Source organism: Mauremys reevesii, linkage group 4 (assembly GCF_016161935.1).
Source record: "Mauremys reevesii isolate NIE-2019 linkage group 4, ASM1616193v1, whole genome shotgun sequence".
NCBI lineage: Eukaryota > Metazoa > Chordata > Testudines > Geoemydidae > Mauremys > Mauremys reevesii.
The window spans coordinates 127,174,770-127,315,547 of NC_052626.1; the positions used below are offsets into that span (position 1 = coordinate 127,174,770).

Sequence of the window (140,778 nt, forward strand, 5' to 3'; positions counted from 1 at the left end):
TCTAACAGTTAGAAACTATGGCCAAACAGAAGGCATCTGGCCCAGATATTGGCAGAAACCAAACTATCCACCTGCCTAGAGCCAGCAAAAGGTGGCTGCTTCCCCCTGCTGGAGACCAGCACCCAGGACAAGGGCCTGGGAGAGGACTTGTGTCCATGGCTAAGAAATCAGTAGTGCTTCCTTGGCCTGTTGGGCAATGAAGAGATTTCTGACCCCACATGGGGCAGGGATGCATTACTGCCAGCCCTGGATCTTACACTTTAGGATGGGGTGTGACTCTGTTTGGCTTCCTCCCTTAAAAGAATCCAAAAAGAATTCAGGCCGCCATCACGCAAACTCTTAAACAGATGCAAAGTTATGTACCTGCTCAAGTATTTTCAGGATCAGGCCTTAGATTGTAGGTTCATTAGGGCAAGAACGGCAGTATTGTCAACTCTCATCATTTCATCGGGATACTTGCGTATTTGGTGTTTTTCTTAAAGCCCCAGCTCCTGGAGGCAAGTGATTTGGTGAGAATGTCAACTTCTGTTTTAAAAAAAATATTTCTAGCCCTCACGGTTGTGGAGAAAATCCAGAAAACATTACCCAAGTGCCCCCTAAAGGCAAGACAAAGAACCCATGTTTATTAATTAAAAAAAACAAACTTGATTTTTAAGCCAATCTCATAATTGTTGGGGCCTGACCCCTGACTTTTGAACACTTGGGGCTGGGCATGCTAGAACTTTCTACGTGTTCTGTGCAGCACATCATACCATAATAAACAATCCATATTTAAAATAACCTGAAAGCATGAAAAAATTCAGATGCATTTTTTTAAAAATTGCAATTACACTGCATATATTTCCATCTGGGAGAGTGGAACTAGCCTTCTCAGTTTCACTTTCTGCCTCTGTGTCTTAAGGGGAAGCCGCAAGTTTTGGGTGGTCAAGCCTGCAGAGGAATTGTTAACAGCCACATACAAGTGGCTTTTATTGCAACTTTAAAAAAGAATTTCTATCAAAGTCAGGTTTGATCAATTCCCATCCCCCCCTCCTCTACACTTTAAAAAATAAATACATTTGGGGGCTATCCTAGGTTGGTGTATGTGGATTCCAAAGAGACCCAAATAAATAGAAATCTATTAATTAATTTATGTTATTGCAACCCTTCTGCCAAAGAGCGCCATCCCCTGTGATCTCCAGACCAGCGGGTACATTAATGAGAGTGCCTTCAGGCCCCAACCCAGATCAGGGTTGTGTGAGTCTGTTTGTGTGGACTCTATTATTATTATTTGTGTTGTGTATGTGGGGCTAGGTGCTGCACATATATATGCACAATAGACAATCTCTCCCCCAGAGAGCTGACAATCTCAATAGATGGGGCAGAAAAGAGTGGGAGAGAGAAAAGGTACAATTAGCCCCAGGTCACCTGTGAGGAACTGAGGCCCAGACAAACTTGCCCAAAGTCGCTGTTTGACACCTCAGGGAGCCTTTTAGGGGGCTGCTATCACAGGAGAGATGAGCTCCTTGTAGCACCGACACCACTCCTGCACTGATCCAACATAAGACAGCCTGATAATGCTTTATTCTAGCCCAGTCAAAGGCTTCCTGGGGCATTCATGGACAACGTACGTACCAGTACATCTGAGAGTGTTGCGCTAGACAGCTTCTCAGCAGGGGGCATCAGAGGATGCCAGTGTGGTGAGGTTAATATCTGGGAACTCTACTGGCAGGAAGTGCTTGATGAGGGAGACCAGTACATGTGTGGGGGATGAATAAAGCCTAAGTGTTATACGACCTTGGCTCGCTCTCATTTTATGCTGGAGCCCTCAGCAGTAAACAGCTTTTGGAACTGTGTTTGTACAGCACCTAGCACAGGGAGCCCCTGCTTCCTGGACACGTCCCCTCCCACAGTACCAATAATAACTAATAATCACGAGCCGACATGCGCTCACTCACACCCACGCTCCCTTAGCTCCCGGACCGTGTCTTGTCAGCTTCGTCTCAGAAGCCTTCTCAATGCAAACCCTGGGCCAGGAATTTTCTCTCTATCCTGAGGCCTGGATGGAACAGATGGATTGCGAAGGACCCAATCTAGTGACCACTGACATGAAAAGGAATCTTTCCACACACTTCAGTGGGAGTTGGGGCAGACCCTGAGCACTTAGACTAGAATTTCAAGCATGTCCACTAATTCAGGGTGGCTCATTTCCTCCGGCCACAGTAAGTAGGCCTGATTTGCAGAGATGCTGAGCATTCACGGCCCCCCTTGGCTTCTGCTGCACTTATGCTTCATGCTTCTGAAAATCAGGCACAAGGGTGTCCCAAACCTGGAGGTGCCCCAAGTCGGTGGCCACTTTAGAAAACATTGACCTTTGGACTCCCCGTGCCAGAGTTTTCCCCTCTGCAAACGGGGACTAGTTATATTGATCTGCCCTCCTGCTGATTGTGAAGTTGTGAGGTTTAGTGCGTTCATGGTTTGCAAAGGGTTATGAGCGCCTCTGTGTTGTCTCTCGGTGATTTGTGTTATGGTGCATTGTGAGTTTGCTAATCAGATGGAAGAGAAAGCTGAGCTCCAGCTGCAAAAGCTGGTTGCAGATTTTGATCAGCCTAATCTTTGCGGAGGGGATGCGTTTTGATCTTGTCTTTTCCAGCCCATTATAAAGAGAGGGGCCATTTATGAGAGTGAGATGCCAACTGCCAGACGTTGGGGATTTGGAGGCGGGGGGCAGTGACTCAGGCTGACCTCTATGTAAGACATCACAATGATGATTGCTGCTAGTGCCTGTGAGCCCCGTCACGGATCAGGACCTGTCCCATGAGGAACATGGCACGTTAGAAATAAGGCATGCATTTGTTAAAATGCGGGTGATTAACCCTTGGCACAAACGGCCAAGGGATGGGGTGGATTTTCCATCTCTTGATGTTGTCCAATCAGACCTAGGTGCCTTCTGGAAGACATGCTTTAGCCAAACACAAGTTGGGCTCAGTACAAGAGTAACTGCAATTCTCTGGGCAGTGATTCCCAACTAGGGATCTGCAGCCCCCTGGATAGCCGTGAGCAGGTTATAAGGGGATCTGCCCCAGGCAGCGGGACTCGGGGGAGGGAGCGCTATCTCCGCCCCTTTACTCACCTCAGCGGGCCACCCAGCCTGTGGGTCAGCACCAGCAACGAGTTTCACACCGAGTAAGTAAAACAAAAATAATATTCCAGTTTTTTATTTTTGTACCTCTGTGGCACAGGTGGGCCGGGGAGTTTTTAGAGCATGTTGTGGGGGCCTCAGAAAGAAAAGAGTTGAGAACTCATGATATAGAGATCAGACTAGGTCAGGGGTTCTCAAACTGGGGGTTGGGACCCCTCAGGAGGTTGCGAGGTTATTACATGGGGGGTTGCAAGCTGTCAGCCTCCACCCCAAACCCTGCTTTGCCGCCAGCATTTATAATGGTGTTACATATATATAAAAAGTATTTTTAATTTATAAGGGGGGGGGTCAGACTCAGAGACTTGCTGTCTGAAAGGGGTCACCGGTACGAAAGTTTGAGATCCAGTGGACTGGGTAATCTAATGGTCCCCTCTGACTTTAAAGGCTATGGAAGTATGAAACTCTGAACCTTTCTGTTCTAATCGGACTCAGGAGACAGCACGCAGGCCCCCCACTTTGCCCCTGCCTTGGAGGGGCTGATCTCGCTGCAGCTGGGAGCTACAAAATTAACCTTCAGTTTTCATTCACTTGGCTTTAAGTTCCTTCCCCTGTTTGGCTGGGCACAGGAGGGAGAACTGATTCTTGTCCCTTCACTCTCAGTCTTGTTCAGAATCGAAAGTTGGCCTTTGTCGTTGGCCAACTTCCAGCTGGGAGGCTCCTGCTGGCCCCAAGGGGGTGACTGGCAGGGGCGGCTCTAGAAAGTAGGCTGCCCCAAGCAGCGCGGAGCGCTGCGCCGCCCTTCCCCGGTCCCGCGGCGGGTCCCCTCTTCCCGCGGCTCCGGTTGAGCTCCTGCCTGGGCAGGTCCAGCGGAGCCCGGGACGAGCGGACCTGCCGCAGTCATGCCTGCGGGAGCGCCACCGGAGCCGCGGGCCGAGGGGACCCGCCGCAGTCATGCCGGCGGCCGGTCCGCTCGTCCCGGGCTCCGGTGGACCTGCCGCAGGCATGCCGGCGGGAGCTCAACCGGAGCCAAATGCCGCCCCCCCGGGAAACGGCCGCCCCACGCGCCTGCTTGGCGCGCTGGTGTCTAGAGCCGCCCCTGGTGACTGGTTCAGGAGAAAAGAGAAGCTCTGTAAGGTGTATAATGCAGAGTGGTGTAGGTGGCCTGTCTTCTTACCAGCTGTAGAATTGTACTGCCCTCTGGTGTTAGCATGTCCCATGTAGACACAGAAACAAAGAGACAGATTTTCATGAGCTCAGTGCTTGGCTCTTCTGAAAATCTGACCCCAGTCATGTCTGCTGAGCCCTAGAAAATCTGATCCTAGGAATCCCTGTCTAACTTTAAAAAAGACACTTCCTCGCCTCACTTGAATGTTAAAGAGAAACACTGGGGGCCATTCTCCTTCACCTTACACCTTGTGTAAATCATTCCGACTCACGCACAGTGGGCAAACAATGCAAGCAAAGAAGCCTGCCAGCAGTTTATACTGACTTTCTGCTCACGTAGTCCTGGTGTAAGTGACCATGCATGGTGCAGGGAAATGGAGAATCAGACCCATTCTCTTCTTGAATTTTTACACAAATAATAGTATTTTGCCCACCTAGAACACCTTCCTTCTCGGGTCCTCACAGCACTTTTGAGAGTATTGAAGGAATCCTCTAGACTCCTCTGGGCACAGGTCTGTACTAGTATCCCCACTTTACAGATGGGGAAACTGAGGCACAAGGCGGGGAAGTGACTTGCCCACAGTCAGACGGACAAGTTGACACTTGAGTTTTAACCTTGAATAAATTGATTGCTAATTATCTCACACAATTAATATATGTCTGCACAGGCTAGTTTGAATGCTCCCCAAATACATGTTCCAGAATTGCAAATGTTTGTTTACCACAGAGTTTGTTATCAGCCTGTAACAAAAGTTTAGGGCAGTGATACTCAGACCTCAGTAGTTCAGGAGCCAAATTAGCGATCAACATTACCCAAAAGAGCCACAGTCATGTGAATGATGGGGAAATATATATATTATTCTCACAGCAAATAAGTTAATAACTTAGTGCAAGTCAATAACTCAATTGGTTAATAACATAGTAAAAGCATCCTGACTGGTTAATAACTTAGATTGGCTAATAATTCAGTCACACAGTGGTTTAACATCATGTGCTGCAAAGAGCCGCAGGAGACCCATTAAAGAATCACCCGTGGCTCGCAAGCCTCAGTCCGAGTCTTACTGGTTTAGGGAGGGTCCAGACTGGCTTGGCAAAGGTCTTAGCTACCTTGATTGACTCAAAGGAACAAACTCGAGGCCAGCGGACAGATGACTGTTATGACAGAGAGCCCAGGAGGCCCAGCGTCCAGCTCTTTGCTTTAGCAGCCAAACCACCCCTTCTCATTTACTTACAAAACGAGGTAGGAGAAATAAAGTAGGACCTGATTTTCAGAGGCTCTGAGCTCCTGCAAGGGGATCATGTCATTAAACATTGTATGATAGGGTCCATTTTCAAAGGAGCTCAGCTTCCATTTAGACACCCAAAAGCAGAGGCCATGGTTCTCAATGGGAGCTGCCAGGCGCTGAGCACATCTGCAAACCTAGCCCCCTCCTTAGATGTCTACAGGGAAGCTGAGCTCTCAGGAAACTTTGGCACCAATTGTGGCCAGGGACAGCGTTAAGGGTGCCTGGGAAATGTTCACTTTGACATGCCCCGGCGTTGGGTGCCTGGCTTTGCAGCGTTTGTGTTCTCTTCATGGACACAGCGATTGTAATGCAATGTTTAAGGTGTTGGGTTTTGTTGTTGTTATTCTGAGAGAGGGAGAGAGGGAAAGAAAATTGAGACAGAAAAGAAATTCCATAATGTGGAACTACTTGCTGGACAATGGTAAAGTGTAGTGTCCTGGACAAAGGTCCTGATCCGAAGTCATCAGAGAAGAAGGATGGTCCAGTCTAGGAACTGGCCTCTCTGCTCAAGTCCCTGTTAGCAGGCATGGCTGGCAATTGTTGCATCCCCGCTGGAGGCAGCCAGAGCCACGTAGGAACTGCCAGGATAAAGTCAGCACCCCAGCAAGTTCCTTGGGGCTGGCAAGCTTTTGCTGCAGGATCCCATGCACAGCCTCTAACGTCACTCCTCCCGTAGAGCAGAAAGCCTTCTTCCCTTCCCTCAACAGCAGATTCAGCACAAGTGGAGTAAACCCCCTGGCTGATCAGCTCCTTGGAGAAGCAGCCACAAAGCCCACACCCACCTAAAAACTAAACGCCAGCAGCTCTATAGTCGGTACTCGCACCCCCGCTCCGCAGGATGGGGTGGAGAGATCAACACGTCACTCGTATCACACATTCACATTCAGAAGATTTTTCCCCCTTTAGAAAAAAAAGAGGAGTGCATGGAGCATTGGGTGTTGGGGGAGGTATGGCTCTGCTTGTTTTTTAACCTTGGCAATAGCAGCAATGGAAAGTTCCTTCCTGCTTTTGGTGGATAACTCTTTGGAGATCTCAACTGTGTAGTGTGAAGTGTCTCTTCCTTCCCTACTCCTCAGTGGAAAGGTGTGGGATCTTCAACAAAGATGTCCCAAGTGTTTCTCCCATGTTTGAGTTCCATAGATTCTACAAGGCCAACAGCCCTCCAATCTCCAAGAGAGTTTCTGGGTTTAAAAAAACCCTGAATGTCTAATGTAAAACAAAAACAAGTAGGGGGAAAACCTTCACTGAGACACAGACACATCCATCCTAGGTGTTCCAGAGACTCAGATGAAAAAACAGGGCATATGACATATGTCTACACTGTAATATAAACCCAGGGTAAGTAGAACTTGAGTTAGCAGATGCTGGGTTTGTTAACCTAGGGCTGGAGCATCTACATTCATTGCTAACCCCAGTTTAGGAAGTGCTGAACCCTAGGTCCCAACCTGGGGCTCCAGCATCTACACTGCATTATGTGGGCCCGACTCCAACCACCCATATCCCAGACTTCCTAGTGCCATCCCAAAATGTGGCCACTCTAGCCCTTTGTTCATGAAGCATTGTGGGAAAATTTGGCTGTTCACCAAACTTGATGGTTCAGAGGACACAGAAAGTCATCCCCTGGGATGGTGGGATACTTTTGGTGGACTCCCAGTCCAGTGGGACTGCATCCACAATGAAAAGCAATAGGGCTTGAACCCCTGTGTCCTGACTTGACGCAGGCTCAGACCCTGCACATATGGAGGGCCCTGGGGCCCTGGGTCAGTGCGATTTCTGTGTAGATGAAAGGGGGGTTAGGCTTGAAAGGGCACCACTGCTCTCTGTGAATTCCTTTCTTACCATCCTACAGAATTCTATAGCAGGGTTATAATTATTTATTGTATTTGATAGGATGGTTCAAAAACACAATAGAATGTCTATTAAATTATATAACATTTTCACAAAAAGAGAGAAATGTCTGTTTTTATCTAATTGCCATGCATACCCATCTACCTGACCTATTTTTCGATTTGCCTGTCTGTATGTGCTGTGCTCATCACCAGGATAACCAAGTGCCTTACAAGTTTTCAAATTTGTATGACCATTTTCCTTGTGTAATGCCATTTGCATGAGCAAAATAAGATTTTTTTTTTTTTTTTAAGGTTGGGCATTTCCACCATGATTCCAAGAGGCACGTGTTCATCTTGGGAGTTGTGTTTTTGATGCAATCCAGGATTCGGCCCCAAACCACTCAGGTACTAGAACTGTTTGAAACATCTAAGACTTTTTTATGCTAATGGAGAAAGTGCTTCTCCCCCTTTCCCTCTCAGCTGAAAGTGTCAGAAATGTTTCCTGACCAATTTAACTTAAAACAAATAAAAACAAACTGTCAGTGGCAGAGGCCAGAGGCAGGACGTTTCAGGACTCCGCAATGCAAAGTTACAAGCAACTGAAAAGGGGGGTGATATGGAAACACTGGTTAGACTTGAATTGTAGGGGGCCCAGCAGGTGCCCCCGACCTTTGACACCCACTCCCTCCCAGTGCAAATAGTTTAATCCTTCATCACCCCCTCCTTCCCAGTGCAGATGGCTTAACCCTCTCCATCTGTCCTCCCCCAGTGAAGATGGTTTAACCCACTCCTTAGTTTAATCCCACTCCACACCGCCTCCCTGCTGACCGTGGTTTAACCTTCTCCTCCCCAGTGCAGATGGTGTAACTGCCTCCAAGCGCAAATAGTTAAACCCACTCTACCCCTCCTGCCCAAGGCGGAAGATTTACCCTATTCTCCCACTCCTCTCCCAAGCAGAGTGGTTTCTCCCTTTCCCAACCAGTGGAGATGATTTAACCTAACCCTCCCCCCTCCTCGGCGGAGATGGTTCACTCCACTCCATCCCTCCAGTGGAAATGGTTTATTCCTCCCTGCACGCAGATGGTCTCTCCCGCCTCTTGTGGTCCCGCCCCTCTGCCCGGCCCTGCAATCCCTCGCTTCACGACCCGGTAGGATCCCGGCTCAGGATTGGCCGAGCCGGAGGCCGTGGAGCCAGGAAGCCAATGGCCGGGGTTTGCCTTCCCGGATCCAAAATGGCGGCGTCGGAGCCTGGCAGCGGGGCCTCCGGAGGGAGCAGGTGAAGCGGCCTCGGCCCGCGGCTCCGGGACCTGCCGCCCCTGCTCGTCCCCCCGGAGCCGGCCGGGGCCCAGCCCCAGCCATGGCCGCTGAGAGCAGCAAGCAGTTCTGGAAGCGGAGCGCTAAGCTGCCGGGGAGGTGAGTGCGGCTGGGGGCACCGGACCCCGGGCTGGGTCCCGGCTAATCGGTGACCCCCCCCCTCCCGGGCTGGGTCCCGGCTAATCGGTGACACCCCCCCCCCGGACTGGGTCCCGGCTAATCGGTGACACCCCGTCCCGGCTAATCGGTGACACCCCGGCTCGGTCCCGGCTAATCGGTGACACCCCCCGGACTTGGTGACACACACACACAACCCAGGCTCGGTCCCGGCTAATCGGTGACCCCCCAGGTTCGGTCCCGGCTAATCGGTGACACCCCGTGGGCTCGGTGACACCCTCCAGGCTCGGTCCTTGCTAAGCGGTGACACCCCCCCAGGCTTGGTCCCAGCACCAATTAATTGGTGACACCCTCAGCCCAGCTGGGGTGGGGTGCAGAGCAGTGGGCTACACACACTCCTTCCCCCTGCCTTCCGATCGATTATTGATACCGACTAAGTGGTGACCTCCCAGCCTGGGCAGGGGGCACCCCCCTTTTCCATCCATTCCTTGGGAGAGTGGAGGGAAGGCCGTTAATTAGTGTTCTGTGGGTGCCAACCCCTCTCTTCCTCCCCCAGCTCATACATGTGTGGAGTCGGGCAGTTTGCCCAGGGAGGGAGAAGGACGTGGATCCCTCTTATGTTCCTCGTGCTTGATCCCGACTAATTGATGAACTGATGTTCATCTCCAGCCTGGGCCTAAGAGGAGGGGACCTGCCTGGGAATGGGATTTACTTCCCACATCGATTTGTGGATACCTGTAATCTGTATCCCTGCCCCCATGCAACTCCTGCAAGGGAATGGGAGCCAGTGACAAAAGAGGGAGTGTAGGAGCTGGTTAACTAAACTTCTATCCACCTGCTTTCCCGCCCCCACCAAGTCTCCATTCAGTGGGGGAAGCCAAGCATGAGGAGGAACAATTTGGGCTGGATATTGCGGGGTGAGGAATCAGTGAGTCCTTTCTACTTCATGCCGCATCCGGGAGTGTGACAGGTAGGAGGCAATGTGGAGAGGGGCTTTCTGGGCATCCAAAGGGCAACTTCAGAGCTGGGGGGCATACGGTGTCCCCCTCCTGCAAATGTTGAAGCAGAAGTCCTTCATCCTCGCAGGGTCATGCACTGCCCTGGAGGCTTCTCCTTGAACAGCAAAACCTCACCTTGCCCCCCAAGCAAACAGCAGAATGGGTGTCCTTGCATACTCCATGAGACTGTATCATTGCACTCCCCTTAAACTCTGCTTCCATTGAGGGTTTGTCCTCAGGAAGTGTCAATGACAGTCTGTGGGGGCACCTTCCCCACCTCATTTCCTCTGGCTGGGGAGCAGCATGATGCTGCTTCCTTTAGAGCAAGGGATGCTTACTTGGAGGGAGAAATGCACAAACCACTGCATTAAAATAGATTTATGAGAGCTGGGGGCAGGAAACCTGCCCTGGAGAGAGGCTCCTCCCATGTGGTTTTGAGAGGAAGGTTCCCATAGAAAAACACAAAGCAAATCCCCAGGAGAAAGGGAAAAGGCTGGGGCGTTTCACCCACCTCCCTGTGAGGAGTATTACACGGTTAGGTTAAAGTCTGAGCAGTTCATATCGGTTTCCCCCCCCCCCCCCCCCTTAATCTCATCTTGACCCTGCAATCCCCTCCTGGTGTGCAAATGCACAGCCTTTGAAATGCTTAGCTGGCTTTAAATCCTGCTTGGCCAGTTAATTCTTTCTTTCTAATGCGCTCTCACTTTCACTTGCTGTCCCTGCTCAAACTCAGGTTGTTGGGACAGTTCAGATCGGGGCAGGGGGGTGAAGCTGCAGACATAACCCACAACTCCTCCTTTTCTTCTGGAAAATAAATTCCACAGTGTGTAAGCTCGTGTCTTTAAGTGTAATCTTACTATCTGGTACGTTCTTTATCAGGAGTCCACATCCTGCCTGTGTAGAGGGGTGGTCTCTAAGATAACAAGTCTCTTCCATCTCTAACCGCTTTGAGCTCAAGTTTTGAGAGCTTCACCAGGCAAACCGGTTAGGGGAAAGAACTAGGAGCCAACCAGCCCAGACAAGAAACTCCGACTTCATAGGGCACTGGATAAACTATTCCTCTCTCCCAATAGGCCAGTGTGCTAATATTCTGTCAAATCCATCAGTGTAAGGTGGGAATGTTTCTGTTCTTAAATCCTTGCTCTGAATCACCCCCATTTTGACGCTGTCACTCTTGCCAGGTCAGTGGATAGTAAAGGAGGGAAGCAGGAGATGCTAGGTTTAAGGCCTCAGGGAGGTTAAGGTTATTTAAGAGTTGCTTAACCAAACCTTCTGTGGTCTTTTCCTGTGTGTTTGCTGGTTCCTTCCCTCTATGCTGATCACCCTGGAAGGGACTGGAGATGGTTTGGATAAGCACTCATGCTTTCTTCATCCACCAAATCTCTCAAATATAGTGCTTTTCAGCTGTAGATCTTAAAGCACTTTGTGACTGGTATCATTCCCATTTTAGAAATTGGGGTGTTGGGGAGGGTGCGGGGGGGATTGAGGCATAAGAAAGGTGAAGCGACTTGCCCATCATCACCCATCTGGCAACATCCCAGACTGAGTCTACCAAGCCACACGGCCTCTCAGATTAGACAGGCTGGTTCAACGGCACATCAGTATTAAAAGGTCATAGCTGTCAAGGTGACTAAAAATCAAAAACAGATGTGAAGAAACTGCATGGGGTTTTTTCTTCTTGCTAATAACCATAAATGATTACAGTGGGAATAATGAACCTAGTTGATTTCTTGGATTTTGTTCAGTGAAACAAGATTGGTCAATTTCACTTGTTCTCCTGCCCAAGGCTTGGTGTTCAGGTTTCCTGTTCTACAGAGAGAGGTTCTCTAGGGCCCTGGGAAGTTTGGGCCCTATGCTTAGGGTTTTAATAATAAAGTGAATTGTAAAGCCTAATGAGAATAAAAATTTTAAATATTTTGGGTGTCACTGACAGGCTTCTTGGTTTTTACTTTCTGCTGTGGCAGTGGGAACCCAAGCAACCTTATTCTCTATTTATAGACAGGAGACCCTGGAGGCCTGCTGAGGTCAGGTCCCCATTGTGTTAGGCATTGTACATGACTGCTGAGAGAGAAGCCCCGCCCCAAGTAGCTTCCAACTTAAATAGACAAAGATGGGAGAGGGAAGAGAGGCAAAGAGAGATGAAGTGACCTGAGCTGCTTTGTGACCTTAGATGGGAACAAAGCATATGTCTCCTGACCCAGTGCCCTATTCACTGCACCTCTCTGTTGACTCAGAGCCTTTCACTAGTGGAGCAGAGAATAAGCAAATGGAACTAACTAGATACAAAAAGTTGAATTGATAACACTAGTTTCACTAGCTAAGCCTTTGCATTAAAAAAGTAAATGGCATCAAAAGGAAATGAAATCTGAACATTCCATGAAAACATTCGAGCTCCTCCAAGGAAGGGGACTTCTTAATGACCGGATCCTCCTCCCTTTTGAAGCCAATGGGAACAGAATCAGACACTAAGGACTGAGTATTATTACTTTTCAGTAGTCCCATATTATTGTTGTTCTGTATATTTTTATATTTCTGGCTGGCGCACGCAAATTATTGATGTGAATGGTTCTTGAAGCTGATTTTTACATAGATTTTCCTATCCACCGCTACAAAAACTCCAACCACTATAAAGTTAGAGCTAACTGTAGTCATTTTCAGCAGTTCTATAAGTAGCCCAGTTAGGGGAAGTCAGCATTGTCGTCAGCTGGTCCTTATCGGTGTTATGGCCTGGTTTACTGGCTGGGGATGGCCATCTAAGGAAACAAGGTTTTTTAAGTGGAAGCTCATGAAATTGCCAGCATACCCTAGAAATCAATCCCATTGTTGCTTTCTCCTTGGGAGTGTTTGTGTTTCTTCTTCACTCTGCTGTTTACATCATCCCATAATAGAAGGACAAAAGGGTCAGCCAGTGAAACAAACGGCAGAACAAACCAAAGGAAATGCTGCTTTTGTGTCATCCTGTGGAACTCACTGCTGCAGGAAACCAACGTCAGATACTGCAGCTAGCGTCCCAAAGGGGGCTGGGAAATACTTGACCAATGACATTTTTAGCTGTTCATATGAAAATAACCCAGGCTTGTGGGCTATGTTTTCAGAAGTGACTAGTGATCTGGGTTATCTCTGGTTTTGGGTGTCTGCCTTGAGACAGCTTAAAGGGACTTGCTTAGAAAATCAGACACTCCTTCCCCCCTTAAGATATCTTCCATTGGGTGCATGCACTCAAAAGTTTAGGTCTGTACTTCTGAGCATTAGCTGCTTGCAATCACAGCCAGCCTGAGGCGGGATTCTAGTTTTGAGGGACCAGTGGTATGTTCCCAAAGGAGACTCCAATATTCCTGTGTCAGTTTTTTCCCAGTGCCCTTCCTGTGTGTCAATGAGGACCCTCTCCCAGAAGGAGCATGTGGATTCTTTGGTGTCACACATGACACTGATCAGCATCAGCATCCAGAGGAGTGAACTTTGTAAAACTCACATTAAGTTTTAAAACAACTTGTCTGGCTTCTCCTGGCCTCCGAAAGAAGCTGACATGAGTCACTTGCCAGCAGCATTGATCTCATTTTGCCCTGGTTAATCTGCTCGTTATGCCCACCAACACAGCCACCTCTGTTTAATGGCTGTCCTGACAGCTCTATCTTAATTAGCCAGCAGACTCCTTCCCTGCCTAATCACTATTGGGGAAATACAGCTAGTCTTTTTCAAGCTTCAGGCTGAGAGATGGGAGTTGCTGATGCAGCAAGGAAAGCCCATGCTGGGTTTTGTCACCCATTGCTTTTCCTGGGTTTAGGGCCCATTGTCGCCTTGTGCCTGTACTGCAGCTCTTCTGTTTCGCCCTCTTGTTGCGTTGTACCTGTGCTGCCGCCTTCCTCCTCCCCATAGCCAGATAGTTCCCAGCACTCAGCGCATTCTCCAGCTGCAGCCAGACTGCATTCTCCCCCCTGTACCGCATGGCCCGCTCTCTGTGCCGCTGGCTCTCCCTGGAGTCATTGGCTCCATCCGGAGCTGGTGAAAGCGATTGCAATTCCATTGACTCAAGTGGAGCTCGGTCTGCTTACACCAGCTGAGAATGGGCCCTGCTCTTAAGTAAGGTACGTGACTTATGCGCAGAGGAATGGGGTTTGGTTATATAGAGATCTATCCTCCAGGAATGCTGTTGCTTCTCAGAGCGTTGGTGTGGAAGCAGACAGAGCAATAGGCCTGGATGTTGGAAGGAGAGTGGTCTGGGGACACGTATAACTAGCCTGAATCTTGGCTAACATTGGACAGAAGACAGATATGTCTTGCCAGCAAGGATGAACAGACTATAAGGTGGATAGAAAGCTGGCTAGATCATAGGGCTCAATGGATAGTGATCAATGGCTCTGTGTCTAGTTGGCAGCTGATATCAAGCGGAGTGCCCCAAGGGTCGGTCCCGGGGCCAGTTTTGTTCAATATCTTCATTAATGATCTGGAGGATGGCGTGGATTGCACCCTCAGCAAGTTTGCAGATGACACTAAACTGGGAGGAGTGGTAGATATACTGGACGGTAGGGATAGGATACAGAGGGACCTAGACAAATTGGAGGATTGGGCCAAAAGAAATCTGATGGGGGTTCAACAAGGACAAGTGCAGAGTCCTGCACTTAGGATGGAAGAATCCCATGCACTGCTACAGACTAGGGACTGAATGACTAGGCAGCAGTTCTGCAGAAAAGGACCTAGGGGTTACAGTGGATGAGAAGCTGGATATGAGTCAACAGTGTGCCCTTGTTGCCAAGAAGGCTAACGGCATTTTGGGCTGTATAAGTAGGGGCACAGCCAGCATATTGAGGGACGTGATCATTCCCCTCTATTCAACATTGGTGAGGCCTCATCTGCAGTACTGTGTCCAGTTTTGGGCCCCACACTACAAGAAGGAAGTGGAAAAATTGGAAAAAGTCCAGCAGAGGGCAACAAAGATGATCAGGGGGCTGGAGCACATGACTTATGAGGAGAGGCTGAGGGAACTGGGATTGTTTAGTCTGCAGAAGAGAAGAATGAGGTGGGATTTGATAGCTGCTTTCAACAACCTGAAAGTGGGTTCCAAAGAGGATGGATCTAGACTGTTCTCAGTGGTAGCAGATGACAGAACAAGGAGTAATGGTCTCAAGTTGCAGTGGGGGAGGTTTAGGTTGGATATTATGAAAAACTCTTTCACTAGGAGGGTGGTGAAGCACTGGAATGGGTTACCTAGGGAGGTGGTGGAATCTCCTTCCTTAGAGGTTTTTAAGGTCAGGCTTGACAAAGCCCTGGCTGGGATGATTTAGTTAGGGATTGGTCCTGCTTTGAGCAGGGGGCTGGACTAGATGACCTCCTGAGGTCCCTTCCAGCCCTGATATTCTATGAATCCCCTACAGCTCTGTGTAAATTGCCTTGGGGATCTTTAAATTGCCTGTGAAACTAGCGATATCCTCATTTTAAACATCTGTGAAGGCTAGGCCTCATTGCATAGAGGTTCAGAGCTTCATAGCATCCTTGCCCCCCTTTGAATGAGGGGAGTGTTAGTCTGTTCCACAGGTAGAGAGCCCAAGACATGATGGTGAAGTTACTTGCCCAAGCATCCTTCACCAAGCTGGGAGTTGAGCTCCAATCATGCCTCTCGGTGCAGTGACTCAATGACTGTGAGCCCAGCACCTGGTGGGGAGCTCAGACCCACATCTTTCTCTCCAAGACACGAACATGCTACTGGCTGTAATACTTTGCCCTTTGCTTCATCCAAGGATTTCAAGGCATAACAAATTATGCCTCTGATGCCCCATTGATGTAGGTGACTGTTGGCCTGAATTTACAGGTGAGGGAAACTGAGATTCATACTCGCGCAATGAATCAGTGACACAGCCGGGCATAGAACCCAGATGTCCAGTATCCCGCTCCCTCCTGCTCAGCTGAGCCACAGTGCGGCTGATCATTTACAGTGTCTTTCCTGCTCTCAGAAAGAATAAACCTTCAGCTGACTGTGGCTCTTTCAGCAAAGGCTTTGAACCCTTTTGAAGTTGCTTACGGCTCCCAAGAACAGCTGAGGAATGTGACCCTGTCCGAGGCTGAGGCAATTATTCGCAAATCTGTGGCTTTTGTTTCCCCTGCAGTATTCAACCTGTCTACGGAGCCCAGCATCCTCCTCTGGATCCCCGGCTCACCAAAAAGTAAGTGTCGCATCTCCCGCCCCCCGGCTCTGTTTCCATTGGAGGGCTTGCTTTGCTGGGATGTTCTCTGTCCCTTTTTGGACAGGGGCTCTCCAGAGTGCCCGTATTCCCTTAAAGCCTTGCACCTGTAGGGCATCTCTTTGACTCTGGCCCACGTTCTCAGTTGATGGCTGTTTGATGGCTTTTGTGACATGAGCCTGTGACCTCGCCTTTGTAGCAAGGAGTCCGCATCATAGAACTACTGTCATAGCCACCGCCTAGCAGAGAGACCAAGGATTTCTTGGGTGATGGTGACTGAGCTCTCCCTTTGCTCTTAGAGGGGATCCCTCCTGGGCAGTGGAGAGGACCTGGCAGCATGTGTGTGGGAACCACATCTCTGCTGCTTCCCCTGCTGTCTCTGCCCTGTGAATGGGCAGCACTTCAGTCCCAGCACTGTCGAGTTAGCACATTTCCCCAGCACTGAAAGGGAGACTTTATCTCCTGGCTTTGACTCCTTATCACGGTGGACTTTGACTCTTGGAGCTTGAAGGTAGTGGGAGCGCTCTCCCTGTGTCTGAAATCATCAGCAGGCCTGTCTGGCCGGCCTGTGAGCACAGAGCTGCTCCTGTACCTCTCCCTGGGTTGAAAGTATCCATTATTTTTCCTGTTCTTTGTATGCGTCTGGGGCAGTTGCAAACCTAGGAGCGGCCTTATGCAGCCTGGAGCTGAATCAGTTCCTCTCCTTTGCCCTGCTGGGCAGAGTAGATAGACTTGAGCACCTTCCAGATAGGAACGGTTAGCTGGAACATTGGCCTTCCCTGTGTTGAGACTGTACCAGCTCTGTTCTGCCTTCCAGCGTTTTACTTGCCATGGGGGTTGCGTGGAGGGATTTCTTGCGTTCCTTAGCTCATGCCTAGGAAGGAGATGTACTGTGGGATGAAGAGGCATTGGGGGGTATACCAGAAGGCAAAGGGAAGGAAGTATTTGGAAGGAGAAGGGATTGTACCATGGGAGGAAGAGAAGAGGGTACATGGAATGGTCTTGTGTGAGGAGTAAGGAGCTTGGGGTTGGCTCTTTCTGTGGCACTTACCCGCTTTCCCTGGCTCCCAGCTTCATTAAGGAACGTTCCAAGGGCAATGCGCTGCCCCTGAAGAATAAGAAGGCCTCTAGCTTTCACGAGTTTGCACGCAACACCAGTGACGCCTGGGACATCGGCGATGATGAAGACGAAGACTTCTCCTCTTTCCAAACCCTGAACTCTAAAGTGGCCAAGGCCACAGCAGCCCAGGTGCTGGAGAACCACAGCAAGCTGCGCGTGAAACCCGAGCGGGCCCAGTCTGCTCTCAGCGAGATGCCAACCAACTGCAAGGTCATCAAGTCCAGCAGCGAGGCCCAGCTGTCCAGACCACCTGGTAAGAGAGGCAGTGACCAATCTGTTGCTCATATGCTATCCTAGCTGTCTGGCTTTGAAGCTAGTACCCATGTGCTGTATTGGTTGACTGCGGAATTCAGCCTCCGGGTACTAATTTCAAAGCCTTGGTTTGCCCAGATGATCCTCCATTCTATTCCAGTGCCTCAGATCCAGGCCATCTGATTCAGCTGCATCAGAGATGCTCTGCCTGTGGCTCTTCAGGACCCCACGTGCTGCTCTTGGACTCTCTGGGCCAAATTCAGACCTTTCCTAAGCGAATAGCGCTCTGGTGGAGCTGCGCCCACTTGGGACAGGTCGGAATGTGATCCTTTGAGTCTGATGGGACGCTTTGCCTTGATCCTGGCCTGAGTGCCCAGCCAGAGTGCTCTACCTGGTGTGCCAGATTAATTCCTCTGGCTTAGGTGTCTTGCCAGGTCAGTGCTGCATCTTGGTCTGATCCCAGGCATGTGATTGCTTTATCATCAGAGGCTGCAGGGTGATGGGACACTAGATGGGAAGGGCTCTGAGTTATTACAGAGAGTTCTTTCCCAGGTGTCTGGTTGGTGGGTCTTGCCCACATGCTCAGGGTCTAACTGATTGTCGGATTTGGGGTCAGGAAGAAATTTCCCCCCAGGTCAGATTGGCAGAAACCTTCCTCTGCAACGTGGCGCATGGGTCACTTGCAGGTTTAAGCTAGTGTAAATGGTGGATTCTCTGTAACTTGAAGTCTTTAAACCATGATTTGAGGACTTCTGTAACTCAGCCAGAGGTTAGGAGTTGATTCCAGAAGTGGTTGTGGCCTGTGATTTGTGGGAGGCCAGACTAGGTGATCATGATGGTCCCTTCTGGCCTTAAAGTCTGTGAGGTCATGTAAATGTGTCCTTCCATGCTGCCAGTGGACCTAGAAATGCCCAGCTAAATACTCACCATGTGAAAAGGAGCCTGCAGATGAGTCCAGCCACCAGGTGGCATCATAGGCCATGTAATGTCTCTATTTCTGTTCAAGCTCTGACTGCTTGGTAGGCTAAAGGAGGCAAGGTGGGGTAGCCTTCAAGATCAGCTTCCCTGGGACTCCCAAGCCCCCTCACTCGCTGAGGTGTGGAGGAGTGCTGGTCGATGAGCGGGCAGGCATGCTGAATGCGAAAGGGAGGAAGGAAGGCAGGCAAGGATGAACACTGGGAGTGAGAGGAAAGGGTCGATCAGGAGGAAGTGATGGAAGAACAGCTGCAGGGAGCTGGCCTTGTTCCATCCTGGCTGCTGGGTTTGCAGCCAGGCCCTCCTGGCATCCCATTCCTGCGCTGTGACTTCCTCAGGCTGGATCAGTGGTTCATGCTATGAAAGTGCGAGAGCCGCTGCTGCAAAGCGGGGATGCCTGGCTCCCCAACAGTGGGAGTGTGGATATGGCACAGGGTGGGGGAAAGCCAGTGAGATGGTCATTGGAATGATGGGAGACATAGCAGTTGTGTGGGGGAGGGGGCAAACAATGTAATTAGTTTGAAGAGAGAGTTGGACAAATGTGTGAGTGGGATTGTAGGGCTGGGTTGCTCGTGATGGCAGAGTGCACGGCTTGGCAGCCCAGGGTCTTCTTTTGTTTTATGTTCCCAAAAATCTCATGCTTCAGGGCATCTGTCACATGCAGGGGTCAGGAAGGGACGTTTTCCCCCAATGTATTCTGTTTTGGGAGTTTTTTTTGTCTCCTTCCTGTGAAATATCAGATTTGGTCAGGGCTGAAGATGGGACACAAGATGGGCAGGGCTAGGACTCTGGGGTGGCACTAAGCATTCTCTTTCTTAGGTGCTTGGCTGGCTGGTTCTTACTTGCATGCTCAGGGTCTAACTGATCACCATATGGGGGGCGAGAAGGAATTTTCCAGCAAGTCAGATCAGCAGCGACCATGGGAGGGTTTTCACCTTCCTCTGTGGCTTTATGAGGGCGGATCACTTGCCAGTATTATCTGGGTATCTCTCACATATTCAATTCCCTGCCATTGCGGGGGCTTTGGGCACTGGTGCACCTCTGTCCCTCCTATTCTCTGCCTGTGGAATAGAACAGTCCAGTCTCCTGTGGGCTGCGCCACTTTGGTCTAGTTTCAGTAGTGGGGTTTAGTGTGTGGGAGCTGAGGGCGGAGAGGTGGCGTGTCCCATACAGGAGGTCAGACTGGGTGATGTGGTGGGCCCTACTGGCCTAAAACTCTCCGATTCTAAGGGTGGGGATCTCGGCAGGTGCCTGGGTGCACTCAGAATGTGATCTGGTCTCTTTTCTCAACCAATAAACTTTTTTCCAAGCATTTTCCAGTGACTAGAGAGCAGCTTGACCCTGGGGGGACTCTCCTTTGTCTGGGGGCTCCTGAGATGCTTCTGTTCCATCTGAGGCTCCCAAAACACTTGTACACCTGTGAGGGAATGAATTCTGAGGGAGGGATTTATCCCCATTACGCAGGTGGGAAAACTGAGGCACAGATCAGTAGAAGAATGAGGAGTAGAACCTAGATCTCCTGAGCCCCACTCCTGTGCTTTAACTGCTACTGCACACTGCCATGCCCCCGCCCTCCTGCTCACAGCCTGTCCGAACTCTCTGAACCCTCTTCCAGAGGATGTCTGCGTGCGGAACGCCCTGCACAAACAGCAGTCCCTCCCACTCAGACCCATCATTCCACTCGTCGCCCGCATCTCCGACCAGAACGCGTCGGGGGCTCCCCCAATGACAGTGCGGGAGAAAACACGTCTGGAGAAGTTCCGGCAGCTCCTCTCCAGCCACAACACAGACCTGGGTGAGTGCGGGGCTAGTTGGGTGGGTCATGAGGGCACTTCTGTGCCAGTCAGATGTGGGACAGTGCCACTGGGCTGATGGATGGGATTGCTGAGGGGGCTGGGCTCTGTTGAGGCTGGTTCTGCTGGGCTGGGCTTTATACTCTTATTAGCTGCAGTCTCCTGTTGATGTTATCAGCAAGTATGATCAGGTCTCCACCTGTTCTGCACTTGTGTCCCAGGCATCAGAGACATGGAGCCTTCCTGGGGGCTCGGAGTATCCAGAGCCTGCAGGAGCAGACTGGGGTTTCCTCTCCTTTTAGGTGTAGTTCTGCCTAGCCAGGGACCTCACTTGGGACACACCTAGGATCTAATCCATTGACACCACTGTCCGTTTGCAGATGAGCTGAGGAAATGCAGCTGGCCTGGCGTGCCCAGAGAGGTCCGGCCCGTGACATGGCGACTCCTGTCGGTGAGTGCTGACCGCTGCGGCCCGGGGTTCCTGGGGAAAGGCTGAGCAGCCTCGCGCGGAGCTGGGTGCAGCAACACCCGGCATGACATGGTCAAATCCGCCCCGGCGCCGCAATCGGCGGGAGCCTGAGGGTGAGCACAGCCCAGGGGTCCTTGCAGGGACGTGTACGTGGAGAAGGGCGTGCAAATGAACGTGAATGCTCCTGTGTCCCTTGAACTAGGTCCGATCGGCTCTTGGTGCATGGCCCCAGGGGCAGATCCATGTATGACCATCTAGACACGGGACTGCTCAGTTCCCTGGTGGGACATGGCCTTGAGTATGGAGCCGTTCCTTAGTTATAAAATGCCCTTTCCTGTGCAGGCCACGCTATATGCTACCCAGCAAAGAATCCAAACTCTTCTTTGCAGGACACCTTAAAGGCGTATGGCAGACTGGAACGGAGAGCCCTGCCCTGAGGCGCCTGCAGTCTCACCTGGGCAAATAGAATTCCAGTGCAGAGCTCCTCAGTGCAGGAGGCTCAGTGGAATAAATGGGCTTTAGGGAGGGGCTCACTTACCGGCTGGAGAATGGGAGGCTGCTCTGGCTGTTGGGAGGAGAAAGCACAAGAACGTGAGGAGGAGACAGAGGCACCTAAGGAGCGAGGGGTCTAGGGTCAGATGACAAGGGGCCTGAACTCCCAGACGGGTGGAGGGCAGGACATCAGTGAGGTGACGTGGTCGTACTTGGCTCCAGCCAGAGAAACCAGCAGCAGGGTCTGAGAGCGTCACTAGCATGCCATTGAGGTGTACACTGGTGCATGTGAATGCAGACAGTGCGCAGAACGGGGACCCCACCAACCACATTGAGTGGCCTTGGGACAATCTCGTAAGGGGAATCTGTAAAGACTTCTATTTTTTTGCCTGTCTCATTCGCTGCTCCTTTGTGATCTAAAATGGCCTAACTTTTCCAGCAGAGAGAGCCTCCCTGCTCGGCTTCTTCCCTTTTTTAATGGACTCTCTAGCACAGAATAGCTGTTTATCACACTCAGCATCACAGTACGTGATCACCTTCCAGCAGTGCCTTAAGCTGCACGGCTAACATCTGTCATGCTTAAAAATCCCTCCCCGCAGTTGCACAGGTTTCGGAGTCGGGTGGGATGTCTCAGTGCTGCCAGTTCTCCAATCCACTGAGGAGTCCTGCAGCAAACCTGGGGAGAGCTGATACTCTAACCTTCAAACCCCCACGCTTTCTGAGGCCGCTGATGACGCCCTGAAATGGGCACGCCCAGGGAGCAGCACAGTCATTAGCAAAAGCCATGTTAAAATACAAGGATGGCTCCTACCCCATTTGCTTGTTTGGCCTCTGTGTTAAAACCAACGAGTTCTCCCTCAGCGCAGCTCTCCTCTTGCGTATGCTACACATTCATTTTCTCCGCATCAGCCCCTTTCCTCACAAGACCTCGCAGGCTCTAGCTAACACACTGGTGCTATCCAGCGCCTTCATGTACCGCATGATCTGAACGCCCATCTCAATGTAGTCTTGCCTCCTGCTTGGAGTGGAGCCCTGCCTGCCGCTTCACATACCCGTTTGGTATCTTCCTGTAGCTTTAAAGAACAGTTGACAAATAGTCACACCCAGCGCTGTCTTCAGCTCTTCATGTAGAAACAAGCAATCAGATCTCATGCAGTGGGGTGTTGGCAGGTTGCCCTGGGGTCAGGCAGGAAGGATATCAGATGTCATGTGCTGGGAACTTTGAAGCCCTAGAGATCTCCCCTCCTCCAACCTTTGCATGCAGGCTGGAAGCGCTTCCTGGCCAAACTGCTGCTTGGCAGGATTGCAGGGGACTGACAGTGGCTAGGGCAGGAGGGAGAGGGGAAGGGGACCTGCTGTGACAGGCTGCCTTCTGCTGCAGGGCTATCTCCCTGCGAACAAGGAGCGGAGGAAGCTGACCTTGCAGCGCAAGCGGGAGGAGTATTTCGGCTTCATCGAGCAGTATTACGATTCCAGGAATGAAGAGCATCATCAGGACACCTACCGGCAGGTTTGGGCCTTGCTCTTCCTCCTTTTGGTCCCTGCGCCCAAGGGTAAAGCCCTCCTGCCACCCGGCCTCCCCTTCTCCATCTCCTTCCCCCCCATGACGCTTCCCTTCTTCCCCGTTCTGCCTCTTGCACTTGCCACTGCTCTCTGGCCCGCATAGGATCACAGCAGCTAAAGCTGGGGAGAGCCGTACGGGGTGGAGTCCATCTCCCTCAGGGAGGGCAGGGTGTAGTGCCCCTGTCCTGCCTCATTAGTGGCTGCATCAGCTGCGTCAGTGGTTCTCACCAGCTGGATTTGCCACCCGATCGCTAGCTTTAAGGCACCTGCCATTCTAGCTGCTCCCCCTCCTTCCCCAGAATTGAGTGGTGGGGGCTGGAGTTGAGACACTTCCCTCTGCCTCTCAGCAAGGTCTCTGTCCCTGGGGGTGGCTGAGGGATTCGGCCTCTTCTCTCCATCAGCGCCTCAACATGCGAATCGCAGCTCCCTCTCCTCCCCCGTCCTGACCATCGAGGTCAGCGAGTCTAACCCGCTCTGCCTCTCTCCTTTTCAGATTCACATCGACATTCCCAGGACAAACCCTCTCATCCCGCTCTTCCAGCAGCCGCTAGTCCAGGAGGTGAGGCGGGACGAGTCTCTAGCTTCCCCGCAGTGGGGCAGGCCAAGTCCTGCTGGTTGGTGACCAAGGGCTTCTAGCGGGAGACTCCTCCATTCCTCCCAGGGCATCAGGCCAATCTGGCTTTGGGGTGTGCTGCTAGGGGCACCTATTCTGTGCTGTGAGGGCCCAGTGGAGTTAATCTAGTCATCTGGATTTGGAGACTTGCCTCCACCTGGGGCCGGCCTCCCTCCTTTCTAATATGCGCTTTAGGATCAGCTTCTCCTACATCTGTTTGGAGGGGGATGTTGGATGTTAATGTAGCCACCCCACCATTCAGACACCAGCACCCCATGGGAAGGGGGATCTTGCACAAGCCTGGGTGTTTCCTCTGGGTAGAACAGGTGGGGAATCATTGGCATCCCAACCGGGGCCCCTTTGTGCTGAGTGCTATAAACGACAGTGCCTGCCCCCAAGAAAATAGACAAGACAAGGGGGGAAACTGAGGCACAGAGCGGGGAAGTGATTTGTCCAAGGTCACAGCAAGTTATTGGCAGAGCTGGGATTAGAACCCTGGTCTCTTACGACCCCGTTCAGTGCTCTATCCATCTGACCACAAGCACGTTGATTGTACCTTCATGTCTGTGTTCTGGCTGGTGGATGGCACATCCAGTCCCTTTCGCCATGTGATTGGTGTGGGCTCTTCTTTTGAAGGAACAAAACCACGATTGGACTCTGTCGTGCTTTGAAAGAATCATAGGCTAACCTGGGCCAAGCTCCTGTGATTCCAGAATAAGTGTGTACGAGTGGAGGGTTATAGCAGTAATACTGTATTGATACAGTTCTGTGGGTAAATGTCCCTGCGTAGACCAGTCCTAATGTGTCCTGCAACTTATCAGCAAAGTTGCTTTAAACCTTTTGGAGCCCTCTTTTAAAGGCTAAAGATCTGCTCTAGGGATGCTGGCCAGGAGCTCCAATTATGAAGGGCACAAATATAGTTGGCTAAAGGTAACTCAGAGTTGGTCAAAAATCTGAAGTTCTATTTGAAAGTAGCCCAAGGCCATCATGCCAGAGTAGGCTGCACTAAAGCCCGGCCATCAAAGTTAGATGTGCAAGGCTTTTCCTGTGGGAGCTGGCATGAGAATCCCAGCCTCTGTTGTGTGAGACACAGAAGGTTTAGCAGGGTTGCTAGGATGTACAAGCAGCTTGATAAGATGGAACTGAACTGATCTGCACATCAGGCAGACTTCTTGGTCCACCAGTTTCCTGAGAGGACCCACTAGAGTATGTTGTAGGAGGAACTCAAGGACTTCCACATAGGCAGTGATCTGCCAGGGCACCGGGAACCTGACATCTCTCTTCCCACTAGAGTCTCTCAGATCACAGGCTATTGACATGCCAGAAGAGGACATGGGATTTAGGCACAGGGATACTTCAGAAGAAGCCTATATGCAGTCAATCCCAGCATGCTCTGTAACCCACCGGGAAATCAGAAAAGCCCTGGGGTGCCCTAGTTGTAGAATTATTTTGGGGTCCATAACAAGGATGTTCTTCTGCAGCAAAGAGACACAGCAGCCTGGTGTCTAACTTGGACGTTCCACAGCTGGAAACTGGCTTAGTCGGGAGCTGTCTAACAGTGCTGCGAGTTAAAGGGCTCAGGCTTGTGTGCAGACGAACGTCCCGGGTGACCCGCTCTGGCAATTTTCAGCACAGTCAGACAGCTCTGGTAATACTTTAAAAGCTCGACCTGGCCTTTGAAAGGGCCTGACACCACATGCGGGGCTGCATCTGGATCTTAGAAACTCAGGCTCCATGTTCACTCGCCAAGGAAACTAACGCTGATATTTGGGGAGGTATGGGCTGGGCTGAGAGGGGGATCTGTGCTTCATATACACCTAAGGGAGTCCTGGTTCTTTAGCTTGCTTACTTTTTATCCTATCAGTGTTGCTGCTAGGAATGGCTCTGCCAAACCATGATAGCTCCCCCCCACGCCCCATCTGCCTATCACGCATGCTTCTCTGCCGCTCCTCTGGGCCTGGCTAACACAGGTGTCTGGCTTTCCTCCTTGCTTTTCATAGATCTTTGAAAGAATCCTGTTTATCTGGGCCATCCGACACCCAGCCAGCGGCTACGTCCAGGGGATTAATGACCTGGTCACTCCATTCTTTGTCGTGTTCCTCTCTGAACATGTTGGTAAGTGACATCTGACGCTCAGAACATGCAATTGCCTCTTGAGATGGTGCTGCAGTGATTCTGAATTGTTAGGATCAGACAAGCTAATCTTGCTGGAGAGGATCTCTTTGCTATTCAACTGCTGCACAAAGCTAGAGCTGCACCTTACCCTTCCTGCCACTTCTCTCCTCCTTTTGGATTGGCTTCAGTCACCTAACGTACAGGGCTCAGCAGAGGCGAAAGTGCCAAGGGTGTATTTACATTTGAATGCGCTTAATCCGGCTGTCGTTTTCCACATAGTGGAGCCTTTTATTCATTTTGAGGCTTTGCTTAAACCCATAACTGAATTTTTCTTGCTCTCTGGCTGGAATTCCGAGCTGGCACTCACTCAGCGCCCGAACACGTGAGCTATAAAGGGACCCTGTTTAAATTTAAAAAAATAAATAAAAATAAGATTGCTGCTCTGTGTTACTAATGCAGCCACAGCTGATTCAACCGGAGAGCTTTTAAAACATGAACTGACTTCTGCCGGTCTGCCCTTTTTTTAAGTTTTCACCTTATTAGCTGGTCAGTTTCATTACTGTCTGATCTGCACTTGAAGTGCCAGTTCTCTAGTCTCTGCTGTCTTGTTTGGGTTCACTGCTTTGCAGGAGAATGTTTAAAGTCAAACCGCTCCTTGCCCCACAAAAGCTTTCGTTGCTGCTTTTTAAACATAGGGGTTTAGAAAACCTTATTAGGAACGGGATGGCTAGTCTGTCATGAGGTTAAACGCATCTTCAAACTCCCATGAAGTCAATGGAAAGACTCCCTCTGACTTCACTGGGCTTTGGATCAGTCCCTGCGATGACAGTGTCTGATTCCAAGGGCCTGATCCTGTGAGGGACTAAGTCCTTTCCACTTGCATTCAGTGGGATCTGAGGGTGCTCAGCATCTCTCAGGATTGTGCTCTGCGTAAGGGTCTGGGGAAGCAATGGCACGAAGCCTAAAGGAGCTTGCTGGTTTTTGCCCTAGTGAATTTCCTTTCCTATGTAAGTATCCACAAATGGAACAAACTTGTGTCCTGGAAGCAGCTGAGAGTAGGCCCTTGGCTAGTCTGTAACTTAGTGCTCTATAGGTGCTATTAGAGTGACACCATGGTGCACGATGGCCCCAAGCCCCCGCTGTGTCTGATCGGCTGAGTTGGAGGCAGAGCTGTGCAGGCCGAGTGAATTGCCTGGCTGAGTGCAGGACTAGTCTAAAACTTCTGGTACACTATGTCCATCGCCGGTGGGTAATGGGGCTGGTCTCTTATGGTTGAAAATGCCATAGGGCCTCATGCTCTGTGTCCACATGCGCCCACACAGTATGGAGCTTGTGCTGTAACAGACATGCTAGTCTGAATATCTGCCCGTTTCACATGGTGACAGGCCCTGGTTGGGTTTCACTCCTGTTAGCCCTTAAGATCAAAGCCTTCTCACTGAACAGCTCCCTCCTGCTGGAAGCTGCTCCTGAAACATGGGATAGAGCAAAATCTTTGGCTTGTGAGAGATTAGCCCTTTCACTGAGTTGGTTCCAGAGGCACAGCAGCTTAATGCTTCAGCCTTTAGTCTCTGGAGACCTGGGTTCAAATCCAGTTTGGATCACAAGTGAAATGAGCTTTAGCCTCTTAAGGGGATAGTTGTCCAGTGCTCTGACTCTGTGGCAAGCTTTTGCTCAACAAAAGTCTGAGGCAGGATGAGTGACTTGTGCTGCATGTCTCCGGAGAGCGACTGGTCCGGAGAGGTGGGAGAACCCTGCATGGTGTCTGGATACGCTGGACTGGTGCATAGTACTATTTAGCCCCTAGTTCACCTACTTACTGCTCACTTGATGGTGTGGAGCCGGGGCTGGTCCCTAGTGCAGCAGCCCTTGCTGGCAGGTACCAGAGCAGGTGACTCCTGGAAATGTCTGTTCTGGAGGCTCTCTTGCTCTGTCAGTCACTAACCCCTGTGATCCTGAGGATCAGGAAGGGCTGGGGTAGTACCTGGGCTTTTGCAACAGGAGTGCATGAAGAGGCTCCACTCTGATCATTCAGTTTTGCTTAGGGTGTAACGTGGAGAGACTCATGCCTGTTATACTGAGGTCCCCTGGGGTGGATTTTCATTGTAAGGAGACGTACCCCTCCAGAGGCAACTCTTCCTTGTGTCCTGTGGCTTGTGCTTTTAAAAGGCACATCTCATGGGGTATTGTCCCCAGGAGGTACAAGCCTTCGCTCTCTGGGATAGGTGCAGCACAGCCCCAAAGAGCCACCCCCACCAAGGGGGCCCTCCTGCGGTCCTACACCCTCTGACAGATATTGGCATATACCCACAGCGTTGTGTCAGCCCCACTTCGGGGAGTGCATTCCGGGGCCAAAGCTGGTTCAGTGTGGTTACCCAGAAGCAGCCATTGCAGGGGAGGGAGGGCGGAGACTAATTCCAGCCAATGGTCTTTCAGCCATTTGCAGACTTAATGCCCATTAGGTCCATCTGTGATAAGGACGTATGGCGGACTGGCCATACCCTTTTCTGGCTTGCCAGGCCCTAGCAGGCCTGTGGATAGCAGATGAATCATAGTGGTAGCAGAGGAGACCTGACTGGGGTAGTTCCTGGAGGATGGCACTCGACCATCAGAGCAGTAGCCTCTCAGACCCACCACTCGCTTTCACACCTCTGCAGACATCTGTGGAGGGGGGTGTTCTTGGCAAGTGGATGAGCCAGCAATGGACGGTCTCCTCTAGTGGTGAATCTGGCAGGTGGTTTGAAAGGAAAAGGATTGAGGTAGAGTCTCTTGTGTTCATTTTGATGGAGTAAATGAGGCCCAAAGAGTCATCCCAACAGGTCCCCGGAGCCCTATTGTAAGGAATGCGATTGCTGTAGTCCTCAGAAGTCACCAATGGGAAGGAGGCCATTAGCCTGTCTAGTCCTTTGTCAGTCCCTGCCAGCGCAGGATTATCTCTTTATAATTAAGCTTGGCAGAATTCAGTTAAGATCGGTGGATAATATCAATATTCATTTTGAAGCTTTTTTTTTTTCAATTTATTTTAAATGTTCACAGTCGTGGGAAACTTTGGGGTGGGGAGATGAGGCAGTGGAGAGGGAATTAGACAATAATGCAATGACGGTAGATGCTGAGATGCAAACAATTAACACTTTGTAACCATTTAAACACAGATGTCAACATCACGGGTCAAAATATACAAAGGAAATCAGCTTAAATCAAACTCTACTAAATTCTCTGCCGCATTTTCCCATCTGTAAACTTTGATTATCAATGGGAAGATTTTTTTCATTGGTTTAGGCATGTACAGTGAAATTGACACCGATTTATTTCCTGATTAAAAAGCTCATCTTCCAAACCTATTGGTCCAAGCTGGTGTTCTGTTATGGTGTTCCCCTCATTTACCCTGGGGCTTGTACCTCAGCCTAACACAGCTCCTTGGGAAGAGCTTCCTCTATCACTTCATCCCATTATTCCTACCCACCGTGGACCGTCTGAAACCATTGTTCCCCCCGTTCAGCTCCTTCTCCTACTCAGACAACTGTCTGCCCCACCACAGTTTGTGTGTGGCTGGCTCTTAGAAGTCACTCAGTATGTGCAGCCTAAAAGAACCGTTTTTTCCCCTCCCTGCATCATACTCCCCTGCAAGTTCATCTAGTTGGCTGCCCACCATCCTCTCTAGATCTCTGACTTGAGCGTTTTCCAAATGTCTCCCTCCCCTGACGGCAGAGCCTGCAGCCAGCTGAGTCAGCAGGACCAAAGCAGCTCCCAGGGGTGGCGTAGGGAAATAATTGCTATGCTGGAGGTGGGAGTTAACTGTTCAGCACAAGTCCAAGCTGACAGCACAGCCTTTTACTGTTAGACTTACTAGTTTCTCCTTTAGCATCCCCCGCCAATGATAGATTAGCCCAGCTTGGAAGGTCACTGGGACTTGTTAACCTTCCTCATGCCTCGGCAGGTATTGTATTCCAAGCCAAAGCAGCAGCTTTCATACAAGTCAATTACAACCTCTCCCCTTAACTGATCGGCTGGTCAATACCTGTCTCTGGCTGATGGGCTTCTCTGTCGCAATCGATAAAAGGGCCAGGCCAAGAGTTAAAACAAGCGGCAGCCAGAACCATCTCTCCAAGGGGCTTGTCTGGGCTCAGACCAACTGGAAGTGGGGGAGGTTCTGGGAGAAGCCATGCATGGAGGTTTTGGTTACATGACCTCATAAAAGACACAGGGAGGGCACCGTCTACTCCCTCAATGGCTTCAGTATCAAAGGTGCTCAGTTCAGAAGCTCAAAGCCAGCAGCTTCCTTCCTGAGTTCCGCGATGTCATTTCCTGCTGCCTGTTTCTTTCCCAGTGAGGTGGTGGTGGGATGGAGAACAGCCCTGTCTCTGCATTTGCTTTTCACTGAAGGTTCTCTTGTCTCCCCCTCCCCCCATGCTCACAGCTTTGAGATCTTTAGTAGGTGGGTTGCAGCTGAGTCCCTCGGTCCCAGCCTTACCTCCACAGCGGTGAGTCGGTGTGTATGTTCCCAAGATGTTCTGTGCCAGCCTGCTGCACCAAGCGCAGCTGCCTCAGCGAGCTGGCAGAGCCCGCGGAAGCCTTGGGCCTCCGCCAGCAACAGATCTATCTATGGAGTGACTGCTGCTCCGATCTGATCAATGGCTCCAGCTGAAGAGTGCTGAGCGCTGCTTGTTTCAGCCGGTGCCTTCAGCCAGAAGAGCTTGTGGGAGGCATCAAGGCTGCAGCAGCAGCTGCGTCTGCTGTTTTGCATCCTACAGGTGGGGCAGGTGTGGGTGGCTGAGCAATCAGTCGGGAGGTGCAAGCTGGCCATTGAGTAATGTGAGCAGATGGCTCATTTCAGCGCAGGTGGCTGCAAGTGGCTGAGGAAGGAGGCAAGGATAGGTACATGTAATTCCCAGGAATAACTGCTGCTTATCTTGTGCGTGTCGAGCTCCTCTCTGAGCACTTTGCACTATGCCCTGGCCTCCCTGCACCCACCTCTGGGTGAAATGCAGCCTCAGTTTACCAGCCCATAGCAAACTGACCTGAGTTAGGGCAGGTAGGGGAGAGGTCAGGGGCATTGGGGTTGAATGTTCCTGCACTTCCAGAAAACATGGGCTGCTTAACAACCCAAGCACTCCACAACCACATCATTTCTCTGGAGGGAAGGATGTTCTCTACAGCCGCCAGCATTACCTTTCTTTCAGAGAAGCAGCAGTGTAGGGTAATGACAGCAGTGGGACTAGGGATCCATACTCCTTTAAATCAGGAGGAGGTTGTAAAGGTGACTCTCTCCTTGTTGGCTGGAGCCGGTACTGGCCAGGGCATTGTACCAGCACTGCTTAGTGCTCCCACTAGTTTCTGTTGTAACGCCTACGTTTCTATTTAATAACAGTAAGTTTTTAGTCCCTGGCCGTTGCTAAAGGAACGTCAGTTCTGTGCTTTGTTCTGTTTCTTCACCAAGTCTGCAAATAAGAACAATCCCTCTGAACTGTCCCTGTACATCCCAGTTAGTGTTAACTCTGAAGCCTACTGATGGTAATTAAGACAGTGCCTATTTCACAGCAGCTAATAAAAGAACTATCTAGCCACTGTGAGTGGTGCTTGGCCAGAGTTCTGACTGGCTCCTGGATCTGACTGTCAGTGTTGGCATTAGACTCAACTAGCCAAATGTTAGACATAGCAGTGTGCATGTTTCAGGCTGGGCCCTTTTATCCTACAGTTTGTCTTTGATCAAGCCATTAGTGTAGTAATTCTACCATCAATGTACAGTGTACACATGTCCAATCCCTAGCAGAGCTGTGCACTGAGGAACAGATGTAAGTATCCAGCAAGCAGCTCCCTCGTAGCCCATAATACAGAGACAGCAACCTACCCTGCAGCTGAGGTGCTGTGATTAGTGTTGGAATGATCCATCCCTTAATGGGAATGGAGAGGGGGTAAAAGGGGTCAAAGTTCACAGGAAGGTGCTGGTGCTCCTGCCCCACTGTTAGGTGGTCTGGAATTCTAGGGTTAGTCAGTTTCATCAGCTCCCCAACCAGATTCCGAGGGTGGTGAGATTCCAGTGCCAGGAGTGTTGTTTTCCCCAATGGGACACCTGGCACAGCAGGGAGCTGGGCGTGCTCATTCGCTCACAACGCCACCCCAGGTGCCCTGTGCTGCAGTGACGGCCACAGCCACGCTAGAGCCTCCTGCATCCCAGAGCTGCTGGCTCCCTTTCAGTTTCAGTCAGAGCCATATGTTGACTAGCCAGGTTCTTTGTGGGGCCTTTTTAATGATGCTGCAGAACAGCTGTTTGTGCTGAGCACTGTGCTCCGGGGAGATGGTTTATCAGAGCTTCTGTTTGTCAGGATAGTTGGCTCATGCCTCCCTCCTGATTGTGCCACTTGCCTCCGAACCAGTCAGCGGCGGAAGCGGGCGGGGATCTGTGCTGTGAGTGGCAATACTGAAGGAGGGAGCTGGACATGTGCTGCAGGCTTTCTTCCTCTACCAGCATTGCCCCAAGCTTGGTACGGCACAGCCAGGCGCGGTGCAAGCTTCCCCTGCCCACTTGCATTTACTGTCTTGGCTTTCCAGGGCTCCTGGCCTTGGGAGGTTTCTTGCCCTGCAGGGGGAAGTCCATTGAATAATACTGAGTTCCTGTAGCGCGATACCACCTCCCTGCAAGACCAGCACTGATATGTGGACTGTGCCCTTAGTCTTGCTCCTTAATTTGTCCCTCCTGTTCTGATCTCTGATCCACCACTTCTCCCCTTTTGTCCTTCATATGCTAACTTTCAGGCATCTCTAGTGCCTTCCTCCTTGGTCTGAGCTGAACTGTAAGCAGCCCAGGGCAGAGACTTGTCCTTTTTTTTTGTTTTATTTTTGGTCTGCAAAGCATCAGCTGCTGCCAGGGTACTATAGAAATAAAAATACAAACATACAGCGGGCTCACTTCTGAATCCGTGAGCTGCAGCCAGCTCTGGGGTGGGAAGGAGCAGGTGTTGGTGCACAGCGACACTGCCCGAGTCTAGCTTGGGACAAGAAGCAAAGAATGCTGTATCCGACTGAAATTGAAGGTGGCAGAATCCAGCTGGGCTCTCCAATTGTGGGCAGTGCCATGAGATCTTCCGTGCTCATTGCTGGTCAGGATGGGGTTGGGACCTGGTGTCTTTCAGCAGTCTCATGTTCCCTCCCCTAGTTTCAGGGTGAACCTGCTGCCAGCATGCTCCCCACTGAATTAGGAGCATTGCTTCCACAGCACGTAGTTGTGTGGTGGAGGTCTCCCATTTGAGGTGTCGTCATCTGCTCTGGACCTATGTGGGGGAGTCACGGAGGAAAGATGCTAAGTTTTAAAATACTAACACAATCCTTTGTGGCTCTGAACCATGGGGGAAGGGGAAAGACACAGAAAAACAATCCAGTGTTTATGAAAACTACCCAGAGCCAGAGAACCTACTACTCCTGTTGATAGATGATGAGCAGAAATTAGCAAAGGATTAAATAAGAGTCTGTTAAATATAAACCTCAGCTTTGGGGTTGGTTCCAGGCCAGACATCCCCAGGTAGAGACATGAGCCATGGTGGCTGCTGGGTGAACCTGAAACTAACTTCTTAAACTAGTTAGGGGTCAGGATCCCCCTAGGGTGAGTCACCGCTGGTGCTAGAAAAGCTGGAGAAGTGCCCAGGAAGGGCCTAAGTGGGGCATTCTTTCATTAGAATTGCATTCCCCCTGCTCTTCCATTGATTCCTAAGCAGCAGCAAATGAAGAATTTCAGGGCCAGGGTGGGTTTGGGATTCAGTCAAATGAATTTGCTCATCTTCTTGTTATTAATTAGCATTACAATAGCCTCTAGTGGCCCCATTGTGCTAGACACTGGACAGATGCAGACAGCCTCTGCCCTAAAGAGCTTACAGTCTAACTAGATAAGACAGGGTGAGTGGAGAAACTGAGGCACAGAGAGGCACAGCAACTTGCCCAGACCTGGCAATGGGACTCAGGTCTCCTGACTCTGTCTGGTGCCCTATCCACTAGGTCACATTGCCTTCTCCCAATGCCCTGACTTCAGGTGCTGGGTGCGAGTCCCGCTGTGCTCTTGCCTTGTGCAGGGCAATCTCTGGACTGTCCCTGGAGTGGCACTGCCTTGTGCGTAAGGCGGTGTCGTCTCGCTGTGCTGCTCACGACTTCTCGTCACACACTTATCCGAGTTTGAAGCTTTCCTCCCGCTCCTTCCCTGGGGCTCATGGGCCTGTTAAAAGGGAAGAGCTGCCGTTTGCGCTCTGCATGCCCTGCAGGGACTGAAACCACAGCAGCGTGTGCCTGCTGGGATTCTAATTACCTGGATTCAAAAAACTAGTCTATGGAAATCTTGAGTCCCCCGCCCTGCCACGTGCCCAGAAGAGAATCTTTCATGCTGCCCCTCTAATGCACCAGGCTGGTTGCAGTGACTGGCGCTCTCCTTTCACGTTTTGCACGGGGAGAGGGAAGGGGCCCTTTTGAAGCTGCACAGCAGAAGCGTCGCTGTCAGTTCATCACAGCTAATTGCTCCGAGCCAGATTTAACTTTCAGACCTGTGCTGGCTCAGAAGATGTTTGAGCCGTCACGCCTGCCTCCCAACAAATCCCCCATCGCTGCTGACTGAGCGTGTGTAAGAGACTCCAGCAGTGGCCTCTGCCTCACTGCCATTCCATCAGCTGTTTAGTGCCCCACTGCTATCTCCATTCCCTTGCTGCTGGGAGGCCGGCGGGCTGCCTTCCCTGCGGGGCTGTGCAATCTGCCCTGCTGCCATGGAGTGCTGTCACGTGCGATTTGGAATGGGGGGATGCTAAGGGGCAAGGTGAAGCCGGTTACTCCACTAACTAGAAACGAGCACCAGTGATTTAAGCTCTCAGCCAGCACCCAATTCACTGCACGTCTCTAGGACTTTCCCTCTGAGGAACCTGTTAGGACAGGTGGGCACAGGCTGAGATAATGCGGTGCCCTTTCAGTTTCAAGGGGAGTTGGGCACCTACCATTCATTATGTCTGTTGTGGTGACACGCAGGACCCCAGTGCGCTAGGTGCTGTACGAACCCAGAAGAAAAAGCTGACAGTCCTCATCCCTTATTTTCACTGGGATCTGATTTTCAAAAGTGCTCAGTACCTGCAGCTCCAGTGGAGATCGAGGGGAGACGCAGATGCTTCTGCACTTCTGGAAATGGGGCCCCGAGTCTCCTGCCAGCCCTGTGAGGTAGGGAGGTATGAGCCCTGTTTTACAGCCAGGGACACTGAAGCAGAGAAGGGGGCTGATGTGCTCAGTCCCATGCATGGTCTGTGGCAGCCCCAGAAATAGAAGCCAGCTCTCTCTGGCTTTAACCACTAGATCATGTTTCCTGCCATGCTGTTTATTCCAAACACCGCTGAACTGCAGCAGTCTCTGGAGTGGGGAGAGGAGAAATGTTGCTTACAGCTGCCAGGATAAACACTGGTTGTGAGATCTTGCTTTAAAGGGTGGAACTGCAGTGGATGTGGATGTGATGAGCCAACTTTTCAGATGGATGTTTAAACATCCCCAGTGATGGCCTATCCATTGCACCATCTGGATCAGGATTCTCTCTGACACATGCTTTAGAGGAAGGTTCAAGAAACCTCACTTAGGCAGCTGTGGGATAATCTTAGGTTTCCTCCTAGTAACGAGGAATTGGCTTATGCCCTGAGCATGAGGTTCATGAAATCTGCATGTCTAGCTCCCATGATTTTGGGCAAGGAAGGTGGCATAGTCCTGCTGAGTTTCGAGTTCAGGATCTACGTTTGTAGCCTAGATCAGTGTTTCTGTTCTTAGACTCATGAATAAACATCACTTGCCCAGCAAGGGGCGGGGGGAGCGATGCCAGTGATTCGTAGCATTCCGATTACTCAACCCTCCCTTTCTCACTGGGCCTCCGTTTTACTTTGATGCAGAATCAAACCACAGCCTTTTCTACCCTGAGAATGGCCATGTCTAAGGCTGGAAATGCAGAGAGAAAAGAGGCTTGTGCAGAGCATAGAAGTCAGCGGGATTTGCTGCTCCCACCCAAGGCCCAAACGAGATCTGTATTTATGATGCAGCTGGTGCCGAAGCAGCTGCCTCTCCTGCTGCGAGCTGGGCGTCTCATCCCAGCAGAGTGGCTCGGTTCAGAACAAGCTGACGCCGGATACGCTCGTGTTAGTTCCAAGGCCAATATTGATTTTTTTTTTTTAATTCAGTAGCCTTTTATACTGGCCTCTCCAAACTCTGGGCTGTGCTCTGGAGGGACTTGTGAATTGCAGCCTGGGTCTCTGCTTCCCAGCAAGGGAGTGGGAGGGGGAACTGGGAGTCCCAAATCACGGAGTCTAATGCTGTTTGCGACCCGCTGGGTGACTGTGGCCAAGTCACTTAACTTCTCCCTGCCTCCGTTTGCCCATCAGTAGCCTGAGGGGTCATGAGGCTTCCCTGTTTCCTAGGGGCGCAGGGTGACTTGTGGGAAAAGCCGCTTGGAGCTGTTCAGATTAAAGGAGCCATAGAGGGCACAGCACACCACTGTCGTCATCAGTATTTGCGTGGACTGAAGGAGCATCTGGCTTTGGGCACTGCGGGTGGGGAGACTAGACTGCTCAGGTGTCATTGCCCATCCCCACTCCCCATCTGCCTAGAAGCAGCAGCATGTACCGGGCAAGGGAGTGATCTGAGGGGAGGGCAGTGGACAGAATGACCAGGCTGCTGCCTGGAGTAAGAGCCCATCCCACCCTGCAGGGCATTTTGGGATACTGATGAGGGGAGGTGCTAGAAGGGACAGGGTCACCAGAGGGAGGTACCTTGGGAGCATTCGGGTCTCAAGTGGTTTCTGCATGTATGGCATTTGGGGCCATTGGCAGGCTGGCTCCATAGCCAAGCATGGTGCATCTCGGTGGGCCTTTTCCTCCATAAAACCATGAACGACAGCTGTGCAGACACAGAACCAAACTGAGCAGAAATCAGGCCTACAGGAAGTAGACTGTGAGAGCCGGGCATCTCCCACATGCCCCTCCTGTAGGAATGAGATTGTGCCTGGTGCCCGAATGAATCCTTCATAAATCCAACACACCCTTTCTGCGAGCGAGCAGTGGGGTGTTGTTTGTCAGGCCTAGGCAGAAGACTGGGGTCACAGGGTGTTCTGTGCAGACTGGAAATCGGGCACATTTTTAACAGTGAGAGTAATTAACCAGGGGAACAGAGTACCAAAGGTTGTGGTGGATTCTCCAGCACTGGCGATTTTTAAATCCAGACTGAATATTTTTTTTAAACAGATCTGCTCTAATTCAAACAATTATTTCAGGGCAGTTCTCTGGCCTGTGTTACACAGGAGGTCCAACTAGATCACAATGATTCCGTCTGGCCCTGGAATCTATGAAACTTCAGCCAAACAGCAGGTTTCCCCTGCGGAGACAGGATAACTTGGGTTGTGATCTCCTCAGACAATCGAAGGAGCATCAGGCTTGACTAGCGCTGGAACAGCAGCCTCCCAGGCAAACCCATGTTCTGCCGCATGTGGTGGCTGGTGACCCAATAGATGGCGCTGTTCCCTTTATGGCATTAGTTACCTTCTTCCAGATACAATCAAGGCCCTGATTGCTTTGCATCATTAAAGACCCTGGTGTCTCAGCCAAATTCCAGTTCAGGCAATTAAATTCCAGGTACCTGAAATCTCCCCTGCCATGACAGCAGTCTTCTCTCCTTGCTGCTCTGTGGTGCTGCTTCCTGTTAAACAGCTGCTACCCTCCACCTCAGAGGGGGGTGCATGTCATTGGGGTGTGAATTGATTTGGGGTGTGAAGCTGTTTGGTGTGATAGGCACTCTGACTTTAAGCAGCAGTGTCACTGGGTCCCTCCCTTCCTGAATTTCCTACATAGGGCTTGCTGTCTGTTCTGCATCCCAGGGCTGCTGACTTTCCTGAGGGCTCGAGCTCTCCACCCCTTTAACCTGCCTTCAGAGAACTAGGTCAGTTGCTCAGTAGCTGTTAACTCTGCGTGAGGCTCGAGTGGCCTGTCCTTATCTTTCTGGTGGCTGCATGTGGTGGGCAACATTTAGTGTCCTGCTCGGTTCTAACAGCAAAACCAGCCCATATCAGGAGCACTTTCTCCACTAGCTGTCAGATCTATTAGCAGGGCAACCACCACTGAACTCGGAGAGCTGGCATGCTGGTAATGTCTCTGCTGCCTTTAAACTCTGGCTTGGCAATCAGTGTAGTAGGAAGGAGCCCAAGGAGAAACTGCTGCAAGCAGCCTCTGGAGGAACCAAGCCCAGATCAAATATGCAATCAAGGGAGCCCCTTCGCTGCCTTTGCAAAGGAACGCAAGGTTTGAGTGGCTGGTGGCGTTTTCCTCATGCCTATCTGAATCCCAGGCTTTAGATCTATGCTGTGTGCTTCTCTTCGGGCATCTCTCATCTTGGATTAGGGCATAAGCCCCCTGCCTTCACAGAGGGAGTCGCTGTGTGACCATCTTGCCATCCCCACGGCCTCCAGGGATGGATTAGGACTATAAATGGGGCCAACTCCCCTGCCCCCCAAAAATACCCCATTGGACAGGCTTTTCCTCCCAGCCTGGTCTCCTTGATCTTCCCCACCCAGCTTCCAGATAGACTGTTTCACTGATCCAAGGAGATGGCTGGTTCTCTTGGACCTGCGGGCCTGACTTTAGGGACTCTGCTTTAATACACCACCAGCACTCTCAAAGGAAGTGGTAAGTAAGCTTAGCTGGATCAGGTTTTTATTAGTAAATATCGAGAAACGTCAATTTCAGTGCACACAAACCCACAAAAAATATTTCCATTAATAATAATCAAAATGTACAACTAGGCAAGGGGCTTGAGAACTTAAGAGTCAAAAATCCAGGGAATTAGGCTTTGGAATTAGGCTTGTTCCAAATGGGCTAGGAAATGAGCTACCCCTCTGATAGTCAAAACACATGTGATTTGTTGATTTAAGGATATTTATTTTGTATATTCTGACATGTGATGCTGATGCTTCAGGTTTTAATGGTTATAAAGCTTTCACTTTTGGAATCTCAATGCCTATTGTCATTAAATAATTATTGTTTGGCACCACCCCCCACCCCCCAATTTCCCACAGCGGTGACAGTTTATGATGAAAATGCTTACAAATAAACCTCAGTTTTCTCAAAAATAAAAATCGAATTCTGCCAAGCCTACTTGTAAGCAAGGAAGTGACTCACTGGTTGTGGTGACCGTGATGTGGTGCCTGGGGGTGGTAAGTTGTGCATTGTAGGCCTCTGCTACCCACCTAGCAGCCTGCTAGATGATTGGATACACAGTTCTAGCCAGTAGCACCAGAGCTGGTGAGGAAGCCCACAGCCATTGGAGCGTCTGTACTGGCTTATCTACAGAACAGGACTGCAGCTCTGGGCGGAGCTGCCCTGTCAAGGTGTTAAACAAGCACTGTTAAATTGCAAGCGCTGTTTGTGCAGCGCTTGGCACAACGGGGTCTTGATCTGTGCTTGGGGCTTATAGGCACTACCGCCCTGCAAAGAATAATTGTGTTACAGGTGATCCCAAGGCAGCATGGTGTTCCGTGTGCTGGGGGACTGGGCTTTCCAGATTTCCCAGGCTGATTTTTCGCTGTGCTATACAGTTTTGTTACAGATCTTGTTCTAGAAGCCAGAGCTGCCATGAACCAGTTCTACCCACCCCTTTCCCCCTTGATCCCAGCTGCAGAAGAGTGACTCAAAGCAGGGACACAGAAATGTGTTTGCAGCAAGGATGGTGGCACTATGGGGAACTCAGCCCGGCATCCCTCCACATTATAGGATCCTGACTAAGATACTAGGTGCTCACGTGGCCTCTCTCCTCCTCTCACCACACCCTTGGAGACACGTCCTCTGGATTCTCTCCCCGTTTTGTTTTATAGAAGAGGATGTGGAGAACTTTGACGTGACGACCCTGTCTCAGGATGTGTTGCGGAGCATCGAAGCCGACAGCTTCTGGTGTATGAGCAAACTACTGGATGGCATACAGGTAAGTGCAGCGGGAAATGGGCCCGAGCAGATTTCTCTCTGCTCCCCCCTCTCTCTTAGATAGCAGTCCCAGTGTCCGCCATCTGTTCCACCTTCAGGCCACACCCCCAACTTGAGTGACATTCCTAGTGATCTCCCTGTACCTAACCCCTCTGGTTACAGGCTGAATCCTGCCTAGTTTTAGAGGCTGGGGACTCAAAGCCAGGAACTTCCGAGTTCTAATCCTGGCTCAGCTACTGACTACTCAGTAGCCTTGTCCAAGTCACTAATCTGTGTCTAGTCCCCTCTTGTTCCTCACAGGGCTGTTGTGCTGAGTTTATTCTTGACCCCCTTCTAGCCTGGCTTCTGAAACGGCTTGTTCAACGGTTGGCTGCTATCCTACTTCCCCACACGCCAACTCCCACATCCAACACCCCTCCTCTCTGATGGGAACTGTCCCCATGAGTATGCTCTCCGATCTCTCATGCCTCTTGTCCCCCAGTAAACATGCTGCATCTTGTTCCCCAGACGTGTGCGGTTCCTCACGTCTCTGCCTCTCATTGCCCCGTAGAGCTGCAGACTTCTACCCCTCCCTCCTTGGCTTGTGGTCCCACAGAGGCCTGCGGACCTCCTTGATCAGGGTCCCAGAAAGACACATGGACTTACAAGTGGCAGTAACAGATGTCCTCTGTCTCCTTTATTAAAAACACTCCCCTCTTTTATCAGGATCGGCCTTCCTAACAAAGTGAGAATTAAGTACTCTCTCTTTCTCTGCCTATTTATGTCCCCATTAAAAAGGAATTTTGCTCTGTAAGCTCAAGATTGCTTTCCTTGCAGCCTGACACAAATTAACTTATTTTGAGATTTCTCAAGTGTGCTCTCTTGTGATCTGAGCCCCCTGTATGTAGCAAGAAACAAAACACACAATGAGACACATCAAAGTCGAACACCTTCCACTTAAAATAGAGTAATTACCACTTAGCACCAGTTGAGGGATCTCAAAGCACCTTACAAAATTGCCCCTGCTTTACAGATAGGGAAACTGAGGCACAGAGGGGTTGAGGGACTCACCCAAAGTCACCGCATGAGTTGGGAATAGAATCCAGGCGGGAAAGCCTGGTCCTATGGAAGTCTACAGCACGAGGCCCAGTAGGGTCAGGATTTCATCTCAGGTCTCCTGATTCTCAGTCTGTATATCTAACTACTAGTCTGCCCTGCTCACTAAGCAAAACCCTAATGCTCATGTTTTCCAGGGATTCTGGCTTACACTGGGCCTAGTCTGGCAGCAAGCTTCCCCAACAGGGAAATGAATTCAAGAGCAGAGGATCTCACCACCCCAAACTCACTGTCTCCTGGACAGTTCACATCCAGGGACTCTTAGCAAAAGTGTGACAGCTGATCTGAGTGATCCCAAGAGCAGGCAGAAGGAGAGCAGGTCTCTTAGTTCCAAGCCCCAGGATGCTTTCACTACAGTAGCTGCTGCCTTTGACTCTCACTGTCTTCCTGCAGGATAACTACACCTTTGCACAGCCAGGGATCCAGAAGAAGGTCAAAGCACTGGAGGAGCTAGTCAGCCGGATCGATGGTAGGTGGTGAGGAGATCCAAATGGGAGCAAGGCAGGAGGGGGAGGTCATGCTGTACACACCTCTTGTTTCTCACCCCCTGCAGTTTGATGATAAGAACATAAGAGTGGCCAGACTGGGTCAGACCAAAGGTCCATCTAGCCCAGTGTCCTATCTTCCAGCAGTGGCCAATGCCAGGTGCCCTAGAGAGAATGAACAGAACAGGGAATCATCAAGTGATCTAGGCCCTGTCACCCATTCACAGCTTCTGGCAAACAGAGGCTCGGGGCACCATCCTTCCCCATGCGGGCTAATAGCCATTGATGGACCTATCCTCCATGAATTTATCTAGTTCTTTTTTGAACCCCGTTATAGTCTTGACCTTCACAACATCGTCTAACAGAGTTCATTGGTTGACTCTGCACTGTGTGAAGAAATACTTTCTTTTATTTGTTTTAAACCTGCTGCCTATTAATTTCATTTGGTGTTCTTGTGTTCTGAGAAGGAGTAAATAACACGTCCTTATTTACTTTCTCCACTCCTGTCATGATTTTATAGACCTCTATCATATCCCCCCTTAGTAATCTCTTTTCCAAGCTGAAAGTCCCAGTTTTACTAATCTCTTCTCATATAGAAGCTGGTCCATACCCCTAATCATTTTTATTGCCCTTTTCGGTACCTTTTCCAATTCCAATATATCTTTTTTGAGATGGGGCGACCACATCTGCACACAGTACTCAAGGTGTGGGCATACCATGGATTGATATAGAGGCAATATGATATTTTCTGTCTTATTATCTACCCCTTTCCTAATGATTCCTGACACTCTGTTCACTTTGACTGCCGCTGCACATTGAATGGATGTTTTCAGAGAACTAGCCACAATGACTCCAAGATCTTTCTTGACTGGTAACAGCTAATTTAGACCCCATCATTTTATACGTATAGTTGGGATTATGTTTTCCGATGTGCATTGAATTTAATCTGCTTTTGTTGTCCAGCCACCCAGTTTTGTGAGATCCCTTTGTAACTCTTCACAGTCTGCTTTGGACTTAACTAGCTTAAGTAGTTTTGTATCATCTGCAAATTTTGCTATCTCAGTTTACAGCTTTTTCCAGATCGTTTAGGAATATGTTGAATAGGACTGAGCCCAGTACCAGACCCGTTGGGGACACCACTATTTACCTCTCTTCATTCTGAAAACTGACCATTTATTCCTGCCCTTTGTTTCCTATATTTTAACCAGTTACTGATCCATGAGAGAACCTTCCCTCTTATCCCATGACTCCTTACTTTGCTTAAGAGCCTTTGGTGAGGGACCTTGTAAGAGGCTTTCTGAAAATCTAAGTAAACTATATCCACTGGATCACCCTTCTCCAACATTCTTGTTGATCCCCTCAGAGAATTCGAGTAGATTGGTGAGGCGTGATTTCCCTTTACAAAAGCCATGTTGACTCTTCCCCAGCAAATAGTGTTCATCTATGTGTCTGATAATTCTGTTCTTAACTATAGTTTCAACCAGTTTTCCTGGTACTGAAGTTAGGCTTACTGGCCTGTAATTGCTGGGATCACCACTGGAGCCTTTTTTAAAAATTAGTGTCACCTTAGCTATCCTCCAGTCAGCTGGTACAGTAGTTGATTTAAATGATTAAATTCCTCTCCCATTCCCCCACGAGGTTCCCATAAACCAGTGGTTGTGCCAGAGGGTATCCGAATCAGAACAGAGGCTACAAACCATGGGAAGGGGCTGGAAGTGGGGCTTGGTTTGGAGAGGGGAAGTGGGGCGGAGTTAGTTGGGAGGGGTGTGGCTTGATGAGGAAGGGGGCTGGGTTGGCTGGAAGGCATGCGGGAGGCGACATGGTTTTGGTGGGGTGGATTAGGTGGCAGAAGGGACTCAGGTGGAAGGCACACAGCTGGGGCCATGGCTTGGCAGGGGAGAGGGCTTGGCTGGAAGGCATGTGGGCAAGAGCGTGGTTTGGCACGAGTCAGACTCATTTGGCCAGAGAGCACATGGTAGGAGGGACTTGGTTGAAATGCATGTTGGGAGGGGGAGGGGGGCACATCGTTTAACAGAACAGGGGACTTTAATGCACAGGGTAGGAGGAGGCTTGGTTTAATGGCGATAGGGGATTGGGTTGAAATGAACTTGGACAGGGGAGGGGATTGGTCCTGAGAGTGCTTTGAGGGGCAGGGCATTAGCACACAGAGCCTTGGGCCCCATGGGGATCCAGATGTGTAATGGAATGTGCTGTTTCAGAGCAGGTACACAATCACTTTAGGAAGTATGAGGTCGAATACCTGCAGTTTGCCTTTCGCTGGATGAACAATCTGCTGATGAGGGAGCTCCCCCTGCGCTGCACCATCCGCCTGTGGGACACCTACCAGGTACGTAGGACTAAAACTTCCCAGCCTCCCTGTTTTTTGCCCTAGGGCAGGCCCCCAGCACAGCCTCACCAGTGGTGGGTGTGGGGCAGCTGCAGTGCTAGGAAGGCTCTGGCGCTCAGAGATGAGCAGCAGCAAAGTGACCTGCTCCCTCCTCTTGTCTGCCTCGTGCAGCCCAGCCCTGAGTGCCTGCCACAGGCCTGCTGTGGGGAGCGCTTGGAGCAAAGGCAGGCTAATCTGGGCCTGCCGGTGCTATCCTCACGCTGACTCTGCTGCAAGGACTGACCCAGAGTTTTGTGTCCTTTCCAGGCGGAGCCAGAAGGATTCTCCCATTTCCACCTGTACGTCTGTGCCGCCTTCCTGATCAAGTGGCGAAAAGAGATCTTGGATGAGGAGGACTTCCAGGTGAATCCCTGGGGGGCAGCCCCGCTGGTGGGGAGGAGGGAAGGGGACATAATTGCCCATTGGGTGGTTTATGTGTAGGTGGTTAAACATCAAGCAGTGAGATGCACCGCATGAAGCTGTGCGTGTGTGTTAGTTGCACACAAGTGATATATCAGATCATAAAATCTACACCCAGGTTCCACCCCATAACCATGTAACAGAGGACACATGGTTGGTTACACTGAGCATAGGGCAAAGCCGGTGCTCTGGGATCCTCTACCACAGACTCACTGTCTGACCTTGTGTCGCTTTGTGCTGTGGTTCTCATCTGTAAAGCTGGAGTGTTAATGCTGTATTTCACAGTGGGGTTGTGAGGATCCGTTAGTGCACCTCTGACAAGTGCTTTGAGATCCTCTGGAAGCTGAAGAGGGGCGTACCAGGGTGTGTATCCAACTCTCACACAGAGCTGGGTATGCAGTTATTGCTGCTGCCAGGGTCTGAGCAGTGCGATCGTTTCAATGGACCAGGGAATGTGAAATCCATTTGGATAACAGGGAGCAGTTCATGTGTGCTGATATCAGGCTCGTTCGCTATAAACACTTGTGTGCTGCAGACTTGAGGTATGAAGGCTTCAGTGCATCAGGAAAAGGGTTGGAGGATGTGACCCCATTTTCCATGGATAAGTGAGGATGGTTAATAAAGGGTCCGCTGTCCACCTTCGGGTGGCCACCAGCAAGCAGGAGTGATGTGTGTGTGTTTGTGCAGTGCTGGTGAAGCTATATCTCTCTCTGCCTTCAGGACTGTGGTCAGCTCTAGTGTAAACAGGTGCAACTCCATTGACATGATGGAGGCAGCATGGTAGGCATGAACAGGGCACTGGACTTGGGCTCAGGAGACCTGGGTCCTATTCCCAACTCTGCTGCTGGCCTGCTGAGTGACCCTGGGCAAGTCACAGCCCCTCTCTGTGCCTCAGTTTCCCCCTCAGACCACCTTTGTAAAGCACTTTGAGATTGATGGATGGAAAGTGCTTTGTGTACTAAAGCTAGAACATATCATTATTCAGTGCTGCTGTGCCTGCTTATACCAGATCTAAATTTGCCCTACAGCTGAAATCCCTGCTCCATTGCCTCCCAAAATAAGAAGCCCTTTTTCCCTTGTTTCAGGGTCTTCTAATGTTGTTACAAAACCTACCCACAATACACTGGGGCAACGAAGAGATTGGACTCCTCCTTGCTGAAGCCTACAGACTCAAGTACATGTTTGCGGATGCCCCCAATCACTACCGCCGATAGGTGCCAGGACTCGGTCTCCCCATCCCGGCCTGATCTAATCACTGTGGCATTTCATCGTCGAAGTCCTTGGACACGCTGGCCAGGAGCCACTCCTAGCTGTACAAAGCTCACATCGACTTTTGTCTTAACTTTTGTGTGTGCCTGCCTGCCACTCCATGTGTGGATGTGCCACTCAAACGACCATCAGTATTCCATGCCGTTCTGGTGGCCCAAGTCTGGGGGGAAAGGAGGCAGAGAGTGGCAGCTTCTGTGGCTTTAAGTATAAACTGAGCCAAGGATTGAGCCTCTGGATGCCCCCGCAGGCCAGGCCTGGCTGTCACCAGCCATCTTAGCCTTGCTGCCTCTTGTTAACCCACCCAGGCACACACGCGCGCACACACTCCCAGCTGGGTCCATTTTCCCTTCAGACACAGTTTGATCCAACTCCCAGACAAAAATGCCTTACCAGAGACCTGCCTGGGTGGAACCCTTTCTGAGGGCAGCAGTGCTGTAGGATGCAAAAAGCTCTCAGGGCCTAGCTTCACTCCAAGTGTCTGAAGAAACGCAGCACTTCAAGGATAACAGGAGACATGCTTGTGCACTCTCTCTCTTCCTCTCATGCAGCACATGGGTGCACGCATATTGTGGGGGGTGCACGTGTGTGAGGGAGGCTGGCCCATCCATGCACTGTCCTGAGTGACACATGTTCACTGGACAACACTCCTCCTGTGACTGATCTGACCTGCTGTGCGCACAGCCCCCACCCCACCCCCCGGCAGGGCTGGCAGGGGGGGAGCTGTGCCTCTTGAAATCCTCTTTCCATGACGACACTCCTCTTCCTCCAAGGCATATGTGTATATTGTGGTCTTGTGTATATGGGTAAGAGATGTACAATATACGTCTTCTGTTTGTAGCAGATATGATTTTATATTTATAATATGCGTCTCATGCGTGCAAAGGCTGCCTAGGTACAAGTACGGTAGGGCTCCGGTCTCCTCTGGTGTTCGAGGTTGCCGAGCTGTAGGCATTTCTGCACTAGCACATTAAGAGACGAGTGTTGAATTCCTATTAGGAAAACTCAACTAGAAACTTACAAATCGGTTTCAAGTGGCCTCCAGTGCAAGAGGGGCTGGGTATTTTGAGGAGATGGGGGAGGAGCAGCCCCTGGAAGAGCCGGGATGTGAACTGTGGGGTGTCGGCCAACCTTCTCCACACTTGGCCGTGCCCTTGTGAAGAGTACTCCAGTAATCTCCCGAAGCACTGTAGTGTGGCTATCGTCTGCTGTGGCGGCTTGGGCCATTACTGTGCATCGCTGCAGTATCCTTCTTAAAGGGGAATGTGCATAAATCTGCTTCTTTTCTCCTGCCTCCCTATCGGATTGTCCCACTGACTCTTCAGGGCCATGAAGAAAAAGGCCTGGGCTCTCTTGTGTGTCTGTCTGCACTCCTGGGGAGCAGAGCAAACAGAGGAGATGGCTTATGCCCACATGACACCTCCCTCTCTATGCTCCACACACAGACCTTGCCTCAATGTGCTTTTAAAAACCCAAATTTGAATGTTTTAATGTAACATTTTATTCCTGCCGGAAGGCGCCATCTCAGTGCCAAATGTTGATCTCTTGGGGCCAATTTCTTCACAGGGGGAGATCCTCCCCCTGCTCCAAGGGGTGATCTTGGCATATCCCCTGGGGACCAGAGCGCACTGGTTATTATTTGAGTTGTTCTTATTGGAAAGAGAGTCCCAGTGGCATTAGTCAAATAACAATTGCTGGAGAGGCTGGAGGACGTGAGAACGTAAAAGTGAGAGCTGTGTTGCCAATAAAACTCCAACCAGTGTCTCAAGAGTTGCTTTCCTAATCTGGAGTTGTTGTCTCAGGCATTCTGACTTTACTTTTTTTGTGTGTGCCTTTTGTTGTTTTCTCTGAGAGAGCGACCCAATGGTCATTAGTTTAACATGACTAATTAAAAAACAAAAACCCAACAATAACGTGTGCCAGAAGCTATTTTATTTGTTGGCGGGGGAGAGAAGGGGTGTAAGTGAAGCCACTGGACTGTTGGGTGACCTTGGGCAAGTCACTTCACCTCCCTGTGCCTCATCTGTCAAATGGGGATAATGATATTGACCTCCTTTGTAAAGTGCTTTGAGGTCTTTGGACGACAACCTATACATAAGGGCTAGAGATAATGATTATTATTTACTTAGGGTCTTCAAATAGATGGACTATTGCTTCCTCTCTTCTCTGAATTAACCTCCAGCCTCTTTCACTTCCAGTCTTGATTTTAAAAACTCCAGGCCTTTCTAAAAGATAGGCTATATTTCAGTCACAAATGATTGGCTGTAGTTGAGGTTCTCTGGCCTGGGTTATGCAGGAGGTCAAGCTACATGATCATAATGGTCCCTTCTGGCCTTACCATCTGTGAATCTAGACTCCATAAAACCTGCATCTCTTTTAAATTAGATTCCATATCACTCTTACTGCTGGGGAAACGTGCTGCGGTAAACACCATGGAAGCTAAAGTTCCCAGTGCTGAGACAGGTACAGCGTGGGAAATGGTCTGGGGGATATATACCCATTGGCACCTGGACCAATTCATTAGGCTACTAAGTGGCTATTACTATGGCCCCTAGAGGCTCCATTGTGCTCGGCGCTGTACGTGCACATAGTACAAGACGACCTCACCATCTAAATAGACAAGACAGGCAGAGTGGGGAGTGACTGACCCAGGTCTCAAATCCCTGGCCAGGGCCTTGTCTACTAGACCAGTGCTTTGCAAGCTATCCGATGTGGGGGACCAGTGCCATATTATTATCCTATTCGACGCCCTTATGAGGAAACTCACCGTGGACCGGCAGCCGATGGCTTGCAGACTGGCAGCGGTCCACGGACCACCACTTTGAGAAGCACTGTACTAGACCATGCTGCCGCCTCAGATGGTGACAATTTCTGGCCAATACTGACCTGGGTTGGGTTCAAAGCAGGACCTTAAAGAGCAAAAAATCCATCTTCTCACCTCTTCCCCTGAGCCAACCAGCCTGCTGACTTGTCAAGGAGCATGCAATCCTCTTCCCATGCCTGCCTGGAAAAAAATCATCAAATCACAAAAAGGGCCATAATTTGTAGAAGCATTGTTTAATTTTGATCAAAATTGGCAGAAAGCTTCTGAACACAATTGATAATGCAAGGATGTACTCAAAACAGGACTGCTTTGGAACATCTGGAAACTGTTTAGCCCCAGCTGATATATTTTATGCATCTTCCTATACTTCTTGGCCTGCAGTTAAAGCTAAAGTGTGTAGTCACACGACATCTTGTCATTTATAGAATGGACTGGTTTGAGAAAAGTTTTATCTGTCTACTATTTTTATGACATTATGCAGCTAAGACCTCTAAGTTTTGATGTTATGTGCTCAGCTGGAGAAAAGTCTAAAACCCACATAATACAATTGTAATTATCTTACTATCACTGAATACAAGAACAGTACATGTAAACTACTTATAGAACAGTAATGACTCCTAGTAGAAGGGCTGTAGAATGTCTTGTGTGAATAACAAAGTATAACCACATACTCTTATGTAACCCTACATAGCACTATGAGCTACTGCATGTCTAATGCAACTCTCCTTTGAGCTATATTCACTCAGAAAAAGTCTCAGTAATTTGCATAGTTGAAATGTTTCTAACACACCCCTCAGAATCTCTCTGATGTGTTCAATACCCACTTGCTACACTCGTCACAGCTGCATGCCTCAAAGCCCTCCCAATCTTCCCTGCAGCATTTCTATCTCCTTGTTGCACAGCTACTCACACAGCTATACTGCAGAAATGGGAGGATGGCTGCTGGAGCAGGTAGCAGCACCATCACTGTAGGAGCCAGATATTCCATGCTATCTATTGTCCATCCCTTGTTAACAGGGGACACTTGAAGGTATTGAACTGTTGCATGATTCCCTATGTATGACTGATAATTTGCACCTTTAAGGTGCTACCTGACGGAGGCCATTGTTCCCGTTTTAGTACATGTTATCCGGATATGCTTGCTTCTCCCCACAGTCCAATAAAGATACCAGTGAGCCATAGGCTGCTGACTCTGAAAAAGCTGCAGCTGGCTTGGCTTGCAGGTACCTACCTTCAAATCTTGCTAGTGACACTGAGCAAGGACTACTTGTCAGCTACTGCTTGGTTCTTTAACTCTCTGGTTAGCTCAGGTCTGTCCATGCCATGAATTCAAAGTAATGGTCCTAATTTAGAAAGCCATCAACAGGCAGAGACATAGCTACCTCCCAAGACTGTTGGATCAACTTTGATAGATGACCAGGTCCGAGTGTTTTGCCTCTTTGCCCTCAAAACTGCTCACGCTGTAGGTAATGGGAGTAGGCTTATAAATGACAGCATGCAGTTAGGTTACTGACACACTCCCAGCTGATATTTCATGCTTGATCTTGGGATGGGATGAAATCACATCACTCTTCTTTTGCACAATACTAGGGGCAAAAATGAGCAGTGTTCATGTAGAACAAGCCTCACTAGCCTTCCCCTCAGCCGACCAACACATCTCCAAAAGCCAATAAGCCCAGCATTAGTAGACTTTCACTTTGGTTCTACAAAGTGGCGCTGCTGTGAGCAAGACAGGGAATGCCAGCCAGTGCAAGAGACATACAAAGGCTGCAGTAGCATTTCTGTTTAAAAGTTAAACTATGCCAGTAGAAGGCTTTGGTGCAAATTTGTGGTCATAGTCAAGGAATTTCTTGAGATGCAACTTCCTTCTCCTCCTGGCAAAGGACTTGTGCTTAATTTTAAAGTGCTCTAAAATGCAAATGCAGCACGAGCTTGGCTTGAGAACTGCTATGCCAGATAGAGAGCTAGTACAGTGTTGGGGTCAGTTGGTGACTAGAATCTCCCTTTTCCTCTGACCCAGAGAACTCTAGCAGAGTTTTAGTTGGAGATACAAACACTACTGAGCCAGGGAGTGAACTGAGCATGCGTGTGCTCAGGACCTGCTACAACCCCACACCACACAAATCAGGGGAATTACAGGTACACACGCAGCCTGTACCATAGGAACTCTTGGTTCAGTTTCCCTCTCTACGTGATGAGGAGAAGGGATCAGAGCAGAGAGTTCCCTCAGTCTTTCCTCTTGAAGCCATTCCACATTAATTCACTATTAATTGGGCTCACGCAAGACTTAAATATGAGCAGCCCAATCTAGCATAGTGTGCTCCTGAGAGGTTAGCAACCTTATTCAAATCTACCCTCTGGTTGTTGAGGAGATGGGATCTGAACAAGGAGCTTCCTCAATCTTTCCTAGTGAGGCTGTTCCACTTTAATTCACTATTAATTGGGCTCAAACAAGACTCAAACATGAGCAGCCCTCTCTAGCATGGTGGTTTGGGTCTGCTACTGGGATGCTAGCAACCCTAGTTCAGTTCCCCTGCCTGCCTGATGAGGAGCTGGGATCTGAACAGGGAGCTCCCTCAATCTTGCCTATTGAGGCTGTTCCACTTTAATTAACTACTCATTGGGCCAACTAAAAAGCTAGAATCACTCTATAGTCCCATGGTTAGGACTCTTGCCCAGAATGTAGGTGATCCTGGTTTGAGTCCTCCCTCTACCCCTTAGAAGGGGTTTGAAGAGGGTTCTCCTCTCTCCCAGGTGACAGAGGGGGGTGGTCCTTGTTTAAATCCCCTCTCATTCACAGGAGCCATTGCCTTCCTCAGGAAGAAAGGGGGCTTGAATTAAGAACCACCCACCTAGCAGGGGGTGGGAGGGGGGGGTGGTCCCTGGGATGGGGGAGATCCAGCTTCAAGTCCCCTAGCAGAGGGGGGACTGGATCTCCCACAGCCTGGGCAGGGGTCTAGGACAAGAGTGATTCATTTTTATTTTTTTTCCCTCCTGCACCCACTTAATTAAAAAACAAAACAGCCTAGGTAGCAAATCCTTTCATAGAATCATAGAATTCAAGATCAGAAGGGACCATTATGATCATCTAGTCTGACCTCCTGCAAGATGCAGGCCACATAAGCCGATCCACCCACTCCTGAACTAATTCTCTCCCTTGACTCCTGCTGTTGAATGCTCCAAATCATGATTTAAAGACTTCAAGAAGCAGATAATCCACCAGCAAGCGACCCCTGCCCCATGCTTCAGATGAAGGCAAAAAACCTCCAGGGCCACTGCCAATCTACCCTGGAGGAAAATTCCTTCCCGACCCCAAATATGGCGATCAGCTGAACCCCGAGCATGTGGGCAAGACTCTCCAGCCAGACCCTCTGGAAAAGGCTAACAATATCCCAACATTGACCCTTTGTACTAATTACCAGTGTGGCACGTTACTGACCTATTGACTAAACCTGTTATCCTATCATACCATCCCCTCCATAAACTTATCCAGCTTAATCTTAAAGTCATGGAGGTCCTTCGCCCCCACTGTTTCCCTCGGTAGGCTGTTCCAGAATTGCACTCCTCTGATGGTTAGAAACCTTTGTCTAATTTCAAGCCTAAATTTCCTGACTGACAATTTATATCCGTTTGTCCTCGTGTCCACATTAGCACTGAGCTGAAATAATTCCTCTCCTTCCCTGGTATTTATCCCTCTGATATATTTAAAGAGAGCAATCATATCTCCTCTTATCCTTCTTTTGGTTAAGAAAAACAAACCGAGCTCCTCAAGTCTCCTTTCATACGACAGGCTTTCCATTCCTCGGATCATTCTAGTGGCCCTTCTTTGTACCCGTTCCAGTTTGAATTCATCCTTCTTAAACATGGCAAGAAGAGGGGGGAATTGAACCAGGGCCTCCACCACCAAAGCTCAGTGCCATAACCACTGAACTAAGGGAGTCTCCTCAGTGCTACCTCTGGCTTTGGCCCAATTAATAATTAAAGTGGAAACATTTCAACAAGAGACAAAGAGCAACCCACAGGCGTAGCTGTTAAATGGGTAGCAGACAACATTGAAAGAAAAAAACCCCAGCAAATCTTAATAGTGAATAAAACAGACAACAGACAGCGGAGCAGTGGCTGTAGGTAGAGATGTAAGAGAAGAGGTAGCTGAAGGGGTGTGTGGGGGATGGATATAGGTATAAGGCAGTGACTGGGGGGGGCTGTGAAGCAGTGGTTGTGAGCAGAGATGTGAGGTGGAGATAAGCTGGGGGCTGTGGGGCGGCAGGGGTGTAGGTGTCAGGGAGTAGCTGGGGAGGTGCGGGGCCAGGGCACTAGAGGGGGCTGTGAGGGACAGGGAGGGCAGTGACTGCAGGTAGAGGTGACTGAAGGGGTGTGTATGGGCTACAGGTGTAAGGGGGTGACTGGGGGATATGGGGGCTGTGAGGGGCGAGGGACAGTGACTGAAGGTAGAGTGTAAGAGAAGAGGTGGCTGAAGGGGTGTGTATGGGGTACAGGGGTAAGAAGTTGACTGGGGGGTCGGGAGGCTGTGAAGGGCAGAGGGGCAGTAACTGCAGGTAGAGATGGCTGAAGGGGTGTGTACAGTGTACAGGTGTAAGGGGATGACTGGGGGGCGGGGGGCAGTGACAACAGGTCGAGCTGTACGATCTGGGGGCAGTGATTGCAGGTAGAGATGGCTGAAGGGGTGTGTACGGGGTACAGGTGTAAGGGGTGATGGGAGGGATCGGGGGGCAGTGACTGCAGGTAGAGGTGGCTGAAGGGGTGTGTACGGGGTACAGGTGTAAGGGGGTGATGGGGGAATCGGGGGGCAGTGACTGCAGGTAGAGGTGGCTGAAGGGGTGTGTACGGGGTACAGGTGTAAGGGGGTGACGGGAGGAATCAGGGGGCAGTGATTGCAGGTAGAGGTGGCTGAAGGGGTGTGTACGGGGCACAGGTGTAAGGGGGTGATGGGGAGATCGGGGGGCAGTGACTGCAGGTAGAGGTGGCTGAAGGGGTGTGTACGGGGTACAGGTGTAAGGGGTGACGGGGGATCAGGGGGCAGTGATTGCAGGCAGAGGTGGCTGAAGGGGTGTGTACGGGGTACAGGTGTAAGGGGGTGAGGGGGGGATCGGGGGGCTGTGACTGCAGGCAGAGGCGGCTGAAGGGGTGTGTACAGGGTACAGGTGTAAGGGGGTGACGGGGGATCAGGGGGCAGTGACTGCAGGCAGAGGCGGCTGAAGGGGTGTGTATGGGGTACAGGTGTAAGGGGTGACGGGAGGGATCAGGGGGCAGTGATTGCAGGTAGAGGTGGCTGAAGGGGTGTGTATGGGGTACAGGTGTAAGGGGGTGACGGGGGATCAGAGGGCAGTGACTGCAGGCAGAGGCGGCTGAAGGGGTGTGTATGGGGTACAGGTGTAAGGGGGTGACGGGAGGGATCAGGGGGCAGTGATTGCAGGTAGAGGTGGCTGAAGGGGTGTGTACGGGGTACAGGTGTAAGGGGGTGACGGGAGGGATCAGGGGGCAGTGATTGCAGGTAGAGGTGGCTGAAGGGGTGTGTGTACGGGGTACAGGTGTAAGGGGGTGACGGGGGATCAGGGGGCAGTGACTGCAGGTAGAGGTGGCTGAAGGGGTGTGTACGGGGTACAGGTGTAAGGGGGTGATGGGGGAATCGGGGAGCAGTGACTGCAGGTAGAGGTGGCTGAAGGGGTGTGTACGGGGTACAGGTGTAAGGGGTGACGGGAGGGATCAGGGGGCAGTGATTGCAGGTAGAGGTGGCTGAAGGGGTGTGTACGGGGTACAGATGTAAGGGGTGATGGGGAGATCAGGGGCAGTGATTGCAGGTAGAGGTGGCTGAAGGGGTGTGTACGGGGTACAGGTGTAAGGGGGTGACGGGAGGGATCAGGGGGCAGTGACTGCAGGTAGAGGCGGCTGAAGGGGTGTGTACGGGTACAGGTGTAAGGGGTGACGGGGATCAGGGGGCAGTGATTGCAGGCAGAGGTGGCTGAAGGGGTGTGTACGGGTACAGGTGTAAGGGGTGACGGGGATCGGGGGCAGTGACTGCAGGCAGAGGCGGCTGAAGGGGTGTGTACGGGTACAGGTGTCAGGGGGTGACGGGAGGGATCAGGGGGCAGTGATTGCAGGCAGAGGCGGCTGAAGGGGTGTGTACGGGGTACAGGTGTAAGGGGGTGACGGGGGGGATCAGGGGGCAGTGACTGCAGGCAGAGGCGGCTGAAGGGGTGTGTACGGGGTACAGGTGTCAGGGGGTGACGGGGGATCGGGGGGCAGTGATTGCAGGCAGAGGCGGCTGAAGGGGTGTGTACGGGTACAGGTGTCAGGGGTGACGGAGGGATCAGGGGCAGTGATTGCAGGTAGAGATGGCTGAAGGGGTGTGTACGGGTACAGGTGTCAGGGGTGACGGAGGGATCAGGGGCAGTGATTGCAGGCAGAGGCGGCTGAAGGGTGTGTACGTGGTACCGGTGTATGGGGGTGCCGGGGGGGATCAGGGGGCAGTGACTGCAGGCAGAGGCGGCTGAAGGGGTGTGTACGGGTACAGGTGTAAGGGGTGACGGAGGGATCAGGGGCAGTGATTGCAGGCAGAGGCGGCTGAAGGGGTGTGTACGGGTACAGGTGTAAGGGGGTGATGGGGATCAGGGGCAGTGATGGCAGGCAGAGGCGGCTGAAGGTGTGTACGGGGTACAGGTGTAAGGGGGTGACGGGCGGGATCAGGGGGCAGTGAGGGCAGGCAGAGGAGGCTGAAGGGGGGTGTACGTGGTACAGGTGTCAGGGGTGACGGGGATCGGGGGGCAGTGATTGCAGGCAGAGGCGGCTGAAGGGGTGTGTACGTGGTACAGGTGTAAGGGGGTGACGGGGATGGGGGGGCAGTGATTGCAGGTAGAGGTGGCTGAAGGGGTGTGTACGGGTACAGGTGTAAGGGGTGACGGGGATCAGGGGGCAGTGATTGCAGGCCGAGGTGGCTGCAGGGGTGTGTCCGGGGTCCAGGTGTCAGGGGGTGACGGAGGGAGCAGGGGGCAGTGATGGCAGGTAGCGGGGGCGGAAGGGGTGTGTCCGTGGTACAGGTGTCAGGGGGTGACGGGAGGGATCAGGGGGCAGTGACTGCAGGCAGAGGAGGCTGAAGGGGTGTGTACGTGGTACAGGTGTAAGGGGGTGACGCGAGGGATCAGGGGGCAGTGACTGCAGGCAGAGGTGGCTGAAGGGTGTGTACGGGTACAGGTGTAAGGGGGTGACGGGGGGGATCAGGGGGCAGTGACTGCAGGCAGAGGCGGCTGAAGGGGTGTGTACGGGGTACAGGTGTCAGGGGGTGACGGGAGGGATCGGGGGGCAGTGATTGCAGGCAGAGGCGGCTGAAGGGGTGTGTACGGGGTACAGGTGTCAGGGGGTGAAGCTGGGGATCAGGGGGCAATGACTGCAGGCAGAGGCGGCTGAAGGGGTGTGTATGGGGTACAGGTGTAAGGGGTGACGGGAGGGATCAGGGGGCAGTGATTGCAGGCAGAGGCGGCTGAAGGGGTGTGTACGGGTACAGGTGTAAGGGGGTGACGGGGATCAGGGGGCAGTGATTGCAGGCAGAGGCGGCTGAAGGGGTGTGTACGGGGTACAGGTGTAAGGGGTGACGGGCGGGATCAGGGGGCAGTGATGGCAGGCAGAGGTGGCTGAAGGGGTGTGTACGGGGTACAGGTGTCAGGGGGTGACGGGGGGATCAGGGGGCAGTGATTGCAGGCAGAGGCGGCTGAAGGGGTGTGTACGTGGTACAGGTGTAAGGGGGTGACGGGGGATCGGGGGCAGTGATTGCAGGTAGAGGTGGCTGAAGGGGTGTGTACGGGGTACAGGTGTAAGGGGGTGACGGGAGGGATCAGGGGGCAGTGATTGCAGGCAGAGGTGGCTGAAGGGGTGTGTACGGGGTACAGGTGTAAGGGGGTGACGGGAGGGATCAGGGGGCAGTGACTGCAGGTAGAGGAGGCTGAAGGGGTGTGTACGTGGTACAGGTGTAAGGGGGTGACGGGAGGGATCAGGGGGCAGTGACTGCAGGCAGAGGTGGCTGAAGGGGTGTGTACGGGGTACAGGTGTAAGGGGGTGACGGGAGGGATCAGGGGGCGGTGAGGGCCGGGGGGCCGGGGAGCTGCGAGGCAGTGGTTGTGAGCAGAGATGTGAGGGGGGGACAAGCCGCGGGTGGCTGTGGGGGCAGCAGGGGCTGTGCACGGGGTGTAGGTGGCTGGGGGGGGGGGTCTGTCAGGGACTGGGGGTGTGAGGCGCGGTCCGTGGCTGTCTCCCGCCCACCCGCATTCCCGAGATCCGGCCCAGCCGGGGGCGCGGCCGCTCCCGCCCCGCGGCGCTCACCTGGGTGCTCTCCCCCTCCCGGAAGGCCTGGGCCACCCGCTGCCGCAGGAAGGCGCCCAGGTCCCGGCCCCGCTTGGTCGCTTCCGCCGGCCACTCCTCGCAGAGCTTCAGAAACCGCCGGTAGCGGGTGGCCGCCATCTTGGGACTGGGGCTCACACGGGGCCACGCACCCGCCCAGAGACGTTTAAGAGGTCACGTGACTAGGAGTATGCCAATAACCTCTCTAATTATTCAAAACTACGGCGGTCGAGAGGGGGACAATCGCCGAGAGCGGAGGGCGCGTTTGCAACCATGGCGCACGTTCGATTCTCGGCAGAGGGTCAGGTGGCGCATGCGCAGCATGGTCCAGCGAAGCCATGTGCTTCGGGCTTGAGCTGGGGCAGCAGGAGGCGAATACGCATGCGCCGAAGGGGCTCGAGCCTGACACTTTGACATGTGCCCTGAGATTCCCCCCTGTGGCTGGGAGCAGCGCGATCCCAGAGGGGAAGGTGGGGTGTAGCGCAGGGTGCAGAGCCTGGTCCATGCTCCTCGTTCTGACCTGCCTCCAGCGTGCTCGGTAGGGGCAGACCAGATTTTACACAGAAAATGTAGCCCTGGTCTGGCCCATCCCATGATTATACTTAGAGCCTTGATAAGTGGTGGGAGCAAAATCCAAAATGCGGACGTCAGCTGTGGGGTGACCAGTCCCATGCAGCACGGTGGGTGTTGCAGTCTATGTTCTGAACATGCCAGGGTGGTTGTCCAAGGTTTCTTTAGTCTCCTCCTGCTGTTCTTGTCCATCGTAGATGGCTGATGAGAAGCAAGCTGGAGTAGAACATAGGAGCTCTGTTTTTTATGTCCAAAAGCAGAATCGTTAGGCTGAGACACAAAGTGTTCCAACAGGTCTGCTCTGAAGTGGTTACCAGTGTGAAGGAAGAGGTAGAGCAGTGGTTTTCAACCTTTTTTCATTTGCAGACCCCTAAAAATGTTATGGGGGTGCAGACCCCTTTGGAAATCTTAGACATAGTCTGCAGACCCCCAGAGGTCTGTGGACCACAGGTTGAAAACCACTGTGATAAAGGGCTAGTTTGAAGCCAGCGGGTGATGGTTTACTTGTCTTGGCAAAGAAATTGGCCAGTATCTACTTGGCAAACCTTGAATAAAAAGAACAATAATCCAGACTATGTGTCTCTCAAATTATTGCACCTTCGGAACATCCTGCATGTAAATAATCCAGCTAGTTCAACAAAAGGAAAAGCACATAGTTTAGCGTTAGCCTAAATGAACAGGTCCACAATCAAGCTGCTACATGAAATGCTTAGTTCCTCTCCAGTCTCAACAGCATATGGCAATTTATGTGCCAGGCTTCTAACTGAATCGAAGACCGTCTCTACATGGGAGGTTTAAGCCACTACTAGCCAGCCCCCAACATAGCTGCACTGGTGCAAACTCCTAGGTAGACAGGCTATAAACTGCAATTTGCACTGGTGCAATTTACCCCTGCTTGAAACCAGGCTTAGATGCATGGATGGAAATAGTGATTTATAGCAGTTTACCCCGTCTACGCTAAGGGTTTGCACTTGTGCAGCAAAAAACATAGCTGAAATTGGGATAAACAACCATTGTGGACAAGGCCTTAATAGAGGTGCTGTACTCTCCCTCAGCTAGTAATGCACAGTGCTATAGTCTTATTTTCCAAAGCACAGAAATAAAGAACCATAAGGAAATCTAGACAGGAATATTGACACAATCAAGATCTGGGAGTGGATACAGAATTCGGTTATATACCACATGTAATTTAAAGGATAATCAGTTCAGCATCAGAACGCTGAAGACTGGAGAGGAACCTACTTGATGCTAGCTATTTACAGTGCTATATATGTGTTTTAATCATAATAATTATCCTGTAGACACAGCAGAGCAATGTTCTAAATCTTCTCAGAGGCACAAGTGAAACAAATTTATGCTTTCAGTATCTAGCAGGAAAGGGTGATAATTTTAATCATGAAAAGCCATAACAGTTAGCACAAAAAGGGTGTCTGGTGTTTCATCGACTAGACTAAAATGTTCCTAGAAATGAATAAGCATGGACAGTTTATGTTCTTTCTTCCAGTCCTAACACTGAACAGCATGGGTGGAGAATCAGGACAATGTATGTGTCTAGGGCCAGATTCTTAGTTGGTGTAAAATGGTGTAGCTCGATTGAGGTGAAGAATGAAGCTATGGCAGTTTATACCAGCTAAGAATGTGGCCCTTAGTAAACTCTACGTCAGGGGTTGGCAACCTCTGGCACGTGGCTCGCCAGGGTCAGCACCCTGGTGGGCCAGGCCAGTTTGTTTACCTGCTGTGTCGGCAGGTTCGGCCGATCGCGGCTCCCACTGGCCGCGGTTCACCGTCCCAGGCCAATGGGGGTGGCAGGAAGCGGTGCGGGCGAGGGATGTGCTGGCCGCGGCTTCCTGCTACCCCAATTGTCCTGGGACGGCGAACCGCGGCCAGTGGGAGCCGTGATCGGCCAAATCTGCCATCACGGCAGGTAAACAAACTGGCCCGGCCCGCCAGGGTGCTGACCCTGGCGAGCCACGAGCCAGAGGTTGCCAACCCCTGCTCTATGTGGTAACGCCTTGTGCTTGTTTTGAATGACAGAAATACTGAAAGGCTCAAGCAAGCAAGAGTCCTTCTTACCTGCATTCTGTAGATGCGAGATCCAGAAGTGCTCTGGTCACACCTCTTTATGGCATGCTTTCTTCTCTTCTGAGGCACTGTATCCATGCTGCCTGATTCTCAGAATGCAGGGATATGGTAGCCTTTTATTTTAGTTAAAGTGGATTTAATAATGTCGTTTTACACCACTGGCTACGGTCTCAATCTCAACAGAGTGAAAATTACCTCTGCCACTTGTTACAGATCTAGAGCCTCTAGGAGCACGGAAAGCAACACAGACAGTCACAAGAACAATGTCTAATTTCCTTTGTCAATTTTTATTAACGTTACCAGCAAAGTTGTGACTATCCAAGCATAGATAAATCCTACATATATCCATGCACAATTTATAGCTACAGTCATACTCAAATCCTCCTAGATAGTCTTACGGTCTGATGGATCTCACATTAATTGATCATCAGTAGAGGGATGGTTCCTGCTGGAATCTTCCCACAGGGAACTCAATTTTCCCAGTCTGGGAACCCTCCTTTTTAATGTGATTCTCACTATGCCTGTGTGTGAAAGTGTCAACCCTCTTTTTCCTCATTTGTATTGTGTCTCCCAAGAATACTGGGGTACCACATTTTTCATAGGTTGTGTATAGTTCCTTTTATTCTCGTTAGCACTGACGCAAAACCTGTAGTAAGGCATGTGTTAACAAAGTGCCCGAGAGGCACATTTTTTCTATCTAAAATGAAACGGCTAATTTTTCGCAGTATCACCCATTGGCACATTTTTTCCTGTAATCTTATGGCATCGGGTTATTCTTTCATCACTTACTTATGTCAAGCATTTCTTAATTGTAAGGCCTAGTATAGCTAAGCTAAAATCTTACAGGCCTCAGTCTGTAGGCCTTGTGTTTCAGCCCTATTTACTTAGATACCTAATACACACTTAGCCCTTCTAATTACTGATCAATCTTATACTTCTATAATCCTACCACTTCAGTCTATTCAACATACAATGATTATATATTACATGGTATGTCAGTTAATCATAACATCACACAACACACAATAAATGAATGATAAAATGAAGTAACTCGCTATAATATTTATACTTTAACACCACATTTTCAAGTAACAGAAACTGAACACATGAGTTAAGGGAGACTTATTATTAATGTAAAATTGAAAAAGGCCTTAAATCAGAGGTGGTTGTGTGCATCCTCTGAAGTTTACCATAATCATTCCCAATTGTAATGAGACTTTGCAATACACCTTTACCAGCTGCACGCACCATGGCGACTGGCCCCTTGTTCCCAATTTCAGCCAACTTACTCTAAATGCAATGGCACCAGTCAGATTACCAATGGCTCAGATCTCTAGTGCATATCTAGCCCAGGACTGTCAATCCACCACGTTTCATCAACATCAAATTCACTCGAGTCTGTTGGTGGGGAGGTTAAGCTGTATTGATCACATGATGTTTTGTAGGAAGGAGAAGAGCTGTTGCTGCTCTGAAGCTTTGTATGTTTCGTAATTCTTACATTATTGTGTTTTCAAATATATCCAAAGGCCTCCCTTGGCTTGGATGGACACCCTTTGACGTGGAGTTTCTGTTAAACAGAGACAGAGAGGTTGCTGTCACTCAGTCATAGGGCTGATCGTGGTTTGAATAATGCGCGAGGGAGCGAAAGGCCAACTGCCTCCTCAGGCAAGCCTGAAAAATTAATGTAGTGCATAAACATTTCCTCTTGGAGAAGAGGTCCAGGGGCACTGACAGCTGCTCTGTGGACTCATGCGACAGGGTCATAGAAGTTCCTCTAGTAAAAGGGATAAATCAGCTGATGGCATTCTCATGAGCAGCACCCTCTGCTGCTTGAGATGCCTCATTTGGCCAAGTTCAGTGGCAATGAAAACTGCTGTCCATGTCTCCGAGTAAATTATTCCACGAGGCTTTAGGAAACTTCAGGGATGATTGACCAGGCAAAAGAGCATTGATCCGTGGTAAATCCTCAGGTTCCATGTCCTAGGTGACACCTATCTGGAAAACATGACCCAAAAAAGATCAGTTTGGAGTGGCCTCCAGCATATAAAAGTTTTGAGGAGGGCAGGGAGAGTTCACAGCTGGAAGCAGACACCCTCCATTTTTCATGCTGACTGGGCTGGTCGCAGCAGGTCATAAAAGCCTCCCCTCCCTGCCCCAGCCAGAGTTAATTACTATTAAAATAAAATGTTCACTGGAGTGGAACAAACATAATTACTTTTTGGGAGCCTAATTATCTGCATTTATCGCCAGTGCTTTGTTGTAATTGATTGCTAATGGCCTGCTTCGCTCTCGCATTATCTAATTAATACCGCCGCAGAAATCGGGAGAGCAGACGGTGCTCAGAGATGGGGATTTTTCCGCAGTCCCCAACCTGCACCTTCACCACTTTCTGGCCTGTTTGGTCACATCTGGCCGTGGCTAGGCTGCATTCCCTTCTGCCGCATCTGGCCATGTCCTGGCTGCAGGGGCCTAACCTCCTCTGCTATGTCTATACCCCTCTGCTCTTCTCCTGGGCCGCATTTCCCCCTTGCTGCTTTCCATCCTACAGCTGGGTCTAGTCCCACCTCGCTGCATCCTCTCTGAACGCCACCGTTAGCGGCTCCAACCTTCTCTGCTGTACTCCGGCTGCCTATGGCACGTCATTCTTGACCTACTCCCGCTAGCTGCAAGGTGATGCACAACAGATGAACTGCTTAAAGCATTTGGCTCTGTTGCTCTCAGGGCAGTTCTGTTTTGAAAAGCGACGAAGTAGAAATGGCCCCATGCTACCCAACAGATCTGTTCCCAATGGGGTTCACTCCTACCTGCTGGCCTCAGTGATAAATAAGATCTTTCCTGCCTTTTACTCCCCTTAGCCCTGCAGTGCTCAGGCAAGAGCAAGCTAGAGTTTATTCCCGCTTGTGCATCTGCACTGGAATCACTTGCTTACACTCAGGTGGTTATAGTAGCAGAAATCCATCGGAGGCCGCAGAGGTGCGTGGGTAGCACTAGAGAGCAGGTCTCGATGGGAGGCACTGAAGGTAGAGTTGGTGCCATGGAGCTTTTCTTAATGGTGATGTTCAAAAAGGACATGCTGAGGATAGTATCAAGGCCTCAGCTGTAATGGGAATTTGCCCCGATTCCAGCCACTGGTGGCACCTGCATCAATGCCAGCCCGTCACACAGATAGACAAAGCTGCTATGTGCACCAGGGGGACTTGATCCCCGTTTGTTAGCTGCACAGAGCTGACCTCCTGCATAGCACTGGCCGTTACACTGCACCCAAATTCCTCCGCACTGAGCCCAAATAACTTGAGTTCAACTAAAGCATTTTAGTCCTCGGGAGACAACTGTGTGTGCCCCAGGCAAAGAACAGGAGAGGCCGAGGGACCACCCAGGAGACACCTCGCGATGGCAAGTTTCAAGCAAAGGTGAGCATCGGTGCAAAAAGCTTTGCCTCTCTGCACTAGGGGTTCAAACAGGTGCAGCCACCCGGAATGGAGACAAATGCCCTGAATTGACAAGGACCTTAAGGTTGTCAAACACACTTGAGAAGTTTCCCCTTTTGTGCTTATTGGTTTAAGGATGGGGGCGGGGAAGGGGGGAAGTTCAAGTCCTAGATCGGTGGATAGAATATGGGCTCTGTTCCTTCTGTGCACTGGGCACCCTTGATGGGAAAATCAACTGTGCTAAAGTGAAGAGCTCCCTTCCCTGAGATGCTAAATGCCCAGCATGAAATCAGGCCAGGCCCGGGGCTGCACAGGGTGACCTGGATGCAAAGCCATTAACCATCTGCCTGGCCCAAATAGAGTGAAATGCAGCAAGGAAGCGAACAGCATCAAAAGTGCTGAGTCAACTTGTGGATAAGATTCCTTCTGTGTCAATGAGAAGAGGTGAGGGCTAGAACTGCAATCAATTGTTCCCCACCTCCACCAAGGGCAGGACAAGAAGGAAGCAGCTTACTTTGCAAGAAGGGAGATTGAAGCAGGGTATTAGGAAAAACTTTCTAACTCTAAAGATTGCTAAGCACGAGGACAGGTTACCGAGGAGGATGTGGAATCCCCGTGGTTAGTGGTTTTAAAGACGAGGTTAGACAAACACCTGTCAGGGATGGTCTAGGTCAGTGTTTCTCACCCTTTTTGATACCAGGGACAAGCTTGCTGCCTTCCTAAACTGTGTCAGGGAGATCTCAGGGACCGGTGCCGGTTCACGGACCGGTTGTTGAGAAACACTAGTCCAGGGTTACTTAAACCTGGCTCAGTATGGGGGGATGGGGCAGATGACCTCTCAAGATCCCTTCCAGCCCCACATTTCTATAAGTCTCTAAACGGACCGTGGCTATTCTAAAATGACTTTGAACAGGGCACTGGAGTTTCAAGACTAGACAGAGTAGCCTACAAGACAGAGCACAGGCCTAGAACTCAGGACACCTGGGTGCTCGTGACAGCACCAGCTCTGCTACTGGGCGACCTTGGACAAGTCACTTCACTTCCTGGTGCCTCGGTTTCCCTAGTCTGGTTCCTCAGTTCCCCCAGGATCATGATCCTGACCCGCTTCGTAAAGCGCTTCTTTGAGATCTCTGGATGAAAAGCCTTGTGTAAGAGCTAGGTGCAATTACATAGATACAACATGGGAAGTGCAGTGGCCAGAACACTGAAGCAGAACACCCTGAGTCAACACAGAGACTCCCAGTGGGCTTCGTATCAGATCCGAACTGGGGCTGCAGGTAGGCAGAGGATGATACAGGAGAATCTGGGGCCTGATCCTGCCATGAGCTCTGAAGTCATTGGGGTGCCATGCAGGCCCAGGGGGCTGTAGTCTGAGCGCTGTCAGCTCAGGGGGGCGGCTACAGTGCAGCTGAAGCTAACCTGATGTGCCTACGTGTGAAGATCAACTAGCCAAAAATAACTCCTCGGAATGAGCAGCCCAAGTGTTCGTTCCCTCTAACTCCTTTTGTTTACAGAAAAGCAAACCAATGCTTCAGGCCCCCTCCAGGCAGCTCAAGGGGAGGGGGGGGGGGGGAGCAAACCTTTTAACTCTCAGCCTGGTGTCTGGCTGCAGTAAAAAAGGCTCAGTTTAGCATTAGATGCAGCCACAGGAGGAGAGAATACAGATCAACAACTGCGCCGCCTTTCTCTGGGGGGTGCTGAGTCTTTTTGCTGCCCTTTTCAGCGGCAGGATGTTTGGACACAAAAACAATCCTGGATGGTTTCTGAGCTTCCAAAGGGCTGTACCCTGGGGGGAAAGGTTATGTGGGGAATTTCAAGCCAAACCTGTAGCACCAGAAGGAAGTAAACCAGGGGTTAAGTTGCTGAGAGAGACCATCAAAGCAAATGCCATAAATGTGGTTGAAAAAAGATCAGGCATAAGGAGGCTGCTGTGACATGAGTTCCCTTAGAAAGCAGAGATCAGATCCCTGCTCTGACACCTCCCAGATGTGCTGGGAGACCTTGTGTCATTGTTCAGGAGTTGATGAGCGGAGCTCTGTGGCAAGGGAGAGCAGAAATTCAAGCTGCAAAGAGACAGGCCAACCCCTTCCCAAGAAACCAGCAGGGGTTCCTTTATTCCCCTCACCTCCCAGGAGGCTGCCATCAGGTACAGCAGAGCCTGCCGGCAGGAAGGCCCGTCAGCTCATGGAGGAATTTCCATTTCAAAAGCGTGAAAGCCTTAATTGAACCGTATTCCCAAGCAAAGGCTCCGATGTGCCAACCACGTGAGGCTGATTAGAAAAGACCGAGGACGCCTGAAAGGCAACCCTGGCAGCTGTCTGGGGAAGCTGCTGCAGACGTAAATCAAAGGTTGGGCCAGTTCAACCACATGGCCCACATTCCGGGAAGTTTAAGGCACTGGGTTGAAATGAGAAATCGAGGCTATTCAGCCCCATTCACGACAGCAGCTGTTGGGGGCTCCTGCCACTGTCAGTATTTCATTAGAATCTAGAGACGCTAACGAACTGCGCACACCAGTGGGAACAGCCAGTCGCTGCCCTGAGGAGTTTCCAGTCTAAAAAGACAAGGTGGGAGCAGGAGAGGCAGATTGATTTGCTAAAGGACCCACACTTGGTTAGTAACACAGCTAGAATCAGAACCCAACTCTCCTGAGTCCCAGTCCAGTGCCTTATCCATTGGACCACACCAGTCTGGAGAAAGACTGAATTCCTGATATGGAGAGGGACATGAACACTGCTAAGGGTGACTGTCATTCTAATATATAACTTATGCATAAGGGTTGCTTTGCCCACCACTCAGATGCAGCCACCTCTGGGTGGGACATGGCAGCTGCTTAACAGCACCCAGCAATTATTATGATTCATTATTATAATCATTATTATAATTCATTATTTGTAATGCAGTACTACCCAGGAACCTCAGCCAGAGACCAGGCCCCACTGGGCTAGGGCTGTATAAACGTGGAACAAAAAGACACTCCCTGCCTCAAAGAGTTTACAATTTAAGTACAAGGCAAGGGCCAACACGTGGCTACAGACAGGCAATACTGGTCAGCAGCACCAACAGTGGCCGCAGCACTGATTGTCAAGCTTTCTGTAGGCAGTTCCGTAGTTACTGTTTCCAAGCGTGTGCGTCACAGTTCCAGTGAGTTCCAGGGCAGAATGGACCCGCCAAATCATCTCGCCCGACCTCCTGTACATCACAAGCCAGTCGATTTCACTCCATTACTCCTGCGCTGATCCTAGTGACTTGGGTTCAACTAAAGCGTTTCAGGCCTCAGGAGACTAACCTGTTGTGTGTCCCCGAGGTCCCTGTGGTGGGGCTGCGATGTCCTGCCCCAGTTTGTAAGTGGTCTCTCATGAGGCAGTGACCAATGGGTTACTTGTGGCCCATGGAGCCCTTCCTGTTGGACCAGCAGAGGGAAATACCTTAGCAGCCAAGCAGTGGAGGAGACCCCTCTCTTACAAAGTCCTCTGCAGAATGGGAAGAACAGCAAAGCTCCATATCATCCATTTCAAAGAGCAATCTACCAGGGGCACCAGGTGACAGCCCTGGAGAGGCTCAGAGGAGGAAATATTCTATCCTTCCTCTCTCAGGGATATCGTCCTCTGAGGATCTCCTAACAATCAAGGCTGAATATTCCAAAACTGCCTAAGCGGACTGGATGCTAACATCCCTCTAAAATTAATTGGGTGTCTAACTCCCTTTGCAAAGCTCAGCCTCAATGAATCAGGATGTTGGTTCTTTCCTTACTACCCCGTCCAGGGCCAGATTCCAGCCCTACTCAGAGTGAACAGCGCCTCGCCCTGCCAGTTCTCCTGCTGAACTCAAGGGGGCTGCTCACAGAGCAAGACGCTGCTCACCATGATTAAGAGAGGCACAACCTGGCCCATTGGGATGGCCAAAATCCCAGGGCTGGAATTAACCAGTAATACCTGCCTAAAGCAAATGAGATTGATCCCAGTAAAGGGCAGGCCCTGTGTTAATTCCAGCACAAGTGATTTTGTTCCAGAGGTTTTCCTCCAATGAAGCAGGGATTGAAAGGGGAAGGCACAGGGGTTAGTGCTGTGGCTGGCAAGGCATCCCGGTATTCGTGGTATGGGACGAAAGCCTTTGGGGCGATCGTATGAACTCCATTGTGAATTCCTCCAGGGTGAGCAGATAAGGCTGGATCTCGAAGCCAGTGCTGGGGCATTTGCTCCATCCCGGTGATAGGAAATGGGATCCAAGGAGAAGGGATAATGGAGCAGCATGATCCCACCCTCCCCTGAGGATGTGGCTGCAGAGCCCCGGCCCCGCAAAGCACCACTGAGAATCTGGGAGGCTAAGTCCCAGTATAACCTGGGTAGAGGGGAGGACTTACCAATTCTGTGCTACAGCATTCTTCTCTTTGACAAAGTATTTGCACAGGCCATGAAATCCTATCCTTGCAAGAGAGACAACAGCTGGGTTTTCAATAGGAACCTTTTAAATACTAAACGTGGAAATTATAATAGGATTCACACACACACAAATTTCAAATTCCTTTTTATGAATAACACTCCAAAGATAAACCATTGCACCACAGCAATTACAACAACCTCTGGCTAGACTAACATCACTAACTAGAGCTGTGCTAATTTTCCTTTTAAAAGAAGAATACAGCACAGGGCCGAAACCCCAAATATATAGACTACCATACCAAATCAATACAGGGATTGGGACCTCTGACAATTGGAGATCTGCTTTCACGTAGGCTCACCCTGCGTATTATGGTGACAATTAAAATAAAGCATTTAGTTGTCCTACACAGAATCAAAGAATCATAGAATATCAGGGTTGGAAGGGACCTCAGAAGGTCATCTAGTCCAACCCCCTGCTCAAAGCAGGACCAAACCCAACTAAATCATCCCAGCCAGGGCTTTGTCAAGCCTGACCTTAAAAACCTCTAAGGAAGGAGATTCCATACATACTCAGTTGTTTCAGCATTACTGGACACATACACAACTTCCAGTGAGAAAGGGAGAAATTGTACAGTGCATGTAGCTGTCAGGCTCACGCACTGTCTCTGGGTCAGTGATGTCGCACACCTCCTGAAGACATCTGGCCTCCAGTCTGCAATTACACCTTTATGGGGTTTTCCCAGTCTCAATCTGACTTCCATAAAATTACAGGAAACTGTATGGAGACCCAACTAGGCTTGCCAACATTGTATTTCAAAATAAGGGACTGTTTTCTTAGCATCTCCCCCTCCTGATGTTATTATTATCATCATTATTAATAATAATACTAAGCAGGACTCACTTTCACCAGGAATATTCCTTTTGCTGCTTTTTGCAGCACTCAGCAGCTCTCGTTCTTGTTGTACAGCAATGAAAAGATAAGAGATGTCCCTTGCAAGAAGACACTGTTGGGAACCCTGGATCCACCCCACAGATCTGCCTGGGATACCCCTAGCAGCTCTATCTTCTCCCTGCAGGGCTGGGCTGGACAGATGCTCTACCAGTCACGGCACAAGGCCATGCATTAGATACAGTCGCACAAACACAACTGCCCTACTTACTTCTAACACTGGTAAGACCCCAGCCTTTCAGGCAAGTAGCAAATTTCCCAGTCCCTAACCCACTGCAATATAAAAACAAACTTACTTTTCTTCTTGAGACTAAGGACTGTACAGATACCTTAGCATAGCACTGCCTGCTGCAGACCAGTAAAGTCCACATAACTGGTGCAATTAGAGGAAATCACATTGAGATCCACCACACAGCTGAGTCAGGGTGTCCCCTGGCAGCTCTGTCTTCTCCCTGCAGGTCAAGGTTGCATCTGATCAGTTTTGTACCCTGACAGAGCTCCCAGCCTCCAAGGGGAGATGTGGGCACATGCAGGGATGCTGCCCTTAATGGAGCCTTCCACACCAGCTTCCAAACAGCTACTGGGCATGGGCACCAACTTCCTGCACTCCCTCTAGGGGGCTGAAATAGCAACTGCTTCTTTGCCCTCACTCCAGGCTCTGTACTGCCCCCTTGTGGGAGCACAAGTAACAACAGCAGCTGGAATTACAGCCATAAGGGTTACAGGCTGAACACCATGGAATAAGAAACAGAAATGGGAGTTACACCAGCATGGGTGTGGTGAGTAATTAGCCCTCTCCGGGGAGCATATACATAGCTCTTTTCATCCATAGTCTTTACAAAGGGGGTCAGGAGCATTATCTCCGTTTTGCAGATAGGGAAACCGAGGCACAGAGTGGGGAAGTGACATGCCCAAGATCACCCAGCAGGTGAGAGGTAGGATTAGAATCCAGGTCTCCTGAGTCCCAGGCTCCCTCCACTAGGCCACACTGCCTCCAGTGTGGTGTTAAAGAGCCCATTACTTCTCTCCTTGATGTCAAGGGCTGTTTTGCCATTAGACTTGACTGGGAACAGGACCTCAGTCCAGTGGGTGGCTATGAGGCAAATTAATTCCCCCTCTCCCCTCCCAAAACAAATCTGTGTAGGGATGGATTGGGAGGAGATTACAGCCTGACTGTCAGGGGGTATGTAAGGGACTGATCCTGAGAGGCTCAGATCCTCAAAGGTATTTAGGCCCATGAAATCAATATGACTCCCACCGACACCTGTGTGAACTGAGGGAGCTCAGTACTGCACAGGATCAGGCTCTGGGCCTTCCGCAGGCCACACAAGGGCTTCATGGGCCATAAGCACCCATGAGCCGTAAATCTGTGGGTTAGCACTCAGCCCCTGGCTGGCAGGAGCCCCAGTTCCAGTGGATGCAGGCATCCGGGGAGCGACACCTTTCCCAACCCCATCTCTGGTAGTATCGCGCTGCCATTAATCCCCGTCCCGCTCTGCACTTAGTGAAGCAGGCTTGATTTCTTCTGACAGCCTAGAAATGTCAACATTGCTCTGGATTAAAGGTCAAATCCCAACGGGTGGATTTCAAAATGTCATCCTGTGCTGTGCCAGAGCGGCTCCCCTTCTGCCCAGTGTTACCATCCAGGGGAGCAAGGACACTGAGCAGGCCCCAGTGGGTGCCGGGATGCCAGCCTCACCCAACAAGTATCATAAACCCACACACCTGTGGCCAGCGGGTCCTCAGTCACCACTAGAGGGGGGACAGAGCCCCATCTGGCATGGGCGTGGTTTACAATCCGCTAATTATGAGGTTCTTCTGCTCCACCCTCAGATATTATCCACTGAGCAATTTGGTTCCTTTGGCCTAATACATTCAAGGAGAGCCAAACGGGCGGGACCAGGCAGTGTCATTCCAGAAAGGAGGGTGACCTGTTAGTGAGAGGAAAGGACTGGGCATCAGGACTTCTGAATTCTAGCCTCGACTCTTAACACGTTGTGACTTGGTATAAGTCACTTAGCTTTCGTGTGCCTCAGTTTCCCCATCTGTAATACAGAAAGTACCTGCCTCCCGAGGGGCTGGTGGGTGGGGCCAATGTCTGTAAACCACGTAGAGACTGTCAAATAGACAGGCCTGCAGAGATGCAGTGTTGTTGCTGTTATCTTAGTGCTAGTGACTCCGGTTTGAAGACAGCTAGCCGCCCACAGCTGGTCCTGCGGCATTTGAATATAGTCTGTGATGGCCATGTCCAGCTTGTTTTCTCATCTGAGCACACACTTGGCCCCTGTGCAGACAGTGGGTGTCAGTGACTGATGCCTCTGTGGAGCTGCTCTGGCACTCATTGGCAACCCAGACTGTCTCGCGTTCCCTCTCCTGAGGATGGACAGGCGTGAGAGCTGCCTACTAACCTCGGGGTGGGTGGGGGGAGGCGGGAGAGGGATTGCCTGCTCCTTGCTGAATCCAACTGGAACAGCAGATTAATTGACAGAAGCAATGGCCCTGCCCACTGATAGCAAAGGCCACCTGGAGTCTCAGCCCCTCACCAAATGTCTGCTGTCCACTTACAGTGCTACGGAATCACCAGGCCATGTGAGCGTTCTCCTCACGGCATGGGGCCTGATCCTGAGAGGTGCTGGAGTGTCCCCAGCTTCCACTGATGTCAGGTTTCTCAGTGGGAGCTGCAAGCCCAGGTGGTGGGGCTCATTCTTCTCCCCTGTGGCACAGAGCCAGGTCTGGGAAGGGGGACAGATCACTGGCACCCTGGTATTTCCTCCTTAGCCCAGACTCAGGTGCTGTCTTGTGAGTGTTGCATTTATTCACTCCCGCTTACTCTGTTCAGTTGGCGAGACACGGTGGGGGAGGTGATAGCTTTTATTGGACACAAGTTTTCGAGCCACCTGGAGCTCTTCTTCAGGGCTCAGCTGACGTCAGCGCTAACTCAACACACCTCTAAAGTGCACGTCCCTAGCTGATGTATGATGCACGGTGCATTTTCTCAGCACACAGCACCTAGGCCGATATGCACCCTGAGCCTCTTACCCACTCACCTGCTTAGTTGTCTCCCGGGAACACTGAGTCCATACACCAGCTGCTCTCAGGGTCTCTCAAGCAGGCAGGCCTTGCACCTGCCAGGGACAGCCATTGACACTGCATGGGAACCAGCAGGCAGGCCTTGTCCCCAGATTCTCTCTTGCAGCCATCTTGAGGGTTGGGTGCGGGAGCAGCTACCTGGTGCATGTCACACAGGCTCTGCTGGAGGGTACATTTCCAGCCCTTTAAAATGTGGTTTAAAGAAACCCAGCTGTGGAATTATGCTTAGCATTGTTTTCTTTCTTGCCAAAGTAGCATCTCAGGGCTCTGAGCCAAGTGTTTTGAGCACACTGCCTGCAATTACTGGTATATATGCTGGGGAAAATACCTGCCACTTGGAGCCATTCACTAGGGGTCACGGGTGTCAGCAGGTCAATTACATAACTCAGGTACGGCTCCCACAGCCGGGCAGGACAGAGGCAATGGTGGCGTCAGGGAGGAATCTGTGTGGGGCCTGGAGAGACTCAGGGGTAGGATGGGGACTGTGGGGATTTAGAGCCAGAGAAACCATGGGCCAGCATTTGAGCTTGGGTGGCTGGGGAGAGGGATGCAGGGGCCCAGTGCAGCATTGAGGTGCCGTGCCATAGGTGGGTCAGCAAAGGAAAGTTTCAGGGAGCTGTAGATGTCTCAACAGAGCTGCCAGCAGCATCAATGCGAGAGGAGCTTGGGCAGGCGGATCTGTGGTGAGTTGGTGAAATGTAGTGGGTGGCTCCCCAGGGCTCAGTTTCTGCAGGAGCGTGTCTAGGAAATGAGCTGCAGGGCCAGACGCTGCTTCCAGTGAAAGCCCAGTCAGTGGCTCCCCGTGTGCGACACCCTCCATGGGGCCTAGAGGGGTGGGCTGCTCCCCTGAGCAGGGCCTGGTCCTTGGGAAGCTGTGGCAGTACCCAGCCCCTCCAGGACTGCAGCACCGCTGAGTGCCAGCAGGGAAGGGCTGGGTGCTGTGGGAGCCAAAGCCAGGCAATTCTTCCGGAAAAAGACCAACTGAGAAAATGACAATTAGCACTGATTAGCGCCCCGCCCCCCCGTGCACAGGCCGCCCCTGCCAGGCTGCGCCGCAGCAGCTCCTGCCCGGGCCCCAGGCCAGCAGCTGTCTTACAGTCACTGCCTCTGAGTCGGGCTGCGTTAAGCTCCCAGTAACAACGCGTACCGAGCGCCCGGTCACCATGAATGAAGTGTGACGGAGCCGAGCTGGGGCTGCCGCCTGGAGTTCCCAAGCAGCTGCACACACGTGCCCGAGCAGGGGGCTGCTGCTGTGTCTTTAATCCCCTTCCAGCCCTACATGTCTATGATTCTGTGCTCTTGGTTAACCCTGGTGCCCAGCCTGGATTTAATCCAGGGTCATTATATTCGGCCTGCCTAAAGTCTCCCCCTTGCAGTTTCCACGGAATGTGGCCTCCTCCTTCCTAAACTGGTGTGCAGCGTTCCCATGTGCCCGGCAGAGCAATTTCCTGTGTTTCACCGGCTCAGCTGCGTTCAAGTTTGTTGGAACTCACCTCATTCTTTCGGATACCTCTGATGCTACAAAAGAGCGTCGCCCCTTTTTGATCCGAGCGGCTAGTCAAATGTTGGGGCCCTGGAGATGAAAGAAGAAAGTGATGGAGTCTGTTATTTTCTTTGAGGCAATCTTGTTTGCTTACAAGCAATGTACTAAGGCCTGCTCCTCTGAATACAGGAGGGACAAAAACCAAAAGCCTACAGCCCCAAGCCTCTTTAGCCAGCAGACCCAAAAGCTCTCTCTCTAGCTTCTTCCAGCATCACACTGAGCTCTGCTACTGGTTGGCTCTTTCTGTGTGTTCTCTCTCTACACACAGCAAAGAATCCTGTGGCACCTTATAGACTAACAGACGTTTTGGAGCATGAGCTATCGTGGGTGAATACCCACTTCGTCGGATGCAAGAGTCATATCCGACGAAGTGGGTATTCACCCACGAAAGCTCATGCTCCAAAACGTCTGTTAGTCTATAAGGTGCCACAGGATTCTTTGCTGCTTTTACAGATCCAGACTAACCAGACTAACACGGCTACCCTTCTGATACTCTCTACACACACACACACACTCACACACACACACACACACACACCCCCCCCAATACTCAGGGAAAGGCTCCTGGCCACAGTCATACACACCTTTTGTTTTACGCATGGGAAGCAAAAGGGGTTATGCTTGCAGTTACGTTAATTGAAGGCTGAGTTCACACCTATCAATCTCAATGGGGTTTTAATTCAACCCATAAAAAGGTTGCACCCAGCTCACAACAATTTATATCCCTGACCTACACGGGTGTTGGGAAGCCCTAGGAGTGGAAGCACTCTAGGAGGACAAACTATTATCAGAGAGTATCTACAGTATCCTCAAACACCGATGGGCTTTCCCCTCCTGCTCTCACTGAAGGAATTCCACTCTCTCTCCCTCTCTCACTCGTCCCTTCTATGCCCAAGCTCCCTAGGTTGCAGTTCTGTCCTGTTTTGCTGTCTGAAGAGATCCTTGCCCGAGTTGTCATGGAAACTGGCTTGTTTGCTTTGCTACTCTAGAAGGAAAGCTTAACTAACTCTGACACTCCGGCTGGAGGAGGAATTTCTCTGCCCTTATGGGGGGTGGAGGGGGGGCTGTGCTGCAAAAGCAAGCCGCTGACAACCTGAGTTGGCCATGCAGCGGGGATAGGTGATTTCATTGTGTTCATCTTCATCAGCTGATTAGCCTCAGTCACCAGGTCGGGGTGGAGAAGCCCAGGGCACCGAGTGAGAGCAAACCACCAAACTCATTGGCACAGAGGGTCTCACCAGCACCTGCTGCAGCATCATCCATCCTCCCCTTGCCCCATTCAGCCTGTGACTGAACAGCCCCATCTCCATAAGTCTGGGAATGGGGGAAGAAGCAGGGATCTGTGCCCAGCAAGGGGGGGATTTTCCAACTCACTGGTCCCCTTTTGCAAATCACACCCCTAGGTAGTTATATGGTGGTCCCCATCAGCAGCATAGCAGAGCCTCTCCCAATCAGCAATGGAGCTTTACCCTCCCAGTAGCCCTGGGAGGCAGGGATAGACTTTCCCCCAGCTGCAGATGGGGAACTGAGGCCCAGCCTGGGCTAAGTCACTTGCCCAACATCACACAGGACATTTGTAGCTCAGCTGGAAATCAAGCCCATGTCTCCTTAGCCCCAAGCTACTGTCCTCCCTACTGGACCACTGGTGGACTATGCCTCCAGGGGGGTCCTGAAAGACCAGTTGGCGGGTGGGGGGACAGACGGACAGACGTGAGATGTTGATTCATAGATTCTAAGGCCAGGAGGAACCATTGTGATCTCATCTGACCCATAGCCGTGGGACTAGGGGTGCAGGGGTTGCTGCAGCACCCCCAAATTTTATGCAGGGCTCCACTTCTGGCCCCCCACATGCGGGTCCATCTGCCAGCCCTGCTCCTGAGGCTCCCGCGCCCGGGGCTCCGCTGCCAGCCCCATGCTTGGGGTCCCAGCTGCCGCCCCACGCCCGAGGCTCCGCTGCTGGTCCTGCACTCACCCCCAGTTGCGGCCTCAGCCTTGGCCCCCTTACCTCTGTCCAGGTCTCCCTCTCCTGGAGACACAGCCCAGCTCCTGGCCCCAGCTCAGGGTGGGGGGAGGGGACAACAGGGTAAGGGGGCTGGATTTCAACACCCCCACTATGAAAAATGTTCCAGCGCCACTGATCTGACCTCCTGTCTAGCACAGGCCAGAGACCCGCCCCCAAATAATTCCTAGAGCTGAGCTTTTAGCAAAGCAGCATCCACTCTTGATGTAAACATTGACAGCGATGGAGAATCCACCGCGGCCCTTGGTAAACTGTCCCGGTGGTTAATTACCCTCAGCGTTAAAATGTTATTACAGTCCGAAGCAAAGCAAAAAAAATCTCACACCCCTACTCCCCACACACCCTGGGCCTTCAGGGCAGTGTTCTCCGTCCGCCCCTCAAAACACACATACAGCCCAAGTCTCCAGGGGTAGCACTGAGCCATGTTTTACTCTGCCTTATAAAATAAATGTCAAGAGGACGCAGGATTCGGGATTTTGGCTGGGGACAAGGGGGCGCTGCCCTAAACAGGTGCAGGAACACTGGCTTTCCCCGGCCTTCCTTTCCGTCGCGCTGCTCCCTTTTCCCACCCAACTCCCATTAACACCATGGTGCCAGATCCTAAGCCATGCATCTGATCGCTTTGCCTGTCTGTTATAGCCCTTCCGTCTGCCTTTGTGGTTCTGGACTGCCCCTACTTTGGGACGGCGACTGTATCTGCTCTTGGGTTTGGCAAACGCCCAGCACACCCGGGGTGCCACCACAATACAAATAATCCTCGGCTTGCAGGCTTATCGGGTTTGCCCCTGCAGATATGGGAATGGGCATGCAAATTAGGTGGGCAATTGTGTGTGCAATTTTCTGCATGTGCTGATTAGGAAAATCAGGCCTTGAGGCTTTGGTGTATATCAGAGACAGCAACTGGCGAACGTGTCCTTCCACTAGCATAAGCGTAAGGAAACAATGGGACTTTGAGCTTCTTCTCCCACAATTCCCTTGGGCCCACACAAAGTATCCCATGAGACCATGCAAAATTACCCAGAATGCACCATGCCAGACCACAGTGTTGGGAATCAGGGATATACGCAGGCACTGTGACGCTCTGCCCCAATACCACGTCCAGAGTTAATCAGCGCAGCACCTCTCCTGGGTGAACACAGAGCGTAGCTCACAGCACTGACTCCACTGGAGTTAGGACAAGTGGCGTAATTCATTCTGTTGACATCACACTCAATGAGCTCACTAAAGGATACTGGACCTTGGATTTTCTCTGCTGCGTTTCCGCCCGGCTCTGTAAAAGGCAGTGAATGGTACTGACCTACCTACAGGGTCTCCCCCTAACCTTTGGAAAATGTTCTCATCGGGCCAATTTAAAAAGAGGAGACAAGATGGTGGAGAGTTAGTTGTCAAACGTCATGCTGGGCAGTGAGCGATCAGTGGGGTGTCTCTGGTGGGTCCTACTGGGCGTATTCCCTGCTTGGATCCTCCATTGGATTCACAAACAGGTTAATCTTTGCAACACGTTGCAGCATCTGTCTCTCTCCCCTCACATCTCTTCCCTAAGCAGCAGCAGCCAGTCCTTGGTGCTTCTGCAAAAAGGCATTTCTCGTGCCAAAGAGCTTTTTGCAGCCCGGATTTATTCCTGACAGCAAGCGGCGCTTCTCTGGATCGCAGGCTGATGGGGACAGCACTGGGGCAAGACGTAAACCTGATCCTTCGCTCGCACCGCAAGTCTCTGAGGCAGGTTGGAAAAGCTCAGCTTTGTACAGTCCCCTCCCTTTCCCGAGTCCTCTCCTCTCCTAGCATCCAACGGGTGCCTGAAGGCATGTGAATGGAGAGAGTGGTTCTTCTGTTCAAGAAAATACCAGCTTGTCCTGATGAATGACGAGGAGACTTAGCAGAGAGACAGGGAATGGGACCACAACAGTTTGTGGGAAAAAGCAGCAACCAGCAGCTCTCTCCCTGCAGCCCACCCACCTCTCAACGCCCTCTTGTCCCTCTGGCCTGCGAGTTTCCAGCTCAGCGGCTCCTGGGAGGTCACAACTCAGGCTGGGAGTGGGGGGGTGTCTATTCTTCCTCCCTATTATTTTGTTAGCCACATCCATCCCCCTGCTGCACCCCAAAAGGGGAGTGGAAGTTGCAGAATCTTGTCCACACTCAGGTATTGCCCTGGTTCAGTCACCCGCATAGCTCCCACAGGACTGACCCCTGAGTGCAGACAAAGGCAAGCTGGGTTTTGCCTTGATTGCAAGTAGGAGCAAGGCTCAGCGTGGCTTTGGCTACACTAAGGCCTGGCTCACACACGACAGTTGCACCAGTAGAACTCCTCTTGTCGCGAGGGAGGCAGACATGTCCCCACTAGTGTCTGCCACCTCAGGGACTTCCCCTTGTCAGAGCACCACCAGCCCAGGCCGCTGGTAGTGGTGCAACGGCAGTGTGGATGCACATGGACTCTGCCAAAGCTCTATTGCTACATAAAGTCCTCCCACTGCAATCCCATGCTGCACTGCTCCCTTCAGCAGTGACTGGTCTGGTAACCTTTTTGAACTTTACTGCCCAGTGGTCAGAGTGACCGGAAGTTCTCCTGGTTTTTAAAGGGCCAGTGCATGCTCAGCTATCACACTCGCAGTGTTACAACACCGAATGATACTGCTGAGTTGGGGTAGTCTCTAGCGTCAGTAAGGCCTGAGTTTCCCCTCTCAAAATGCAGAGCAGCACCTCTGCCTGGAGCAAACCGTCCAGACACCTTTTCCCACAGACCCTGCTCCTGCTGCATTTCTGCATGGTAACCAACGTCTCATTTCCAGACATCGGTGTGCTCCATTGTTGAATCCACTGCTAACAGAACAGAGCAGAAGCGATTGATTGAAATACCAGCAGAGCCTGGAGTGGGGGAAGAGAAGAAAGCAAACTGCTAAGCCTGTTCCAGTTGCCCAAAGAAAGGATCCAGTTTAATCCTGGCGCCACATAATAAAGTTGGGGCATTGCCAGCAGATCAAGGGACGTGATCATTCCCCTCTATTCGACATTGGTGAGGCCTCATCTGGAGTACTGTGTCCAGTTTTGGGCCCCACACTACAAGAAGGATGTGGAAAAATTGGAAAGTGTCCAGCGGAGGGCGACAAAAATGATTAGGGGGCTGGAGCACATGAATTATGAGGAGAAGCTGAGGGAACTGGGATTGTTTAGTCTGCAGAAGAGAAGAATGAGGGGGGATTTGATAGCTGCTTTCAACTACCTGAAAGGGGGTTCCAAAGAGGATGGATCTAGACTGTTCTCAGTGGTAGAAGATGACAGAACAAGGAGTAATGGTCTCAAGTTGCAGTGGGGGAGGTTTAGGTTGGACATTAGGAAAAACTTTTTCACTAGGAGGGTGGTGAAGCACTGGAATGGGTTACCTAGGGAGGTGGTGGAATCTCCTTCCTTAGAGGTTTTTAAGGCCTGGCTTGACAAAGCCCTGGCTGGGATGATTTAGTTGGGAATTGGTCCTGCTTTGAGCAGGGGGTTGGACTAGATGACCTCCTGAGGTCCCTTCCAACCCTGATATTCTATGATTCTATGAAAGTGCAGCACTGATGCGGGGGGATGGGGGACAGGACACATGAACCACAAACTGATAGAGGAACCTGCCCCTTCCATCTCCTTTCCCAGTGGTTGTGCCTATGGCCAACATATAACATGGAGAAATCTAGCGCAGCTGTAAGGAAACTCTAAGCCAGGCACATTTTGCCTTGAACCAGGACCAAACCAAAATCCAGGCTGGGGTCCTGCTACTGTATCACCGGTTCTCCGGGACAATCTTGAGCAAAGCCAGCCTGGTCTGTGGGTGACACAAACCCAACAGCTGCCCCTGGAAGTGTGGGGTTGTTTGATATGTCCAGTTGCTGGGCATTGAGTTTTGCCAAAAGCTTTTGGCTGAATTTCCAGACAGAGGCCGCAGACCTCCCATTCCTTTCGATGGGAAACCCCCAGTCACCATCAAAAAATCTCAACCTTATCTCTGGGAAGAAATCAGCCCCCCACCTCCAAACACCCACCCCCGGTGGCTTGCAGCCAGCAAAAGCTAGGCCTTCCTTTTGCTGAGCCCATCTCTGTTTCCTGCAAAGCTCTCTCTGCAACCCCAGCTGAACAGGAACACACATACCCTGCCCTGTGTGAAGCCAATCGCGCAAGGAGCAACTGAGCTTTCCGTTCCCTTCTCTGAGCACCTAAGAACAGACGCATCAGATTACAAACGTGAAATTAAAGGAGGAACTCATAAAAGAAAGTGCAGATCCCACCCAGGAGCCCGGCTTTCCACAGCACTTAGAGCTTGCTGCATGCTTCCTTCTTTGTAATGTCCATCAGCCTCCTGGAGTTGTCCTGGATTTAAAGAGCTGCTGGCACTTCTGGGAGAGAGCGAGAAAACATCGCCTGCAGAAAGGAATCAGCTTTCCTGAGCCCGGATTTGTATACTGTGAGTCTTTCTGTTACCCCTTCTCTAGTCATCTCTAGTGATTCAGTGCCATGGATTTGCATGATGATTTACAACCGTATAAGAAGGCAGGTGCCTGTCTCAAAGAGTTTGCTATCTAAATATTCTCATGGCCATTTCCCTCACTCCTGCTTCTCATTCCCAGTTTAGAAACCCTCATCCACTCTTAAATGTTTTGCAACCAGAGTATCGCCCCTTCCTTTGGGGGGAGTAAAAGGAAACAGCTGTGTGATAGTAGGGAGCCCCGAGGGGGCTGCTGGCCTGAGCAGAGTCCAGCGTGGGATGGGATGCTAATGCATAAGCCTGAAGCCTGCATCATCCCTGGCCCAATGGATGTGGCAGGGCGGGAACCTGTGTTGCACCGGAGCCCTGGGAAATGTATCCAAAGAATGCACTAAATGGTGACTTTGCCAACCAGCTTCCCAACTGGGTTTGTCACCAGGTGGCTCTGCTATTCGCTTTGTTCCCTGTAGGCGTTGAAAGTCTCCCAGGGCTTTGGATTCCAGGTGCTCTATAAATAAACACAACGTAATCTAACGATCCCACGGCGAGTTCGGCTAGTGTGCCGGCTTGCCCCAGCTCCACTAACCCCCGGGGTGTGCAGCCCAGAAGCAGCTGCATTTTGGGGGTGCTTTGTTTTGCCAGGCTGTAAAGCGCATTGGGATGGAAGATGCTCTAGAAAGGGAAGACTCCAGTAGACAGCTTGGACTGAGTCCACCACCTGGCATCACCAGAGCATATTCCAAACCAACGGCAAATAAACCTAAAGGGCAGAAGTGAGGAGACAGATAAAACCTGTCGGAGCTCTCCCCTGAATTGGTGGCTACAGTGGACAAATGTGTGTTGCATCCATTAGAAAGCAACAGCCTACTAGTGCTACTGTCTAAAGGAATTATTCATTTTGCTCAAGAGGCAGCGGCCTGTGCTGTGCGGCTGAAGCTCCTAGATTCAAACTCGGCTGATAACACATGCAGGGAATCGTTACAGTCGGTCCTGACCCTCTGGTTCCCTGCCATTGTCATCCTCCTGGCTGGTAGTTTCCAGGAGTACGTACGCATGAACCGGGGTATAATTCCTCTCCCTCGCCCCATCACAAAGGGCTTGAACCTGATTGGTGCTGAGCACTGGCACCACCCAATGACCTCTGCAGGAACTGCAATTGCTCAGGATCTCCGGAGATCAAGCTGCGAGCTGGTAACGTTCTCCTATAGCATAGGTCACGGTCACATATCTACACAAAAGTGGAGCTGTTCCGGCTTTAAAGTAAAAAGGGGCCCAGGAGCTTCACACGCTCCTCCCCAACCCTTGATTTGGGGCGGGAGAAATGGGGTCGGATTCAAACACCTGGGCACAAACCAAACTAGATCAAAAAAATAAAAGGGCCGATTTTCTTGGTCCGGTTCCAATACAGCCCAAGGGGGTAGAAATCCTGTACAATTTTGGTGTCTCTCCCCAATCTAATCCAGATACAGTCCCAAACTTCTCCCTAAAATCCCTCTGCCTGCTGGCCCTGCCCAAGGAAACACTGCACGACCATGTAGCATGAAGGCCATGGGGCCATCCCTTCCAGATACCTCACCGGCACTTTGACACAACCAGAGAAGGGGCCAGCCCCTGGAAATCTCCCCCACACTACTGCAGGGAGAGGACTTTGGATGTTCAAGCTGGGCCACGTGGGTGCCCACGCAGCATAGACAGGCGCAATGAGTCTTCTGCGTATGCCCCGCCCCCAGCATCAAGTCCCAAGCTTTGATTTAAGAAGCTGCCCAGTAGCTAAAGCCACAACGGCATAACCCTCCCTCCCCCCAAAACAGACCAGAAAAGATGCAACGTGGGACCCACCTACGTTCCCTGAACGAGGAGAGCCAGCCACCCGGTGAGCCCTTCTGGCAGTTTGCCAGCTGTTTGTGGGCTGCTTATTGGCTCTCTCCCTCCTTCAGCGATGGCTTCTGCCATGGAAACGATTGGAAATTGCCATGAGAGCTGAGCATGCCATGACGAGTGATAAATCACCTGGGCATTTCACAGCGCAATTTAATCTCCCTTTAGGGACTGAGAAAGCCGTTTGCATCCATGCTATGGTTGATGTGGGCTTTTGAGGGCACATGCCCAGGGTTAAAGGCACCTTGTTTGCTTGTTTCGTGTCTTCTGAACCTTCCTTTTCAGCCATGCTGGCCTGTAGTGTTTGGTAATGGTCACACGCAAAACCCCGGCACGCAGCACAGCTGCGTTTCTCTGTGGGCGCCTGTCAGAACGTTCGCTGGGGCTTATGGCCATGTCGCTGCTCAGTGAAAGGTTATATTTGTCAATCAGCTCCAAGGCTGGTCAGGAATAGAAAGGGACGGGGTGGTGATCAGAGCTGAAAGAAGAAAGACAAGACGTGACCCGGGGGCAGAGCATTGACCACCAAACCTCTGCCATGCATCACCTTAACTCTAGGGTCTATGTGAGCAAAGTACGTGGGGACATGCAGAGCACTTGAGCTCACTGCATTCCAAAGCTCTCTGGTGATGAGAATATTTTCCCCAGCAAGTCTCCTGCTTTCTCCTCTCCTTAGGGAAAAGGCAGGCCGATGCTATAGATCAATCCTACCGTGCACTGGCGGCTGAAATCCCAGAGAACACAGCCTGACTCACTTCTCTTCCTTCGTGAGCCGCTTTCCCGTTCTCCCCCACACGGCAGTCAGATATTTATCACAGAAGCACCTCCCTGCCCCAGCTGAGGTCAGGTCCCTCTTGTGCTGGATGATGTGCAAATCCAGAGAAGGAGAAAGAGACAGTCCCGGCCCTGAGGCGGGACCAAGGGTGGGAGAAAGGAAGCATTGGTATTGCCGTTTGACAGATGGGAAACTGAGGCGCCAACAGCTGACGGCCCAGCTTTTCAAACGTGAATTTGGGTCCCCAGCTTGAGATGTCTTCAAGGGCTCTGATTGTCGCTGGAAAGACCCATTACGTCCTGCAGCATTTCCCGCTCCTTGTCCTGCTGGGACTTCCGGGCCTTTCTCCTGTCCTCTGTCGTTCTCCACACTTTTGGTCATGTTGGCCCTCCAGGCCCTTTGTTCCCTGTCTGAAGATGCAGCACTGGCTTGCAGGATCTCACAGAACATGTTCTCCCTTGTCCTTCCTCAGGGTCAGGCACTGTGCGGGCATGGAGGGGGCCATCACACCAGAGGCTGTTGATAAAGACAGATGTGCTGTTGGATTTACAGTCACAAAGGAAAGGGAAAGAAGAGTTTCAAAGCTCCCTTCCCTTATTCCCATGAACACTTGTAATTGACACTTCATCTTTGGACAGCACTGTTCACCAGCACCAGCCACGGTGACTATGGCCCGAAGAGAATTTTCTGTTGCCCGAAGCGATAAAATTTCGGTCCCTGTTACTCAGGTACGACCGTAGGGCACCAGCACTGAATCCTGGCACTATTTTCTGCAGGTGGAAGTGATTTTAGCTGATCTCTCACTCCTGAGGGTCACAAAGGCACAGACAGCACAGCTCCTACTGGGGTCCCGAAGCCGCCCGGGCCTGTAGGCTGTCAGCCTGTTCGCTGCGATGGTGCAAGCCCAACTCATCTTAGAGTGGCACGGGAACGTGCCCTACCACCGTGGAGAAATAAGGTCCTTAGAAACCTTCAGGAGAGGATTGCAGAGCATCTCCATGAAAGTGTCATCAAGCTCCCTCGGCAGGATAAAAGGGCCAGCCCTGTGTACATAAACAAAGTGCTCCCAAGCCACCCCCTGCCTAACCCAACAGGGGAATGAAAAGCAGATGCCAGCTCTACTTCTCTTTATTGTACCTCTGGCTCTGCTCCTACGAGTACAATGCAAAGTCGATACCTTAACTGGGGGGATGGGCCGGTTGCCATCTTTGAATGTAAACACTGTAAGGAAAAATGTATGCACATACATGGGCGCTCCCTTGCCCTTCCTCCTAGGCTCACCCGTGCTCGCCTGGTGGGACTGGCTAGACTGCGGCGGAGGCTCAAACAGGTCCCAGCTTGCAGCACGGCTAGAGTCCCCTGCCACGTCTCCCCACTTCTCCTCACTGTTCACAGCAGGGGGCTCCGTCTCAGGCACCTCGGTGTTCTGCGGGGTGCTGGCGGGGTCAGCGCCAAGTCTGACACGTGGTTCGTTGTAAAAGCAGCAGCTCTGTAGTTCAGCACTAAATCTTCTCCCCACAGGCCCAGGAGATCCAATACTTCCTGTCTACTCCAGGCAGGGGCACGTCTAGAGTGCGGAGCTGGCAGGTCAGTTGGGCAATTGCACACAACAAGGGTGAGCTCACCAGCAAAAGGCATTTCAAAAACATGTGGGGGGCTTTAAAGAGGGGAGGGGGCTTCCGGTCTCTGTGACTCCTGGGCTCTGTGGAGTTTTAAACTGTGACCAGAGCAGACACTGTCACAGGGAATGTGGAACAGCTGCTGGAGGACTGTTAGGGTAAATGCAGGTCGTGCAATGTCTACACATGCACTTGAGTCAACGTCCGTATGCCATTTGGGGAGGTGGTTTCACCGCATCGCTGTCACGGGGCTCTGACATCAGCCAGAGACACATTTGAGTGTAGACACATGCACACATCGGGTAACACAAGGCAACTGACGTTGACCTAACTTCGTAGTGTAGACCAGGCCAAAACGTCGCAACGCGTAACGACATCCCATGAAATCATCCCAACTCCCCACTGTTCAGAGTCCCTGGGGTTAACAGGGATCAATTTAATCCTTCCCCGCAGTACAGGGATGTAATTGTTGATCTATTAGAATTTTAATTGTACTGGGACAGTGCCAGACTGAAGAATGCAATTAACGTGCCAGCCAGATCTGAAAGAAAGAAAGGGTCTTTGGGTTTTTCTTTCTGTTATCACTACATCAGCCTGCACAATGGAGAGGAAGGAAGCTGCGTGAGATTACACGGCTTCTGGGGATGAGCGGAGGGGAATCAGTGTTAGGGAGCTCATCACATTTGAATTCGCTGGCAAAAGGGGTGCTTCAGTTTCGTATGTTAAAAACCCCAAAGGCTCCGTGTATAAGCAGACATACAAAAGGCTGCTTATGGCACACCCAAGTCGGCATTACCCAATTGCCTTTGCACAGAGCAAGTCTCATTGTCTGTCTTTCTTTCCCCACCCCACCCCCCTGCTACCCAGAAGGAAGCTAGACAATTTACCGCACACGCAAATGCAGTGCCAGGACAGAGAACCGGCTGTTTGATACCCTCCTAACCCATCAACCTCCTGAGAGCCGGATGTGGAACAAAGACCTGGAATGAGGGACCCAAGAAGGAAAGGAGGGAGCATGGAACTACGTGGAATTGATGACTTTATCCCGAGCAGGGTTGCTGATGGCGTCGATGTCCTGACTCAACTGTTTCTGAGAAGTCATTTACCATGGCAAAATAGAGGTGGATTTGGCCAGAAGAGGCCACTCGTGAGTGAGAGCCGATGTTGTTTAACAGGGTATTCTACCACTTCAGATTTAATGGCTGCTGCGATGCAGCATCTGTTCAGGACTTATCCCAACAGCAGAAGAACTCTGAGCCTCCTGTACCTAAGCACAGGCCCCTGCCACTGCAGCGAGAATCTCTGCAGGCTCTCGGCCATACGGGGCCTGTGACACACGGCTGAGCAGATCTCATTCTGGCCAGTAGAGGGCAGGAATTCACATGCACAGTAGCCAGGACATGACACTATTGTGAGCTATGGAACATGGACCTGCTCCCTGACAGGTGAGCTGAGTGACCCTCTCCTGTTGTAGAGAATACCAATATCTAACAATGGATGTCTAGCACACATGCTATAGAACAGTGGTTCTCAACCTATTTACCATTGTGGGCCACATCCAGTACTACCTATCTGGCCCTGAGGATGTCACATGGGCTGCAGCTCTGTGCTGATTGGGCTGTAAGCGGTCCAAGGGCTGCGGGTTGAGTCTCTCTGGCCCAATGGCTATATGCAGTGGAATGTTTCAGTAGGACAGATGGAGAGCCCTGCCCCAGAATACCCTATAGCCCAGTGACTGGGGCACTCACCAGGAATAGGGGAAACCTGCGTTCAAGTCTTGGCTCCAGAGCAGGGATTCAAACCGGTCTCTCCCATCCCAGTGGAGTGCCCTACACGCTGGGCTATTGGGCACAACAGCGGCACCGCCTCCCTCTTGTGAACGTCGCCCGAAAAATCGAAATATTAGGAACCATTTCAACACTGCCGATTTCGTGTCCCACCGTGACCGAAGCAATTTGCTGAACTCGCCACAAATTTGCAAAACGCCCCAAATCTGCCTTTGTTGTTGGAAAAAAAAAACATATCAGCTGAAAAACGTCACCCAGCTTTAGTTGTCACTGTAACCAAACAAGCAGGGGGTGAACCCGGGCTGGGTGAATGCTTCAACGGGACATTCCAAATGGTCCATATCAAGAAGCTGCATTTTCTTACCCGGAACGAACCTCTCCCCATTCCCAACTCCCCAACCTGGGCTGTAATCACACAAGTGTTTCTGAGCCATTTCTTGCAGTGGCCTGGGTTCACCAGTACTAGTGGGACAGTGACCATTTGCAATGTCCCTTTGAAGCATTGTGTGTATAAAGCTCAGGCATAGATCCTCAAGCATAGTTTGGTGCCTAAGTCCCACTAAACCAATAGATCTTTGAAGATCTGGACATCAGTCCACAAGGCAGACCAGAGGCAGGAAAGGACAACAGAGAAAAAACAGCAAGGGGCGGTCGGGGAGAGATTCCAAAGATGGTGGCAACTTTGCCAGGCATGGATTGAGAGGTCCCAGCCGAAGTGCCTAATCCATTGTACCTGGCACTCAACCAGAAAAGGACTGGGGACCACTGACCTAGAGAGAAGGAAGAGAGAGAGCTAAATTCTCTCGTTTACACTGGTGCAGTCCCACTGACTTCAGTGGAGTTTCAGCAATGTAAGCAGAGGAGAATTTAGTCCGTGCGGGCTCCGATTGTCACAGGTGCTGAGCCCCCACAACTCCAGCTGCCGTCAAGGGGAGCTGTGGCACCTCAGCACCTCTCCCAGTCGTGCCTGGGGTTCCTGAGCCTGTTTATAGATCAGACTCTGGTTAAAATCTGTTATCTGATCTGCTTTTAATGGATGAGGAGTCACGGGCCCTGGTTTCTGTTCCCAGCTCAGCCATTGGCCTGATGCATGACTTTGGCAAGTCACCTGACCTCTCTATGCCTCAGCTTCCCACCCTTTATCTGTCTTTGAGCGGCAGTTATTTGGGGCTGGGACTGCCTCTCGCTATGGGTGTGTGTAGTGTCAGCACAATGGGACCCTATTCGGGGCTTCAAGGTGCTATCGTATAAGATGTATAATAAATAATAATAATTTAAAAATATTCCCACCTCCCCATCTTTTATTTTTCTAAAGACATACTCCAAGAGGTTCTTAGTGAAATTGAATAACAAGAGAGTAAATTTCAGAGTTGGTCCTTGATCCTGAACGAAGCCGTTATGGAATTAACATGGGAAATTGTATTATTCCTCTCTTGTCCCGCACTCATTACAATAAACAGCTCGCTAAATGCAACCATATTTGCAACCCTCTTCTGCAGATAAGATCAGGACTTTATTAAAGCATTAAGCCTGAAAGGCTGTAATAACGGAGACCTAAATGATTCCTGCCATTAAAAGGAAATGGGCTGAGATAAATCTTTGGAGGAAAAATAGGAGGTGGTGCGGTGGGGGAGATGCTATTGAAAGGAAACCAGAGAATGTTCCTTTTTTAGAAGATAAGCCACATTTTGTCCCAAGAGATGGGTGTAAAATGCTGCCACACCAAAAAAATCATCCAGCTGCTAGAAAATGCTGCCTCACCAGAGGGAGCGTGGTGGGAGCCCACAAAGCATGTTACTATTCACCCTCAGCCAGAAGCCCCCAGATACACTAAGCCAGTGAGAATCGCTCTTTGGTGGCATTAGCCCTCTAGCCTGCAATGCTCTCCGAGAGGGCAGACCCCTGCCTATTGGGGGTTCAGCCCAGCACAGGGGTCTGCTAACATAGAGCTGATGGCAGGATCGGGGCCCTAATGAAGGCGCTCTGTGGCTTAGAGGTTTTTAAGATCAGGCTTGACAAAGCCCTGGCTGGGATGATTTAGTTGGAGATTGGTCCTGCTTTGAGCAGGGGGTGGGACTAGATGACCTCCTGAGGTCCCTTCCAACCCTGAGATTCTATGATTCTATGATGGTTGACAGTTCCACTGGCGATCACTGTAGGCACTGCCAGCCAATCAATTAGGACTGGTCAAAAAGAAAAAAAACCCCAAAACCCTGGGTATTTTTTCCATGAAAAATCTTGAGTGAAATGAAAAATGTTCGTTTCGTTTGGAAATTTTTCCAGATTTTTCAACAAAAGGATTTGAACCATTTTTTATTATTTTTATTTACATTCACATCACGCACAGAATTGAAATGGGAAAACAGTTGGTGTAGGTGTTCCCCTCCGTTCTCTGCTGTCTCCTCCCCTTCAGTTCTCCATTGGAGAGAAAGGAGCGTCACGCCCCCAGACTGATTCTTAATTAGAATCAAACATTTTCATTTCAAATCCTTTGGTCGGAAAAAAAAATCGGAAAATTTCAAACATGAAACTGTTTCACAAAACTGTTTGGCTTTGTCCAAAAAGCCATTTGTCCTCCCAGACCAGCTAGTATCCAGCACCCTTTTGATCTATCTTAGTGGCGCACGTCAGCTGACAGCGGAGTACTCCACAGCTAACTGTCCTAGCATCAGCTGGCCTGAAATGGAGATCATTTCCCAGAGCCCTCGTCCCAATGGAAATGGGATCTCATGTATTTCACCCGCCCACACTAGACACATCAGTCTTCCTACACTGAAGGCTGAGGCTCCTTCAAATGAGAACACTTCACCCCATGTGGGGTGACCTTTATAAGAAGGTTAGGAGGAGCCACTACATTAAAATATGCATTAGTTCGGAATGTACCATAACATCACATCCAGATATAGTCAGGCACTTTGTGCAATTTATCTCTTTTCAGTCTCCTTTCCTTCTCCACTAGGAACACACAGTTAATCAACATTATAATGAGCACAAAGTCTCTGCCTGAGAGACGGCCAGGTAGTGGAGAGCTTTGATTAAAGGTCACAAATTCACACCTGAGGTGAGTGCTGATGTCATAAAGACTAAAAAAATACATTAAAATAATGTTAAAGGCCTGACTGCAGCCTGGGAAATTCAGTCCCCGTGCTCCATTGCATCCAGGTGGCACGGGGGAGAAGAAACATATGGCATCAAGGCTGGCTTGCCTTCATATTGCCCCAGAGTAAGTCTCCTAGCGTGAATTTCTTTACCTAGAAGGGGTCTGCTCCAATGCTTTGTGTTGATGTCAGTGGACCTCGGACTTAAGACCTTAGGCCCTGATTCAGCAAAATATTTAAGCACATGCTTAACGTTAAGCACGTGAATCGTCCCATTGGCCTCGGTGGGACTGGCATCCTTCGGGTGGAGTACGCGCTGATGCAGGAGAGTGCTAAAGACACATCTGGGAGGGAGGCACCCATCTCTCATTGACTTCCAATGGGAGTTGGGACCCAGCTGCCCTCTCTGCCTATGACAAATCTCCCCCCAGGTGCTTTGCTGAACTGGAGCCTTAATGAGGTAATTTCTCATCTCATGGAACAACCAGTGGAGGTGCGGCTAGAACTGGGATTACTGGGCCTCACCCCTATGCATAACGATAGGGGGCCTGATCCAAAATCCACTGGAGTCACTATGACTCCATTGAGCTTTGGCTTAGGGCCAAGGGGCAGGGACGCTACCGAGGATGTAATAAAGTCATGACATGCGGTAGTGCTACTCAGAGATTGGACTTTTCATTCTTAGCCCATGTCACCTGACATGAGTAATAAAAAGTCACCAATCACATAACTGAGTTAATGAGTCTCCACTGACCCAATGGCTATCATTACCTCTTCTTTCTCTCGCTCTCCTCCTGCACTCTCAGGACCATTGGGTGTCCACCAATTTCCGCCCTTTATTTCAGCCTTGCGCTGGTCTGTGCCGGCTTCCGAGTGTCATATTGATGGAGGTGGCGTCTTTCTCGATGGTTCTGCGTAATGTTTCTCTAGGCTGCCCTCTTTTTCCTCTCCCCAGGTGGTCTCCACATTATCACTTCACATGAAAGTCAGTTTGGTGGCCTCCTTAAAGCTGTGAAGATCAGGTAGATAATGTTTTAAAAGGACCAAAAAGGACCACAGCTACTTTTATTCTATGATGCTGTGGGCTATGACATTGCAAAGCCCCCTGATGTTATGGAAGCTGCTACAGAAATCAAATCATTATCTAGCATGCGAGTAAGGACTAAAACCATGTAAAAAGTGCAGCTGCTGGTCTGACTCCTCGGCCAGACAATCAGCTCACACACCCTGGAAGCTTGAGGCTGAATTAAACATCTAATTACATGTTATTAGAGCTTCAAAGGCTATTGATTAATGGCCATAAAGGGCACTATCCAGTGCCCACTGAAGTCAGTGGGAGTCTTTCCACCTAACAGGCACTGGATTCAGACCCAAATTATCCAGTGCCAGTTAGGAAAAGAGGAGTTGATAGAGAAAGGCTTGTCCGGGCAAGTACAGCCCTAGACTATGACTCAGGAGACCCTTGTTCAAGTCCCTGCTGTGCCACAGACTTCCTGGGTGAGTTTGGGCAAGGGTGGCAGTATGGCCTAGTGGACAGAGCACCGGACTGGGACTCAGGTGATCTGGCTTCTATTTTCCGCTTTGCTGCTGGGTGACCTCAGCTAAATCCCTGTGTCTCATTTTTTCCACCTGTAAAATGGGGACGACGATGCTTCCTTCCTTTGTAAAGCCGCTTTCTAAGAGCTACTTATTATTTAATCTCTCTGGTCCAGATCCTGAAAGGTATTTAGGTTCCTAACTAAGCTGGGATCCTAAATACCTTTGAGGATCTAGGCCTCAGTTCCCCATCTGTAAAATCATCATATCACTGCCCTGCTGTCAGGTTGTGAAGTGCTCACACACTACGATGGTGGGAGCCATACAGGTACTGGCGATAAAGAAATAATGGCCCACTTTCCTCCTGAGTGACAGAAGCGTGAAAAACTCCTACCGCCCGATGAGAGGGCTCAGCCTAGTTCATTGCATTGTGACCAGTTCCCCAACAGCCAGGCTTAGTCACTAGCCTAGATAAGTCACCAGTCTGTTCCAAGGTGGCGTTTCCTTTCCAAGCCACTCAGGTCGAAACTAAAATAAATGAAAGCTCTGGAGGGCCTTTGGGGTCCGAACACTTGAGAGTGTTTCAAAATCATTTAAAATTAAATTAAAAGAGCTGCTATTCCTTCGTGTCCTTTCCCTGGGTCAGAGCTCACCTGCGGGAGGCTAATTTCGTTAACGAGTTTCCCCAGATGAACTGTTGGATATTATACTCCAGCATCAAAATACTTGTCAGCCTAGCAGGTCAGGCTTTTTTTCCCCCCTCCTGCCTAATTGATATGATACGAAATAATGTAGGGTACATTTACAGATGCCTTCTTAGACTTTTTTGGGAGGTAGAGCGACTTCTTTCAGTGAGCCACAAAGTTTGGAGCTCAGATTTCAACCCCCACCCCACCCCACCCCACCCCACCCCACCCAACACTTTGGGCCTTTCCCTGGATTAAATATTAGCTGGTTTCACAATCACGTTTCCCCAGACGCTCGCAAGCTGCACTGTTTGGACCCGGCTGACAACAGACACCTGCCTCGAAGGTTCTGGGGTTGTTCAGAGCTACATCGCTTCAGCCCACAATCAAAACAGGTGACAGCTGCATCTAGATTCAGAACCCACGGACGTCTGGGGGGAAGGAGGTTCCCATCCATGCGCTATGGAACCAAGCCAGCCAAACACTTACGTGCCCACTTAACTGTAAGCATGTGAATAATCCCACTGAAGGCATGAGGATGATTCACACGCTGCAATTAAGCATGTACTTAAGTGCTTTGCTAGCCCAGGCCCAAGCCAATAGCAGAGCCAAGAGCTGGCCTCGGAAGAATGGTCATGGGGTTAGCCCGCTGATTGGGGATTTGGGTTCAGTTCCAAAGAGACATTCAGGGATTTGCTGGAGAAAGGTTAAGTAAGGGGGTGCCCACAATTGCCAGTGCAGAGTGAAGGTGAGATTGTAGCAAACCCAGGCTAGCTAGCGGAGCTAACCATAGTGGTGAAGACCTAGCAGCACGAGCTTCGGTGCACGCTAGCAAACTGAATATGTACCCAGAACCCGTGGCGCGCCATCACATCTTCACTACCGTTGTGACCCGGTCTAGCTAGGTTAAAGCTAGCTCTGGTATACCTACCTGTGCTACAGTCACACCTGCACTTTGCAGGGTACACTAGGGTGACCAGATGTCCCAATTTTATAAGGACAGTTCTGATATTTGGGGCTTTTTCTTATATAGGCACCTATTACCCCCCATCCCCTGTCCTGATTTTTCACACTTGCTATCTGGTCCTGCTAGTGTAGATGTACCCTGAATGTGGGGCTGCAGCTAGTTACCTGGGGATTGGTTTGTCACTGCCTGATCGGGGCTTCTTTCCCAGGAGGTGTATTTTATAGGGCCTGGGGCTGTGTGACACTCCTGGAATGCTAAAGTGCTGTCATCAAAGACACCATGTGACTTCTCTCAGAGATCCGATCACCACGCCTCCTGCCCCTCTGTGCCTTTGAGGCAACAAAAACAGCAATAAATAATCATCATTGGGGGGTGGCATTTAAAAAAAACAACACAGATTGCCAGACTGGATGCCCTATTTAGCCCAGGATCCAGTGGCCAGCACTAGATGCTTCAGAGGAAGGTGCAGGTAACCACACAGTTGGCAGATGTGGGATAATCAGCCCCACAGGGAAATCTGCTCCTCATCCTTTAGTAGTTACAGCTTGGTTGATGCCCTGAAGCAGTCTAGGTTTTAAGGGGTGTGTGGGCCTGTGCTGGCTCTCTGCCCAGGGTGAATTTCCCCCAGGGAAAGCGGAGATGTCCTGCATCCCAACGGGTTTCAGAGCAGAAAGGGGAGCTGAATTTATGCTGGTACACATGAGTTTGGAGGGCTGACAGTTACGGGGGGAAACTCCCCTTTTCTTTGCTAATAAGCTAAGCAAACTTGATCAGAAATTCATCCAGAGATGACAGTCAGAGAACCCTGTGGTGCCATTTTCACAGTCACATCTCAGAGCAGAGCCACACTCTAAGCCCCGGAGGCAACACGAGCTTTGAGGGAGCGATGAAGGTGGGGCCATTAAGGGGCTGCCTCTGCTCCACCCGCAGGGGAGGATTTTCAGAAGTGCTCAGCACTGGCCTAACTTTGCTCCCCCTGGAGTCCAACTCTCAATGACTGAGATGGGAGCAAAGTGCCACCTCGCTGGGATGTCTGCAGACTCCACGAGTGAGGCCGGGTGAGGGACTGAGAGTGGCTCAAGCCCTGATCTTGCCCTGGGGAAGGATGAGCTCAAGGGAACCCTCGTCAATATCGACTGTGGGCGCTCCCATGGAGAACCAGTGTCTATAAAGGGAAACGCTTCTGTGCCAGAGACGCCCAGCTGCATGCCTGCCTCAGCAGGACCTGCCTGCATGCCAGATGCTGGGCAGAGAAGGGAGGGGTGGGCATACCTCAGAGAGAAGCAGCTCAAAGCACAATTAGGAAACATGCTTTCCTTCCGTTCCCCGGCTCTCCTTTGATCTCCTCTCCTCTGGTTTTTAGAGGAGGGTGTTTTTCCCTTTGTGTCACTGCTTCCCTAATTCTTCCCCTCTTAATTTCTCCCCACTGACTTTAATTAGGGCCTCATTAGTCCTCTCTCCAACCTGGCAAGCACTTTATAAAAGAAACCCTCTCCTTCTGCCCACTGTTTGCTTCCCAAGGTTCGCCCACGACTTCCACGCACACAAGCTGCTCCAGTTCCAAGTGCTCCAGACAGCAAAGACAGGTCTCTGCAGCTAGCACCAGCAGCCACTGCACAGACGAGAACCGTTCGTGATGGGGCTAAGAAGGGGTCTTGCCCCTGGAGATGCAGCAACTCACTGCAAAGCCTATTCTTTGCTTGCTGGTGCCCGCACTCTGAGCTTGAACGAGCACAGTGTTGGGCCCTCAGTGCAAATGAAAGTGTTATCCCTTTCTGACCCGAGCGGTTAGCCCAAATGGGGTGCTGAGGGTTGTTTCCGGTAGGAGGAGAAATTGATGAGGGAGTCAGCTTTCTTTGATCCAATGCTGATTATTTACAGAGAATGTACAAAGTCCTATTTCCTTGAACGTAGGAGGAATCAAACAACAGGAGACAGTTTCTTTGCTTGCAGTTCTGAATCCAAGACTGTCTCTAGCCAGCACCTAGCCCAAAAGCTTTTCTCAGGGCCACACTCAGAGTACTTGTACAGGGGCTTTTTGGCCCCTGCTCTCTTGTATTATCGCCTGCTTCTGTCTCTGCTCCTCTGGCCTTTCCGTCTCTCTTGCACAGACAACACAAACCCACACAGAACAATAGCCAGCGAAACCCCGCCAATGCACCTGTGTTTTGGGTGGAGGCTGCTATTGTTTCAGCTATCCGGTTCCATAAAGTAAGAAACAATTAAGTTCCAACTGTCTTAAATGAAGGGCAGCAGTTACACACACCCCGCCTCCCCCTTCCCAGTCCAATAAGGGTCAGTCCAACACATAACAAGGCCACTCTAGTGGAGACAGCTGTCCAGATCCTGCTAGCTTACTAAGGCATCTGCTAGTCCATGTCCTCCCCGTGCTCATCTACCCAGCAATCTCGGCACTGCTATTTGGGGAGGGGCTGCCGCATTACTTTTCCCCACTGAGAGCTGCACGGACTGCGATCAGCGTGATGGGTTATGTATGCAGCAAGCATTTCTCTGAGCAGGGATCAGTTCAGTGCTGCTGATGGCCTCCCACCAGGGGCAGCATTAACCAGGCCGAAGCCCTGTTGGTACCAGGTTAGATGGGAACTGATTGAGGGAGGGAGGGAGATATGGGAGAGCACGGAAGTGCATGCAGCATCACGAGAGTGGGGAAAGGCTGGTGAGCCCCTGATCCATTCCCCAACGGGTACAGGACAGCTTCCTACAGCCCAGGATACCTCTGATGGTTGCGAGTCAGGACACCTGAGTTCTAGTCTCACCTCTGGTGGGAGTGTAGTCTAGTGCGTAGAGCAAAAAGGGAATCAGGAGTCTGGGATCTATTCCCAGCTCTGCCACTGATTTGCTCTGTGATGTTGGGCAACTCACTCAGATCAAAAGCGGCCACTGACTTTGGCTGCCTCAATTACAGGGAGCAACTCAAGACACCTCCAGCCATATTTTCAGAGGTGCTGAGTCCCCCCCCCAAAAAAAAAGTCCAGCTGAAGTCAAGAAGAGATGCAGATACTTATCATCTCTAAGGATCAGACCAATAACTTCTCTGTGCCTCAGTTTCCCCATCAGTAAAATAAGGCTAGTCCTGCCTACTTCAGGTGGAAGGCGCAATAGGAAGGTCAAGGATCACCATCGCAGTCTGGGGCCAAGGCTGCATAACTCCTGAAGCGTGCAGGAAAATCATTAGCACTGCCTCTTGCAAAATCACTAGAGCCCTCAGTGTTTTCAAGGCAGGTTGTGTCTGCATCTCGTGCCCACTCATGCAAGGTGCCTGGGAGTTGAGTGGTCTTGGCACTGTGCTGTAGCATTAGGTCCCATCCTAGCAGCACTAATAATGCTGACTTGTGCCCCGGCTCCTTTTCAACTCTGTTCCAGCTCCCTTCCCGATGAATGTGATCAGGGGCTTTATGAAGATAGTCTCTCCCTGCTTTGTGGCTCCACTGGACAAGAGTCAATAATTGTAAGCTGGAGAGCTTATCAGAGGCGTCCTCCCCTGCATACAAATCTCATTAAAAGAAGGCCCGGTGTCAGTAAACAGTTTTATTACTGACTATTTATATTGGTTTCCCTTTATCCCCTCTCAGATCGGCTGGTAAATTACCTGCCTGAGTGCTATTCATTCAGGAGTCCTCATAGTTAACAAACTAGTCACAGGCGCTGCTGTGGCGGAAAACATGTATCGATTTCCTTCAAATCAAAGGAGAGGGCTGAGAAGGTGTATGTGTAGCGGGGGTTAAAACTGGAGCTGCCCGTGGTAATGAACTAACTCCAGTCACTGTGTTTGAATGGAATCTGTTGCACTAGACGGAGGGGCGGGAGGCTGGTGCCTGCTCTCCATCGGTGCCAGGGATGAGATGGATGCCCCGTCACCTTCTCCGTCCAGATCCAGGTCCCAATGTGGGGGGTGTTCAGACCTGAAGGATTGGTCCAGCCCATTATAAAGACAGGAGTCAATTCGGATCCAGATCCAGGTCCCAGTTTTGGGGGTGTTCAGACCTGGAGGATTGGTCCAGCCCATTATAAAGACAGGAGTCAATTTGGATCCATATCCAGGTTTCGGGGGGGGGGGAGCTAGGGACTGGGCCAGGAGTTTTGTTCAAGCCCTTCTCCAGTTTTGTACCTTTCTCTCTCTTACCCCTTGTTTTCTGGGAACCGGCGCCTTATGTCCCATCAAGACCTACGTCAGGTAGATGTGGTGAGCGTGTGGGGTCTCAGCCAAGAGGCCCTGCCATTCGGGACCCTAGAATACTCTGCCTCCCCCTGCACCATGCAGCAGACCCAAGCAGTCTGGAGCTCTCAGCCACAAAAAGAAACCACAGAAGTGCTCCAGAAGTGGTCACAGAGCAGCCATCGCCCCACAGCCAGAGAGCTGGACTAGACAGGTATCGCTGCAGGCTCGCCGCGTCTCCCCCTGCGCGAGGCCTGGGCACCACAACAGAAGCCCCAGCTGGCCCAGGAGAGGGCTGGGCACCCCGACAGCCACCCACCACAGCTGTGCCAGAGGGGCCTGTTGCCAAGCGCCACAGCCACCCCAGGGGGTGAGCTGGGCATCCCAGCAACATCATCCTCCATCCCCCCAGCGCTGGGCATCCCAGCCCCCCCCCCCGCGCTGGGCCTCCCCCTACCTCCCCCTGAGCATCCCTTCCCCCCCCGCAGCGCTGGGCATCCCACTACCTCCCCCTGATCATCCCATCCCCCCCCCCAGCGCTGGGCACCCCACTCCCTCCCCCTTTGCACCCAGCCCCTCCCCCCAGCACTGGGCATCCCGCTACCTCCCCCTGGGCACCCAGCCCCTCCCCCCCAGCACTGGGCATCCCGCTACCTCCCCCTGGGCACCCAGCCCCTCCCCCCAGCGCTGGGCAACCCGCTACCTCCCCCCTGGGCACTCAGCCCCTCCCCCCAGCGCTGGGCATCCCGCTACCTCCCCCCTGGGCACCCAGCACTGGGCATCCCGCTACCTCCCCCTGGGCACCCAGCCCCTCCCCCTAGCGCTGGGCATCCCGCTACCTCCCCCTAGGCACCCAGCACCTCCCCAGCACTGGGCATCCTGCTACCTCCCCTGGGCACCCAGCCCTCCCCAGCGCTGGGCATCCCGCTACCTCCCCCTGGGCAGCCCAGCCCCCACCCAGCGCTGGGCACCCCACTACCTCCCCTGGGCACCCAGTCCCTCCCCCCAGCACTGGGCATCCCGCTACCTCCCCCTGGGCACACCACTACCTCCCCCTGGGCACCCAGCCCCTCCCCCCAGCGCTGGGCATCCCGCTACCTCCCCTTGGCAGCCCAGCCCTCCCAGCGCTGGGCACCCCACTACCTCCCCTGGGCAGCCCAGTCCCCCCAGCGCTGGGCACCCCACTACCTCCCCTGGGCACCCAGCCCCTCCCACCAGCCCTGGGCATCCCGCTAACTCCCCCTGGGCACCCAGCGCTGGGCACCCCACTACCTCCCCCTGAGCAGCCCAGCCCCCCCAGCGCTGGGCACCGCACTACCTCCCCCTGAGCAGCCCAGCCCCCCCAGCGCTGGGCACCCCACTACCTCCCCCTGAGCAGCCCCCCAGGCCCCAGCGCCGGGCACCCCAGCCCCAAGCGGCTCACCCCCGCCAGGCTGCATCCCAGCCGCGGGCTCCCCCTCTGGCCGGGCTGGAGCAGAGAAGCGCTGCGTGCGGGCCCGGGCCTTGCCCCCGGGCTCAGGGGGCGCGTCCCCCCCGCTCCCAGCCGGACCCGGCGAGGCTGCAGCAGCTCAGGCCGGCGGCTGCGGGAGGCGCGGCAGCGCGAGCCCTTCCCGGGGGGAGCTCGGGCTCCCGGGAGCCGCCGCCGCCGCGCGCCGAGAAACTTTCCCCTGCGCCGGGACCCCGCCCCCGGGCAGCGGCTCCGCGGGGGGAGGCAGCCCCGGCTGCACAGACCGCTGGCGGGGGGCTCCTTGCACGGCCGGGGCGGAGGGGGGAGACGGAGGCTCTGCCAGAGCCGCCCGCGGGGGATGCTCGGAGGAGGGAGAAGCGGCCGCGGGTCCCCCCGCAGCTGGCTGCAGAGACGCCGCCGCTCCTAGCCGTGGGGCGCGGGGTTGCAGCAGCACTGGGGGAGGGGGGGGTTTGCAGTCCGCAGGCTGCAGCGAGCTGGCACCCCAAGAGAGGGGAGCAGTGGGGGGGTTGTGGGAAGTCTCAGCTTGCGGGGGGGCACCTACCGGGGCTGATCCCCCCCCATTCCGGCTGCGCTTCCTAGGATTCCCCTGCCGCTTGCTGAGCTGAGCCGAGCCGGGATGGCGGGGGCTGTTTGCTCCTGGGTACCCGCCACAGGTTAGCGAGCCTAGTCCCGGGCAGCGAGCTTGGCGCCCGCCCCCGGGAAGGGCACCCGCCCAGCGGAGCAAGTCAGCTTGCCAAGGTGCTGGGGGGGGGGCTGCTACCCCTCCCCATCCGTATCATGAATCCTCCTGCCGCCCGCCTCGCTCCCTGCCCAGCTGCGGGAGGGAAGCGCAGAGTTGCTGCGTGCGGTGCCGGGGAGAGAATTACCGCCTGGCTTTCGCCTGGCAAACTGCATCAAGCCGCGGGGAAATATTAGCCGCCGCTCTGCGGGCTGAATGCAAAGGAGCTGCCCAGGGATCCGGGCTCCCTCCAGCCCCCGCCGGGCAGCAGAGGCGTTTTCGCTGGAGCCCTGGCCCCCAAAGAGAAGCCGGGTGGACCGGCTGCCTCTTCTGGATACTTTCGGGTTTCAGCCGCTGGAAGAAACTGGGCTTTAGACAAATCCAACCCGCTGAGGGGGAGAGTCTGACCCCGCCTGGCCCAGGAGCACAGGACGGTGCAGACAGCTGTGACAAGGAGCCACCTCGAGAGGGGCAGATCCCCCCTCCCCCGCGCGTGGGGTCCGCCTGCAAGGCTGGGATGCGGTGACCCAGGTACTAAAGGAACCAGTCTGTGCCCCTGGAGCTGCAGCTCTCCTGCCTGGCTGGAGCTGGGGGCTCCCTGGCTGCAGCCTTCCTCCTGCTCAGAGGGGCTGGAACTAGGGGGGCTGCCGCCGCCCCCCCTCCCCCGGCTTGACGTGGTTTCCATCACATCCAGGGTTTACAGTTTGGTTCAACAGCTCTCAGCACCCCCACTGTACAAATGGTTCCAGCGCCCCTGCTCCCGCTCCTGCTTCTCCTCTGAAGGGAATGCAGCGGCTCCCCAGCCATGCTGGGCTGCCCTGTGCCAGGTGGAGACGTCCCTGGTAGTTGGATTTAGAGGGGACCAGGACTTCCTGCAGCGTGAGAGGGGGGCCCAGCCCTGCCTCCCCGCCCCCCTCCCAGCCCACTCAGGATGCTGGCCGGCTGGAGAGAGATCTCTGCAGGGATTGGTGCCACGCTTTGCTGCCTCCTCTTCTTCTGGCTCTTGTATTCTCATCCGCCTAAGGAAGGTAACATCTCCGCTGTATCATATGCCTGCCAAGGCTGCTGGCTTGTGCCAGCTGGGGCAGGGGGAGTTTTAAAGGGGTTGTGTCGCCTTCCGCCACATGCCACCCCCGAGAGCCTGCATCAGAGCCATCTGGTGCCATGCAGCCTGCACGGATCCCCCTCCTCTTTGGGATTTCGCATAGCAGAGTTAGCATCTCCTTCTGTAAGGGCTGGGGGCAAACTTTCCAGCCAGGGCTCCACAAGAAGAGGTTCAGTTTCCCATTGGGCTCAGTCTTTGGCTGCCAGGTGCCTGGCCAGAACCCTGGACTGGTTTTCAATTTGAGAGGCGCTGGCCTGCAGTAGGGGGAGGATTCACCTCTTTGTGAACTGGGGGTCTGAGGGCCTGATAAGCCTTATGAGCTGAGCCATTCAGCAAGGAAACTGGGGCTGCCCTTCCCTCCCGAGGATGCTGGGCCTGCGTGTTGCACTGGGTCAAATGGGGCTAGGTCAGAGCTGGCCCAAGAGATGGGGCTGCCTCTCCTCCCTGTTACCAGCTGATAAATCACATTAGAAAGAGCGTGAGATACAGTCAGTACTTCCCTAATGATTCCTCTCCATGTAAGGCGGTTGCGGTGTCATCCAGTGGGCAGGGAAGTGGTCTGTGCCATCATGAGTGGAGATGTGCCCATAAGACAATATCTCCCTGAAGATGTGGGGATACCCTGGGAAAAAGTTGACTCTAAGGTCTGAAGCACAGGACTGGGAGTTAGGAAGTTTGGGTTCAACCCTGGGCCCTGCCACAGACTTCCTGTGAGACCATGGGCAAGTCACTTAGTCTCTCTGTGCCTTGGTTTCTCATCTGTGAACTGGAGATCATTGTTTACTGAGGATTGTTTCTTAACAGGGGTAAAGCGCTTAGGTGAAAAGTGCTACAAAGTGCAAAATATTAGTGCCACGGGGGCTGGGGCTGTTATATTTACATGAGATAAATTAAAATAAGCTGCCTTGGGAATGAACTCTCTTTAATTGTACAGAGTCCCATATAGTGTGGATTGCAACTTGGGTTCCCAGGGTGACTCTTCTCTCTCCCCACCCCCACCCCTTGTCTGGGAGAAGTGAAAGTAGGACAGAGAAAGGAAAACTGCCAGGTTAAAAAACAAACAAACCCTGAAGATCACTGTCAGTTTCCCTTTTCCTTCAAACTGGGGGGTGCTGTATGTTTCCAGTGACTAAACTTTGTCTAGTTCAGTGTCCCACTTTCCAGTGTTGTCCCAGCTGGTTTCCAGAAGGCGTCTTGGGGATGGCCAGACATCTATATTGGATGAGAGCTGGAATCTCTCTCTCGTCTTTTGATGGTATCTCATGCAGTACTGATCCTTTTTATAGCTGAAATGAAATTCACTTCCAGCACTGCTTGGTCTGTCTCCCAATTGCTGCCAACATGGGGGAGGAGGGTTTCACAGATGACCCAAGGAAAGACAGTGGGAAACTGGAAGAGAAGCTGTTAAAATGGCATGGAAATTGGGGTGAAAAATGGCTGAGAACACTCCCCTTTTGTGGGGCTCAATCCTGTGGGGGTACTGTGCGCCTTGACCTAGGGAGGTGGTGGAATCTCCATCCTTAGAGGTTTTTAAGGCCCGTCTGGACAAAGCCCTGGCTGGGATGATTTAGTTGGGGATTGGCCCTGCTTCGAGCAGGGGGCTGGACTAGATATCTCCTGAGGTCCCTTCAGCCCTGATATTCTATGATTCCAGCATGAATTGAGGTCGCTTGGCACCTCAAAGGACAGGCCCCATGCTATGTAACTGATTTGCCATTCAATCTTCTCCTCCGCTTTCTTGCTGCTAATTTGCCGCGTGACTGCCGGGGCTGGCAGCAACCTGAACAAACCGTGCCAAGACGCTTGCTCGCCCCCTGAATCGGCACCGTTACGCTGAGCGCTTCAGCGAGCCGCCGCGTCTCCCTCGCCTCCAGAGGCTGTGTTTGCAAATGAGGACGTGAGAGGAGCGTTGCTGAGCCATGTGGATCCATACATAATGCCACAATTACCAACTGTAACTAAACATTTGTGCAATCATTCAAATGATGCAGCATTACTCAGCCAAGCAAGAGACAAGTTCAAGCCTGGCCTCAGGCATGGAAGAGGCTAGAACTGCTAAAGCATCAGCTGGATTGGCAGAGCTATAAGATAGGACTGTTAGAGGGTGCAATGCTCCTGACTCCATAGCGCCCCCTGCTGGGCAATTTGTAAAGCCTTGTTAGAGGTAAGGGGCGGTGGCAGATTGCAAATGTCAGAGGAAAGGAACCCCAGTGTCTTTCTGATGTAAGATATTAAACCAGAAAGCCCTGCTTAGCAAATGGGTAGAGAGAAGGCCTAGTCAGAGAGGTGCAGATTGAACCAGGAAATCCTAAATTCAAACTTCAGCTCTGCCATTAACTCACTGGGTGGGTTTAAGCAAATCATGTGACCTTAGTGGGCCAAATTTCTGCTCTGAGTGACACTGATGTAAATCCAGAGTAACTTCAGTGGAGTCACTCCTGATCCACAGTGGAGTAAGTGAGAATTTGACGTGTGTTTTAGTTGCTCCAGTCTGTATAATGGGGACAGTTGCACTTAACTACATCAGATGTGGGTTGGGTGGATTAATTGGTTAATGTTCTCTAGGCAAGTGCAAAGTATAATGCTCAAATGTGTGTGCGGGTGGCCGGGTGGATGGGTGCATGCCTGTGTCCTGGTGGAGAGGGAAGTGGTTTCCAGTAATTTCAAGGGGGAGTTCTGATTTAAAAACCAGTGGTTCAAAAAGACCCCCTCTCTCTCTGGCTGGGTACCTGGAGAGTATAGAATTTGAATGGCTCTGCGCAAATTTTGAAATTACCGCTCCCTTGAAGCAAATGAGCAGAGAAATTTCAGAGAGATCCTAATGTTTTCAGAGCCGTGGTTCTCAGTGCCCTTGCCCTGCTCGAGAGTTTCTTCTCACTCTGCTTATGATGGAATAAAACAACTCAAAGCAGTTCTCTTGCCTTCCTAGGGGTGTGCAGTTGTGTATGAATGCAGAGCTGGCAGTGCCTGCTCCTTTAGAAGGAGGATTTAGTTTGGATCCATATTAGATGCTTTCCAAGCTGCCATCATTCTTGTGCTGGAGCATTTTGCAACGTGTGACTCATACAGTCTCCTCCGGACATTATTGAAATTGCCCATCGTTCAAATGGCCACAGCTAATTGGCAGTGTATGTGTGGGCAGGGGGAATGGTGAATCCCCCTGGTGCAGATCTCAGAGGCTTCCAAGACATATCCCAAACCAAACCATAATCCCTGCTGAATCAATGGCAAATCTCCCATTGATTTCATTGGAACCAGTATTTGGCCTAGAGGATGCCTGGCTGTGGGCAGCAAACAGCACTGGCTTCAAAGCTACCAAACACTAGGCCAAACATGGCTCACGCTGGAGCTGCCTATAAAACACTTGTGACTGCCTGTAGCAGACCATAGGGTTACTTCTTCAGCAGTGACCCTGCCTGCACCCAGCAGAGGCCGGGAATGATGGCCGAAGCCCCTAATACTCATCCACAGACTCCCTTTCTAACAGATTCTCCCCGGTGACTGGTCCGTGCATTTTTTTAAATTTGGTAATGACGAGGGATTGTCAGTGTTATTGACCTATCACTTAGGAATGGTCCATGGGGTGCACATCTCAGCCCAGTGAATTTTTCCTGCTCCTGTCTCTCTCCCATCTCTTTCCATGTGGTGCTTTTTTCTGTCTAATACAGACTGATGCTCCTGAAGATGTCTCACTCACGTCACCCAAGGAGAGGAAAGGAGGAGAAAACGCCCCGTCTCTTCAGTGCTATTTTCAAGGGGCTGATTGCGAGAGGAGCCAGAAGCAGGAGCAAACAGAGATCTAGAGTTACATGCACTGGCTGTTTTAAATCTAGGAACACTTTAAATGCCAGGCACACAATTAATTTCAATGTAATGGGAGGGAGAGCAGCGTGTTAAATAATTGCCCCAAGGAACAGAGGCTTTGGATTCATAACCAAGTACAAACTGGCATTTGGCAGTGTTGCCTCTGATGTGCATTTAAAACCCACATTGTCTCAGTTACCTAGACCCTTCCAGGGACGAACTCCCCAGCTCTTCCACTTTAAATGCCAAGTTTAATAGCCTGGGTCCATTGAACTCAGCAGGTGTTTTGCCACTGACTTCTCCCAGGAGCCCCATTTCACCCCACATCTGTTCTGAAAGCGTTTCGCAGCACTGGGAACTGCATGTCCATAGCTCCCAGGGCTGGGCAGAAGGCCGGGTGTCCATCTCGGCCTCAGAAGCACAGATGGCAGGAGAGGCGCCCATGAGACCATCTCTCTGTTAAAGGGATCTGCGGATCAGGTTGCAAACTGGGAGCCCACTTTGGCCTTCTTGGGCTGGGAACCAAGTGCAAGGAACTGAGCATAAACTTGGCTTGAATAATGGTTCCAGCTAAACTGGTTTCTAAGCTGGTTTAGCTGATGGGAGTGGATGGAGTCAATTTGTGTCTGAAAACCATGCTAGCTAGTTATCCATCCATCCATGGCAGTCGCTCTAACACTTGAGCATCCAGGTAGTGGACAGAGAGACAGTCTGAGCCGGATGGCTTATTCCCTTGAGCAGGAGGCTGACCCAAAGAGATGCCGCTTCATGTCTTCAAGGCTCATCCTGAGCTCCGAGTAGAGTGAATTCCACAGTGCCCGACCCCAGCACGTTTCAAACTGTGCCCAGCATTGAAACCAATCAGCCTGCAGTTCAGGGGAGAGGCAGGTGGAGCAGAGCACGGGCCCACAGCGGTTTCTGGCTAGCTGGTTAGAGGGGCAGCTGGAGCATTTAAGAGAGTCAGGCCTGATCACATCACTCCAGAGTCTGCCCTGAGGGGCAGGGCACTTGCTCTGTGGAAACGGTGGCTGCGCTGGTGAGACAGGCTGTCCAGGAATCCCGGCAGAGAGCCTGGCACAAAGCATAGCAGTGTATGTTTTCTGCTGGCTTTCATCCAGAAGGAGCGCCGCCACTGGGTGTGGCTGGAAGAGACCAGACAGCGAGTGCAATAAAACTCTCCAGGCCTTCCTCGCTCATCTTCACTGGAGTCCCTCCTGTTTTACTCCCCTGTTAGTGGGAGCAGGAGCCAGCTCAGTATTTGTTAGGACAACAGAGAAGCTCCAGCCAGCAGGCCTCACAAGAAGAACAAAGCAGCCGCATCCCACTTACTCAGCATGACTGCAGGCCGAAGCTGTTGCTGAAGAAAGAAGTGGCTATATTTTCAGATCAATAAAAAAAAAGACTTAAGGATAAATACATTAAAAGGCTGTGAGGTGTTCAGACACTATTGTTATGTGAGGCCAGATGAGGACCATAGATTTAAGGATCAAAGAAGTTCTGAAAGCTTTGTAATGTTTTGCCCTCCATTTGCTATGAATTAAGGGCCTGATTCTGTGATGTGGCAAATGCCCAACTCCCATTCACTTGAGCGGGAGCTGAAGGTTATTTTTGAAGTGTAAACATACTTAGAAAATATTTTCACTGTTTTTTTTATATTTCCTGATGACCCCGACCCATCAAATGCAGACCTGCTTTTGGGGCCAGAACTCAGCACCAGCGCTTGGAGGTGTTAAGATTTGACAGACTTCACTGATTCGGTCCATTCCACGGACAGCCCATTTGGATCAGAGTTTACCTCTTGCTTTCTACACGCTCGGGAATTGAATCATAGAATCATAGAATATCAGGGTTGGAAGGAACCTCAGGAGGTCATCTAGTCCAACCCCCTGCTCGAAGCAGGACCAATCCCCAACTAAATCATCTCAGCCAGGACTTTGTCAAGCCTGACCTTAAAAACCTCTAAGGAAGGAGATTCCACCACCTCCCTAGGTAACCCATTCCAGTGCTTCACCACCCTCCTAGTGAAAAAGTTTTTCCTAATATCCAACCTACACCTCCCCCACTGCAACTTGAGACCATTACTCCTTGTTCTGTCATCAGGTACCACTGAGAACATCCTAGATCCATCCTCTTTGGAACCCCCTTTCAGGTAGTTGAAAGCAGCTATCAAATTCCCCCTCATTCTTCTCTTCTGCAGACTAAATAATCCCAATTGAGACCCATCTCTAGTTATCGTAGGTACTTACATGGCCAGCATCACCATAACATCCGACTGCCTCACACTCTTTGAATGATCATACCTTGCTCTTCTGTAGCACTTTTCAACACTAGATCTCAAAGCGCATCACCATTTTTAATGTGTTTATCCTCACGCCCCTGGGAGGTAGGGCAGTGCTACTATCCCCATTGTACAGATGGGGAACTGAGGCACAGAGAAACTAAGACAACATAAGGATCAGAGCTTAACTCCCATTGAAATCAGTGGGAATTAGGTGCCTAAATACCTTTGAGGATCTGGGCCTAAGTGACTTGCCCAAGGTCCCAGGTGTCCCAGCCCTGACCACGGCACCTCCTCACTCCTCTTGATAGCTAGCTTCCCAAAGTTTAAAAAGTCCACCAGAAAACCTCACAACACCCTCCCCCCAAACAAACCATTTACTCGTAGCAAAAAAATAAACCCACCGAGTCTCCAAGTCCAGGCCAACAGACTCGGGCTCATGCTGCAGGGCTAAAAATAGCCATGTAGATGGTAGGCCTGGAGCCCCGGCTCCAAAACCCTCCCCGCTCACCTGGTTTCCCAGCCCCAACTCCAGCCCGAGCCCAGACGTCTACGCAGCTATTTTTAGCCCCGCAGTGCCAGCCCCAGGAGCCGGAGTCGTTTGATCCGTGCTCTGAGAATCCTCGCCGCAGAGATGTTGTTGTTGGTTGTTTTGCTGTGTAGACGTGCCCAAATGAAGGGCATGCTCCTGGAATCCTTCCCCCATTGACTTCAGTGCTATGACTGTCATGAGGAATAAAGGACCGGGCCCTAATTAATCAAAACAAAGGCATAAAACAACATACTGTGAGGCAAGTCATACTGACGAATGCCATTCTAATAGAAACATCTTACCCACCCACATCTACTTACTCGGATAACAAATAGCTTACTCTGGGAGATCCAGATTGACTGTATATATTACAGGCCAAATAAACAGGAAAAGGCCTGCCAAATGCTTCCATATAAATCCCCATGATCTCATCTCTTTTCATCTGTGCAATTTGGAAAAATATGAAGGGAAGTAGCAAGTGTTTTTATCCAGCTAATAGGGTAAATGGCAAACAGGTGGGGTTTCTTTCATTTGAAGGAGCAGGACTGTCAGAAACAGAGAGATGCCACGGCTGTAGACTGTGCTTGGGATCACAGTAGAGCTGTTCGAATGACTCCCCCTCCTCCCCTTGATCAGGGGAGAGGCACCCTGCTTATGTTGTAAGCCACTCCCAGGCCCCATGGGACAGGAAAGGAGCTGGGGGAAGGTGCTCGGTGCCTGGCCAGGAGGGAGGTGAAAAGCCTTTTCTCTAGATTGGGCCATCTCCAGAGTTGTTCTGACTCAGGCTCTAGCCCCATGGAGGAACTGCTTCCACTGAACTCAGTAGGGACTGATGGACTTGGACCTCTGTAGGGTTTAGGTTTCCTTCCACCATCTAAAGTCCATGGGAGCATCAGGCTGGTAGCCCCTCTGAGAACCAGGCCCTAGCTGGCTCTGGCTGGACTCCCAAGAAACAGAGGCATCCAAAAATCAGTGGCTTCTTTTGACTCTGTTGGCCCAGAACACACAGCAAGTCAGTGACGGAGCTGGGCATGGGACCCAGCCGCCCTGACTCCCACCTCCTGTTCTTGCTATGAGGGCTGCACCCTGGTGCTCTGACGGTGCAGTGGCTGCTGGATGTCCCCGTGTCTCGTTGCAGGGAAGGAGCTGGAGGTGGGGACGTGTGAGATTACGGCGCTGAACAGAGACCTCAGCCACCCCAGGAGGATGATCGCCCGGCAGACAGCACGCTGTGCCTGCAGGAGAGGCCAAGTTGCAGGCACAACGAGGGCAAAACCCGCCTGTGTGGATGGTAAGAGATCTCTGACTGCTCCAGAGCGCTACGGTCCAGGGCTATGGGGCTGCCTGTGGCTTCTTGGTTCTCATTCTTATGCACGCCATGGTCGCTTGGGACTTTATGATGACAGCAGCCACAGAACTCAGATCCTCCTGCTCCCAGAGGGGCTGGAACTAGGGGTGAGGCGGCACCCCCTGGCTTGAAGCGGTTTCCATCACATGCAGGGTTTAAGCGTTTAGTTCAATGGCTCTCAGCACCCCTGCCTGGCCCAGAAACACAGGCCCCTATCATCACTGGGAGCTGCTAACCGTACAGGTGACATGACACACAGTCAAACAGTCCTGGGTGGGGTCCATGGTGACACACACACACATGCCTGCTCATTGAGAACACTCATTGTCCAGCAACGTCCGGCTGTATCAGGGTTTATATCTGTTGGTTGCAACCCCCTAAGCATGGGGGGCGGGGTGCAAAGCTCTTTGGAAAATCTGGCCTGTTTGTGGGTGCCGAGCCCCTGAAAATCTGGCTCTGAACTCTTTGGGAAGTCCAGCTTCACAAGCGAACTCCTCTCCACTCCCAGGCACTGCACAATTGCACGGAGGCATGAGCCGTGCTGAGGCCCCACTGGACAGAGTGCTGCAAAGAAAGCCCCACTGATCCAAGCAGGAGTGTTGCTATGCCCACAGCTGTCAGGGGCCATGTGGAGCCCTGGGGAGGGAGGGACATGTCATCTCAGGTTGCTTTGCTTAGGGAATGTGTCCCTCACAGGTGGCAGGTGTCCCTATGCGTGGGGAGCACAAGAGGCTGATCTAAGGTGCTACAATGATACAGATTGTAACTTTCTCCATAAACTGTCCCCAATGGCCTCAATTCTCTCTCCCTTTCTCCTCTGCCCCTTTGACACATTTTATTTTGCTTTTATTTTATCTCCTGGTCTCCTTGTTTTGGATAACTCAACCCTTCTTTCCACTCTCTTTCATTTTACTTTCCTTAATTGTTCCTGTTCTTGTTTAATCTTGTGCCGTCTCGCTCCTCATATATACCTACCCATCCATCCTTATATACACCCATCTTTCTTTCCCTATACACACTCATCTATCTATCCATCCATCCCCTACATATCTGTCTCTCCATGTCTATATACACTCATCCATCTCTCTATATACACATCTATCCATCCATCCCTATATACATCTGTCTCTCCATTCCTATATATACACCTTTCTATCCATCCCAATATATACCCATCTATCCATCTCTATATATACACCCATCTATCTATCCATCCCCATACATATATCTCTCCACGTCTATATACATCCATCTTTCTATCCATCCATCCCCATATACATCTGTCTCTCTATCCCTATATACACTTTTCTATCATCCATCCCTATATACATCCATTTATGTATCTATCCATTGCTATATATACACCCATCTATCCATTCCCATACATATCTGTCTCTCCATTTCTATATATACCCATCTATCCATTCATCTCCATATACACATCTGTCTCTCCATCCATCCCCATACACATCTGTCTCTCCATCCAATATATATATACACACCCACCTTTCTATCCATCCCTATATACACCCATCTTTTTCCCCTTTGTACCCTACCCTCTTTCATAACCCTTATAATTTCTCCCTCCCCTCCCCATGCTCCGTTCCCTCCCCCGCTCTCTCTGGCAGCTCAGCTCATTGCCAGTAAGCAGTGGTGTGGGATGGAGCCCTGTGACGAAGGGGAGCAGTGCACTTTGTTAATAAATCGTTCAGGCTGGAGCTGCAGTAGAAGACTGGGCCGAATAAAAACCGTCACAGTAAGTAACTCCTGCCTCCTTGCAACCAACCCGACTGAGATGGGAGAAGGAAACAGCCAGGGGTGGGGGTGGAGGGTGTCCTGGTCTGAAGGTATCTGGAGAGAGGGGGATTGGTGTTAGCTGGGAACGAAGGTGAATCACCGGGGTGTGTGTCCGTCTCCATGGGTGAGTGAGGACATCCCCCCACCACCACCACCCATCAGCTCATGCATTTGGGATCACTGCCAGTAAAACCTGAGCTGCTCTGCCCAGAGAGCTATTCCAGGAACCAACCAGGACAGGCAATAAGGAAAGGTTATAAACATGTCTCCATAGGGCTGGATGCTCCTTTGCTGGAGAAACTGGTTTCACTCCCATTGCCTGATCATAGCTTTAGTGGGGATGGGCATTTCCAGGCCTCTCCCTGCACAGTCAACCCCAAGCATTCAAAGATCATGAGGCAGGCGCCTGAAGATCATGAGATTGGCTTAAAAAGCACCATGTTATCTAGGGCCTGGATCCTCAAAAGTATTTAGGAGCCTAACTCCCAGTGATTTCAATGGGAGTTAAAGCTATTTAGGAGCCTAAGGATCTGGGCCTAGGCACCTCGCAAATGAGCCTGTGAGGGGTGGGACAGGTCTGCCTAGTTGTTATCCCATCTTAGAGTGATGGAGAAACTGAGGCACAGAATGGGGAAGTGACTTGCTCACACAGTTTCAGTGGCAGAGTCAGAATGAGAGCGGAGATCTCCAGCCTCCTAGGTCTGGATAGTAACCACAAGGCCATCGCTCTCCTAGTAGGCACGTGTATGGGGAAGGTCAAGTCTTTAGTTATAGGGAGGGAAGGGGGAATATTTGCATGGCGGGAAAGGGAGCTTGCTGTCTCTTACTCCAGATAGGCAGGCAGAGCACTGTGGTTGCTCCACACAACGTGCACAGACCCCGATGGGAGAAACGGCCCCAAGAAACACAGACCTCTGGCTAAAGTGGGCTTTGATGGAAATTGCAATGAAATCCCAACATGAGGTACTTTCCTTCCGCTTGCCCTGAGAGCACAGGGAGGCAGCTGCTGGCACCTAAGGGAATCACCTTTGCTAACACAGGGAGAGAATAGCAGATCCTGCAGGCCCTGCTCTTGGACCCAGCTCCATCCCCCAGGGAGAGGAAAAGGTCTAGTGCCCACCTGCCAACCCCCACTCACAGACTCCACTCAACTCTGTCTCTTCCCCAGGGACGGGATAAACAGGAGGTGTCCCTTTGGTACAAGCGCTGGCCCTGCATTATCAGAGTGGACCCAGTTCGGTTCTGCCTTGTCTGCGTACAAATGCATCATGGCTTTGTTTCTAGTGCAGAGAATACAGGCAGCGGGCTCTGGCATCTGCTCCCTTCTGTCTTCCCTAAGGAGAGGCCCTCTTCTCCATTGGGACTGCCTGCCAGGCTCCCCCACCATGCCACAGGCTGCAGCCTGGACTAGACCTGTACACAGCCATCACATGCTGTCATTTTAAACATCTGAAACCTGCAGACTGGTTCCCAGCTGGTTTAGTGCCAGCCTCTCCCAGCACGGGAACTGTAAAGAAGGAGGCAAGATCACTGGCTGTGGGGGAGCTCCCAACTACTCCAGTCCCTGCCATTCCCAGCAGGGGGTGCTGTAGGGCATGGTACAGCAGCACTGCTGCAGAGAAGGGGGAAGGGGGCCGGCTTCCACCAGGCACATGCTTTTCCTAACGCCCACAGGAACTTGGGGGATATTTTATAGGCTGGTGGGGAGTGGACAAGCCCGAGGTGCAAAACCTGGATCCAAATTTGGAACCCTTTCTGACCCCATGCGTTGGGGGTGTTGAGATTGGTGGTTCTGTTTTGGTCCGTTATCGATAAGGGGGCCAGCTGTGAGGTTCAGATCTGGAACCAAGTTCAGACTACAGGCATCTCCTGAAAATCTGGGGATGTCTGGATCCAGGGTTTGAGCTGGGGCCCATCTCAGTCAGGCTGCTCGGTCTTTCCCTTCACAGACAACCGAGAGGGACTGGAGCCCTGATCTCTGCTGTTGGGAGGGCTGAGGGGACGCAGGTGGAGGAGGGTCTGTGCATCTTGCTGTCAAAGTGACACGCTCCTCTGGCAGCATCCTCCGAATGAGCCCTCGGATATAGAAGCAGCTGCGTGGCTTCCCTCTGCGCGAGGCCCAGGAGTCTGCTCTGCAGTCAGCTCAGCAAGTGAATAACAATGAACGGGGAGCTGGATGCTGCTGGCGGGAGCCTCAGAAGTGCAGTGGGATATTTTATTAATGTCAGAGACATTAAGATTTGGAGAAGAGCAAATTACGCTCCCCGCAGCACAGGGGAGACAGGCATCACCAGGCCACAGCCGTTTGTCTCGCAAGCAGGCAGTCGTGTGAACACGGCTGTCCTGGCCGCTAGCCATCTCCACATTATCAGGTTTGTCTCAAGGCCCGGTGGGAGGGACCCTCTGCTGCACAGGATGGAATTAGGGCTGGACGGAGCCTTTGCAGAAATGTGGCTCTCCGGCTGGTTTAGAATGAGGTGCCCATGCGAAGGGCTGATCTCAGGGCTCTGAAGTACAGTTTAGTTTCCTGTTTAGTTACATAGGCACAGCCACACTGGGTCAGACCAGGGGCCCCATCTAGCCCAGTATCCTGTTGCCAACAGTGACCAGCACCTGCTGCTTCAAAGGAAGGTGCAAGAACCCTGCAGTGGGCGACTAAGGGGAAAATCTGCATTATGTCTCCTCCTGATCCCTTAGAGAGATCAGTTGAAGCCATGAAGCGTGAGGTTAGCCCGTCCAAAACGTTTGTTAGCAATAACTACTGTATGCTAAATCTGGATATTCATGGTGTCCATGTAACTGTCCAATCCCTTTGTTAATCCTGCTAAATTCTTAGCCTCAGTGACATCATGTGGTAGTGAGTTCCACCGTCAACTGATGTGCAAAATCACAAATCTAATTAGCGTGGTCAGGTCCTGATCTGCAGCCTCAGGACGCTGTATCCAGGGCCGATGTCCCGGCTGGGGCTGTGTGTCCTGTCCGGGCTTTGCCTTGCAGAGTTGGGCTGCCAGCGTCAACCCTGGTGATAGCAGGGGACTTGACCCAGGAGATCCCTTCCAGGCCTGTGCCCCTATGACCATGGAGTCCTGTCTAAAAAGGATGGGACCCTTTGTATTGTCAGGGCATTATCTGCATGGTTGGGACTGAGTCTCTGTATAAGGCTGAGCTCTGGGTTTGGATCAGGGTCTTTTCTCCAGTTGTAACTGGGTTTGGTTTTAGGATTGAAGCTGGTTCTGAGAGACTGGGGACCTGTGGAGAAGTCTGGGGTGGAGAGGGTATGGATGGAGCCCTGTCTGTAATGTCAGAACTCTTGTTCATGGGGGGTGCGCTCACTTCTGGGGAACCTAGGCCTCGTCTAGAATATTGGGGCTCTGCTGGGCTGGGATCCCATCCTTCCATCCCTCTGACTCAGCCTGAATTTCCCTGCGTGTCTCTGGTGCAAAAGGCTGGCGTGCAGCGTAGAAGGATCCTGATCGTTCCAGAGAACAACAGCCAACTGCGTGCCATTTCCAGGCAGCGAAGGAAAGATAAATCCGCCCTGGGATGCTGGGAGCGGGAGCCAGGGGAAAGGAGCGGCGCATTCATATTTAATCAGACATCCTCTCAGAACTGCCCTCCTGCCCCATTTGCACAGCCCTGTTTTGCATAATTCAATATTCAGATGCACTGGGCAACAGTGTGGAATCCACACATTTCTCCCCAGGAGTTGGTGGAAATGTAGAACTGTACTTGCCTTCTGGAGTGAGAAACCTCCCCACCAGAGCAAATGGATCACAGTAAACAGACACACCTGCAACCTCTCTCCAGGAGGCACAACCCACCTCTCTCCCTCAACTCTGTGCCTCTTGTCCTGGGGCTGTCAGGAGGGCCTTCCTTATTGACCCCCTTGAGATTCAGAGTTCATTCCTGTGGAGGAGCGGGAGCCCCTAATTCCTTCAATAAGCCCAACCAGAAGTAGATCAGTACAGGGGGAAGATACTGGCTAGACAAGGCACTAACCAATCGGCTTAGGGAAGAGGTTCTTGACCTGGAGGTCATGACCAGGTGTCAGGGAGGTCATAGCCACTTTGCCCTACCCCTACTCATAAATGTCGGGGCTACATTATTGAAAAGGGGGTTGCAATATGGAAAAGGTCGAGAACTACTGTGGCACAAGCCTCTGGACTGTGTGATGAGTTGGCTGGGTCTCAGTTCGGCAAGGAGATCAGGGCCTTGAAAGACAAGTTTCTCAGAGGACAACCAGGGTAAAGCACCAGCCAGCTCTTGGGGACCTGAGATAAATCACCACTTCGTTCCCATGTGAAACTGATTTGCTGCTCCCGGCTTAATCTCCGGGAGACATTTATGTGCAATACCACCATGCAGAGAGGACCAGCCGGCAGCCCCGGCTCAGGGGAGGCCCCGACCTAGATAGCAGGTGAGATTGTAGGGCAGGAGAGAGCTACATTGGCTGGTCTGTCTGGGCGACTCTGCACAGAGCTGATTGTATAGTGCAGCCAGACTCCTCGCTAGACCTTTGCTTCCAAGAGCATGACGCCATCTACAACCGTTTAATAAACGGGGAGCTAAGATGCTGGCTCAGGGGGCTGGTATTCGTTTCCAGTGCAGAGAGTGAGTGACCAAAAGCCATTGCCATCAGAAGATTATGTGCAATAAGCTGATGGGTCTCACTCTAGTTCCTAGTGGACACACACTGTTATAACTGGCACCAAATGACAGGTCTTGGCAGAGGTGCCAGGGACTGACTGGATAGAGACTGAACTAACTCCCATCTCTGGAGGTAGGGTCGCCATGCCACAGTTTAGGGCAGCATGAGGGATGCTTGCCTTGCCACTTGTTCCAAAGATGCAGGACTTTGCTCTCCAGAGGTGCCTGGCTCCACCCTATCTATAGCCAGTGCTAAGTGCATGACCCAGGAGCTGCCCGCAGCGAGGCCAAGGACTGACCAGGGCAGGGAGGCCAACCTCCCCTCTCATCCGGCCAGGCCAGGGCAGAGAGGCGAGGCGGGGCCAGCTTGCCTCGTGGCACCTGCCCTGTGGCTAGACACAGGCATTCGAACTCCACACACACATTGTCCAGGGCTCTCTGCTCAGTGTCCCCCTCTGGATCCCCCGTGTGGACCCTGCAGCCTGCACCCCCGTCCTTGTAGGCTGGCACCCCTGCCCTCCCGTGCTCTGCTGATATCTGTGTTTGGGGCCCCTTCCTTCTCGGAGGGGACAGAGTTATTGTGCACCGGGCTCTCCCCACCATCCCAGGGTTGCAAAAGGCCTTTCCACAGTGTCCCTAGCTGGGTCAAGCTAACAGCATGGAGGTGATGCTCCAGTGGGGCGCCGGGGCTAATTGAAGAGTGGGGACACCCCTGGCAGGAGGCAGCAGATGGGTCTCAGGGTGCACAAACCCCTGTCCAGGGCCCTGACCTGCCCCAAAGCACTCAGGGCTGTTGGAGGAGGCAGATAAGGAGGGAGGGATTCACAGGCTCCCTGTGTGCTTTATTTCCCCAGGTCTCCTGACAGCAGCAGCTGACAGCCCGAGCCTGGTGCCTCCACTCCTGGCTGCCGCAGCAGTACAAATATTGCCGTCCTGGGGCAAGGGGCCAGCCCCTCTGTCCGCATCCCCGTGGGTCGGTCTCCTTGCAGCAGGGCCTGGCAAGTCTCTGCTTTGCAGCCCACACGCTGGACACAGAACCACCTGGGCCAAGGGCCTCGCTCTGTTGCCGGCTGGGGATGATGCCAAACAGCTGGAAAGACGTGTTGGGTTTATCCCTATCTAATGGATTTCTGTCACCCGGAGGGGTTTTAACTGAAATGCATCTTTCTGCAGATCTTTTCATTGTGAACAGAGGGAGCAGTCCCTTGGCACCCGGAGGGTTAAGGAGTGGGCATATTTGCTGCGGCTGGCTCACTAGGGAGCAGCCCAGGCTGAGAGACCCAAGGAGAGATGGACGCAGACTGATGTTTAACCACAGCGGAGCTGAGAGTTAGGGATGTCTGTCCATCACCTTGAAGCAAACTCTTTTGTATTTCTCCTCCCCTCCCAATCTCCAGAGAGTGAGAGGATGCAGAGGGGACAGCGCCGGAGAGAAGGTGCTACGGTCATCTCATCTCTACCCCACTGGTTCACCTTCAGCCCTTTGGAGAGTCCCCTGAGGTTGTGGTGTTGTCTGAGCCAAGCCCCCACCGCACACCCAGCAGGGAAACACTGATTCAATGAGTTTCTCTTCCTTTCCATTTGCAACTTGTCCATCAGCAGCTCACAATTTCCCCAGGTTTATTCAGCAGCTCAGAACAAATGGCCAAATTATTCCTACGAATAAATTCTCAGCCTGTCGCCCACTTGCAGTCAATTCATCACTGGGTGGGGGGAAAAAAATCTTTCAATTGAGTCATGTTAGTTTGTTTTGATTGGTCCCATGGTGGTGTTTTTGGGCCTTGACTGGGCAAGCATCGCTCTTGGGATGGGATTACATGTTCTGAATTGGGGTCCCACGAGTGCCCTCCACCCTCCCATGGACATCCCTGCTAGGAAATGTTGGCTAGGAGATTCCCAGAGGGTGGCGGGGGTTCAGTTCTTGTCAGCGGAGGATAGTCTGGGGAGGTATTCGCCATGGGCAGGCGGGAGAGAGAGGGTGGAGTGAGGACGTGCTGAGACCCTGAGCTGGTGGGTTGTTTGCCTCACACTGGTCTGATCCCACGGTGGAGGTAAGAGGAAGGTCGGGGCTCCGGTCAGGGTGCTGGGGAAGCACTCAGGGCTCGATGTTGCAGCCTTGTCTAGACCAGGATTTAGGAGGCGTTGGCTAACTTGTGTTCACGGCCTGGTGCAGACAAGGCAGGGTGCCTTTAACACACGTTGCATGGCTCAGGTTAAAGCCTAGGTCAAGGCACCAGTGTAACACATATTAAAAAGCACACTGCCTTGACCACACTAGGCTGTTAACACCTTCCAAATCCTTGCCTGACAAGGCCTGAGAGGTGCTGAATGCCTACAACCCACTCTGAAGCTAATGGGAGCTGAAGTTGCTTGGCACCTCTCAGGATCAGGCCTTTTCTGCTGTATAGAGAGCGCTTTACGGTGGTCAGAACTACACAGCTGAAGAGGAGAAGGTCCATGCCCCGAAGAGCTTATCCTTAGAGAGGCGCCTGAGCCAAAGCCGCGGGTGCAGACATCCCCGAGCTGTGGGCAAGTTTGGATCTCTGGGCCTTGCATGTCCTTCTCCAAGGTACCAACAGGTACGGAGCCATCAACACACATGAAATGCATCTGGTCACTAGTGCAGACAGGCCCTGCAGAACAGCCGGGTCTGCATGGGAAGAAGGAGGCCCATAGGAAAGGTCACTTGCAATTCAAGGGGACGGCATGGCAGAAGGCAGAGAGCAGGCCAAGGGGAGACTGAGCTAGACCAACATGGATCAAAGTTCGCAGGAGTCCTTGAGGCACTGATTTAAACTAGGAGAGGCTTGATCCCTGCTGCTGGGGCGTCTCTGAATGCTAGACAGTGGGGCAGCATTGTCCAAGAGGGGTCTCACTCTGTGCCCCCAATACTGAGAGCCAACAGGCAGCTGGCTGGTGATTTACAGCATTTTCCTATCCTGGTTCCCAGAGTGGCTTTGTAGTTGGGGATTGCAGGCTGGGCCATGGGCTGGGTTCCACTTTTCATTCCCTGCAGCCCAGGGGTGACCTGGCCCAGTCCTCTCTCACGTGGCATAAAGAGCTGGCTGCTGCTAGGGGGAAGATCCCCGTCCCTAGCAAGCCCCACTCCATCATCTTGTAAATATTAACAGGGGTCCTTCTCCTCTCCCACCATCTCGTTGTGAGTGGGACTCTGATCCACGGAATTTTTTCCACTGTAATAAGTTTCCAAAAAACTTGTGATGTCGACAATGTAAGGAAATAAAATTCTAACTTTATTAATCAAAGAGGCCCCTTCTGGGCAGACTCTTGTTTCCCTGGTGATGGTTTGCCCCATCCCCACTGCCGCAGCGAGGGCAGGCTGGGGGAAGAGGGGATTACCTCCTGGGAGCTCTTGGCAATGGCTTGGCAGGCTGCTACGTAACGAGCACATCTTAGAAGGAATCAGCACCGTGAGAGGTCCTGGCCCTGATCCCGCAATCCCTCCACAAATAGGCAGAGTGAAGGAGAAGCCCTACAGGGAACCTATTGCTTCAGGCTTCACGGCCTGCCAATACACTGAAGCCACCACCTCCTATTTCAGTGGCTTGCTCTGGTTTTTTGGACTTTGGGGGCAGAGCCCACCAACCTGAACAGAAGGCACTGGCCAGAGAACTGTGGCAGCTGCTCGGAGGTTCAAAAGCCAACTGCCCTCTTCTCCCCTTCACCTCACTTAGGTAGAGGGCTGTGTTTTCTGGTGGCTGAGCTTGAGGGAGTGGGATAGGCTTTTCTATAGCCCCACCTCCACTGCAATATCCGAGCAGCCTCCCCCATTAATGAATTTATCCCTCTGACTTCCCACCAAGATAGGTAGGAAGTTATGCTCCCCATGTACAGAGTGGGAAAGACAGGCCCAGAGAGACGAAGTGCCAGGTTTGCAGAGGAGTGCACAGCTGTGATGAAAATCCGTCCATAAGCCTCACAATGGGAGTTGAGCTTTTTGAAAAAATCCAGTGTCAACTGTGGCAGCTGAGCTCTTGAGAACCTGCCCCTACTGTACACATCCAAGGTCCCATCCCCCTCCCCCATCTGGACGGAAGGACTGGGAGTAAAGCCTCGAGTCCCCTTACAAAGCCGTAAACACCTTCTCTTCCTTCTGTACTATTGGGTTATCCGGGAGAGGGGGCGGGCGGAAGCCCGCCCCATGCTAACGGATCCCCCCCCCCAGCCTAAGGGGAGGATCCACAGGGCCACGGAAACCCACTAAGTGCGGGGGACAACTAATAAAAGAACAGGGACAGGAGTGAGGTCAAAGGGTCATAAGGAGGGAGCCTGATGGGGACACCGAGCAGAGAACCCCGGACAGCGCCCACTGCTCCTCGAAGGCGTCAAGGGAGCCAGCGGACGCCGCCCAGAGGAACTCCGCCCGGAGACGTGAGCGGACGAGGGACCGGAAACAAGCCTTCTGTGCTAGGCTGTTGCCTATGAATGAGCACATGCGGCTGGGGATGGGTAGCAGCAAGCATGGTCCTTCAGTAGCTCCCAGGCCAGTGGCAGGGTTAACAGAAGCTGCCTCCTCCTCTTTGTGATGTGCTTCAGGTGCACAATGAACTCTCCTCCGACTGGGCAAGCCACCAAGGGAGCTGGGTGGGCAGCTAGCCAGCGGCATTTAAATACCTGCCTTGTTCTACAGGGCTTCATCGTCCTCCCCCCACCTCCACTGCAACCAGAGTTCAGAGAGTCAGTCTCCAAGGCACTAATTCATGTCTCCACCTAATTACCATTGATTGGATTTCCACGTACAACAGTCTCTGTCATTATCCCAGCACCATTCGGAGCGGTTCTACGTGAGGGTCTGTTAGAGAAGCGGCTTCAAACCAAGAGAGGCGATTTGCAGCCCAGGCACAGCGCAATTCAGACAAGGAGCCTTTAATTATCCATAAAACACAGGCTGGCAGGAGAGCAGTGTCCCTCCTCTGGAAAAGCAATCGCAGCTGGTCTCCAGGCCCATGCCAGGGCTGAGCCAAAGCCTAAGGTCACTGGGACTCTCCCGTTTGGCTCCAAGCTTTGGCTCAGGCCCTCCTCTGTCCTCAGCTTCTCCGCTGAGGCTGCCACACAATTATTTATATCATCATAGCGCATGGAGTCCCAGTCATGGGCCAGGAGCCCCACTGTGTTAGGTGCTGTCCCTGCCCCCAAGGAGTTCACAGTCTAAGAGGGCGTCCAGATGCTATGGCCACCACGGTATTGCACAGACAGCACCACTATGGTAATTGCTACCCCAGTTAGTGCCAGCCCGGAGCTGGGCTGTGCAACATACACATTTGTTTGCTAGGAACTGGGCTCCCACCCCTCTTTGATTGCCAACTGGTCCTCCCCAGTGAGGCTATTTGAGTTACAAGGACGTTCCTAGCTTAGTAGTGCTTCTCTCCTTTGCAAAGCATTTTGAAGAGCATCTTTACACTCGTTTCACAAATGGGAAAAGCAAAGACACAGAGCAGTAACTAGCTTGTTAGAGGCTACACAGCAGAACCAGGAACAGAGCCCAGCTCTCTGGAGAGCTAGGTAGGTGCTCTACCCACTGGGTTACACAGTTTCCTATCTTGCCTTTCCTGATGAGGCGCTGTTATTGTTAGGGATGCCTTTCAGCCGTGGAGTAACTCAAGATGTTGTAATTTCATTACTTTGTTTAAAAAACAACAACATGCTTTTTTAAAATTTAATCACTTCATCCAAAAATGTCATCACGGAATTTAATACACAATTACCTGCCTAGTCTGTCTAAGACTTAAATCATGCTCATCTCCATGATCACCTTGCAAGAGTTTAAATGGTTATTTATTTAACATCTCTGAACTAAATATTTGCCAACTAGCCCCTGACCCAACTAATCACAAAGCACTCCACAGGATGGGAATAATGCCTTGTGTCCAGGAAGAGCCCAAAGTATTTTCATAAATAGAGAATCATACGGGAATCATCAACCTCTGAAATGCAGCCACCTCTGGGGTGGAGCTGTTTGACAATACCGCCCAGTGCTATTACGCAGGACAGGAAGTGAAGATTGTTCCACCCAACTGAAAAGGACAGGGGAAGTTTTAGGAAGGCAGATTGTAATTACCCTGTTGAAGGTAATTTGGTCAAGACGCAAGAATTTATGCCCCCTGCCTGGAATTATTAATCACCAGTAGTGCTCTTATAATGTGTAACATCCAAAAGAGGCCACCTCCAGCAACACAGACCCCCCTGACATCATGCAGGGGGCATCAACTCAGTACTGAGTCAGAGACCGGCTTGAACCCCCTGCTATCACATCACCAATACAACTTCCTGCACCAGCCAGGAATCATAAAGGAAGCCAAGGACCCATATTTTAATATCACCACAGTTATGTATTTCCCTGAACCGGTGAATATTATGCACCATAAAAACCAGCTGATTATATATTCCATTAGTGCTCCAGATTAAAATTAGAGGATTGAAATATTTATTACAGGTCCTTCTACCTTTTCTTCTTCCACGCCCCACCCATAGATCACAATGTCAATTACCCTCAAACAAATCAGCTGAAGCAGCGTTGAGGGTCAGAATGAATTGGGGGTGATAGAGAGATTGGTAATAAGGTACAGGGTTCTTGTAGTTTACCTGGGTAGCTGTTGCCCAGGTAGGTAGTGCTGAAAGCCCTAACCCTCTAACCACTGTGAAATGAGCGCATACCCACAACTGGGGAGATGGCCCCGAATATATATTTACTTGCAGTATGTTTTTCAGTCATTAGGTGTCTCTGTGTTGTACTGAGTTCCAGCCAGGGTGCAGCCCCTGGTAAACAAAGCAGAGAAACCTGGTACTCAAGCTAGGTGGAATCCTCTTTGTTTCTATACTTTGTTGCTGATTTCTTTATGATGGGCTGTGACTCCATATTTTGCATGACAGGAACCTAGGAGTTAAAGGGCCGGGGAGATTGAGGTGGTGCCTCCAAACCAGAGTTGGGGGCTGCGTGGTAGAAGCTTGCTCTGTCACTCATCTCTCACTAAAGGGAGTAGCCCTGACTGTCAGGTTGAGTGGACTCATTTTGGTGGGCTCAAAAGTTAAGTCCCATCTTTGCCACCTGGCCCACTAAACATCCCTTGTGCCAAGCCCTCCCTTCCATTCAGTATTGTTCTCCCCCAGAAAGGAACGCCAGAGACAGCATGAAACCTATTTTGCTTTGAGCCATTGAGGCAGAAAAATTGCATTGCAACAACTGTAGCAGGACTGATTGGGACTTTACAAGATGCTCTTTATGGAATTAAGAACAATGCCTGTGCACTGGTGAGAATAATACTGCCTCCTGGCTGTGCCAGCTTGCCTGTCTTGGCTCTGCTAACTCTCCTGCTTTGGCACTGCCAGCAATCCGGTCTTGGCACTGCCAGCTTTACTGCTTTGGCACTGCTGATTCTCTTATCTGGGCATTGCTTTGGCATTCTCATCCCTCGTGCTTTGGCAATGCAAGTTCTCTTGGCTTGTTGGCTGTCACCCCCCAAAAGCTTCTGGCACCTCTCCAGAGCTGCCAAGCTTCCAGCCAGCAGCTGACGGGGAACGAGGAGCTCTGTTAAAACGTGTGTGCCAGCTGTTCATTGGCAGCATGTTTAGCACCTCCTGATGTCAGCACGCCGCTGCATCTCACAGCTGTTGGCTTCCCGGAGGGGTTGGAGGCGGCTGACTACCAGCGGTGCCTAACGCCACGAACCAGAAAGCAAGTGACGCCATGAGGGCGAGATGCAGGTTAGGCAGTAAACAGACACGGGTGGCAAATCGTGCTCACCACTAACCGCAAGCAGCAAGGCAATGCTGAAGCGTTCTCACACACTGAGAATTAGTTACCACGCATCCCAAGTTTATCTGTGCACAGGTTTATCCTACAGAGCAGATGCAACCCCATCTGCATTCTCATTTCAGATATGTGTGGGGTGTGGCTGGGTAGGTTATCATCCTGGATTAAACAGGAATATAGATAAACTGACAGAGTTTTCAATTATTCCAAATGAGCCTGAAAGATGCAACCGCCACTGAGGGGATGTAAAACCTGAACACAGATATTATTATGGCTAGAACTCCTGGTGGTGGTCCCAAGAGGCCTAGTCAAGGACTGAAGCCCTGCTATGCTAGCCTTTGCACATGCACGTAAGCAAACTGTCCATGTCCCCTGAGAGCTTCCAGTCTAAAAAACAGATTTGCAAAGTCTGAATCCAGATAATTGTAGATCAGTCCTGCACTGGTTTCACAGTTCTGTTCTGTAGCTGCATAAAAACTAAAATCAGTTCTCATCTTCATGCCATAAACTGATTGTCTTTAGGGATCAGGAAGACACCCCCTCGCTTCACCCCCCGACACGTAACATCGCACACTTAGATACATGTTCACTTTTCTATCAGTGCTAAAGTATCTTCTTATGTGTACCCAGCTAAAGTATATTGGACTTCACGTCTGATCTGATATGGCAGGCCCTAGGTACCTAATTCAGATGCTTAACGCGTCTCCGTCTAACTTAAAATCACAGATTCAGGAAAGCTTTTTCTTTTAAATCATTTGATCCCAACCACTTTTGTGCAAGCCATCCCACAAACCACATCCACTTAATTCATAAGCCACCCACCTTCCACCTAACCACAATCAACTTTCCTTTATCTAATAGGCAGCTTCCAGCTTCCAGTGCCCAAGTTGCTGTTCTAGCATGCCACGTTCCCATTCCCAACAGACTGTCTCAGCCCCAGCTGGGACACAGCTATCTCTGAACCATCACACACAGAAAAAGACAGTGTATGTGGATGGAGACAGCGTCAGACACTGAATTTTAATTGAAATCTTCTTGGAAGGCAGAAGAAATAATTTTGCATTGCTCAAACCAAGAATGAGAAATGAATCCACGCTCCAGTGGATGCATCTGCCAGGGAAAATTTATTTTATTTAGCAATTCTAATGGACCAATTAAAATATATCAGCATGACAATTTCATTTCTTTTCTGATCAGTTACAAAGTAAACAGGCAGAGTTAAATACACAAGCTGTGAAGCAAACTCTCCCACAGCCCACAAAGTATCTTTCAACTGTGAAGTAGCTTATCAGTCACTCTGGCTTTTCCTATCACTTGATAACTTTCACCACTCTTTTCTCCTTCTAGGGAAGAGTCCAGTTACAGTATAGGTGACCGGAGCCAAAGTGGGATTTCAACGGTGCCTAAAGGAGTTTATCCATCTATCTAGCCACATACACAGCCAGCTAGCTAGCTGCTTTATCCTGCCATCGGAAATCAATAGCAATAGTGAAGTCATGCGTGCACTTTGTGGAGACACTGACACTGGTCCTTTTTGGGGGTCAAAACTCCGCTTCAGACAGGGCTTGTTTGGTTTTCAAGATTTTATAATCAACTTGCCTTTTTTTTTTTTTTTTTTTTTTTGGGTAGAGGTTTCAGGGTAGAAACAGGTGTCAGCGAGGGTGGGGGGAGTGTTGTGTCATTCTGATGGTGGGAAAGGTTTTGTGAAAGAGGAAGGCTTTACAGTATTTCCTAGAGACTGCCTGACTCCAGATTCGCCTGATCTCCGCTGGGAGCTAGGGGTGGGATTTTAAAAAATGACTTAGGAGCACAAGTCCCATTGAAAGATTAGTGCCCCTACATCACTTATGGCCCAGATGCACAAAGATAACGTTCACTGAAATCATTGGAAGTTAGGAGCCTAAATACCTTTGTGGGTCTGGGCCTCGGGCACTTTTGAAAGTCCTACCCCCTAGGTGCCCAACTCACATTGACTTTCAATGGGAGTTGGGCACCTAAGTCACATAGGCCTCTTTGACTATATTGGAATAGGAACAGGTCACTGCCTCTCAAGCACCCCCTTGGGGGCTGGGGTGGCTTTGCAGCACCCTGCCTCAGTTTCCCCTTCTCACAGAGCCCCCCCAAGAACTTCACTCAGTCCATATCACTCTAGAACATTCCCCTTCTGGAGGGGGATCCAATTCATTTACCCCATCCAGACATTGGCCCTCCAGGCTCCAACCCTTCCCCCTAATCCAGGGAGCACCCGCCACCAGCCTGTCCCTGAACCAGGAGCCCCCAGCCCTCCTTCAGGGTTACAACCCCAACAGTCCCTTCATCCCTTCAGGCGCCAGCCCTGCTCCTTGCAGCACTCATCTATAGCTGCTTCCTCCAGCCAGCTGCAACTCCCCAGGCTCCTGCACTCCCAGCCCTGACTACTTGGCGTTACTGGTTCAAACTCCCCCAGGAGGCTCTCAAGCCTCTCCCTTCTATCCTGAGGCCTGGCCTGAGTTAGTCACATGACTTTCCTGTCACATGGCCAAAATAATTTTTTCCCACCTGGGGAAGTATCTTATCACAGGTTCATAGATTCATGGATTCCAAGGCCAAGCGGAACCACTGTGATCACCCAGTTTGACCTCCTGCATAACCCAGGCCAGAGAACTTCCTCAAACTAATTCCTAGAGCTGAGCTGTTAGAAAAACATCCCCTCTTGATTTAAAAATGGTCAGGCTGGAGAATCCCCCACAACCCTCCGTAAATTGTGCCAGTGGTTGATTACTCTGACTGTTAAAAACGTACGCCTTATTTCCAGTCTGAATTTGTCTAGTTTCAGCTTCCAGCCATCAGATCATGTTAGACCTTTTTCTGCTAGATTGAAAAGCCTATTAATAAATATTTGTTCCCCATGTAAGTACTTATAGACAGTAATCAAGTCATCCCTTAACCTTCTCTTTGTTAAGATAAATAGACTGAGCTCTTTGAGTCTCTCGCTATAAGGCAGGTTTTCTAATCCTTTCATCATTCTTATGGCTCTTCTCTGCACCCTCTCCCAATTTATCAACATCCTTCTTGAATTGTGGGCACTTGAACTGGACACAGGATTCCAGCAGTGGTCGCACCACTGCCAAATCCAGAGGTAAAATAACTCAAAATTCCCATTTATGCATCTCAGGATCGCATTAGCTCTTTTGGCCACAGCGTCACACAGGGAGCTCGTGTTCAGCAGATCATTCACCGCAACCCCCAAATCTGTTTCAGAGTCACTGCTTCCCAGGATAGAGTCCCCCACCCTGTAAGTAAGGCCTACACTCTTAGTTCTCAGGTGCATACAGTTACATTTAGCCGTATTAAAATGCATAGTGTTTGCTTGAGCCCAGTTTACCAAGTGATCCAGATTGCTCATATCTTCCCTCCTTTTGCCTTCCTCTTTTGCTATTTGTTTACCCCCCACACTCCTGACTACTCTAGCCAGCCTGTCCCCAAGGAGATTCGTCCCCCGCCTACTGAGGTGGAGGCCATCCAAACTATATGGCCCCCTCTCCCCATAGAAGGGGACCAATGTTCCAAAACACCAGAGCCCTTCACGCTACACCACGCACTTAGCCAGCAGTTCCCACTTCCAGAATCTTCTGCCTTCTGTGTTCCTTTGCTCGTGGGACAGGAAGGATCTCAGAAAATAATTCTTGAACATTCTTCTTCTACAGCATGCTTCTGAGTCCCCAATATCTTCTGCTACCTGTGAGATATCCCACAATGCAGTGTCATTAGTGCTGATAGGAACCATCACCCATGGATCCTTGCCCATCGATTTCAGAGCCTAGCCAATCCCAGAGTGATTTCTCACGTCTTGGTTCCAGGAAGGCAGCACCCTGTCCTGTTGTCCACCTGTCCCTTGCAGAATGTTCTTTTGATTCTTCTGAACATTGAATCTCCCACAAGGATCCTCTGTCTTCCTCAGACAGTTGGAGAACTCTTTGCGGGTCAGCTTGACTTTCTGATAGGTTAAGCTGAGCTGCCACTGCACACATGTCCTGTACATCAATCTGTTCCCTTGGATCTGCTGGATCTTGCAATGTATCTTCAGTCATTTCCATGTTGAGAACTTGGTACCAATTTGAAACTTTTAGCTGCGTGGAGTTCCTCTTGCTTCTCTTCTCTCTGGTGCCTACCACCTGCCCAGCCTCAACTGGCTACAGCCATGTAGAATGCTTCCCTGATCTCCCACGTCTGGTGGTTATGGACTGCCAGACCTCTTCTCTGACTTTCGCTCTCACCAATTCCTTTGTGGCCAGCTCCATTCTTCCTTGAACCTGGTGTTTTCCTCAACCTGCCTGTCTGGGAACTCCTCACCTTCTCTGATTCTTAGTAGCCTCTCAGCTTGCCCCTCCAATCCAAGAATCTTCTCCTCCAACTCAGCCAAGTAGTGCTTCATGCACAGGAAATCCCTTCTGTCTTCCGGCAGGAAAAACAATATGGCACATCCGTTGCAGGTCACCATCACTGTTCTGGGAGGGGGCTGAGGCCCATCACCTCTTAAAGGGGCCAGCCACTCTGTGGCATAGACATTATTTATTGATCCTACCACAGGCTCAGACCCAGGCTGCTATGTGCTAGGTGCTGTACACACACATAGTAGAAGATGGTCCCAGCCAACTTGCAGTCTATGTATTGTGGATTTTACCAGCTGTCCAGCACAAATGCTCTACACCACTATTTTGAGGGCTTAAGTGAGAATTAAACGGTGCATATTAGCCTTGTGGTGGGCCTCTGCACAGAGGCAAAGGTCACAGTGGCCCCAATTCAGCAAAGCACATAACTTCAAGCATCTGCTAGTTCTTGTACCATATGTGCGCAGAGGAATATAGATAGGGCAATGCATTTTTCCCTTCCTTAATTTCAGCTTGGTACAACCTCTCTGTCCTAAGGCTGTTGCATAGCATTGCCATTTATTGTTAAACAGGCACCGTGTTCCACCCCGGGGCGGGATGCCTGCATACACAACAGATGAACACCACTGTTCTAAGCCAGTGTGGATGATATTAATTCTGGTAAGACAAATTCTGATCAATACATGATAAAAGCTGATTGGTCAGCAGAAGTTTCTAGCTGGCTAGGTGGGAAGAGTTTACAGTCCAACAGGTGCTAAGGATGTATTAAGAGGTAATGCCAGTGGATTAGAACTAGGTCTCAGGACAATGGTCCCTTGTTACTACACATTTTCAGTTGTGTTGATCCAATGACAATGTTCTGTTGCAATCCTTTATTTCTTTTACACCAAATGCTAGATAAACATTTTGCCTGATAGATGTTGGAACAGGAGAATGACAGCTGCTCGCTGCACTGTTATTAAGGAGCTTCTTTCTGATTGTCTTATAGAACAGACTTATTGTTTGCTTCAGACAGGCAGGGACCTGATTATCCATAAAATTAGGATTGAAAAAAAATTATATATTGTGCTTTTAAGAGGAAGCTGGTTCTTGCTAGACAAACTCTTTACAAAAATCCATTGATATAAAATGGATTGGGTGACTCAGATTGTGCTTAGAATGAAATGAGCGACCCATATGCAAAAGTCAGATACCCCATCCATGCAAGATCAGATTGGGATCAGGCTATCTATATCTGGATGCCTTACAAAATTATGTGAACCCCTTACATATGGTCTACACAAGATCAGTGTCTTCTCTTTGCTGGGTCAATACTTGGTTTGGAGACCTCATCAGAAAACCCAAGGTCATAGATTATTAGGGTTGGAAGGGACCTCAGGAGATCATCTAGTCCAACCCCCTGCTCAATGCAGGCCTGATCCCCAAATTGCCCCCTCAAGGATTGAATTCACAACCCTGGCTTTAAGCAGGCCAATGCTCAAACCACTGAGCTATCCCTCCCCCAAGGTCCTACACTTGGTGTTTGTCATGACCAGGATGTGGGCAATCTGGCTTAGCGGGTAGGACCAGGAATTAGGCCTAGTGGTTAGAGCATGAGTAGGATTGGAGCAAGGGCCAAAGCCAGAGCCAGGAGTCAAGCCAAGGGTGAGAAGCAGACGTCAACAGTCAAAAGTCATCTGAGCTGAAGAACAGCCGGAGTTCAGAGCAGGGTCAGTTGTAGCAGCAGCAGGTCAGGTACTGCCAGGTTGCACAGACAGCTTCCTGGAACACCTTCCATGCTTCAGTCGTGCACCATCCTGCACCAATCAGAGGGGCACGGGGCATGCTGCCAACCCGTTCTTGTATGGGCAGCACTTCCTGTGGTGGTTAGTCGCCCAGGATTTATGGCGGGCGGAGTAGAGGTCTGCTATGAGTGGTGGTGTGGATGCTGGCTCACCAAGAGCTCTACGGCTCCAGTTGTAGGCCCCTAGATCCTCACAGGTGTTAGTGATTCAGGCCACAGTGCCCTTCCTTCTGAGTCAGCACGAAGCCCAGCTCCCAGGGTCGTATCACGCTGCTAGAGGCTCCATCACTCAGATGAGATGTACAGCTCACTTGTGGGCATTAAAGAAACAGTGGCACACTTACAAGCATAGGGATTCCTGGCTGGACACTAGCTCAGGTAAACAGCATATATCCTGCCTCGGTCACACAGCAAGTCAGTGTCAGAGCAAAAACAGAACCCAGGAGTCCTGACTTCGCCTATGATCCCACTGCCTTGCTTCCCAAACTGTCATCACCCTATCCGAGTGAACATGCTCGCTGGTCTATCATCATGCTCTCAATGATCCTCACAATCTCCTGTAGCCATAATCATCCTTTTATCCCCACACCATCTCCTTAGCCTCTGACCGTTATCGCGCTGGAGGAGCTGCGGGGTTGGGCCCGGGCATATTGGAGAATTCGAGCTCTGTGAGCCAAAAGGAGGGATTTCGAGACGACTCTGCATGCTCCATCACTGGCTCAGAATCCTTATTAAATACAAGTACATCTATCTGAGGCTGCTCAGTGTCTTGCTCCATTAACACCTGTCCTCAGCCCCTTCTAACATGTGAAAGCAAGAGAGAGGTGTCCCCACTCCCAGTGTGCGCGCACACACACACACAAGTTCCCCTTGGCTGTCTTTTTACAGCCCGGAGATGCTGCAAGTGAAGTGAAAAGATCTCACTTCACCGACTGATTGCCTGGTTATCCACTTTGTACCCTCAGAATTAACAGCCCCCCAGATAGTTGCTCTCACTTCTCTGGCAGCCAGCGCATGCTGGAGGGCAGCCAATAGGAGACGACACATTCTGACTCTCAAACAAGCTGGAGAGTCGCCGGCCCTGGCTGCCATGCAAATCTCTGTTGCCCTGGGGATCCAGATCCTGAACCGCAGGAAGATCCACTGCAGTGCAGGGTCCTGCAAAAGCCAGCCAGGCCTCTGAATTCAAACTGTGGCGCTGGGCTAGGACGGAGCAGGAAACAAACGCAGCACGGAGGGACACAAAGTACTTGGAGGGCGGCAGTCGTGGTGCTGAGTTGGGAGGGGTTGCGAGTTGGGAGAGCATCATGGGCAGGAGGTTGGAGCTGTGGGTGGGTGGGGTGGGAGGACAGTGCATGGGCCCCCTTTGGAGAGAAGCTGTGGGAGACAATGTATATGTCTGCATTGTGCACTAAGCCCAGGATCTGACTCGGGTTTGAGCCCAAGCCCCGCTTCCATCCACACCCCAATCAGTCTGACTTGGGTCAGCCAGCACTCAGGACCCCGGTCCTAGGCTCCTGCTGGGCGGGGGTGGATCAGAGTCTGAGTCCTGCCATGTCTCAGGTCGACGCCCTGTCACTTTGCAGTGTGGACACAGCTCAAGCCATAGACCTGAGTCAGAAGGTCTGCGTAGTGCAGTGTGCAGCAATTGTAAATGCAGGTTTACAGTGCAGTGTGGACACTCAAGCATGTGCTTGGAAACACTGGGTGTGTCGACACTGTAAGAAAAAACCTGCAGCTCTGAGTCTTGGGCTACAGGGCTAAAAATAGCAGTGTAGACATTTGGGATTGGGCTGGATTCCAGGCTCTGAGACCCTCCTCACTTTGCAGTTTCATAGCCCTGCAGCCCAAGCCCCACAAGCCCACCGTACCCACTGAGTCCACAAGCTTGAGTCCCACAGACCCTGGCTTAGTGTGCAGTGCAGACACACTCCCTGAGGGAGACCAAGCGAGTGGCTGGGAACACAGCATCCCTGCAGCACAACTGGGGGGAAAAAAATTGGCAAATCAGAAATGGCTGAAAAGTGCAGTTTTGAGGCAACTGAAATTTGTGAATTCAGGTCAAATTTGTTGAATAGTTTCAGCTGAATAAAAAGAGAGGCCATTAAAAAAAAGTGGAAACACTTCAATATTCTGTTCCGAGGTGTCATTTTATTCGACCCGCACCACATTTATTCTGCTTTTCAGCCTCAAAACCCCCAACAATATTCTGTTTTGGCATGAGACAAACTGATTTTTTCCTCCTTCTGATTTTTCGACTCAGCTGCTGAATTGAAAGATCAGTTCTTTGCTCAGCTCTAGTGTGAGCAAGAGGAGGCAGCGTGTGCGCATAAGGCAGAGACTGAGCCACACACAAATATCCCCCAGCCGCTGCCCAGGAGCAGAGCTGTCGACAATGCCAATACTCCAGGGGACCACCCCTCCAGGTTACCTTCGGGCCCCCATGCACGCCGCTCACAGGGAAGTCAGAGCACATTCCCATGGTGGAGAGCTTGCAGCATCAGTCGCTGGCTTTATTGCATGCAGGTGCCATTCATGTTGCTGATCGTTTGCTCGCGCTTCAATCTGCCTTTCATATGATTGTCATTTTGTTTCTTTCTAGTCCCCCACCCCCATTTCTCTCCACCTCGATGTTATCTTTGTCTTCAAGGGGGCTCTCATTACCCCACTAGCTTTTACTCGCTTTTCTCTCACACCCTGCCCTGCCCTGGGTTCCCCTTTTCCTAGCCGTCTCTCAGTCCCCCTCTCATCCCTCAGACTTCCCTCCCTGGCTCTTTCTCCAATCAGACAAAGCAGCCCTAATGGAGGTGTCCCTCCCGCTCAATGAGAAGATCTCTCTGGGCCTTCAAGGTCACCCTAATTGTTCCCCTGTACCTTAGCGGGCCTCTGTTTCAACCTATTTTTGCAAGAACGATAGAATTTCTCAGTTCAGTGGCGCAGAAAATCCCCCTGGTCTCAGAAACAAACAGCAGTAATAAGGGACTGTAATGCGCTGGAAACTTATTTCAGATGTCTCAAACTTTCAGCAGGTTTCTCATTTCAGGGAACAGAATTGAGAAACAAGCTAACCTTGAAGGGCATTCTGCATAATCCCCTCTGCCTGGCTTTGGCAGGGAGCTGTCAGTGGGCGAACTGGCTCCCAGCCAGCCCTGAAGATGCATAGCCAAAGGACAGGGTGGGGAGTCCCCTCTATCCCGGACAATCATGCTAGGCAAAGCAGGTGTGGGGATCAGTGGAAAACCCACCCATCGCTAAGTGATGGGCAGCGAGGGGGAAAGTCCCCACCAAAGCATCAGACTTTATGATCCTTGCCAAGCCCCTAGTGATTTCAGAAAGGGCTGTAGGGCTAGGAGAGATTTCTAAAGAGCTCAGGGCTCCATTTTCAAGGGCTTGGCACCCACCGCCAGGCCGAGCCCTTCTGCAAATCTGGCCGTTTGTTTAGGTGCCTAAATGGGATAGAACAGGGGCGGGCAAACTTTTTGGCCCAAGGGCCACATCTGGTTATGGAAATTGTATGGCGGGACATGAACGCTCATGAAATTGGGGGTTGGGGTGGGGGTGGGGGTGAGGGCTCCGGCTCGGGGTGTGGGCTCTGGGGTGGGACCGGAAATGTGGAGTTCAGGGTGCAGGAGGGAACTCTGGGCTGGGGCAGAGGGTTTGGGTGCTGGGGGGGTGGGGGTGGCTCAGTCTGGGGGTGTGGGCTCTGGGGTGGGGCTGGGGATGAGGGGTTGAGGGTGCAGGAGGGAACTCTGGGCTGGGGCAGAGGGTTTGGGTGCTGGGGGGGTGGGGGTGGCTCAGGCTGGGGGTGGGGGCTCTGGGGTGGGGCTGGGGATGAGGGGTTGAGGGTGCAGGAGGGTGCTCCAGGCTGGGATGGAGGGGTTTGGAGGGCAGCAGGGGGTCAGGAGTGCAGGCTCCGGGTGGCGCTTACCTCCAGTAGCTCTTGGAAGCAGCGATGTATCCCCCCTTCAGCTCCTACGTGGAGGCATGGCCAAGCACCTCTGCACACTACTCAATCCACAGTCACGGTCCCTGCAGCTTCCATCGGCCACGGTTCCTGGCCATTGGGAGCTGCAGGGATGGCGCTTGGAGCAGGGGCAGCATGTGGAACCCCCTGGCTGCCCCTACATGTAGGAACTGGATGGGGGACATGCCGCTGCTTCCGGGAGCTGTGCAGAGCCATAGCACACATAGAGTGGGGCAAGCCCCAGACCCCGCTCCCCATCGGGAGCTCGAGGGCCGGATTAAAATATCTGAAGGGCTGGATGCGGCCGTAGTTTGCCAACCCCTGGGATAGAATTTCTGCGCTCCCTTTGGAAAATCTAGGCCCAGTTATTTCCAGAGGGGTTGGGGGGAAAGGGTAGGTAATACGGAGAGAGAAGGAGGGGTTTTTTGCAGGGGGGAGACAAAGAGAAAGGGAAGAACAGAGAAGTGCTGGGTAAAAGGAAAGAAGGACGGAGATGGCGAGAGAAAGGGAAGGGGAGAGACAGAAAGGGACAAGAAGGGAGAGAAAGTGATGGGTGTAATATTTCACTCCCCCAGCTCCGTGTTCAGCCTGCCAGTGGTTTCAGTTCCCCCAGCTGGGAGCTGAGATGGGGCTCTCTGCTCAGGGCTAGCTGCCTACAGAGAACAAGCCTCCCCAGGAACTCGGCTCCACATGAAAGGCGGCGAGCCCACGGGCGCTTTCAGTTGTGTTTGCCTAGAGGATGCTGAAGTCCCTGGCAGCAGCTAAGCTGGGCTCACACAGTACAGAAGCCCTGGTCTCAGTCACGGCCTGAGGGGGCCCTACCTCCCCTGAGCGGCTTTCCTTGGCAAGGAAGGAAGGTTAATGATTGCGTGAAATGAGAATCATCTTTCCCCTGCCTTTGATGACACCTGTGTGACACTCCAGCTGGTGCTGCTGGCAGGCTTGGGTGGTCTGTGTAGCAAGACACAGAGCCTGGCACCAGCCCCAGCTTCACAGCCCTTCCAAAGAGGGCGAGCATGGGCATTACGCTGGGTGTGTGCAAGACAGAGTGAATGTGCAGGGTGTGTGTGCATTCATGTGCATACAGGCCCAGATTTATGGGCAGGTGACCCAGGTGATTGCCTGGGGTGCCAGGCTTGGGGGGGCGCCAGGCTCAGGGGGCTGCTTTTGTCATTAGCGACAAAAGGGAAAAGAGAACGTCTGAAGTGACATGTTTCAGGTATCCCGTATGTGGAGTCATTTGTCACTCACCTCCTAGAATGTTCTGGACCTTTCTAGAATCTCATGGAACCTTCTAGACTTTCTGAGAGCTACCTTTTCTTCGAACCTCCTAGAACATTGTCAGCCGGGCCCTCACAGGCCAAAGGGGCGGGACGTTGCCGGTCAGTGAGATATAAGAACGAAGTGAAGTGAAGTGAGAGCCCAGCTGTGATATTGCAAACAGGGAGAAATGGTGCATGCAAATCGTGCATCAACATAGTGAAATGGGCTACGAATGCAATCATAATAAGGTATTAACAAATGTAACAAATGGGGGGGGGTGGAATTTGGTCGCAGGCCGGGCCTGTGTGTGTGTCGGGGTGTGTCCGTTTCCGTGCAATGTGAGTGTGTGACAGAGAGAGAGAGAGAGGGAAAGAAACAGTGGGCTAGACTGCAGTGGAGACCCACAATGCGAGCACTGAGCGATGGGGGGAAGCAGAGAAAGAAGGGGCGTGTGTCACACTTTCATCCTCGCTCTGTTTATGGCTGCTCCTTCTATCACCCTTCCCTCCTCCTCTCAGAAGTTCTCTCTTTCTCCCACTCGGGATTTCCCTTTCCCTCCAGCTCCTTTACTGTCCCCCCCCCGACATCTCCCCGAGAGAAGAGAAATCTTATAAAGCAGCAGGTGCAAACCTCCTGCCAGTCAGACAGCAAAACCTTCCCTAAATACCTTTTAAACACCAGCCCCAAGTACATCTCCTGGCGCAAGCCTCCTGCAGACGGCCAGACAGCAGCGCCTGGGAAATGATTCATAACGCCGCGTGAGCCCGGGGAGGGATGTGGTAAACACTGGTCATTTATCATATGCATGTGTCACCCCAAATATCCCCACTTATCCATCCAGCCGCTCCGGTTGCTAGCAGAGGAAACTAGCTGCTAATTCCCAGCCTCTTCCTCTCATACCCTCATGAACACACACAAGTCGCATGCGCTGCCTCAGCCGTACACACTGTGGCACTTTTGGGGGTTATGCTCGGTGTCCACACCAGCTCACAGCCGGAGGGACCCCAGCTTGTGCCCATCAGGGGAAACTCTCCCCAGCCACTGGCAAAACAGGGGCTCCACTCCGGGCTCCCCAAACCCCACTCTTTCCCAATACAGGCTAGCAATTTACACACCCCACTTTGTTACCCTCTAGTGCCCAGTCCCCTGTCTTCTGGAAACCCACCAAGTAGTCTACCCGCTGCCTCCGTGGAAGCATGACACCCCAGTTCCCTGGGCTCACCTCCGTTCAAAACTCTCCTTAGCACAAGGCATTAGCCGTGTCTATAGCAAACCAAATTGTAGTTTATTTAACAGAGCTTGAGATAGAGACTCAACTAAAAGCAAGTAGAAGGGTTTGGGAACATAAGATTACAAGTCCAAGAAAAATATAAAGTGCAGTCAATAGCCTAGACTTATTTGCCTCTCTGTCCCCTAGTGAAAGACCTTGTTTGTCCTTGTAAAATGCTCATGTCTCCATCTGAGCCAGAGTGAAAACAAAGGGCTTGCTCAAGGGATGTCCCTTGTTCTCAGTGCTGACTGACTGAGCCTTGAGACCCGCCTCGCCTCAGGGGACTAGCTTCACTTCCACCATTTTGAAACCTACAATTCTACATTTTACCAAACTCTCAAATTACTTCCTCTACAAACCTCTCACAATAACCATGAGGATCAGCAAGTTCTGCGCTTTCAGCAAAGATTCCCCTCTCCCCGCCCCTTTGGTGTAATACTAAGAAGATGGTTGGACACAGGTATAATAATATACCTGTCTGGGTACTCTGTGTCACACACACACACACACCAGGGCTGTGTTGCCATTCATTCCTGTCCTTGGCTTGTTCCTCCAGTAAAGCCCAGCCTGGTCATGTCCCAGCATACAATGTCCCACCATCTAGCTGGTGGTTGGCCTGTAGGTTGGCCTGACCTTGTGGCAATTGCATTGTTTTCTTGGGTGACCTACACACACACACAAATATACATGCTCAGGCATCAATGGATACACATCTCACACACACATTTGGAAGTGCAGTCACAGGCGTGCAAACATCCACACACGCAAATCCAGGCACTCACTCCTCCCCAAAGGGCGCGCGCACACACACACACACACAAAATACTCAAGGACACACTTAAAGACATGCGAGCACGTGACACACTCACACACACGCCCACATATGGACACATATAAATTGCTGTGTGTTTGGTTTGCTGTTTCCTCAACTGTTGTGCTGTGGGTCTTGGTGTCATTCGAAACCAGCTCAGTCAAAGGGTCACAACTAAGAAAACCACATGGAATTTTATGTCGCTCCCATCACCTCTAGTCCTGAGATAAAAAAGTGACATAGCTTCCATCCGGCTCCCTCTATGAGCTTTCAGAGAGACAGGGAGTCCTAACACAGGCCAGGTCTGCACATAAAAATTAGTTCAACCAGGATCCATGGCTCAGGGCTGTGAAAAATGTCATGCCCTCTGCAACATAGTTAGGTTGACCTAACCCTCTGTGTAGACACGGGAAGGTCGATGGAAGAATTCTCTGTTGGCCTAGCTACCGCCTCTCAGAAAGGTGGATTAACTACAGCGACAGAAAAAACCCTTCTGTAGTGTCTACACTACAGCACTACAGTGCTGTTGCTGCCATGTTAGTGGCTGTAGTGTAGACATACCCTAGTGGAGTCTGCAGAAGAAGGTTGTCCATCAGTTCTTTGAATATCGATCACTTAAAGAGTCAAATGGATCACATGCTGGAATGGGAATCAGAAGACCTGGGTTCAGGTTCCAGCTCTGTCACTGACCTGCTGGGTGACCTTGGGCAAGTCACTTCTCTTCTCTGTGACTCAGTTTCCTCTCCCATCATTTGCCTGACTTGCCTATTTAGATTGTAAACTCTTCAAGGCAGCAACACTTTCTTACTATGTGTACATACAGCACCCTGCATGACAAGGCCATGAACACATTTGGTACTATTGTAATAAGAATTATAATGATGTAGCCTCGGGCAAGTCGCTACCTCCATCTGAGCCTCGGTTTCCCCATCTGTACAATGGAGATAATGATATTGACCTTCCTTTGTTAAAGTGCTTTGAGATCTATGAATTATTATTATTATTATTGAAGAGACACTGACAAGGCCAAGATCATAGGTTTACTTTAAAGAAAAACACCTCCAGTTATTGAAAATGGAAAGATGTGTTAAAAACCAAGTCGACTTTTCTCCATCTCTGCCGTTTGCTTTTCCTTTGCATTTCACTCAGCTGGGCCAGGGAAAGAAGACCTATGCGTTTAGCTGTGTGTTTGCAGGTGGTTTCGGCTCCTGCTTGTCAGAGGCTGATCTCTGGTTCCTGATTTGCAAATGGTGCAAAATGTTTAGAATTAAAAAAAAAAAGAAAAGAAAGAAAAGAAAATCTATACAACGCTTTCTACTGAAAGTGCAAAATAGGAAAAAAAGTTTCTATTCACATTAGGGTTTTTAAAACCCTTTTTCGTTTTTAAATAAAGCCATTATCAATGCTGAGCCCTAATTACTTGACAACCTCGGTGGCACATTAGCATTTAATCAATGCATCCTTCAATCAGGGACTACATCCCCAACAGCCACTAAAACCACGCTTGGAATAAGCACTCAAGGGCACGCAGCTAAGATACTGCATGAAAGGGCCGTGCGCCTTGTTGGCCACTCCCACAGGTGCATCACCTTGCAGGAGATAACACGGCCATAGCTGCACATCAGTTTCCCCCACTGAAGCACTTAGAGGAGAGGAAAGTGATCAGGAACAGTCAGCATGGATTCACCAAGGGCAAGTCATGCCTGACTAACCTAATTGCCTTCTATGAGGAGATAACTGGGTCTGTGGATGAGGAGAAAGCAGTGGATGTGTTATTCTTTGATTTTAGAAAAGCTTTTGATACGGTCTCCCACAGTATTCTTGCCAGCAACTTAAAGAAGTATGGGCTGGATGAATGGACTATGAGGTGGATAGAAAGCTGGCTAGATCGTCGGGCTCAACGGGTAGTGATCAACGGCTCCATGTCTAGTTGGCAGCCAGTTTCAAGCGCAGTGCCCCTAGGGTCAGAATTAATATCTTCATTAATGATCTGGAGGATGGCGTGGACTGCACTCTCAGCAAGTTTGCAGATGACACTAAACTGGGAAGAGTGGTAGATACGCTGGACGGTAGGGATAGGATACAGAGGGACGTAGACAAATTAGAGGATTGTGCCAAAAGAAACCTGATGAGGTTCAACAAGGACAAGTGCAGAGTCCTGCACTTAGGACGGAAGAATCCCATTCACTGTTACAGACTAGGAACTGAATGGCTGGGCAGCAGTTCTGCAGAAAAGGACCTAGGGGTTACAGTGGATGAGAAGCTGGATATGAGTCAACAGTGTGTCCTTGTTGCCAAGAAGGCTAACGATATTTTGTGCTGTATAAGTAGGGGCATTGCCAGCAGATCAAGGGACATGATCATTCCCCTCTATTCAACATTGGTGAGGCCTCATCTGGAGTACTGTGTCCAGTTTTGGGCCCCACACTACAAGAAGGATGTGGAAAATTGGAAAGAGTCCAGCAGAGGGCAACAAAAATGATTAGGGGGCTGGAGCACATGACTTATGAGGAGAGGCTGAGGGAACTGGGATTGTTTAGTCTGCAGAACACAAGCATGAGGGGGGATTTGATAGCTGCTTTCAACTACCTGAAAGGGGGTTCCAAAGAGGATGGATCTAGACTGTTCTCAGTGGTACCTGATGACAGAACAAGGAATAATGGTCTCAAGTTGCAGTGGGGGAGGTTTAGGTTGGATGTTAGGAAAAACTTTTTCACTAGGAGGGTGGTGAAACACCGGAATGGGTTACCTAGGGAGGTGGTGGAATCTCCTTCCTTAGAGGTTTTTCAGGCCAGGCTTGACAAAGCCCTGGCTGGGATGATTTAGTTGGGGATTGGTCCTGCTTTGAGCAGGGGGTTGGACTAGATGACCTCCTGAGGTCCCTTCCAACCCTGAGATTCTATGATTCTAATGGCAGGAGTTTCCAGCACTGGAGCCCATCCTGTCATCTTTGCCGGACCAAATCCTGAGGGGAAATCCCAAGTGACTTTCTAGTGCATCCTTGGGTTGGGGATCAAAGCGCTCCTGACTAGAGAACTGGTATTCTGTTGCTTTCTCCACCTCCCGCTGACAGCGAGAGAAAAGGCTCCCACTTTCCCTCTCCTTCCCACTCTTCTTCATCTCTGACTTGTGCTTGGCAGCCTTCTCCAGGACATTCCAGGTGTCCTTGTCAGGCCTGGACAAAAGCCAGCCTGGTGCTTGTAGGACGTTCCCTCCCTAGTCTCTTCATGGCGAGGGCCCTCCTCCTTCCTGGCAAGGAAATATGTTGCCTCAGCATAGACTCTGTGCCCACACCAGGCACTCCTCTATGCAGTGGGCAAAGAGCAGGAGCACACCCAGCTCTGGCTCGTCACGGCTGTGGCCTCCTCCCTAGGTTCCGGGACAGCAGGAAGGCTCTTGGAAGACTCCAGCCATAGATCTGGCTGGGTGCCCCAGATGGCTGTGAGAAGCCAGCCTTGAATCCCAGGTGTTTTAAGCCTCCTCAAGCATGAACAGCCACTGCCCCAGTCTTGGAGTCTCTGGGCCCATACTCAGGGTGCACACCGTGTCTAACACTCCATCCTGACACCTGCTGTCTAGCTGCCTAGCCCCTGGAACTTCTTCGGTACATCGATGCACCCAGAGCAGCAAGCCGCCCAGCCTGGGTCAATAAAATCGGGCTAGCAGGGCTCGAACGAGGGCTCTAAAAATAGCTGTGTGGACAGTGCTTTGAAGTTGCAGCCTGGGCTGGAGCTTGGGCTCTGAAGCCTAGAGAGGGATGTGTGTCGTTGTGCATCTGTGTGTGCTGCATGTCAGTGAGTGTGTGTTTACAGTTGTGTGTGTGCAGTGGTGGAGCTGTGTGAGCTGTGTGCACGCAGTTGTGGACCTGTGTGTGCAGTTGTGGACTGTGTGCGCGCAGTGGTGGAGCTGTGTGTGCTTTGTGCGCAGATGTGTGTGCTGTGTGTATGTGGTTGTGGAGCTGTGTGTGCTGTGTTGGTGAGCATGTGCGCACACTTGTGGAGCTGTGTGTGTGCAGTGGTGGAGCTGTGTGAGCTGTGTGCGCGCAGTTGTGGACCTGTGTGTGCAGTTGTGGACTGTGTGCGCACAGTGATGGAGCTGTGTGTGCTTTGTGCGCAGATGTGTGTGCTGTGTTGGTGAGCATGTGTGCACACTTGTGGAGCTGTGTGTGTGCAGTGGTGGAGCTGTGTGTGCTGTGCTGGTGAGCATGGGTGTGCTGTGGTGGAGCTGTGTGTGCTGTGTGTGCGCAGTTGTGGAGTTGTGTGCAGTGTGTCGGTGAGCAGTGGTTTGCGAGCAGCGCAGTGCATAGATCCTCTCCTTAATGCCTCTCTTCCCTGAGTGCCGGGAGCTGAGCAGACGAGGGAGGAGGGATTTCATTTGATTGGATGCTGTGAATATTGATCAGTGCCTGATGAATCCCCGCTGTCCCACTGAGTAATTATAGGACATTTCGCAGTGTAACACCATCTATCAAAGGCTGAGCAACGCTAAAGAAAAACTAATCATGCGTTTGAAAGAGACCTCTGAGAGACAGCACCTCTGAGAGACACCCATGTACATATTACTGTTTTGTTCCCCTTGTACAGAAGGGGAAACTGAGGCAGGGGGTGAAAGGACTTGCCCAATATTGCAGAGAGAGTTAGGAGCCGAACCCATGAGTTCTCTCGAAGGTCATGAACATTTTGCGGTTCGAGAGGAGTTCAGGGTTTTGGATGGGATAAGGGGGTTTTCCTGGTGCTAGGGAGCCAGGGAGCAGAAAAATGTTAAGGCAATTGAGTCTATGTGCCTAGCAGAGCCTTCTGGTTGACAGAGTCAAGGAAAGGAAGCTAGAACAGAGCACTGGGTGATGGTGTACCACACTTCTGTCGCCTTCCCCGCTGGTGGCTGGCCCACCCAGAGAATAACAGCCTGCTCCTGCTACCCGCTAATGGATATACTCCTTCACCTCAAGTGGCAGCAGTCAAAGCTGAAAATCATGGGTTCCAATCCAGCAGACAGACCGTGTCTGGGCTCTCTCTTATTCCCCACAGGGATAGGGGAAAGTTTCTATGGATTGTGGGGAGCGGTGAGCCCTAACGGACGAATGCAGCCAAGGGAGTCCTGAAATCTTGCCTGCAGCCTGTTCTCCCTGTCACTTGCAGGCCAAGGACAAAGCTGATGAGCTGCAGGATTTTTTTATTGCTGGTGAAATGAAGCAACGAGCGGTTTCTGTTCCTCTCTCAAGGAAGACGCATGCTGGAACAGAGATGATGGCTGTGCCCATTGATTTTCCATTTAAACAATTAACCTCAGGCTCCAGGTAATTTGCTTGTGTCACAATATTAGGGCAAACCCTACTGTAGAGTGCTCTTGAGTACAAACTCCCCACCCCCTGCAGTTCCCACTCTGCCTTTGCCTGTCAGCCTGCTCCTCCATGCCAAATAAGGCTCTCGTCTTCGGCTGCCTGTCTTCTCAGTCCCCTGGTCCCTGCCTGGGTCGCGGGGCCTCTGCTACTTTGAATGAGCGGCAGCAGTCACTTGATGCTCATTGTCTAAGCAGCAGAGAGCTGGCTGGCTAGCTGGGAGATGCAGTGGGAAGGAAGGCTAAGGGCAAAACTGGGGGAATAAATCACTCCAGAGCCTGCACTGTGGTTGCTTAGTTATTGGAGAGGAGGAGGCTGGAAAGGACAGCGTGGAAAACAGGACTCCAAGCAGCTGGAGAGAGGGTGTCAGCAGCCTTATTGGGAAAGCAGTGGGTGGCTCAGCCCCCCACTCTTTCCTCTACCCACCCCCCGTGCCAGATGGGAGGTGAGGTTTTATGGCCAACATTCGGTGTGCTCCCCGGTCGCTCACGTGTCTCCGCTTTAGTCCGTCACAACGTGTTTTGCAACAGATGAGAGGGAGTGCGAAGCACGGGCCTGGTTCTGATCTCAGTCATGCCGGTTTTACAAGCAGTTTGGCCCTGACTCCCCCCTGCCCTGTGCCTCGCACAGCCATTTACACAATACAAAGCCAGCGCAAGAGGACAGGAAAGCCAGATCTGAACAGCAGCCTCACACGCCCACTTTGCCCACGATGGAGGGTGCAGGGCAATGAAGAATCAGGCCCCCTGGCTTCAATGCAGTTACCCCGGCTGATCAATGGTAGGAGTGAGAGGAGAAACCAGGCCCCAGTTTTGGGAGCCTCACCTGAGACCCATAGGCCAGATTTTTCTGAGGTGCAGAGTCAGTGGGAGCTGTGTTGTCTGGCAGTCAGACCCCAGGCACTGGGCATGCCAGGAACACAGGCTGCTATGGGACAGGAGACGGGGGGATGCCCTCCTTTGGACGGGGCTCTGAGCACCCCTGCCAGGGAAGGGGAAGGAAAACGAGGATATGAATGCACTCCACCATGACATTAGATCTTCGCGGTCAGCGACAACACTCGCATTGATTCCACTGGGAGCACAATCAAGCTGTATGTCCGACCTGTGCGGGCACACTGGTGGTAGAGGTGCTCTGAGAGCAAGTGCTGTATCTCTGGGAGAGGCTCACGTTTCAGGTGACAGAGAGGAGCGTGGAGGCAGAGATAGACAAGGCCTGTTAGACCAACTAACCCACCCCCTTCAGGTCCTCCAGGAGAGAGAATACGCAATGGTTACTCTGATGCTACACT

The 140,778-nt window shown here is 51.3% G+C and overlaps 3 protein-coding genes and 2 long non-coding RNA genes across 10 annotated transcripts; 3 read left to right on the forward strand and 2 right to left on the reverse strand.

Moving 5' to 3' along the window:
- The first annotated feature begins 8,511 nt into the window (after positions 1-8,511).
- On the forward strand, positions 8,512-46,911 carry TBC1D22B (TBC1 domain family member 22B). The gene is made up of 13 exons (XM_039535378.1): positions 8,512-8,813; positions 15,931-15,987; positions 17,077-17,378; positions 19,968-20,147; positions 20,526-20,596; positions 22,488-22,616; positions 23,163-23,228; positions 25,283-25,397; positions 39,247-39,353; positions 40,841-40,916; positions 43,152-43,279; positions 43,586-43,681; positions 44,824-46,911. Exons 1-13 carry the CDS (start codon positions 8,758-8,760, stop codon positions 44,950-44,952), a joined length of 1,512 nt encoding a protein of 503 aa, XP_039391312.1. The 5' UTR covers positions 8,512-8,757; the 3' UTR covers positions 44,953-46,911.
- On the reverse strand, positions 32,201-56,458 carry LOC120403769 (ubiquinol-cytochrome-c reductase complex assembly factor 2-like). 2 transcript variants are annotated; one of them, XM_039535380.1, is made up of 3 exons: positions 56,160-56,458; positions 47,943-48,004; positions 32,201-32,662 (listed from the first exon to the last, which is right to left on the reverse strand). In XM_039535380.1, the coding sequence occupies exons 1-3, from the start codon at positions 56,295-56,297 to the stop codon at positions 32,587-32,589; spliced, it is 276 nt and encodes a 91-aa protein (XP_039391314.1). In that variant the 5' UTR covers positions 56,298-56,458; the 3' UTR covers positions 32,201-32,586. The 2 variants fall into 2 exon arrangements, with proteins under 2 accessions (XP_039391314.1, XP_039391313.1); XM_039535379.1 differs by lacking the exon at positions 32,201-32,662 and adding an exon at positions 38,082-41,097.
- Positions 56,459-58,817: 2,359 nt separating this feature from the next.
- LOC120405384 lies at positions 58,818-96,800 on the reverse strand. 4 transcript variants are annotated; one of them, XR_005598534.1, is made up of 4 exons: positions 89,614-89,717; positions 88,626-88,863; positions 72,172-72,251; positions 58,818-60,824 (listed from the first exon to the last, which is right to left on the reverse strand). It is a non-coding gene; the product is annotated as an uncharacterized LOC120405384 (long non-coding RNA). The 4 variants fall into 4 exon arrangements; XR_005598535.1 differs by lacking the exons at positions 58,818-60,824; positions 72,172-72,251; positions 89,614-89,717 and adding exons at positions 87,122-87,245; positions 96,644-96,800; XR_005598532.1 differs by lacking the exons at positions 58,818-60,824; positions 72,172-72,251 and adding an exon at positions 87,122-87,245.
- LOC120405385 lies at positions 81,589-84,409 on the forward strand. The gene is made up of 3 exons (XR_005598536.1): positions 81,589-82,078; positions 82,872-82,937; positions 83,837-84,409. It is a non-coding gene; the product is annotated as an uncharacterized LOC120405385 (long non-coding RNA).
- Positions 96,801-98,148: 1,348 nt separating the features above from the next.
- LOC120405383 (chemokine-like protein TAFA-5) lies at positions 98,149-114,495 on the forward strand. 2 transcript variants are annotated; one of them, XM_039538974.1, is made up of 4 exons: positions 98,149-98,434; positions 106,264-106,416; positions 108,102-108,229; positions 114,315-114,495. In XM_039538974.1, the coding sequence occupies exons 1-4, from the start codon at positions 98,338-98,340 to the stop codon at positions 114,414-114,416; spliced, it is 480 nt and encodes a 159-aa protein (XP_039394908.1). In that variant the 5' UTR covers positions 98,149-98,337; the 3' UTR covers positions 114,417-114,495. The 2 variants fall into 2 exon arrangements, with proteins under 2 accessions (XP_039394908.1, XP_039394909.1); XM_039538975.1 differs by having other exon boundaries at positions 113,772-114,450.
- The last annotated feature ends 26,283 nt before the right edge of the window (positions 114,496-140,778 follow it).

What these genes read in the sequence shown, in the direction of transcription:
- TBC1D22B (XM_039535378.1), top strand. Translation starts at nt 8,758, where the DNA reads ATGGCCGCTGAGAGCAGCAAGCAGTTCTGGAAGCGGAGCGCTAAGCTG. An exon ending in GATCCCCGGCTCACCAAAAA is followed by an intron (nt 15,988 to 17,076) that starts GTAAGTGTCGCA and finishes CCTGGCTCCCAG; the next exon opens with CTTCATTAAGGAACGTTCCA. An exon ending in AACTACTGGATGGCATACAG is followed by an intron (nt 39,354 to 40,840) that starts GTAAGTGCAGCG and finishes GTCTTCCTGCAG; the next exon opens with GATAACTACACCTTTGCACA.
- LOC120403769 (XM_039535379.1), bottom strand. Translation starts at nt 56,297, where the DNA reads ATGGCGGCCACCCGCTACCGGCGGTTTCTGAAGCTCTGCGAGGAGTGG. An exon ending in GGGAGGGGGAGAGCACCCAG is followed by an intron (nt 48,005 to 56,159) that starts GTGAGCGCCGCG and finishes TTTTCCAGGCAG; the next exon opens with GCATGGGAAGAGGATTGCAT. An exon ending in TGGTTGGCTCAGGGGAAGAG is followed by an intron (nt 41,098 to 47,942) that starts GTGAGAAGATGG and finishes CATTCTCTCTAG; the next exon opens with GGCACCTGGCATTGGCCACT.
- LOC120405383 (XM_039538974.1), top strand. Translation starts at nt 98,338, where the DNA reads ATGCTGGCCGGCTGGAGAGAGATCTCTGCAGGGATTGGTGCCACGCTT. An exon ending in TTCTCATCCGCCTAAGGAAG is followed by an intron (nt 98,435 to 106,263) that starts GTAACATCTCCG and finishes GTCTCGTTGCAG; the next exon opens with GGAAGGAGCTGGAGGTGGGG. An exon ending in GCCGAATAAAAACCGTCACA is followed by an intron (nt 108,230 to 114,314) that starts GTAAGTAACTCC and finishes CCCAATCTCCAG; the next exon opens with AGAGTGAGAGGATGCAGAGG.